The sequence below is a fragment of the Anolis sagrei genome, chromosome 5, assembly GCF_037176765.1.
Source record: "Anolis sagrei isolate rAnoSag1 chromosome 5, rAnoSag1.mat, whole genome shotgun sequence".
In the NCBI taxonomy this organism is placed as follows: Eukaryota; Metazoa; Chordata; class Lepidosauria; order Squamata; family Dactyloidae; genus Anolis; species Anolis sagrei.
This window is the reverse complement of record NC_090025.1, coordinates 113316920-113461098: the sequence shown is the minus strand read 5'-3', so window position 1 is coordinate 113461098 and position 144179 is coordinate 113316920. Positions and strand designations below refer to the sequence as shown.

At 40.0% G+C, this 144179-nt stretch overlaps 1 protein-coding gene across 3 annotated transcripts; it reads right to left on the bottom strand.

The window, feature by feature from the left end:
• Positions 1-67381: 67381 nt before the first annotated feature.
• On the bottom strand, positions 67382-141788 carry STIM2 (stromal interaction molecule 2). 3 transcript variants are annotated; one of them, XM_060777856.2, is made up of 13 exons: positions 141339-141788; positions 107915-108045; positions 90254-90368; positions 81333-81444; positions 80362-80477; positions 78468-78645; positions 77726-77903; positions 75591-75758; positions 75151-75251; positions 74189-74427; positions 73457-73615; positions 70732-70966; positions 67382-68802 (listed from the first exon to the last, which is right to left on the bottom strand). In XM_060777856.2, exons 1-13 carry the CDS (start codon positions 141550-141552, stop codon positions 68322-68324), a joined length of 2427 nt encoding a protein of 808 aa, XP_060633839.2. In that variant the 5' UTR covers positions 141553-141788; the 3' UTR covers positions 67382-68321. The 3 variants fall into 3 exon arrangements, with proteins under 3 accessions (XP_060633839.2, XP_067325100.1, XP_060633840.2); XM_067468999.1 differs by lacking the exon at positions 141339-141788 and adding an exon at positions 141212-141321; XM_060777857.2 differs by lacking the exon at positions 73457-73615 and having other exon boundaries at positions 141339-141785.
• Positions 141789-144179: the final 2391 nt, after the last annotated feature.

Here is a 144179-nt window from a genome sequence, read left to right as displayed (position 1 = left end):
TATGTGTAAAAGCAGACTTTCCATTTGGAAGGTATAAAAACATGACACACTTATCTAGGCTTTTGTGTGGACCATTGTTCTGAAAATGACAGACACATGCCGGTGACCCTAGGTAAGGAATCCACAAAGTTTTGGAAAAGTAGGTGCAGTGAAATCTGTGAAAATATTGTTCGCAGATTGGAAGAACAAGTTCTTCTTTCCTCCTCCAGCACAGCTTTTTGGAGCAGTAGTTTAAAGCTACATTATAAAGCTATCTTTAGACAAGAAATCTATATGCTAAACTTCCATGCCTATTTAAAAAGACAAGTTAGAGGGTTATTATTTTTCAGGCCTGTTGGAAGGTTGGAAGGGGAAAGAGTTGAACCTCTCCCCCCCCCCCCCCCCCGAAATGTTTCAGGTCAACAAAAACTTGATTTACTCATGAATTTTAACTGGTTAATCAATTCACGAGTAAAGCAGGGTTTTTTTAAAAAAAAAAAAAAAAACCCCTGAAACATTGGAGGGGGAAGGGTTGAACCATTAAACTCCCACCCCCACTCCAACCCAACTACAGGCCTGTTATTGTCATTTTAAATAGTTAGTCACGGAAGGACTACACTATCTTCATGCTCCCATCCTTGCTACCTAAAAGCTATTATATTATATCAATAGCCCAGAATATGACAGCAATACTTCCACAGCAATGCCTACTATGAGAGGGAAGAATGAACACAATTAGGTTCATTTTTTCGAAAGCTGTAGCCACCCCAAGGCAGTGTTCTAAGAAGGCTGATTCACTTACAGTTTGTGAGCTAGTTATGTATGTTTTGTTTCCTCATGGCACAACAAGTATGACAGGAAAAATCCCATAGGGATATCACTAAGCTAAGGGCCACATAAATTTTGACATGTTACAGAGCACCCTTAAAACATGTCAGAGGCTAATTTTTTTCCAAGAAATCCTATGTTTTTATAAAGAAGATAGTGGCTTTTTTTTACTCACCAGAACTTTGCTTTAACTAGAAAAGAATGGGGGTGGGCATCTAGATTTCCCATTTTGCCCCCTTCATGTGTGGCTTTGATGGGACCTGCTATGCACCATCACACTACACATAACTGGATGGCCCACTTTCCTCCCAAAGTAGAAACAAAGTGTCTAAAGGCACTTCACCCTCCCTACAGGGTGGAAAGTGTCATGCGAGTAGCTCTGATGGCTACCTTCGCCTTCGCCCCCCAAAGTCCGTCTGATGGCAGAAAGGGCAGCGGGGCAATGCGTGCTTCCACCCTTTCTGCCATGTAATGAGGGGTGGGAAAGAATACCAACACACCCTTTTCCACCAATCATTTGTAATGAGATGAGGAGGGAGGGCATATAGGGCACCACAAGTTGCTCCATGCACCTTCCCTTTCGCCAGCAAAAGACAGCAAGACAGAATGACCCAGCTGAAGTAGAATGAATCCAAAGTCATTTCAAACTTATGGTGATCCTAACATTTACCTAGGACCCGCACAGTGGGTTAAAGCGCTGAGCTGCTGAGCTTGTTGACCAAAAAGGTCACAGTTTCGAATCCGGGGAGCGGCATGAGCTTCTGCTGTCAGCCCCAGCTTCTGTCAACCTAGCAGTTCGAAAACATGCAACTATGAGTAGATCAATAGGCACCACTCCGGCAGGAAGGTAACGGTGCTCCATGCAGTCATGCTGGCCACATGACCTTGGAGGTGTCTACAGACAATGCCGGCTTAGAAATGGAGATGAGCACCACACCCCAGAATCCGGAGAGAGGCAGATGAGCTCTCTCTATCAGCTCCAGCTCCTCATGCGGGGACATGAGAGAAGCCTCCCACAAGGTTGATTAAAACATCAAATCATCCGGGCGTCCCTGGGCAATGTCCTTGCAGATGGCCAATTCTCTCACACTAGAAGTGACTTGCATTTTCTCAAGTCACTCCTGACACGACCAAAAAAAACAAACAAACCCCAAATCCCAAAGTTGGGCATGACTGAACTTCATGTCAGGAGAAGACCTTTACCTTTACCTACTAACATTTACCCAATGTAAGTTTTTTTTAGACGAGAGCCTTGTCTCCCTCTGAGGCTGTGAGACTGTCACTTGTTCAAGGTTTCCATGAGCAAAGATTCAAACACTGGTCCCCAGATTCATAATCTAATACTCATACCATCACACTATGTAGGTTCTCTAAACTGGATTGGTTCTTGTTTATTTGTTTTAAATACCCTTTCAGGGTGGAAGTGATTTTATTACATGCCCATGGCACAGCACTCACCCCAACCATAGCAAACTGCAGCAGTAACGTCTACTAAAGCACAATCTGGGCATGAAAAAAATACATCAGTGGGGCTATATAGTACAATGTCATTTGCATTGCATGGTTTGGCCTGTAATTGGTTGGACATACTAACGAATGGGGTAAGTGGGAAATATCTGACATGTGGACGTAATCCATCAGATTACACATGAACAGGTTGATACTTCCTAAAAACCCTGCTTCCACCAGATATTAGCTTGTTATTGCCAGATGGCTTGGGTGATACCCAGCTAGTTCTCTCTTGTCTATCCCAGTAATCATAACCAGTCTGCTTACTGGCTTACTGGCTAGTGGCAACCTTCCCAATTAATGCCTTAGTCCTGTCTTTGCAGACCTCATGAAACAAGTCTCTCCTTACAAAGGTTAAGTGCACAGCATCCCTGCTTGTACAAGGAAAGGAAGATTTTCATGGCCAAAGGTCTCAGTTTCTATTATCTTACACTGACCCCAGTGACCCATCAATCATGACAAGCCACTTTCATCTCCAATTCCTGCTGTAATTTGCAATCATTGATCAGAGAAAATAAAAAAAATCCTTTACCATTCTCAACTTCTAAGCTGAGTCTGTGGGAGCATCATCAGGGAGAACTTAGATTCTCTGTGCAAACTCTTTATCTGGAGAAAAGGGTGAAGGAATAAAAACAACCGTGTTTGCAAAGCCATTCTTCTGGAGGAGTGAAGTCTGTTTCTCAGCTAAACTGCCAGCCGGAAAATCTGTCAAGGCACATCAGTCAAGGACCTGCTAATGAGTCCTGATCTCTGCTTTTTGTGATACTTCATGTCCTGAGGTCACCTAAGCTTTCCAAACTATGAAGATTCTCAGTTTAAAAAGAGCAACAAACCAGGAAAATAATGGTAATGGACAGACCTGAAAAGGATGGGAACTCTGTTTATCTGTGTTCATTGTTTTTGCTCAGATGCAGACCCGGAATCAAGCTTGAGTGTCATAAACTTCACTCAAGATTGATGCCAATGTGACCCCACTGAGAGTTATGCCCAGTGCATCATTATGGTCTGGGGACACTTTGCAGTCCAATAAAGTGGCCACTGTGGGTATAGCCTTAGTCTGAACTATCCTATTGTCTGAACTCTGCCTACTTGGATACCTCCTCAACTTCAGCACTTTGGATAGCTCCTTTATCATTCAACCTAGCACCCAGAACACATTCTCCTCCAGCACTCACAGGGGATCTGCCGGCCCCCGCCACTGAGTACATGTTAAGCTTTTAACAAACAAACATACTCTCCAGAAAGCCAGGTTTCATTTCCACAAAGAGGTGCACATTTTGTGCAAATGCATCTTTAATGCATTTGTAAAGAGCAGTCCTGCTTTGCCAAGCACAAGCAACAAACCTGTCCTGCAAGCCCATCAGCATTTACAAGCTCAGCATGGATTCAGACGCTTCCCTGAGAAAGAGGCATCATCCAGGTTTGGCAGATAAGAAGTTCTATGTTTAGTATATTAAGAACTGCATTAAAAAGGCACTAGCAGGGAAAGTGAACACCGAGTGCATCCTGGCTGAGATGTGGGAGTGGGAGAATAAACCTTTCTAGGTTAAACCTAAAATTAGGTATTAGTTCAGACCGTGATTGATTTGAAAGAAAGACACCAAAATAGATAAGCAAGTAGGCACTTCTGTTTGCAAAACTTGTCAACTGTGTCACTCTGAAACGAATTGGATTAGAAGGGTTTAAGCATCACATTCATGATTCTGTTGAGAGTAATTTTATAATCAGAGATTAAATGCCAGTAATCCACAAAATTTGCCCCTTCCTCCATTTCCTCCCCTCTCTGCATAGAGAAGCAAGATCACTGGGCAAAATGTGGCCCCAGCAACTTTGGCCTTACCAAAATAAGTCACATCAGAGCATAGCTCAAGGTCTCTCGGGCATCTTCCAAAAACATGTGCAATAATCAATCTGGAACATTTCCTTCAGTCTCTTGCTGAGTTTACTAAGATGTGCAGCTTTTAAAAACAGCATGAATTTAGAACACAGGGAACGGATTATTTGCTCTATCATTTATTTATATGTTTTTGCACAAGGTTAATTCAGTGATTCTGCCTCCCCTCCTTTCCTGTTTTCACTTCAAGCACGAAGCATAAAGGCAATGTCAGCAAAATGAAACATATTTTGACTATATTTACGAGAATGTTTTTAAGTTCTGTAGAACACCCTTTTAAAAAAGGAAGATTGCCTGTTGTAGAGATTAATGCATTTTCTGAGTGAAATCTGTTAGAACATTATACTGGCCAAAACAACAAATGAACACATCAAGGGAAATATGATTTGAACAAAATAAAATTCCTAAATAACTGAACAATAAGAACAAAATGCAGCTTTGAATAAGTCATTAATATAGCTTGTGATCAAAATGTCCATAGAGCTCTGATAATGGCTGGGACTGATTGCTCCTATGTGATCTCACAAGGTGGACAAAGAATCCACATAAATCTCACAGCTGAAGTATGAATATTTCCAGATTAGCTCCTGCTATCACATCAAACTCTCCTTTTCTATACATCTATCAACAAAAAATGCCACCCACTCTGTTATCTAAGGACTTCATCCCACAGGATAAATCAAGTATTTGGAATAGTTGGTTTTCCCTTAAGCTTTCCAAAGCCCCATTTTGAAATTAAATGGATGATTCCTCTATTCCCATTACACCCTTCTCCTTTTCTCCACTTTTCGTAGTAGTCATCTGTTTGATTTGCCATCATACAGGAAAGACTTGTTTCCCCCACTGTCCTTCTCCTGTTTTCTTTTTTTAAAAGAAAAAACTCCTTGGACAAGTAACATTTCTCCCTTTGCAATCTTGGAAGTTCAACTTACAGCCCAAAAAATGCACAACAATCTATATAAAGGGGTTGTCCTTACTTTGCAGATTTGAGAACAGGTGGGAGGGGAGAAATGAATCTTTAGCTCTCTTGTATGCATCTCTCTGCTAGCTTTTTGATATACAAAACAAAAGTCTGACCGCACAGCAGGAGTTTCAGAGAGGCAATTGAGAAAATAATAGGTAAGAGTTCAAAAGAGTTCAGAAGGGAGATAACACAGGAAGAGGGGGGAATGTTAAAAAAGGGAACTCAGAGGCAAATGAAGGATTTGCATGCTTTGCTATGTTTTTTTCTCCTGAATGTTTTGAGTATTTTTGAATGTTTGCTATACCTCCTCGGTCCCAAAATTTTAATTGCCGAAGAAAGGAATCAATGCTGCCCATCCCAGCTCCTCCCTCCATTATGACATCATTGTTATGTTTACAAATGGGTGAGGGGAAATTTCCATCACATGTTAAATTGGGAATTTTTGCATGTCTCTATGTGGGGAATTGAGGAATGAGTTGCTTGCCAACAGGCTTAGGAATTGTCAGGAAAACCCACACTTTAGAAACAGCAAGATATCTCTGCCCCACATCTGAAGCTTGCGTCATATGAAGAGCACAGTCGGTTGCAGTTTCTTAAGTGTGTATAAATGCTGATTTTATTGCATGTGATGAAGTCCCAAGTACCTGAAGATAATCTCAGACAGGGTTGCCATCTACTGGCTCCCCTAAGACCTTTCTTGGAATCTTTTGGGTTTTTTATCTAGATGGAATCAAACTTGTAAGAAAAGCCAAACAAGAGGGTAAAAGAAGGCACTTATTGGCATTGAAGGTCAGGTTGGGTAGTAATTGAGGAGCCATAATTTCTGAAGAGGAAATAAGATTTTTACGTGAATCTGTGTAGATGAGTTTATAATTTGTATCCTCTACTGACATATTTAGTTCAGGAATTTGCGGTAATGTGTAAGCACAAACATACATGTTACTAATTTCCCCAAAAATTCAGAATGGAACCCAGCAACAAGCTTCTGACATAGTGAGTCGCCAGCCCAAGTAGCAAGGCAACAGAGGCAAGCCCACAATTCTGGTCTAGGCACACATCCAAAGCTCATGTTTGTCTTCTTCTCATAACCACACATACAAACAGACACACCCTTTTCTACATTATAGGATTTAGTATTTGCTTCTGCAAGTGATAGAAAATGACACCATTAGAAGACAGAAGCATAAAAGAAATACATTTTACTTGTCTGTGAAATTCTTACTACATTTGGTCACAAAATGCTATAACTCTAGTTTTCAGTTCTTTGCTGTTGTCCCCAGTAATGAGTTTTCACAGTAACTTTTGAAACACAGGGATTCATCTTGGATGTTCCATAACCAGGCCCTCAGGAAAGTCGTGAAATGCAGGAACCTATGATGGTCATAACAGCAAAGCAATTCATCACCTTAAGAAAGACTTTTGTGGATCTTAATAACTTGTTCAGTACCAAACTTCCCAAAATATGTTGTATGACAGTTGTATCTCTACATTTCCAGGTTAGAAATTCACAAATTTGATTATTTGCAGATTGCTGATTTTTTACTGCTGCCTTCACTGCTGCCCAACACATGACAAATACATTCTTTTTAGGCACGTTAGGTCCTCCATCTTGATTTTACTACAGTCAACTCCTGTAATATTTTGTGGTCAACATCCCTACCATGAACTTGCAGATTTACTTTTAAATATTAATTATTACTACTAATATTTTGAGTACAGGGGCATCATAAAACGTTTGAAGCAAGTTAACTTTTACAGTGAAGAAAGTCAAAAACATTCTAAAGAGTCATCAAAACTTGGTATCTAAAGCCAAATTTCTTTTCAAAGTCCACAAACTTCTTTGGGAGATATGAGACTGAAAGATGCTACAAAATAAAACTGAACAGATCTCAGGCTATAATTGTAATAAAAGAGGGTGGAATTTAAAAAGAAAGAAAAATAGTACTAAGAAAACATTTTCTGAGCAGCTGCATGCTGGAGACTTAAAATGAAAATGATAAATAGTACAAAATGTTCTCTACAGTAAACCTTTCTTGTTCAGTTCTTTAAACTAATATCAAGTTTCCTCTCAAATACAATACCTAGATTTCCTTCTGGAATGGAGAAGTGGTGTTTGATGTTACTAAAATTATTTTCTTTCAACAAGACTTAATTGCACTATTTATTGAGGAGATTTAGCCATCGATGCTGTTCTTTATGAACAGGCCTTCTTTTTCAGTAAAACTCATAAAACAGGGCCACCACGTTCTGTTAAATTTTGTCTCAACTTTGAACAAGAATCCAGGTGCTGTTAAGAAATTGATATTCATGGATTCCGCATTTATGATTTCATATACCCATGCTCCAAAAAAATCCCACCTCCTGGAAGTGTTTATGGCCTCTTTTCCTCCTGCAATGTGAGTCTGTCATATGCCCTCAGCACAAGTATAGTCAAAATATAGAGTTTCCTATTATCCATGGTTTCAGGTATCCACAGGGAGTCTTGGAATGGATCACCACAAATATGTGGGAGCATACAATTCTTAGCTCCAAATGATTATCACAAATGACAATAGTTCACATTCAAATGTGGATTGCAATTCCAACTCAGATGAAAATGGTAATGCCATGACCTCATTTTTTTAAAAAACTTTTTTTTTAGTTTGCGAGATGTACTAAGTAATACCATTATGTGTATTGTTCATATAGTATTATAAATTGCCCAGGCAGTCTCTCAATAGGACATGGTTGCAATAGTCGCAGAATGGGTTAAACCCTTGTGCTGCTGAACTGCTGACCTGAACGTTGGCAGTTTGAATCCATGGGACAGGGTGAGCTCCTGCTGTTAGCCCAGGTCCTGCCAACCTAACCGTTTAAAAACATGCAAATGTAAGTAGATAAATAGGCAGGAAAGGGCAAAAAGATGCCCCAAGCAGTCATGCCAATCACACAACCAAGAGGTTACAATGCAGGCTCCTCGGCTTGGAAATGGAGAACAGCACCTCCCCCAGAGCCAGAGACGAGCACTGCCATCAAAGCCGGAAATCAAAGGAGAAGCCTCTGCCTTTGTTTGTGTTTATGTGTCTTATTGTATTGCAACAAGGCATTGAATGTTTGCCGGTATCTGTTTACACTGTAATCCACTCTGAGTCCCCATGGGGAGAAGAGCAGGATATAAATTTATTTATTTATTTATTTATTTATTTAATGCACTTATTAACCGCCATTCTCAGCCCATAAGGGCGACTCATGGCGGTGTACAGTACACATAAAAGACAGTTACAAAATCCATTTCAACAACATATAAACAATACACAACTTACAGACTACACTAAAAATCCGCTTCGTCTCTTAGTAGAATCATAGCCAATCTCATATTCCTTGTTCCATTCCAGTTCTCATTACCATATTGTCTTGCTGTTAGCACTTAATTAAATGCCCTCTCGAACAGCCATGTCTTGAGGCTTCTCCGAAAGGACATGAGGGAGGGCGCCTGTCTGATGTGAGCAGGGAGAGTGTTCCACAGCCGGGGGGCCACCACCGAGAAGGCCCTCTCCCTCGTCCCCGCCAGCCGCGCCTGTGACGCAGGCGGGACCAAGAGAAGGGCCTCCCCAGACGATCTCAAGGTCCTCGTGGGCTCATAGGCCAAGATGCGGTCGGAAAGGTATTTTGGGCCGGAACCGTTTAGGGCTTTGTAGGCCAAGACCAGCACCTTGAATTGGGTCCGGTAGCAAATCGGCAGCCAGTGGAGCTGGGACAACAAGGGCGTTGTGTGCTCCCTGCCACCCGCTCCAGTTAGTAACATGGCTGCCGCACGCTGAACCAGCTGAAGCTTCCGGGCCGTCTTCAAGGGCAGCCCCACGTAGAGAGCGTTGCAGTAATCCAGGCGGGATGTGACAAGAGCGTGTACCACCGTGGCCAAGTCAGACTTCCCGAGATACGGGCGCAGCTGGCGCACGAGCCTGAGCTGTGCAAATGCTCCCCTGGTCACCGCTGAAACCTGGGGGTCCAGGCTCAACTATGAGTCCAGGGTCACACCCAAGCTGCGAACCTGCGCCTTCAAGGGGAGTGCGACCCCATCCAGCACAGGCTGTAACCCTATATCCCGTTCGGCCTTGCGACTGACCAGGAGTACCTCTGTCTTGTCTGGATTTAATTTCAGTTTGTTCGCCCTCATCCAGACCGTTACAGCAGCCAGGCACCGGTTCAGGACTTCGACAGCCTCCTTAGTAGCAGGTGGGAAGGAGTGACAGATAAATAAAGTGTTGTTGTTATTACTGTTGTTGTTGTTGGAGTCAGGAACCCACATAACATTATGAACTACACATCCCAGTAACTACAACTCCCAAATGACAAAATCATAATTTTTTGAGTGATGGTCACTCCTTGCATTGTGAGACATTTCGTTGCCAAATTTGGTGTGATTTCGTTCATTGGTTCTGTTGTTTTTAAGGTACTCATTATGCACAGAGCATTTATATATATATAGATAGTAATACTACTGGAACATCTTTTATATTTTCAAACTACTAAAAGGTCATTAACATTGTAACATATTGTCAATGGTTAAGGAAGTCCACTTGTCATCAGACAAACTGACACCTTGGCGAATCAGAGCCCCTGGTTCTGCAGTGGGTTAAATCTTTGTGCCAGCAGGTGAGTTCCCATCCATCAGCTCCAGCTCAGGCAGGGTTATGAGAAAAGCCTCCCACAGGATGGTAAAATATCCAGGCATCACCTGGGCAATGTTCTTGCAGATGGCCAATTATCTCACACCAGAAGCGACTTGCAGTTTCTCAAGTCGCTTCTGACATTTAAAAAAACCCTGGCAAATTTATCACTGATTATTTCTGTAATATTTTGTAAAAACCTTTGAACAACACTATTCCATAGAAATGACAAGACTAGTACTGGACTCCTCTGAGGAAAATCAGGCTACCGAACTTGTTCTATTTGTTGGAACTGAGGGGAGAAGAGAAAGGGGCAACTGACATGACCTCTCCTGAGAACAACCAGGTATGGTCTTATAGTGTATTCCATTTACATATGAATGGCTTCAAGAACAGCAGCGTTTAAATGTTGCCCTCTTTATTTTGTTGAAAACCAGAAGTTGACTTCTGGAAATTTGCAATATTGCTTTTGGGGAGCTGATGTAGCCCATTGTGGGTCCTAGAAATCAGAAATTAGATCCCCCCCCCCCAAGCGTTTTGGGTCTTGATCCGGATGAAAGGTGGGTTCCCCTCATTTCACCTTTCACAATTGCCTTGGCATTCTTTGGGAGCTCTCGGGTGCAATACAACAGTGGGATATCTGAAAGAAAGATATTGCAGTACAGAAAGTGTGTGATGATCTAAAGATGCAGCAATGGCCACAAATCCAGCACAGAACAATAAATACGCAGGAACTTAATCAGTCCCGGTGAACAAATTTCTCATGCTGAAAATATGCTTTTCCCCTTTAGCCCCGCATGAGAGCATCATTATGATTAATAGCCAGGCGTACAGATAATGGTCTGCATTGCTCATAATAAGACACTACATAGTTAGCGTGGGTATCTTGACATCTTGTTTCTCCTGATCCATCCCTTCAGAATTCAACCTTAGCTGAGGAAGGCAGCCCTTCCTTTGCCAAAGAATTTTTAAAGCAGCCTTTGTTTGCCTTGAGATTGCAATTCTCTTTAGCAATCAAGCCCCCCCCCCCCCTTTCTTTTTTCTTTCTCTCCCTCGCTTCCTATGATAAGTCAGGAGCAGAGCCTGCTATCAGCATTAGTGGATTAATGTTGAGGTCTACTAGTGGATATATCTAACTCATTTATTTGTGGACACTTAGCTCTCTCAGGTAATGTACAATAGCTTCCCTCGAGTGATAAATGCCCCGGTACCTGATGTGAGAATGAGCAGATGGATAGATAAGAGCTCTCTATTATACTCTCTCTTTCAGCTTTAGCATTAAAAAGGCGTGTTTGCATAGACAGAGCCAAGCCACTGCCACCGGTTCCGCAGCCCCACGAAGGATATTGCCTAAATAATAGGCTGGAAATCTGGATGCATCCCCAGATTCCACAGGCATGCTGAGTTTTTATTATTCTCGAGTATCTAAATGGGAATTTGTTATACCTGTCGCTATGTATAGACAGGCAGATCCCATATAAACAGACCAGAGATAATATTTTAAAATAAAACCTTGCTTTTAACGATTTATGGAACGGAGAAATGACACTGGACCAATAAACAAAACCAAAATATAAACACAGAAAAGTGATACTATGTAAAAGCAACGCCTTGATTAATATTACTCCACACAATGAGGAAAAGCTATGGAAATCTGTTGAACACTACTCAGGGTAGTGGTGCCTGGAGCAGTGCCAGTCCCTAGACGGCTGACTGCCAATCCTTGGTGCATTTCCAGGAAAGAAAGAATTATAGTCACTTGGAATAACCCTGGTGCTGGTCCTCGGCACAAAGGAAAAAGAATAATTGCTGGTTCCCCACATTAGACAGCGTGAAAAGCAGTGCTAGAATACCTATACACATCTCATTACCTAAACCTTATTTTTAAAACCACCTCATGTCAAAGTGTAGGAGCCCCCAGTGACGCAATGGGTTAAACCCTTGTGCCGGCAGGTCACAGGTTTGAATTCGGGGAGAATGCGTATGAGCTCCCTCTGTCATTTCCAGCTCCCCACGCAGGGATATGAGAGAAACCTCCCACAAGGATGGTAAAATATCAAAACATCCAGGCTTCCCCTGGGCAATGTCCTTGCAGACGGCCAATTCTCTCACATGAGAAGCAACTTGCAGTTTCTCAAGTTGCTCCTGACATGAAAAAAATGTCAAAGTGTATCCCCCTATGATGAATAAAAGACAGTGTTAAGACTTGATCACAGCAGCTGTTGTCTTTTTGCAATCGCATTGTTTATGCAAATGGAAAATGTCACTATTGGAACCATTTCTTTCACACTTCAGTGCAATTTCACATGGCCTCATTTCTTACCCATGTTTGCACTTATCCACATAGTCTCCTTGTGTGTTTTCCCCTCCTTGTGTGTTCGCCACAATTCACTAGCCTACACACATTTTGGTGCCTCAAATGTTAAACCAGTTTCTGAATATATTTGACCCACTGATTCCAAAAATGGCAACACATTTCCCCCTATCAGCTCTAGTTTTTGAAATACAGAACATATACCATATATCAGTTACCATCTGTTCATCCACAGAAAACCATGATAACCATATCTCAGAAACTAGACCGGATGTGGCAGTTTTCTGAATCAGCATCCTCAATAACCCCGGGAACAAGCCTAAAAACCAAGAGCTGTAGCCATGCAGTCTCATCATTCTCATGAGACCTTCCTGAACTTTGCAATACCAGGATTACATCAGAAGGAGATTATCACATCAAAAAGAATTGTGGAACAATAGTTGTATTGGATTCATTTATAGGTTTTCTCTCTTAAGGATCCGGACTTAGCACAGTGGGTTAAACCGCTTAGCTGGGGGGGAAAACCTATCGATCAAAAGGTTGACAGTTCAAACCCAGGTTAAGGTGAGCGCCTACTATCAACTCTAGCTTCTGCTTACCTAGCAGATTGAAAACAGAAATGTGAGTGGATAAATAATTACTGCTTTAAGCGGGGAGGAAATAAAAGGCACCCATAAGAACATGCCAGTGATTGGAGGATGTTTACAAATGGCAAAAAGAGCTCCTCGGCATGAAAGATGGAGCGCCAGCACACAGACACCCATGGCCAGAGTCAGGCGCAGCCTCCAGGTGCCAGAAATGGAAAAAGATGGGAAAAGCCTTTACCTCTGTTTCTGTATTGTCTGTTCCTTGTTTAATTGTATAATCAGCATTGAATGTTTGCCATATATGTGTCTGTAATCCGCCCTGAATCCCCCCAGGGAGATAGAGCGGAATATAAATAAAGTATATTATTATAAATTATTTAATCACGATTCAAGCACAATGCGACTATGGGGCAGCCACAACACGGTAAGCCCCATCTACAGGCACTTTTATCTTGCTGTAATTGGGCTTTATCAGTCTCCTGTGATAATGTCCCTAGAAAGTCTGACTCAAGATGTCACTGCCCCATGCTGAGGAGTTCACAAAGATTTCTCTGAGACCAAGGACAAATCCCACCTTTTTCTTTTTCCACTTCACTAATGCAGCTGCCAGCATGCTATGTTGGAATAATTACACAGCCTTGAAGACATGAGTGCAGTAAAATAAATGAAGGCAGTTCAAGGTACAACTGAGAGAAATCCCCTGTCCATCATTCTTGCATGCTTTCTTAGCCCAGCGGTCAGCTTGTTTCCCTCTGGAAGGGACAGTGTTCTTGAGCCTATTTGTCTGCTCTTTGCTCTGCACATATATATAGAAAGTTCCTTTCTTTCACATACAAATTTGAAGGTTTTGACTCTTCTAAGGTAATCAAAGAGTGCCAATTATTCCAAGAAGAGAGACCTGGAAGAAAGGCTGCTGTAAGGAGAGGAGGGAAGCAGGTATTTCGTTGGAAAGATGGGGATTCATTTTAAAGGACACACCTGCATGCAAAGAAGCCAAATTTTTGTTTGGTTTTTGTTTCTTAGTAAATGTCAGCAGTAGCTTTCAATGCATGTGGCTGTATTGTAGGGATCATTCTCAGACATTAAAAAAATGGGATTTCATTCTGAACTACGGGGGCTCATTAGAAATAAGCAGGCTTTCCAGAAAAATCATCATTTCTAGCAATTAAAATGTGTCATTGCCAATTACAGATGACACCACCCCTGGAAAAAATATATTTATTACACCAATTAACACTGCATTCTTATGCAACCTACTCAGATGTATGGAAGAGTAATCCTTACTCCCAGATAAATTTGTCCAGCATGACAGCCTGAAGCTTGTAGGCCGACACATTACATAAGTCAATAGCGCAAAAAACTAGCTGCCAACCACCCCCCTGTGTGAAAACCACTGCCTCCTACAAGGAAACATTGCCACAGGGTTATACAATTTCTAACAGTGGCATCTTCCTAAAGATATTTTTCTGCAAAAACCCCATGTTGTTGCAAAGTTAACACAAACATTTACTGCTCTACTGAACTGGCTTCTTTCTGGGAAAAATCAGTTTTCTGGCTAGATATGCAGTAAAAAATATAAGAAAAACATTTGATTAAACTGGATGCACAATATTAAAATTTTCTACATTTGCAACTGAAAAACAAAAGCTAAATCCATGTATTGTTAAAGGCTTTCATGGCCGGAACCGCAGGGTTCAACAATCTACAGTCCCACTAAGAAAATCCAACAAATGCTACGTTCAGCAAATGACAAGAGGGATCCTCTTACCTCTGCAGGAGTCTACCATATACCTTGCAGCTGTGGGCAAGTCTACATAGGGACCACCAAACGCAGCATTGCCCAAACATGAATCAAGGAACATAAAAGGCACCCAGAGAAGTCAGCCATAGAAGAGCACCTGATGAACCAACCTGGACACAAAATATTATTTGAGAACATAGAAATGCTAGACCCAGGCCCGTAGCCAGGATTTCGTTTCGGGGGGGGGGGGCTAAATTTTTTTCAGGGGGGGGTTCGGGGGGGCCTGAGTTTCGGGGGGGAGGAGCTGAGTCTGAGTGAAAGAGGGTCTAGCCTAGCAAACCTTTTGTATCATTACCCCAATACCCCCATGCATACGGGATATATTGAGTATTGAGCCCCCCCCCCCCCCCCCCCCCCCCCCGGCTACATGCCTGGCTAGACCACTCTAACAACTACCAGGTCAGACTACACAGAGAAGCCATTGAAATCCATAATAAGCATGTGGACAATTTCAACAGAAAGGAAGAAACCATGAAAAGGAACAAAATCTTGCTACCAGTATTAAAAAGCTCTAAAATCATGACAGTAAATAAAGTGCAACACTCAAAAAACGGGGAAATTCCAGAGAAGAGACAATCAGGACCAGCTAACACCTCCCTGGGCAGGAAGCAGCCAGGCTTTGAAACTGTCATTCAATGCTAATCAAGCTTGCAATTGAAACAGTCATGCCTACCTCAAACAGACAAGAGTTCTGTCTCCCACCCTGGATATTCCACAGATATATAAACCCATTTTCCTAGTTTCCATCAGACCTCACAGCCTCTAGGATTCCTGCCATAGATGCAGGCAAAATGTCAGAAGAGAATGCTTCTGGAATATAGCCATACAGCCTGGAAAACTCACAACAACACAAAAGCTAAATCCAGTCTTATATGTACTTTGAGTAGACCCATTCAACTTGATGGCAGTGGCAAAAATAAAAGAATTCTTTCCTGCCTATCCTCAAGGCTCAAAGTGGGATACAAGATAGTTAAAATACAAAAAACAAAAAAGTATTAAAACTGACATATTAAAAGACGTGAAAATAATTCGGATCAATGAAACATCACTGGCACTCAAACTGCTTATGGCTAACAAGTTCCATGCATTTCAATAAAACTCCACTAGATAGAACTGATACTGAATTTAGCCCAAGAATTATGGGATCCTCCAGAAGTTATTAGACTACAAATCCCAGTAGTCCTAACCCTCATAACCAATTGCAAGAAATGAGTAGCATCTAGAAGGTCACATGATTTACACCATTGAGTTAGCACCATGCAAATGACTCCATATACCCCATGCTGTGTCCATATAACATGATGTCAAATCTTACAAGCCATTTGTTTAGGCAAAAATGGTGGCACAACAATTTTGTCTGTTTAGAACAAGTATGTAATTTTCACTAGTCCTTCCACTTTTAGAAGACACAGAAAAGAAACAAAAAGCGAATCAGAATTCTGGCTACATACTTATTTAATTGCTTTATGCATATTTTATATTTTGTTTTGTACAGGGTGGTTTACCTACTTCGTGAAACCATGTTATGTGCAAATGTGTACCATTTTCTTCACATCGGTCTTGAAGTGCCCCCATCTGGTATTGAAAAAAAATGCAGCCACTAAGTAATTATGATCTTTAACAAACCCTAGAGGAACTAAAATTGGAAGGAAGTGATAACTGCAGTAAAATACTGCCAAGGACAGACTGAAAGATCACATTTTTCTTTTTTAATGGTTCAAGTCCTAATTAAGACCTTTATATTGCAAATGTCCTGGAGACAGAACCTATTTGTGCTCAATAAGGCCTGGTACCCACAGAAACAGCAAGTGGGGTTGTAAAACTTTATCTAGACAGTGTAATGTTTAGTAGCTTGTTTGGGAAAGAGATATTAGTATATCTTAAGTACAGTGAAATGTAATTTTTAATGTTAAACTGTTTTTCTCTTTCCTATTTCCTACCCAAACTGAGAGGCAGCAGCTTCAGTCTGGTTTGCTTATGCATCCATGAATACATAGATAGATAGATAGATAGATAGATAGATAGATAGATAGATAGATAGATAGATAGATGACACACACAAACACATGGATGAATGATCAAACCCCCGGTGGCGCAGTATTACCAGTATTAAAAAAATAACTCTAAACTCTTGTGCTGTCAGGACTGAAGACCAACAGGTCACAGATTCGAATCTGGGGAGAGTGCAGATGAGCTCCCTCTCTCAGCTCTGGCTCCCAATGCAGGGACATGAGAGAAGCCTCCCACAAGAATGGTAGAACATCAAATCATCTGGGCATCCCCTGGGCAACGTCCTTGCAGGCAGCCAATTCTCTCACACGAGAAGTGACTTACAATTTCTCAAGTCACTCCTGACACGAAAAAAGTAGGGTTGTGCAATAAATACATGCATTTAACCAAATTATTAAAAATCTGTGGATCAGACAGAATGGAGATGATGCAGCTTTCTCCCTGGTATGCCATTGTTTATTATGGTTTTTGTTTCTGATGGCTCACAGATTGCCTGGCTTTCCCCCATTCTTCTCTATGGAAACACAGGAAGCCTCCCATGTTCTCACTGCTGCCTCTTATGACATTTTCACTTCACTTCAGGGATGGGGTCCCACCAGAAGTAAATCTACATCATCTGATGGGATCCAGTGGGCCCTGTCCCTAAAGTGAGGTGAAACTGGTGTAGGACAGGCACTTTTACTCAGGTGATAAAGTCCTTACTTACTTAGGCAATCCCTCATAGCTCAAGGATGATGGTCTTCCAGACGTGGTGTCTTGGTGGTGGGTGTGTAGGTGGCTGTGGAGCCCTATTCTTGATCTGCATGTTCTCCTGCAGTGAGGACATCAGTTTCCAGATAGAAAGCGGTCCCAGTCAGGGTTGGCTTGATGTGCCTTCCTCTTGGCACGTTTCTCCCTTTCACCCTCCATTCATGCCTCTTTGAATTCTGCAGCACTGCTGGTCACAGCTGACCTCCAGTTAGAGTGCTCAAGGGCCAGGGCTTCCCAGTTCTCAGTGTCTATGTCACAGTTTTTGAGGTTGGCTTTAAGCCCATCTTTAAGTCTCTTTTCCTGTCCACCAAAATTCCGTTTCCCGTTCTTGAGCTTGGAGTAGAGTAACTGCTTTGGGAGATGGTGATCAGGCATTCGGACAACATGGCCAGTCCAGTGATGGTGGAGGAGCATTGCTTCAATGTGGTGGTCTTTGCTTCTTCCAGAACGCTGACATTTGTCTGCCTCTCTTCCCAAGAGATTTGAAGGATTTTTCAGAGGCAGCGCTGATGGAATCATTCCAGAGATGAAGTCCTAACTGACCTCTTACCACCCACCATATTAGAGGAATGACTTCTCTAACATAGAGGTTCATGTGTCTCATTTGCTATTTGGATAGACCACACCTGAGCTATATATAGAGAAAAATCTTGCCCACCTGGAAGCTTTAGTGAAGCAGAACCATCAGGAAGCTTCCTCATGGGTACAGTAAAACCATTTCATTCATCCTTTTGTGTGTAGCTTTGATTCAGCCAATGACTCCGTATGCCAAGGAAAGAGTACAGCAACAATCTACCTAAGAGAAGGAAAAACAGGGAAAGATATAGCTCATTTACTGATAACTCCAACCAACCAGATCAATGATGAGTGATGAGGAGAGGAAGAAAAATTCATCGGCGGAAGGAGCAAAACAATTCTCCATGCTTGCTCTGTCAAAGTGACCTTAGAATATCCATTATAAGAATGATAAAGAGGCATGTTTGTGGATCCAGATATCAGGTAAATAGCACATTGCAGTTGGCTCAATATTTATTGTATATTGATTAGATGAATCTGATGGTGTAAAACTATTTCAAAAGGCATCAATCCCAAAGATTTATATTGGAAGGTGACTATTTCAAGTCAAAAAGAGCTGGAGAGATTTTTACAGCCAAAAACATGTTCCTTGGCCCTTCCACAGCCATATAATCCAGAATATCAAGACAGATATTCCACAATATTTGCTTTGAACTGGGTTATCTGAGTCCACACTACCATATAATCCAGTTCAAATCAGATAATGTGGGATTTTATACAGCTGTGTGGAAGGGGCCTGGGACTTCTTTCATTCAATATAGATATGGCATATTGATGCCATTGTAACTCCCATGGTTCCATTGAATGGCATCCTGGGATTTGAAGTGTATTTAAGATACTTTGAATTTTCTGTCAGAAAGCGGTAAAGGCTAAGAGCTCCTCATTAAAGTTTTTTGTGCAGAAATAAAGCACATTAGGGGAAAATGAATCACAACTGCAACCCTTGGAATGAGGCAGGAGATGGCCTCCAAGATGAATTCAAAGGCCTATATCCAAATGCCAGTTTTATCTAGAGCAGTGGTTCCCAACCTGGGATCCATGGACCATCAATGGTCTGCAAGAACAAAAATATGTTCCACGGCCTCATCATTACTACATCATTACTACTAAGACCAGGTTTTGAGCGACTGGTCTTGCAAAACCCTCTTATAGTGCCGAGGCAACGGGGATGTCAGGAGGGGCGAGGCTGACTACCCACAAAAGATCACTACAACCAAATCAGCTCTAGATTATTATAGTTTTCTGTGGATAAGCAGATGGCAAATATTGGATGGTGTATGTTCTATATCAGAAACTAGAGCAGATGTGGTCTATCCAATGCAATTTTCTGAATCAGCACCCCAAATAACCAAACCAAATCTAAAGTTGACCAAAAACTGATTCATAACCTTTGTGGTACTAATGCTGGAGAGTAGTCCCTGGTCAAAGTGGGCCCTGGTCAAAAAAAGGTTTGGAACCACTGATCTGAAGTAAACCTATTGAATTAATTGATAAATTATAATGATTTACAGCAGTGGTTCTCAACCTGAGGTCCCCAGATGTTTTTGGCCTACAACTCCCAGAAATCCCAGCCAGTTTACCAGCTCTTAGGATTTCTGGGAGTTGAAGGCCAAAAACATCTGGGGACCCCAGGTTGAGAACCACTGATTTACAACCTTATCAAACAGGCAAAATTGCCCATTGTATGACCCTCCCACTTCATTTGTGACATGGAGCCCACAGGCACCCATCATACAATGTCGATCTACTTCCAGTGGGGCTACATGCCATAAGTGAAGTAGAAATGTGGTAAGTCACACAGGCAACAATGGGGGGCAGCGGACACTTCCCCCTGTAGGATGTGGTGAGAGGGGAGCCAGGCAATGCAGGGTGAGGGGCGATGAGTTCCTCACACAAGGCCACACCAGATTTGCCATGATACGTGACAAATCCCACACTTGTTGTGATGGGTGGACATGTTCTTGTTGCATTTAGCAACTGAATTTACAGCAAAAGATTTTAAATGGAACCTGTTCCAGACTAGCAAGAGCCTACCCTCAGTAGACCACCATCACACAATGATGATCACTTCAAAGACACACCAATCCCTTTTCTTTAAAATTAAAAAGCTCAAAATATGCATGGATGAATTAACTGATTGTTTATATTATAGTGCTCCTGAAAAATGCATTGACATTATTATAGACTATTATCTACACTGTTACATTATCAGATCCTAGGGGGTGGAGATATCTGCTACAACAAACTTACAATTTAAATTTTGCCAGTGGAAGAGAATGGGTGAGGAAATAACAGAAGGAACGACAACCATACAGTCAGAAGACATTCCAGGATTTTAGCCTCACATTATACTGATTCATCAGAGATCTGATCCCCACATATGTTTAAACTTTGTGCCTTGAAATAATAAAATACTGCAGTAAGGAAGAAACATCCCATTATGAAAGCACAGCTATATCCTTTGTGCATGTTTGTCCTTTAAAATTCCATGTTTTAAAAACAGCAAATTAGAAGAAGCTGTGATCCAGCTGTCACTGTTTTCTTTGAATGAGCATAAGCTACTAAACACTGCTTCAAAATGCCCCTTTGCAGATCATCAATTCTGTCTTGCATGTCCCTTAATCACTTGTTGTCTGGGCTGGGTGGCCATACTGAAATCTAGAGCTGGAAAAAAAATTGCTATCTCAAGATCCGCAGAATCCTTGAGGTGGAGAAAAAAAATCTGATTCTGCTCTTCTGTAGCTGATGCAAGTTGGAGGGTAGCTCTCCCACTGGAAAACTTATATTGAGAACCAGGTCCAGCTGGATGATTCGATTACACCCACAGCTGCTACCAGAGGCACAGAGATAAAACCAGAAATAGATTCAACACCCCCAAAGCATCAGACCCACTGGACACCCTGTGAAAAATGATGTGTGATCTGTTCTTGAAGACTTTCATGGCCGGAATCACTTGCTGTAAGTTTTTCAGACTGTATGGCCATGTTCCAGATGCATTCTCTGCTGACATTTCACCTACATCGATGGCAGGCATTCTCAGAGGTTGTGATATTTGTTGGAAACTAGGCAAGTCAGGTTTATACGAGGGTTGGAACTTTAATAGTGGCAACCCTGCTGTAAAGATGCCACGCAACAAAACCAAATAATGTCACATATACCACACGTCAGTTACATACCAACCTTACCTCTGAGCGAATAGACTCACTCTTCCTATGTTGCGTGCATGCGGAGTGACGCAAAGAACTGAGCCTCGTATTAGCTTGCAGTCTAATGTAAGTGTTGTCATGATGTTTTCGAAACAAGAACAATGGAGTCCAATAAAGATTGAATGTGCCAAAGGTCATACAACATGACAGTGTCATCAAGGTCTTCAAGAGGCTTGCGGGGAATCTGCATTGCCTTATAGAACAGTAGCAAGGTGGGTAAAAGCCTTCAACGAAAGATTCCAAAATGTGGCAGACATGCTTCTTCCAGGTCGTCCTAGTGTCAGCAAAGAGGAAGTGAATGCTGTTGACAGTGATCAACGCCATATGATTCGTGAGCTGGCCTGAAACTCAGGATTTGCACATACGACTGTGCTCCACATTTTGAAGGAATCCCTGGGCATGAGAAAAAAAATTTCACAATGAGTTCCACATCATTTGATGGAATTGCAGAAATGCCACAATACGATGCTGCTCATACCCACCTGGAGCACTATGAGCGCGAAGAAGAGGCTTTCTTACACCGTATTATTATGCTTGATAAGACTTGGGCCAGATCGTACCAGCCAGAACTGAAACTACAATTGAATGAATGGCATCATTATGGGTCACCACGAAGTTCGAAATTTCATCAGAACCCCAGCAATGTGAAAGTTATGGCAATCCTCGTGTACGACTGTGATGGTGTCATCCTAATGCATACTGTTTCCCCACATCAGACCGTCAATGCTCAGTATTACTGCTCATTATCTCAGTACATCTTTGAGGGAAAAAAATAGTGACACTTTCTGCAAAATGCCCCTATCATTTTGCACGACAATGCTCGGTCACATGCAGTGCAAGCTGTGGCTGATTTGTTCAATCGATGGGGTTGGGAAGTGCTGTACCATCCACCATACTCCCCAGACTTAATTAAGACTTTGACTTAATTCCTAAGATGAACAAACCACTTTGTGGCATTCACTTCAGAACTGTTCCAGAGATTAATGCGGCAGTAGACCGCTCCATTCGAACTACCAACAGAACAGGTGCTGTAACAGGTGTCCTATGACTTCCACATTGTTGGAAATGGGTTGTATACAATGTTGGTGACTATATTGAAGGTCTGTAAAACTTGGTGGCATGTATCATTTTTGTATTATATGTAAATAAATAGTTGCCACTATTAAAGTTCCAACCCTCGTGTATCTGTGGAATGTCTTGGGTGGGAGAAAGAACTCTTGTCTGTTTGAGGCAAGTATGAATGTTGCAGTCGATCATCTTGAATAGCACCAAATAGCCTTGCAGCTTCAAGACTTGGCTGCTTCCTGCCTGAGGGAATCTTTCATTGGTAGGTGATTAGCTAGCAACAAGGCCATACAGCCTAGAAAACTCACAGCAACCCAATGTGTGATTTGTTAGCAGGTGCTGATCTTTTCCATTTTTAGCATACAATATTCAATAAATAAATAAATGCAGAGATGTATGCATGTCTTTTCAAGCTGTCTGTTGCACAATCAGCTCTGTTTTTTCAGGGACAGCTGACCATGCAAAAGTACTCTCAGTGATGGCTTTCAGCTAAAATCAATGAACCAGAGATGCATTGATTCAACTGCAATTTTATTATTTAATTTTGTTTTCCTTTATTCTTTATTTTCTGCTTGTTGGGCTTTTCTTCCCCTTGGTTTTTAATTACTTTCACATCCATAACATTTCTCGCCAATGTCTTTACAAACGCAATCTTTGTACCACATTGCTTAGGATATGTTTGTTTTTTGCAAAAGCCTCTGGCTGTAAACAATACAAGTTTGACTGACTGACGTAGATACAGATCTTCAAATCGATAGGCATGTTGAAGGAGTTAGTAAAACACAAGCTTATTATTAGAATATCAAGATGCTTGGAATTCAAACTTGAGATATTTCTGAAAGCTTTCTACCACGAGGGGATCCTTGCTTGAGCTAGCAGGCTCTAAAAGATCATTCTCCAAAGCTAGGTTTGCAGACACAGCAGGCGTATCATCATCTGACCATGTTTTCTAAGAACAATAAAAAATACAAACAAAAACTCTGTTGATAAGAGAAGTTCACTGGGTTTACCGATTTTGGGGGGAAAGCTCTTCAAGACCCTAATTCTCTACACGACCTTACATACTAAACTTTTTTTTAATGGACAATTAATCAGAATAGCCCCAAAAGAGAAGCAAAACAGGTTGAGAACAAGCTCATTTTGAAACAAACCAGTTATTGTATATTAAGGAGAAAGAAAAAGATAGCAATAGAAGCCCAAGAGAAAATCTATATTCAGTACAAAGGAAAAGGGGAGGAAAGACGGAATGTGCTGAAAATCTTGCTCCTAACTAATCTAAGGAGTCTAGAGGAATGCAACTAAGATTGTGCTGCTGCAGAATAAAACACACAAAGATCTTCTCACCCTTTGATGTGAAGAAGAGCCTACGTAAACTAAATTGATGATGATATGCAACAGGAGCACTATAAACTGAGAAGGCAAGAAAGAGGTTCATATTGAAGGAGATACACTGGAGACTCTCTTTCTCTCTGGAAGACCTTGGGAAAATTATTCCTTCACGCTCTCTGGATCCTTTGGAGACTCTGTCTCTTATAATGTGGGAACCCTTTTGAGATTCTGCCTTACTTTGCTCCTTTGCCTATTTTTGACACATTCTTAACTTGGGGGCTGTCACTTGGAATGAAAGAGACACTTCTGGGTGGAGCAAAACATGACCTCAATGTTTTTCTATGGAAAGTTATCCCTCTCCCACATGTTTAAAATGTTGACTACAAAGCTTATGCCTTATGGTCAAAGAACAGATGTGAGCATAATCTCTGTCTGTCAACCTCTTGGCATTGGTAATGCCAACCCCGACAGGGACCGCCTTCCACCTGGAAACCAATGCCCTCACTGTGGGAGAACATGCAGATCAAGAATAGGGCTCCACAGTCACCCACATACCCACCACCAGTACACCGATCTTGGGAGACAGTCCTACTCAGACAATAAGGATTCATTTAAGTAAGTAAGTAATTGGTAATGACACTTACTTGTGAGTATGAAAGCAATGGGATTGCAAACAATGGAAAAGCCAATCAAGTACAGGCATTTCCTCTCTTTCAAATACAAAAAGGATCAACTAACTTCCAGAACCTGCCCAATATCTTACGATGGGTTTGTACCAGTCTGAGCCCGTTTGGCAGGGTCTCCACTCAATAGAAGTAAATCAAATAGTAAAAGGTGAAATATTTATATGATCTGAAGAAAAACCAGAGTAAACCAAATAGCTAAGTACCCATTGTTCTCCTGAATGCAACAATGAGACCATTTTCTTGTCAGTAGGAGGGAGGGGACTTTAAAAGAAAATTCTTGTTTATACTTTTAAATTAGTCTTGACTTCTTCCCGGGATCCAGGATCTCATGTCCTACCCTTGCCAATGTGCCTCTTACAATGAGTTTAGACTCTGGCAAGTAGCAGATTCTGGCCTAAATTATCAAACTCTCCTTACAATTCATATTTATTGAGCATAGCTCACTCCGCAATGGCAACAACTTGCCAGTTTACAAAGCTGAAACTATATTTGAATCCTGTTACATCACTTACATCAAGCTTATCCTGGGAAACAAAGAGTGATAATATCTGACAATGAGCAAGATGCCCCCTAGGCCACAGGTGGAGGAGCAAAGCTGTACATGGACATGGTCCATCTTACACAACTAGGAAATGGATCAGTGGTTACCCTTCTGGACTGTCAGCATCCCTGCCATACATATCACATTGCATGGGGGGAGGGGTGGATGGTGACTCACCTAGGGGCCTTCTGTCTGCTATTATATATTTCTGGGAGAAGTTACCTCATTGCACAAAGACTTCAAAGATACTTTCATTGGTGTAACTCTTGGTTATATTAAAGAAAATATGGATTCTGGTCTGAATTTCCCTGGAAACCAGTAATACATAAATCACCAGTAATACATTATACCAAGAATGCATCAGGTCTACCAGTGTGAAAATATTTTCCTTGAACAAATTATAAATGAAACTGTAGCCAAGGCCCTGCATCAGAGGCTATGATTCATAACTACATTACTGATGTGATACACAACCTTTCTAGGGAAATGAAATAATGCATGCCAAAGTTCCTCCTGCACTGTGTCTTATTTCTCAACAGAAGTCCATTGTGCACTGGGGCCCATAGCACAGTGATGCCCATTGGGCAACAGGACCCATGAAACAACACTGAACGACAGAACCCATGACTTTGTGGTAGCTCTACTTGCAATAAGTTCCAGGTATCATACATGGCCCTTCTCCCTTCTTCCAAGTATGCACTCATAGGATTATAAATCTTGAAGAGGATGCCTTTTGATATGAAAAACACAAGAACAGAACCCAAAATATACAATTAATCCAAGCTATAAACAGCTAAACAAATCAATGATGTAGGAACACTGCAGCAAGTTGATCTCCACTTGGTCTGAAAATACACAGGGGAGAAGGATGACAGTTCTCTTGATATGGCTTATGAAATTAAAACATCAAAAGCATTTCAACAAGTTTCACAGATGGGAGAATTCCACCAATGATGCACTTTGATATATCCAGATGTCAAAGCTATCTTATGAAATCTTATGAAAACTTACTATGACAAGTAGGTCTTGATCTGGGATCAGGTCAAAGCATAATAACTGGGGAGAGTTCAAAAACAATGTGGAGAAATTGGCATGATGTACTGCAGTAGCCAAAATGTAGCATTTATTAGAGATGCTGTCATGTCCACCTTGTTCTGAAATTAATATTTCACTTGAGGACATAACAAAGATATGCCAGGGAACCACTGTAGGCTATGAGGAAACAGCTACAAAAGAGAAGGAAATAGCATGGCATAAAGGACACAGTACTAGTGGTGAATTAATACAAAATGATGTTTAAGGTAATTGTCAATTAAGGAACATTGCTAATGGTATGGTGGCTACTGCTGCAATTAAAATTGACAACAGGAAAGAAAGTTGGGACCTAAAAACCAATCAATGGGGCATCTAAATGAGAGCTTTCTTTTAAGAGAAAGCACCAAACTGCAGAGATGACAAGTAAACAAACTCCAGATGGTGAATACATAAGTCCGGATCTATTTATTCTGCTCCAAAGTTTTATAGCCTTTGCATGAAGACTAGCATCTTAAATTCTCGGCTTTTTGTATTGTCTTCTGCGTTTCAAATGTATGACTCATCAGATATTGCAGCCCAAACAGCACAAATCAACCAGAACTGTCAAAATCTATTGCCTTGAAATGCAACTTTGATGACCACCATTAACTTGTAATTGAATTGACAATTACAAATTTCTTAGAAGTGTTCTTCTGCATATCATTTCAGAGACTAAGCATGAGAAGTACTAGGACTTTATTGATCCTAGTATAACGTATGCAGCCCCATACCTAACAAATCTGAGTGGATCTGTTATATGTTATGACTATGAAAATGATCTTGTTATGGAGACCAAAAGACAGACAGACAGATAGAAAATATATAGCAAACACCAAAATAGCATGCAATAATGTTTGACAATAGAAGAGCACTTGAAATCATACTACTAAAAAGAAAGACATTGGTTATTGGTCTATTTCTCATCTACGCAGTAGAATTAATGCAGTCTGGCTCCCCTTTTACTGTCGTACTCAATGCTATGGAATCCTGGAAGTTGTAGTTTGGTGAACTACCACTACCCTTTGGCAGACAAGGTTAAAAATGCTGCACAATTACAAACTCCATGATTCTTTAGAAATGTGCAGATGTTCTCCAGAAGGACCAGAAAAGGCAGCAACTCATGATCCCATAGTGTCTTGGTTGCATTTGCTAACATGTCATTAGATGATGGAGGAGCACACAGAGATCAGCTGGTAAGGACTGAGTTGGTTCTGCTGTGTTTCTCCAGCAGTTCCCCGAGTGAAGAAAGCACATCAGGAGACAGAAGCAGCACATCCCATTTTGAGTCTTTGCCAGCAGGTGCAGAGGGCAAAAACATTGGGGAAGCAGCACATTGCCTGATATACCCTCTACAGCAAGTTACCAAATGAAGAAAGCAGACTCTGGTTGCTCACCCTCCTCTGTCTCTCACAGCTTCCTCCTTGCTCTCTCTCATTCTATGCCTTGTGGGTTTGGTTATTTATTTCTGGTGATATATTGCAGATCTGAAATGTTGTCAGTTTGGGGGCGGGGGGAATGAGATTCACCCATATCACCGAAAATGATCTCAGATGCTCCACTCCATATTTTATGATCTCATGAAATAATGAGTAAATATCATTCAGTGTACTAAAATTCTAAAATTAATTGCATTGTTGTAAAATATCTTTCCCAAAAATGATGTTGTCTTTTACTGCTCAAAAAGTGATATTTAAACTTGGTATTATGATGCAAACTGGGTGTTACTATAACATCCCATGAAGTGAGAGATTCTGCGTATGGGGAGAACAAACTGTGGAAGATATCGAACATTTCTTAATTGACTGTCCAGCATATACTGAACTGTGATACAGATATTTACATCCAATATTTTCCAACTGCAGGTCCCCCAATGTAAATGATCTTCTGACATTCCTCTTGCAAGGACAGGAAAGATCCACCATAATCAGTGTAAGCCTTTTTATTCTAAAAGCTATCAAGAAAAGAGCACATTTCCTGAAAGAAGAACCAGGAAAATAAGACTCTGACTAGAAATAGGTCAGCTACTGTCTTCTCCTTTTTGCCTTGTCTTTTACTCGTTTTGTATTTTGAAATGGTCATATGATTGGTCAAATAAATAAATTATTATTACTTGAAATATTACCCAATAGAATCTGGAATATTGTAGTCTGATGAGGCGTTAGAGCTCAAAATAGCGACTCCCAAACTGCAACTCCCAGTTTTCCATAGGATAGAACCATGGCAGTTGAAGTAGATTCATAGTGCTTGATTTGAAAAATCTAGTTTGTTGCTTAATTTCATCCAACTAACAAGAAATTTTTGAAAGACCACATCTGATGCATCCTTCCAACAGATTCTTCAGGCAAAGGGCACTCCTCAACTCTCTACTTTACAAAGGCAATGGCAATAGAAGACTGCTTGGTTTACTTTTTTCTTCCTGCAGATCAGAATTTTCCCTGAATCCTTTCACAGGGCAATCTGAAAAGACAACTGCATTCTTCACCCTTGAAACAGTAACTATGTCAGTCAGTACAGCATAATAATGACAAAAGATATGTACCCCCATTATACCAGTAAGTAAATGGAGGCTATTTGCTGGCATTATAAATATTTCTGATTAAGGACGCCACTTAGTCTTCATCGGTGAGAGTGCAGGCAGAAGATTTGTATTGAAATTAATCTCCACATTCAGTGTGCCGCTGTACACTCACTGAGTCAGCTCTATTCTTCTAAGTGACCTGATTCTGTAATCCCATTATTAATATCATCAGAATGGCTGTCCTTGCTATAGCTTCATGCTATCAATGGGAAAAGGCAGAGCACCAAGGGAGAAAAGAACGCATTTCTTCTCACAGGTCTTCCGTAAGATTATTTGCACCAGAATTAATCACAGACATATTTGAATAACTGCCCACCGTAAGTTCTTATGAGAGCAATGTTGGCAGCTACAAGCTAACAACTCTCTCTGAATGTTGAACTCCTTTATGTGTATACTATTGGAATAGTGTGCAAGGCATTCTAGGGGTTTCACACCACAAACTCCAATACAGGGATCTAGCTGTCTTAGGGCCCTTCCACACAGCCCTATATCCCAGAATATCAAGACAGAAAATCCCAGAATATCTGCTTTGAACTGGATTATCTGAGTCCACATTCAGATGATGTGGGATTACCTGCCTTGATATTCAGGGATATAGGGCTGTATGAAGGGCCCTTACTCTCAGCACCATGCCATGATTTGTTCCAGGGAGGACCTGCTTCCTGGTTCTCTGCTGTACACTGATGGTAGGAGTGTATTCAATAGAAATCTGGTCAGATATGGGAAAGATGTGGAATTGCATGATGGATACAGGTTTCTGACGCCATCTGATGGAACAGGGTTCTTAGGGTTCATCAACATGTGTGTTTCTCAAACTTTGGTCTTCGAAGTGTTTTTGACTTCAACTCTCAGAATGCCTTACTATCCACCAAAGCAGCAGAGGTTTCTAAACCCATGAAGGATGACAGTTTGGGAATCACTGGTCTACACTGTGAAATTAATCCAGTTTGACATCAGCTTAGGTTCTATGCTAGGGAATCATGGAAGTTGTAGTTTCACGAGGTATCTCCTTTAGCTGCCTTGTGAGTATGGAGAAGAGCAAACCACTGACCACCTGCTGCAATGCAACCTGAGCCCTGCTACATGCACAATGGAGGACCTTCTTGCGGCAACACCAGAGGCAGTGGCCAGATACTGGTCAAGGGACATTTGATCAATTACCAAGCTTGCAGATTTTGTGTCTTGTCTGTTTGTTTGTTTGTTTGTTTGTTTGTTTGTTTGTTTTGTTCTGTTAGAAATGTAATACAATTGTCTGGTTGCTCCTGACACGATAAATATATAAAATAACTGCCTTCTCATAGAATCATATAATCAAAGAGTTGGAAGAGACCTCATGGGCCATCCAGTCCAACCCCTTGCCAAGAAGCAGGAAAATTGCATTCAAAGCACCCCTGATAGATGGCCATCCAGCCTCTTTTTAAAAACTTCCAAAGAAGGAGCCTCCACCACACTCCAGGGCAGAGAGTTCCACTGCTGAATGGCTCTCACAGTCAGGAAGTTCTTCCTAATGTTCAGATGGATTCTCCTTCCTTGTAGTTTGAAGCCATAGTTGCATGTCCTAGTCTCAGCAGAAAACAAGCTTGCTCCCTCCTCCCTATGACTTCTTCTCACATATTTATACTTGACTATCATGTCTCCTCTCAGCTTTCTCTTCTTCAGGCTAAGCATGCCCAGCTCTTTAAGCTGCTCCTCATAGGGATTGTTCTCCAGAGCCCTAATCATTTTAGTCGCCCTCCTCTGGACACATTCCAGCTTGTCAATATCTCTCTTCAATTGTGGTGCCCAGAATTGGACATAATATTCCAGGTGCGGTCTAACCTTTGGGAGAAGGCAGTTAAAGACCTTATAAAACTACAGCTCCCATGATTCCATAGCATTAGGCCATGGCAATTAAAGTGGTATCAAACTGCATAATCCTACGGTGTAAATGGATCCTTGGTTATTCCTCACTGCATTCTTGCCAGACATTTTTTCATCAATTCAGTCCTAACCTAAATGTATCAAATGACAAACCCAAATATTGCTTTCAGATCAAAAGCTTGATTCTTTGATGTTCCCTTCCTCCTCCCCTTCCACCTCCAATATGGAATTTGAATGTTAGCCTTGAGCCTAACTACTTCAGATTACATCTTTGTGAAGAATTAGTTAAGCAAGGTAGCATTTGTATAGCTAAAATAGCATTGCTTGCAAATTAATTAATGTGTGAATGCTTCAGACTTGTCACAGATCTGATTATATAAAGTGAAAGGTTATTAAAACCAAAAAATAGGATTTTCTCAATTTGCCAGAGTTATTATTTTCACTTCTGCTATTCTTAGAAAGTTGCAAATTGGGCTTTTTCATCAGTGAATATAGTTCATTCCGAAGGTGCATTGGATGAAAAGAAGGAAAGAAAAAATTCAAATACCAGGTGCCTCAACCTGGCTATTCTAAAGATGTAAATAAAATAATGACTTAAATCCTATTGTTAGCCCACCTAGATTAGATATTTACCAATAATCAATGGGATTTATAATAAATTCATATCCTGGCTTTCTATCTTATTTGGACATAACCAATAGGGTTCAGGTCATAATTGTGATAGTGTAGCAAATTTAGATCCACCTTCCCCAACTGGCATTCTTCCAGTATCTGTGTTAATGAAGTCATATAATTGTATTGTGGATATCCCAGTTTGATACCATTTTAACTTCTATTGTTCCATCCTATGAACTCCTGAGATTTGTAGTGCAATGAACAGTTCTAATGCAGTAGTTCAGATGATTTAAAATCATTCTTTGCATATTCCATGAGAGCTAAAGTGGCATCAAGTTGCTATACCTGTGCTAAATGTGCAAAAAAGAGAATACAAGTTGGGTATTCCTTATCTTATCTAAAATCCATAATTCAAAACTGTCCACTTAGGTTGCTGAGAAAGTGACATTTTTGCCTTCCCGTAGCTCAGTGTGCATAAACTTTGTTTCATGTACAAAATTAATAATAATATTGTGTACTAACTTGGGTACCAGATGTTGCCTGAGTTATTTGAAAAATATATTTTTTTTATTTTACATAATGCATAAGGTTGTAGGTAAACTACAACTCACATCATGCCAGGTTAACCCCTTGAAACTCCATCAGTAGTTAAAGTTTGTCATGTTGGGCAAGTTTGCTCTAGATGCATCATTGTTGGGGTTCAGTGTGATCTCTGGCTGCAGGGTATAGTACAGGTCCCACCATGGCGGGTAAATCCCCTCAAATACCTCCAGTAGGTTCAGCTGGCCATAGGAGTTCTGTGTGCCAGGTTTGGTCTACATCTATCATTGGTGGTGGTCATGTCTCTGGATGTAAGTGTACTACAGCTTCCAGAAATGCAGGTCAGTTACCCCCAAACCCCTCCAGTATTTTCAGTTGGTCATGGTGGTTCTGTGTGACTAGTTAGGTCCAGGGCCATCGTTGGTAGGGTCCAGAGTGCTCTTTGACTGCAAGTGAACTATTAATCCCAGGACCACAATGACTATAAATCAAGGTGAACCCCCCCCCCCCCTCTCAACCTCTCCAATATTTTTCTTAGGTCATGGGGGTTCTGTGTGCCAAATGTGATCTAGGTCCATTGTCAGTGGAGGGTCACAGTGCTCTGACTTGATGCAGGATGAACTACAACTTACATTGTGTGGAGTCAATCCCCCAAACTCCTCCAGTGTGTTTAGTTACTGATTAGTTCTTGTCTGTTTTTTTGTGAAGACATAGTTGAAAAGAGTAGGAAAGGGTTAAGGTAGAGGCAGTGGGCAGGATCATGCAAATTCCACACCAATGGAGAAAGAAACACTGGGATGTCTCTGTGGTGGGAAACACCACAGAGAAACACTGGGATGTCTCTGTAAAATCTAGAGTGAAATTGTCCCCGAATGAAAGCATTCCTTGAGTGGTGGGCAGTATGGGGTTTGGGGAGGACATTGGCAGAGGTTGTGCTACATGGCCATAGTGCTTGCTCTAACCTGAAATGTCATTGGAAGGAGGGCTTTTGGTGGCTCCTCAGCACTGTGGGTTAAAGTTGTTTGTGGAAGCGGGAGCCTGTCTGTGAAAGTGGGCACCCCAGGCTCATACACACATACATATTTTCACTTTTATCAGTTATACAGTCTTCCCTCACTTATCACTGGGGTTCCTTTCCAGGATCCCCCGCAATAAGTGAAAATCGTGAAATGGGGACACTATATTTATTTGAATATTAATATGTATACATTATTTTATTTATATTTTATTATTATATTTATACTGTATAGTTACAGTATACAATACTCCCCCTTCTCACTCACTCTTCTCACTCTCACTCCCTCACCGTCCTTTACTCCATCCACTCAGTCGCATCTTGCTTCCTTCTTGTTCCTCATAATCCCTGTTGCTTTTGGCTGGTTCGTCGTTCATGTCCCATCACTTCCTTCTTTTTTCAACCTTCTCTTTCTCACTTCTTCCGTCTCTCTATGGTGTTCTTCTCACTTTACCCCTTTTCGCCACTTCCTCTGAATTGGGCCTTCTCTATCTCTCTCCTTCCTGTCCTTCAACCAACTCGTGGGTATCTCTCATACTGAGTCCTCCAGTCTCCTCTCTTGCTTTTTTCGGTCTTTCAGAGCCTGAATCCTCCTCCGTCACTTTTCTCCTTCTGTCTCTTAGATTTTTCCTTTGTTTAAAGAAATGCTCCACATAGACTAAACAACTCTCCCTCAAGGTCAGTCCTTTCCTTCTCAAAAATAGCACAAAATTAGCACACCAGCCTCCCACGAAACAGCGAGTCTGCGTAAAGCGAATTGCGAACTAGTGAGGGAACACTGTATAGATAAAATAAAATTGCCTTCATGTCGTATGTATAACCTGCCCGGCCCCTCAGACCACCAGGAGGGCCGCGGAGAGGTGCCAAGTCGCACCGGAGCTGCTGCCGTTCCCTCCCCTCCATCTGGGAGGGAAGAAGATCAACAAATCGTGGCCTACCCGGCCCCTCAGACCACCAGGAGGGGCCGCGGAGAAGTGCCAGGCCGCGCCGGTGCCGCTGCCGTCCCCCCTCCCTCCATCCGGGAGGGGAGAAGAAGAAGATACAACAAACTGCGGCCTATCCGGGCCCTCAGTCCATCACTGCCCCCCTTTGCCATCCGGGAAGGTGAAGTCCGGGAAGCCGTTCATCAAGCCTTGCACTGGAAAGGAGCTGCAGAACTCCTCAGGCTTGCCTGAAAGCAGGATTTTGCCGCCGCCATCTGACTCTTTTTCTCATCTGTCTTTTATTTTTTCCTACTTTTCCTTTGCCTAGTTGTTATTTTAGTTACCTAATTATAGTTATAGTTAGCTGTATGTTATATGTTTTACTGCTGATTGTGTTAGGAGGTGCGGATAACAATAGGATTATTGGTTGGAGAGGAAGGGATTGCCTGAGGTGGTGTGAGTGAAGAGGCCCAGGAGAGCGCATGAGACTGCCAGCGATAAAGCGATTACATAGGAAGGTGTGGATGGTAGTGTGCATAGAGTTTAGTGAGAGAGTGTGTAAGTTTGGTTTAGCTGGTTGATTGAAACTGGGAGAATGAAGAGAATATGAGATCTGAGAACACTTGGAGGAGTGATTGATTGTGATGTAAGTTGGATGTGTGTGAGTATCGGTAAGAGTGGTTTCGGGTTTTTGTGGTGAGAGAGATTATTATCTTGACATAGGAATGGCTGAAGAAGAGTCTTATGCGAAGAATGACATTTTGCACTTTTACGACCTCCTGAGGGACTCGTTCATCCATGTGTTGTTCCAACTCAGGTTTTTGAACGAGAAAATGGACCATCTCCTTAGAGGCTTTGCCTCTTTCTCAGGAATTTCTGTGAAATCCAATCCTCCAAAGACTGATAACCTTCTCTGTGCAGACTTAGCCAAGGACTTGTGCCGAAATGGGGAGAAAGGCACTTTAGATCATGCGGAACATAGGATGGAAGGAGGGAGGGAGGGATTAATGATGAGTCATCTGAGGGAAAGGGAGAACCTCTGGGCGTACATAGGAATGAAAACATCTGGGAGTGGCAGCGGACTGTGCTGGCTACCCAGAGGACGGCCAACAACACAACATCTGGCCTTATGGATCAGCCCACCGCACCTTGCATTCAGGATCAACATCTCCCTACGGACAATTTTGCGGTGGACATTGCTGATCTAATGGTAAACAGAGGCAGATGGACCTCCAAGAGGGCAGTTTGCAATTCCTTGGCCCAAATCCTGGGTAAAAGATCACAGGATATAAGACTAAAAGCCATAGTGTGGTTGTGGAGGGATTACCAATCTTCTGACCGCTCCACACGTCTTCAAATCTCACCAGAAGACAGCACTTGGCTTGGTGATCTAATGGCTAGACAACTTGGCCTAAAGAAATGGGGCATCACCATTAGAAGGCTAGTTGTGGACCCTCACATACGCCCCTTGTTTGATTCCAGGGTTTCTTTTCGCCATGTTCCATCTGGCCCCCGTGCGAACTCCACAACTAGCTCCCCAGTTAGGGTCTCCCCTCCTGGTTCGTATCACTTTGAGACCCCATCTGCCCCGGTCGCCCCCACTCAGCCAGCCACACTTCTCCACTCGAGAACGCTCCCTTTATTCAGCCCACTCAGCTCCCTTGATGTCTCTTTATCTACCTCAACATCAGATTCACCCCTACCAAACGCCCAAGGGAGATTATTCCCCAGCCCGACTTCCTCCTCTGAGAGCTGACTAGATCCTGCCCATGTGGGGGGGGGGGGGGAAGGTTCCGGAGGAAGGGGGTGCTATCCGAGTCGTGTGGGGGAGGAGATTTGTGGGCCACAAACATCCCAGGGAGAAGCGCAACAGAGTCCTTACGACCCTGGAAAAGGTGGGTAGTGGTAGGCTCCTTGGCAGCCCCCTTGGTCTCAAGGTCCTGTTGTTCAATGCCAGATCCGTTAATGGTAAGACCGCGGCCATCCAGGACCTGATCCTGGATGAGAGGGCGGATCTGGCATGCATTACCGAGACCTGGCTGGACGAGCTGGGGGGTGTAAACCTCTCTCAGCTGTGCCCACAAGGTTTTGGTGTGCATCAGCAGGCCAGACAAGGGGGGCGGGGAGGAGGGGTCGCAGTAGTCTTTCGGCAATCCATCGCCATGATTAGATGCGCTGTTCCGCAGGCTTCTGGGTTCGAATGTGTCCACTTGAAAGTGGGGAGCCGTGACAGTGTGGGGTTCCTGCTGGTGTACCGCCCACCCCGTGACCCAGCAGCTTCCCTGTCTGAGCTAGCGGAGGTGGTCTCTAATTCGGCCTTGGTCTCCCAGCGCCTGGTGGTGCTGGGAGACTTTAACATCCACGCTGAGACCACTCTATCTGGCGCAGCTCAGGACTTTATGGCCACCATGGCGACCATAGGACTGTCACAGATAATATCTGGCCCCACTCATCAAGCTGGACATACTCTCGACCTTGTCTTTGTGGCGGACAACGAAATGATCAGAGTGGAAGATCAAAACATCCTTCCAGTGTCATGGTCTGACCATCATCTGATCACTTTTAGACTTGCTGCGACTCTTAACCTCCGCAGGGGTGGAGGACAAATTAAGATGGTCTGCCCTAGGAGACTGATGGATCCGGATGGATTCCTGAGGAATCTTAGGGTTCTTCCTGCCCTGGAGCCTGGCGATTCTATCGACGCCTTGGTAGCTCTCTATAATGGGGAGATGTCCAGGGCGTTAGATACGATCGCACCTGAACGTCCCATCTCGTTGCGTCGTGACAGGCCATCTCCTTGGTTCACCGAGGAGCTGGCTGTGATGAAGCATACGAGAAGGGGGCTAGAGCGCAAATGGAGGAAATCTCGAGATGTATCTGATCGAGCACGGGCTAAAGCCTCCCTTAAGGCTTACTCCGTGGCTATACGGGTGGCCAGGAAATCATTCACGACCACCCGTATAGCATCTGCAGCAAATAGATCATCGGAGCTGTTCCGGGTCGTGGGAGAACTCCTCCACCCACCTGTGGCGGAGGAGGTCTCTGATGACCCTGCAGCTCGGTGTCGCGATTTCGCACACCATTTTGCAGGTAAAGTCGCCCAGATACGTCTTGAGCTCGACTCCAATTCCATCGCAGTGCCAGAAGAGGTGACGGAGGCACCTGCTTGTCCAATCTTGTGGGATTCTTTTAGGCTTGTTCTTCCTGAAACCGTTGGGGAGATTCTTGGGGCTGTGAGGGCGACCACCTCATCTCTAGACCCATGCCCATCTTGGCTCATTAAATCAGCCAGAGGGGGGTTGCTTGACTGGTTTGTACCAATTGTCAATGCATCATTGGAGTAAGGAATTTTTCCATCTAATTTGAAACAGGCTGTGGTTCGCCCACTCCTCAAAAAAGCTTCCCTTGACTCCACGGTGCTGAGTAACTACAGACCGATCTCCAACCTCCCCTTTTTGGGTAAGGTGCTGGAGCGGGTGGTCGCCTCCCAGCTCCAGAGTTTCCTAGACGACACCAACTACCTAGATCAGTCACAGTCTGGTTTCAGGCCTGGTCATGGTACCGAGACAGCCTTGGTCGCCTTGGTGGATGACCTCCGCAGAGAGCTGGACAGGGGGAGTGTGACTCTGCTGGTTCTCTTGGACATCTCAGCGCCTTTCGATACCATCGATCATGGTATCCTTCTGGGTCGTCTCTCTGGGATGGGCCTTGGGGGCACGGTCCTGTCGTGGCTCCAGTCCTTCCTGGAGGGACGAACTCAGATGGTGAAGCTGGGAGACGCCTGCTCTGACCCCTGGCCTTTGACCTGTGGGGTCCCGCAAGGCTCCATTTTGTCGCCCATGCTTTTTAACATCTACATGAAACCGCTGGGAGAGGTCATCCGGAGTTTTGGAGTTGGGTGCCATCTCTACGCGGATGACACACAACTCTACTACTCCTTTCCACCTAATTCCAAGGAGGCTTCTCAGGTGCTAGACGAGTGCCTGGCCGCTGTGTCGATCTGGATGAGGAGGAACAAGCTGAAGATCAATCCCGACAAGACAGAGGTCCTCCTGGTCGATCGTAAACCGGATCGGGGTATAGGGTGGTTACCTGTGTTGGACGGGGTTACACTCCCCCTAAAGCCACAGGTCCGCAGTTTGGGTGTCCTCTTGGATTCTTCGCTCACACTTGAGGCTCAGGTGTCGGCGGTATCCGGGAGGGCCTTTGCGCAACTGAGACTTGTGCGCCAACTGCGACCATACCTCGTGAAGGCTGATCTGGCCGGGGTGGTCCATGCCTTGGTCACCTCTAGAATGGATTACTGCAATGCGCTCTACGTGGGGCTGCCCTTGAAGACGGCTCGGAAACTGCAATTGGTCCAGCGGGCAGCAGCCAGGATGCTAACTGGAGCTCATTATCAAGAGAGGTCTACCCCTCTGTTTAAGGAGCTCCACTGGCTGCCATTTATTTTCCGAGCCCAATTCAAGGTGCAGGTGCTCACCTACAAAGCCCTAAACGGTTTGGGACCACCCTACCTGCGTGACCGCATCTCCATCTACGAACCCACACGCTCGCTTCGATCATCTGGGGAGGCCCTGCTCGTGATCCCACCTACGTCGCAAGCGCGCTTGGTGGGGACACGGGACAGGGCTTTCTCCGTGGCGGCCCCCCGACTCTGGAACGCCCTTCCAAAAGATCTCCGACAGGCCCCTACACTAGCAGTTTTCAGAAGGAACTTGAAAACCTGGCTGTTCCGTTGTGCCTTCTCGGATTAGGAATCCCCATCCCAAATCCTAGTAGCACTTTAGCACAATTAACATCGCTGCACACCGCACTTTTACTTCCTACGCCCCTCCTGCCATTTCAGCACTTTTAACCCTGTACCCCTTCACGCCGGCCGAACCAGTTTTAATATGTCTTGATGTATTGTCATTGCTGTTTTGCTTAATTGTTGATTTGCTTTGTTATTGCTATGTTATGTTTTCTATTGTATTGTGTTTTGTGGGTTCGGCCTGTGTAAGCCGCATCGAGTCCTTCGGGAGATGCTCGCGGGGTACAAATAAAGTTAATAATAATAATAATAATAATAATAATAATAATAATAAATATAAGAAACATAAATGAATTTTGCATTTAGACTTAGGCCCCATCTCCAAGCTATCGTATTATGCATATACAAGTCTTCCAAAATCTGAAAAAGTCTGAAATGTGGAAGACTTCTGGTTCCAGGCATTTTTGGAAAGAGATAACTGTACTTTGCTACTTTACTTTCCCACAGTGATTGTGAATGAAAATATGATATGGAAAGTTAGCATGGCATTTTTCTACCAAGTATAGCACATGGTATACTTTATAACCTTTAGTAAACTAAGACATCATTTTGTTTTCCCTTTCCTTTTTACACAAGTTGTCATGCTCAGTCTTTCTGTGTTATACAAGAAACACATTTCCATGCCAAAGAGTAATTTGCAGGCACTGGGTTTCAGCACAACACTTTTTTACGACTTTTTTTTTTAGTCCCGCCAAGACTTGGCAGAAATGTTAGGTGTCAGAGTGGCAAGAGTTTTGCTGCACTTCGCTTCTGTGAAAATGAATTCGCAAAGGCTTTTTTTTTCAAATGAAACATAAGGCCTCAACTGTTATGTTTCATCATTTATAATTAGCGCAATTAAAATGTGACAAGGCACATGGTGCAGAAATGCCCAAATTATCTCTTTCAGATACCAACACACAAAAAGCAGGAAATGGGTACATGGTTTCTAGAGAGACACTGTTCACTGTTTGCTATTAGAACAATCCTGGTATGTCAGTTGTGGTTATTGGGAAATGATGGCCAATATCCTATTAGTGTAAGTACAACTACGCCAATGGCAATTGCAGAGGAAGAAATTCATTTCCTCCTTTGAGCAATAGCTCTTGTTCCTCCAAGACTTACCTTCCTCATATGGGTACCTCTCCATTGCCATTGGAGTGGTCAGTGGAAAGCATTGGAATGACATCATAATAACACTTTGTTTATATTCTGCCCTATCTCCCTGGAAGTGGTGCAGCCAAAAGACAACCTGCAGTACTTCCCATTGCAACATATTATTATTATTATTATTATTATTATTATTATTATTATTATTAAACTTTATTTGTACCCCGCTAGCATCTCCTGAAGGATTCGATGCGGCTTACACAGGCCGAGACCTCAACACACAACACAACAATACAATCTAAGCAAATCAAACAATTAAAACAGAATAAAGCAAAATAAACAACAGGCACAATACACTAAACACAATAAAACTGGGCCGGGCCAGAGAATGGGTACATATGCTGCAATAACTCAGTGTTTTGATTGCTACAGAGGTTGAACTTTTCTCCCAACCTCTGTACCAACCATGTCCCACCAAATGATGTGTATTTCCTCTGCTGCACCCACCTCCCAAGGCTATTTCTTGGCTGGAGGAGAGAGAAGAAGGTGGACATACAGTGACAGATATTCTCCAGTTTGGCTCAGGGTCCTTCTGAGGTCCCTCATAATAACTTTATTGCTGTGTGTCCAGTGTCTACCTATATGAAATTTTACTGCTGCTCTCCTTGTTCTCTTTCAGGCTTGCAACAAATGTGTTAGGAGCAGAGTGGCAGCACAGAAAGGTGGGGCTGGTAGCAAAAGAGGAGAAGAGAAATGTATAATACATCTCCCAGCCCCAGAGGTCAACCTATGTCTCTTGATGCAGGAGGTTGTCCACGTGACTTGTTATTGGGAAAAATGGCTTTAATTAAAAGTAACTAGTACTGGCAATAGGGGCCATGGTGGCACAGCGGGTTAACAACTAGATCAATAGGTACTGCTTTGGTGGGAAGGTAACAGTGCTCCATGTAGTCATGCTGGCCACGTGACTTAGGAGGCATCTACAGACAATGCTGGTTCTTCAACTTGGAAATGGAGATGAGCACCACTCCCCAGAGTCAGACTCGACTAGACTTAATGTCAGGGTAACCTTTACCTTTACCTTTTAATACTGGCAATAAGTTGGTAGCATCACAGGAAGAAGATGAGCAGAACAGCACAAATACTGGACCTTCCCTGGCCTGGCATCAGTATATTGACTATGGCTTTTAAAAAGCAGTTGAATCACCACTGAAAAATCCCTACAGGGTTCATGACAAACCTGATGGGAGATTAAAATGGCAGGTTGTGCTGATCCAGAAGGTTGCTATTACTTACATCATCTAATAGGCTCACTAGAGACCATACAATTAGGAAGGGACTATTAGAGGACACTGTTTTATACCATCAAAATTATGAACATTTAGCATAGTTCTTGTCCCATTGAGCTGCTGTTGAATGAGGACAGTGAATAGTCTTTACCCATGCATGTTCCACCACAAAGAGGGCCACCTTAGCTGAATCATGGGCCTCTAGCCCTCTTTGGTTGCACCTATTCCGAATTTTGGATGTGCCATTAATCTTCCTTCAAATTCTGATAGTGACACACACACACGTTTCAAATAAAGGGTTTTGCCTATTGCCTTGTTTATTGGATCCTTATTGTAGCTTCTATGGCTACTTCTGCTGCTCTCATTCTAGCCTATTTGCAACAAATGAGGAAATGACACCTTGCTAGTCCATAGCTGAGAAGCTAACACAGCAAAGTTCTTTTTCATTGCTGCTCACAGAGCAAATGAGTTCATCACTCAGTCTAGCTGGCCTCAAGCTAAAGGCAGCTTTCAAATACACCTCCATCTACCTGCCAACGGGTCAGCTCAGGCCAATCTTAAAAGCATTGGCCGCCTCATACAATTCAGATTCGCTTCTATGAGGTCACAAGTTGTCCACAGTATGAGCCATTATTCTTCGCTTGTCTGGAGGGTAAAATCAACTTTAGAAGCTCTCCAACAAGCTAGAGAGCAAATATGTTTTTATTTCGTGCTTTTCCTTGCAAGGCTTTCTGAGCTTGATATGGCTTTTGAGAAGAAGAGTGCATTGCTCAAATTATGCAAAACTCTTGCTATGCAAACAGGTCACCACCTGGTAATACACTCAAACATCTTCAAACTTTTGTGTGGGAGGGAGATTGCATGACTGAATATCCCTCTATGAAAATCACATTCCTATATAGAGCAAATTGGGAAGAGTCGGGTAGGCATCTCCCTGCAGTCTACTTTTATTTTGACTACGTTTCTATCAGTATATTGTTTACTGCTGTGAATACTTGATCTTGACAATCATATTACTTGAAAGAGCACAGTGTAAACATTTATGGGGTATGCAAAAAAGACCTATTCTTTGCTTTCTATTATGGGATATGACTGTGAAAATATGATATGTATCCTGCAACATTTCTGCTTTTGCACAGTGGTCCTCCAGATGTTGTAGACTTCAGCTCCCACAATTCCTAACAGCTGGCTGAGATTCCTGGGAGTTGAAGTCCAAAATACCTAGAGGACCAAAGGTTGAGAACCACTGATCTAACAGTAAAGGTAAAGGTTTTCCCCTGACATTAAGTCCACTCATGTCCAACTCTGGGGGTTGGTGCTCATCTCCATTTCTTTTTTTATATATGATGTTTTTATTAGGTTTTCAGGTTACAATGCTTAAAAGAAAAAGTAGAGAAGGGAAGGGATAAGTCTAAGGATTAAGTAGTAGGATTGGTCTTAAGGGAGAAAGGGTCCATTTTGTAGGGGAAGGGTATAGGAAAAGTATGGGGACGGTCAAGTATAGGGAAGATAGAAAAGGAAGAAGAGAGAAAGGAGGAGAGGAGGAATTCGTTGCTTTCATTCTTCATCTCTACATCGCAAATTATTTCTTAATAGTCCATATATATATACCAAGAAGGCTGAGAGGAGATATGATAGCCATGTATAAATATGTGAGGGGAAGCCACAGGGAGGAGGGAGCAAGGTTATTTTCTGCTTCCCTGGAGTACTAGGACGTGGAACAATGGCTTCTTCTTTTTTTCTTTTTCTTTTTCTTTCTTTTTTTTTTTTGGCTTCAAACTACAATGGCTTCAAACTACAAGAAAGGAGATTCTATCTGAACATGAGGAAGAACTTCCTGAATGTGAGAGCCATTCAGCAGTGGAACTCTCTGCCCCGGAGTGTGATGGAGGCTCCTTCTTTGGAAGCTTTTAAGCAGAGGCTGGATGGCCATCTGTCAGAGGTGATTTGAATGCAATATTCCTGCTTCTTGGCAGGGGGTTGGACTGGATGGCCCATGAGGTCTCTTCCAACTCTTTGATTCTATGTATATATATATTCTTTCATATTCTTATCTCTTCTTCATCTTCAAAGAAGGCTTCAGGACCAATCCCCTTTTTCCAGTCACAGATATTCAATCAATTGATTATTGTTCTAATTGATCTTCATATACTCCTTCAAGGGTCGCCAGTCAGTTGGTGAGATTTCTTCAGTAGGAACATCAACTTATCCATATCCATTAGTTTTTCCAACCATTCTTCCTTTGTCGGGATTTCATCTGTTTTCCGGTGTTTGGCGTAAACCATCCTTGCAGCTGTAGTCAAGTAAGTAAAAAGGATATCCTTATTCTTGTCTAGTTCAATCTCTCTATTGATCAAGCCTAACAGAAAATATTCTGGTTTTAGTTGTATTTATATATATATTATTTTCCACAATCCCAGACCTCTTGTGGCAACATTATTTTTATGGTAAGACAAATCAGAATAATATGTACCCATATTTTTCCTCCTCTCTCTCTCTTTCTTTCTCTCTCTCTCTCTCTCTATCTCTTTTCAAATGTTTGTTGGACTATATACATCAGGGAACAGGTACTGATGTAGGAAAAAGAGTATTTCAAATGTGTATTTCAAGCAATGAAACCACTTCAGTGTTGTTGTTTTTTTTAAGTACATATACCTCAGGCAGATTTTAAAAACTGTTACAAACAATACTCAAAAAGATTGGAAACAGTGAACACAAAAGTAAAAGTAATTGGTAAGATCTGGCTAAATCCAAGGAACTCTATCACAAGGATTTCTTTAGACCAATTTGTAACATCCCTGTGTCTCTGCCTTTTGAATTTTTCAATTGTCTCTTAAATTCTGATAGCTCATTTAGATGTCAGAGCTCTTCTGGCAAGTCATTCCACAGCCTTGGGCAGCCAGTGAAAATGTCCTTTGGATGATGGTCACCAGTTGAGTTCCTTGGTTTTGAAGGCCTCATGAATGTGGCCTTAGTTGGGAAGCCGCTGATGGAGGGGCACAGCTTCATCTTGCTCATCGGCTGTTCCAAGGCAACAGAATGGAAAACAGGAAAGGGGAAGTCATGCATTGCATTCGACAATATTTTTTTTTTTTTTTGCAATGTGCACCCTCAAAATTGCATTATACTCAAGTAAACATGGTATTTGGATGTCATCAGTGTACTGATAGCACCCTGCCCCATGCCACCAGATGATATCTCCCAGAAATTTCATGGAAATGTTAAAAACATTGGGGATATACTGACCCCTTGTAGGAAATCTACATAACATCTACTTTTTTGAGGTGCAGTTCTTCCACCATCTGGAAACTAGCTGAGAGATATGACCAGAACCACAGTAGCACAGTGCCTCCAATTCCCAAACCCCCCAGGAATTATAGAAGGACGCCATGGTTGATCATATCAAACACTAGTAAGACATCTAGAAGCACCAGCATGAACATACACCGCTTGTCTGTGTTAAGACAGAGATCATGCATTTAGGCGACTATAGCAGATAACTCCATATCCTACTCTGAAGCCGGTTTGAAATGGGTCAAAGAAGTTTGTACCATTCTCTGTTCCAGTGATAGCCAGAATGTGTAATGTAAATGTAAGAAAATACATTTTTCTGTACAGAATGAGTATCTCCTGTGCTTTGGGATGATTTTTCCTGAAATATAATAGAATGCTGATCAGGTAGCTTATATCTGAGGAAGAGACAGAATACTATATCCAGCAGCTGGGATACCAAGCTGCTATTCATGGGTGTCCCAGACTCCTCATTCATTTTTCCTTTTTCCTACTAAAGAAAAGGAGACTTCCCTTTCAAGGTGAAAGACAACAGGAACAGAAACACTCATCCTCTCTAAGGAATTCCACAATCTGAAAGTAGCCACCAAGAAAGCCCTCACCTTTGTCTCAAGTTCCCTAATCTAGACATTTTAGAAGAAGCCATTGAATTCCCACCACCACCACCACCAAGAGTTATTTTGTTGTTGTTTTTTTGAGAAAAATGCATGCTTCCCAATGAGCTCTAGACCCAATTCAAAGTTCCCAGCTGAGGCTTAAGGTTATTGGGTCCTTATAAATCAGCTGTAGCATCCCTCCTCAGTTCCCTGTAAGTCAGAGTTATGCCTCCATTACACACTAAATACATCTCATTTCAGAAAAAGAATTAGCACTTAAGTAGAGAATCATCAGGTGCCACAAAGGATCTCAAGGTAGGGTTACAAGTGAATCCTGCCTGAAATACCAGAAAAGTACTGCCAGCTGTAGCTAGATTAATGAATCAGATTTAGGTATGTTCCTATCTTCCTGTGTTCCTATGTGGGCTTATTTCACTGGGCTGTTATTTCAAGCAGACTCATCTACCAAGAAATCAAATTACTTTAGCTTTGATTTGATTTGTTTAGTTTAGCTTTTAAAAACAACAACTAAGGAAATCATTTTTAAATGATTGGCAGTATCAAGAAAATATGAGGCAAAGCTGAAGAGTCCTTAATCTGAATCCAAACCCAACTCCATGCTGTGTCTTAGAACATTTCTGCCATGCCTTGAAGGCAGTATTTTTTTTCTTTCTTTCTCGTATACTTCCTCAAGTTCAGCATGCTCTAATGAAATTGACTAGCACGTATGTCTGAAAGAGACAACAAGTTTATTATTTCACGCAATGTACTATTTGTAGAATTCATTACTGATGATTAGGATAGATGAATTTGTTTTTGAAAGAGATTAAACTAACATATGGGACTCCCACATTCACTGAGTTTAGAAAAATTACTTTTTTATTTATTATAATCTTCAGAAACTCCTAGGCATCACTGACTGGTGATTTTGGAAGGCATAATCCAAAAAATTAAACATTTTCAAACTTTAATTCAGCAGCCGAGGACAGGCAGTATGCAAGTGCTACTTCTGTACCCCATTTTTGGACCACCTTTGAGGAAAGAATACAAAGCTAGGTAGACATTGGTCTGACCTTACAAGTCTAATGGTCTGACCTAGCAAGTCTTGTTCTTACCAGACAAGTTAGAGTCAACAATTCACTATGTAGAGTTTCAAGAATGCTACACAAATTTGCAAACTACACAGCTTCTTAAACCCTCTATGGAGTTTTTTAAGAACATAATTGTTAACATCTTTTAAAATTCCAGTGTTACTCAGCATGTTCCACAGCATGTCTGACCTACCATCTGCGCTGCGGCTTCTGAACTACTGAGAATATGAGCTCTGGGTAAGACTGGGAGTGCAAAGCATCTGCCCCTTTGGCATACTGCAAAATATGCTGTGCCTAGAACATGCAGCAGTTCATTTCGAGTACAAGTCATAATCAAAATGAGCTGCAAGCAAGCTAAACTATCTTAGTATACAAACACTCCAGCTCCAAACACATGTTGCAAAGTACTGGGTCAACACAGTTCTCAAAATACGTCAAATCCTTTGGTCCAAAGGTCAAACAATCCAGTCTTATAAAAGTACAATGTATGAACCCTAAACATCAGGAAGTCATATCTTTACATGACCTTTCTCACTCAGCAGGAATGTAGCGGGGGGGGGCTTTGCCCCCCCCAAAAAAAATTCTCATGGTGGTTCGCGAAAAGGTCTTTGTTGTTGTTCATTCGTTCAGTCGTCTCCGACTCTTCGTGACCTCATGGACCAGCCCACGCCAGAGCTCCCTGTCGGCCGTTACCACCCCCAGCTCCCTCAAGGTCAGTCCAGTCACTTCAAGGATGCCATCCATCCATCTTGCCCTTGGTCGGCCCCTCTTCCTTTTGCCTTCCACTTTCCCCAGCATAATTGTCTTCTCTAGGCTTTCCTGTCTCCTCATGATGTGGCCAAAGTACTTCAACTTTGTCTCTAGTATCTTTCCCTCCAGTGAGCAGTCGGGCTTTATTTCCTGGAGGATGGACTGGTTGGATCTTCTCGCAGTCCAAGGCACTCTCAGCACTTTCCTCCAACACCACAGCTCAAAAGCATCGATCTTCCTTCGCTCAGCCTTCCCTAAGGTCCAGCTCTCACATCCGTAGGTGACTACAGGGAATACCATGGCTTTGACTAGGTGGATCTTTGTTGCCAGTCTGATGTCTCTACTCTTCACTATTTTATCGAGACTGGACATTGCTCTCCTCCCAAGAAGTAAGCGTCTTCTGATTTCCTGGCTACAGTCTGCATCTGCAGTAATCTTTGCACCTAGAAATACAAAGTCTGTCACAGCCTCCACGGTTTCTCCCTCTATTTTCCAGTTGTCAATCATTCTTGTTGCCATAATCTTTGTTTTTTTGACGTTTAGCTGCAACCCGGCTTTTGCGCTTTCTTCTTTCACCTTGATTAGAAGGCTCCTCAGCTCCTCCTCACTTTCGGCCATCAGGGTGGTGTCATCTGCATATCTGAGGTTGTTAATGATCTGATCACCATACTCAATATATCCCATATGCATGGGGCTATTGGGGTAATGATACTAAAGGTTTGCTAGGGTAGACCCTCTTTCACTCAGACTCAGCCCCCCCCCGAAACCCAGCCTCCCCCCGAACCCCCATGAAAACAACTCAGTCCCCCCCCACCCGAATCAAAATCCTGGCTACGGGCCTGTCACTCAGATCCATATATCTTCCATGTGGAGGTAATTCGTTTAGATATGGTGTGTCTCAAAATGAGGGCACTGCAATAAGATTTCCACAAAATGGAAATTTCCTTCAATCCCTAAGGAAAGGTTTCTGACAGAGAAGGTTTTATTTTGCTCCCATCTTCTGCCCCACCCAACAACTATAGCCCTGCTGTAGGTCACCCAGCACAAAACATCAATGCATGGTACTTTATTGACCCCTTCTCATGCCTAGTTTACACATTTTAAAAAAAATTCAGCACCAGTCTACAGGATACATGGGGACTTCTGGTATGTATCATGGGTCTTTTGCCCTTAATCCGATTTTGATCCGTTATAAGCAAGGTGATATAAATCTCTTTGTAGAAGGTCTAGAAAAAATATACTTACAAATAGATTGTTTTCAAATACTTTCTTGTCACAAGAAGTAAAATACTCAACTTACTTTTAGGTTCAAAAATGAAATTTGTGAAAAAGTAAATCCCTAGATAATATAAGGATGAAATTCTACCAATGAAACTAATGGGGCCTCCCTCACTTATGTAAATCCATTCAGCACGAGCCTACATCACACTAAATGACTTCTGTTGACAGTTTCCCTTGGTGTTCAGCCTCCTGGGGTGGTGGCCTTGCAGAAAGAGGTGATGTAAACCTCCTTCCACAAGGTCTAGAAAAAATACATGCACAAACGTAGCCTTCGGTTACACTTTGGTGTGTCACTAACAGATTGTCATGCCTCTTGCCAAAACATTGGCAGAGTGGTATATAGTTAAAGGAAAAGTTTAAAGTGAAGCACCCAGAACTTATCAGAAGGTCAGACCAGTCTCTGTCTCAATTTGGATTACTTTCTTTGCCTAATTGTTCTGTCAGCCTCTTTTCAGAGAGAGGACTACAAAGGGCTTCTTTTCTTGCCAGCCATGTGTAGAAGCTGACAAACAGACTACTGATGTTTTCATCTACGTAAATCTATAATTCAGAAAGTGATGTGGAAATGGTAGATAATTAAGGCGACATGGTGCATTAAATTAATCTGACACTGTCTAAACTGCTCAGAAGGGGAAAAGCAAGCCAGCCTGTCAAAACAAACTGTAATCATCAGAGGTAAACCAGCTCCAATATTTCAGAACAGATTCATGAGTCAGCAGTTGCTTCATAGCAGTGCAGATAGGAAAGCTAAGCCCTCACTTTCTGGCCCTTTGACTAGCTTAAAAGTAGTCATGAGGACTCTAGAATGCTACGTGAGACTACATGCACTACTAAGACTTAAAACATGCACTACACAAACTGTGGAAGACTGGTGCCATTTTTACTCTCGTGGAGCTAGTATAAAAATCACATTCACCTCAAATCCAGCACCCGAAATCTTCATGATGCATGGAGACTTTCAATAAGTATCTAGAACAGAGTTTTCCAAACATTTCATATTGGTGGCACACTTTTTAGACACAAATTATTTCATGACACGGTAATTCAATTTTTCTAGCAAACTTGAGGTTACACTAACCCCTTATAAGAGCTACAAACACATACATACATTGTAATGATTAAATATATCATTACAATTTTTGATTAAACACAGCATATCTCATGAAAACCTTGCATTTATGTATTTTTAAATATATGATTTATTGCTTATTTCACAGACCTCAACACACCTACACACTGCAGGCAACACACTAACATGTCATGACACACAGTTTGGAGAAGTCTGATCTAGAGTCACTTACTCTTAACCCAACTTTGCTCTTCATACAGCCAAACTTGGAAGATGTTCCAGAGTTTGCAAATAAACCCTGGAACATTCTAGGGCTCTTCAGTCTGAATAGCTGGATTAGATCTGTTTCTGTCCAATCTGTTGTCCATATGCATACCACCATCATCACTCTGATCAGCACAGAGAAGGGAAGGGGTCATTCCCATGTCACCATCACAGCTCGTTCCCAATCATGATGCTCCTTATGAGTGTTTGACCATCGAAGTCACTTCTTCTTTGATCAGAATGGGGTGCCTGCACAACCAGTTATAAGGAGAGAGTCACTCTCCCTTCTCATTGCTGATTGTATGGTTGCAACATTATGACATAAGGTGGCAATCAAGTGCCCACAAGGAGTTCAGTGGCCGATGAGAAGTAGCGGCAACATGTGGGCATTGTGTCAGGTCAAGAAGGGTGGAGTTTCTGGGAACATGATCCCAGATTAAGCAAATTCATGCTGGATCCAAGACATGCCTCAGATTAATCTGCCCCATGTAGACATTTCCATGAGTTCGTGCTGTTAGTTAGTTACATGCTTCAAGAGGTAAAGTGTTGTCATTCAGGGGAGTAGATTGCAGCTTCTGGCAAATAATGATAATTACTTTACGAAATTATAAACCCAAAAATTTCATAGGATGAAACCATGAGAATTAAGGTAATATTAGACTGCTATAACTGTGCAGCACAGATACCCTCTAATTTCCTCAGAATAGAATTAACCTAGTTTATACAAAGTCTGACTTATTACATGCCATAGCTTTGTTTTTAAAGTTCTATATTGCCCTGACTCCACAACCACATTGTCTATTAGACCTCATTGTATCAGTTGGAACTATTATCTTCCGTTTTCTCTCTTTCTGCTTGGTGGTGGCCTTTGGCACATCACGCTTCTTTCTCACTGCATGTGATGTGTTCTAATAGATAATATGACCTAAGTAGTTGATATGTATGCCTGAGAGAAAATGATTCACTAGCAAAAAAAATGTTTTGGAAAAAGACAAAAGGTAGAAAAAGATTTACATTATAAAACAGTTAGGATAGAGTAAGGATTCAAACACTGCAAATAAAAATTTGCCTTTTGGTGACTTTATGTGTCTTTTGATCATTCGTTTCACTGCTATAATTGGTCAGCAGTGATAAAGTGCCAACATGCCAATACTCTGCCATGCCTTTCAGAAACTGACACAGCAGCTGTCTTCTCACACATTTTAGCTGCAATGCACATTTTGGCAGGCATTTGCCACCACTTCAAAATGGGTATCATTAAGCAAGTCTTTAATGCAACACAGTAATACCGTTTTAGGATTTTGTGATATCAGCCAGTCAGTTCATTCATCAGATCCAAGATGTAAATTGCTTGTGAATTGCTAACGGCACTGTTTTAACAAGAAGGCTCCAAATGTGCAAGAATTCTCCATGGCCAATCCAGAAACAGCAAGGAGCCATATGGCAATTTCTAAATTGGATTTAACTTGAGGAATTGAATGTCATTGATACTTACTCTTGAAGCATTTTCCCCTTTTAGATAAGACTAGCTGTGCCCTGCCACGCGTTGCTGTGGCCTATAGTAAAACTTATCAAAGTTGAGGTAGATATCTGGACTATTATGAAAGAGAGGTCCCTACCTATTCCTTCCCCCTTTTCCTCCCCCTTTCTCTACTTTCTTCCTTCTCTCTCTCTTTCTTTCTTTCCTTCTTTCACTACTTGGTTTCATCCTTCTCTCTTTCCTTCATTCCCTCCCCCTTTCTTCCTTTGCCTTTCTTCCCTCCCTGTTTGCTTCCTTCTTTCACTTTTTATTTCCTTTTATTTCACCACCATCATAACAATAACAATAATGCAATGCATTGCCTCTGGGACCTGACACCTCTCCCATTCCCCCTAAAAGGGTCTCAAAGGAACAATAGCATCATCATAATAATAATAGAAATAACAACCTTTACCCGCCACGTGTTGCTGTGGCCAATCTTCCCTCTTTCTCTCCTTCTTTCCCTCCCTCCCTCCCTCCCTCCTTCCTTCCTTCCTTCCTTCCTTCCTTCCTTCCTTCCTTCCTTCCTTCCCATCTTTCCTTCTCCTCTTCTTTCTCTATCTCTTTCCTTCCTTCCCCCTTTTTCTTTCTCTTCTGCTGTCTCTCTTTTCTTTCCTTCCATCTTTCCTTTTCTTTCCTTTTCTTCGTCCTCTAACTTTCCTTCCTTCCCCCTTTTTCTTTACCTCCCTTTCTCTTTCTTCCTTCTTTGCTTCCTTCCTGTCTTTCCTAGATTTTGACAGGGCGGGAAGGGGCGGGGTGGGGTTTGGAGGTGGCGTGAAGTAAAAGGAGGTAAGATTGGGGCAGGGGAGTGATGGAGCGTGGGGTTGCGTGTGTGTGTGCGGCGGCGGGGGGAGTGATGGAGCCTGGGGTTGCGTGTGTGTGTGCGGCGGCGGGGGGAGTGGGGTTGCGTGTGTGTGCGGTGGTGGGGAGAGTGATGGAGCGTGGGGTTGTGTGTGTGTGTGCGGCGGCAGGGGGAGTGATGGAGCGTGGGGTTGCGTGTGTGTGTGCGGCAGGGGGTGTGTGTGTGCGGGAAGCGGTGCGGCGGGGCTTGGAGTGGGCATGGTTTCTGCAGAGGGAACGTTGGCCGGAAGGCCATGTGCGCGTGCGATGGAACTTGCGGCTGGGCGCCAATGCGCATGCTCAGTTGTTTTGCCGTTTTGTGAGTGTGTTGTGTTGTTTTTCATTTTGAGTAGATATGTTTGTACCTTGTGGGTTGTGTTATGGGCACGGGAATTTTGGTTAAGTTTCGTTGGGGGATTTTTGAGTTTTGTTCTTTTGCCGTTTTGTGAGTGTGTTATTGTGTTGTTTTTCGTTTTGAGTAGATATGTTTGTACCTTGTGGGTTGTGTTATGGGCACGGGGATTTTGGTTAAGTTTCGTTGGGGGATTTTTGAGTGTTGTTATTTTGCCGTTTTGTGAGTGTGTTGTTGTGTTGTTTTTCATTTTGAGTAGATATGTTTGTACCTTGTGGGTTGTGTTATGGGCACGGGGATTTTAGTTAAGTTTCGTTGGGGGATTTTTGAGTTTTGTTGTTTTGCCGTTTTGTGAGTGTGTTGTTGTGTTTTTCATTTTGAGTAGGTATGTTTGTATCGTGTGGGTTGTGTTATGGGCACGGGGATTTTGGTTAAGTTTCGTTGGGGGATTTTTGAGTTTTGTTGTTTTGCCGTTTTGTGAGTGTGTTGTTGTGTTGTTTTTCATTTTGAGTAGATATGTTTGTACCTTGTGGGTTGTGTTATGGGCATGAGAATTTTGGTTAAGTTTCGTTGGGGGTTTTTTGAGTTTTGTTTCCTCGTTGGATGCCCCTAACAAATTTATATATATAGATGATACACATATGGTCCTTCAGGTTTGTTCTCCTATATCCCTTGCACAGTTTTTAGGCAGGGGACTGCCCCCCTCCTGACACTCACTCACTCTCTCTCCCTCTCCCTCTCCCCCCCCCTCTCTGACATCACAATAATTTACAGAAAATGGCTTGTGGTGTGTATTGTCTGTGCTACTAAGCTGTCCACAAGTTTTTTCCCCCTTGCTCAGAAAAACCCAAGTTCCATTTATACTATAGAGTTGGTCCTCCACATCCATGGATCCTGCATCCATGAATTACAAGAAGCATCAGTTAGTCCTCCTCTTTGCAGATTCAATTTAGTAGAACTCTAGCTGGCTGTTGCTATGGAGGGATAAATCTCTCTCTTCTCCTGACTAAGGCATTCTAATGTGAGCAGAATTTGGGGAAATGTAGTTTCGGGCAGGGTCATTTGCATTCTCTGCCATAGGGCTCCTCGCAGGCATGTAGCTGGGGGGGGGGCTTGGGGGCCTTCAGCCCCCCCCCCCCCAAAATTCTCATGGTGGTTCGCGAAAAGGCCTTACTGGTGCATTATTTAAACTGTTATGTTTATTCATACCATGATCTGATCACCATACTCAATATATCCCATATGCATGAGGGTATTGGGGTAATGATACAAAAGGTTTGCTAGGCTAGACCCTCTTTCACTCAGACTCAGCCCCCCTCCCCCGCAAAACTCAGCCCCCACCCCCGAACCCCCTCTGAAAAAAATTCAGCCCCCCCCCCCTCCCCGAAACGAAATCCTGGCTACGGGCCTGGCTCCTCACCTTCCCAAACCAAATTTTCCAGAGTTCTGTGCTTTCTTTCCCTGTGATCACTGCTCTCTGCTTTCCCTCACCTATACCAAAAGGCAATTAATTTGCTTTTCTTGCTTGCGCTGAAAATAAAACTGACTTTGCGAGGCTTCCGAGACGAGATGTACAAAATGCAAACAAAAAAGTATTGGGTAAGTTTCAATTCTTTAGTTTTGGGGGGCGGGCCATGCCCACATGTCAGATATTGCCTCATAAGTATGCATTTAACAAATTTGATATGACTTATGAGGACTGACAAAAAATGCACACCTCTGCTTAACAGATTAGAGAGCTGGACCAAAAGTAACAAAATGACTTTCAACAGAGACAAATGTAAGATACTAAACTTAGGCAGAAAAAAATGAAATGCAAAGATACAGGATGGGTGATGCCCCACTCGACAAACGTCCATGTGAAAAAGATCTTGGAATCTTCATGGATAACAAGTTGAACAAGAGCCAACTGTGTGATGCAGCAGCTAAAAAAGCCAATGGGATTCTGTGCTGCATGAAAAAGAGTATAGTGTCCGGATTGAGAGAAGTCATGGTGTCTCTTTAATCTGTTTTGGTTAGACCTCACCTGGAATACTGTGTCCAATTCTGGGCACCACAGTTCATAAAAGATATTAACAACTGGAAGATGTCCAGAGGAGAGCAGTTAAAATGAGGAGCATTTTAAAGAGCTTGTGTGTTTAGCTTGCAGAAGGTAGAGAGGAGACATGATATCCATGTACAAATATGTGATTGTGTTTGATTTTCTATTGTATTATTTTGTATTGTTTTGTTATATTTTATGCTTGTCTTATTTTATTTTATTATGATATTGCGTTATATTTTTTGTTACTGTATTGTAATGCATTTCTGGGCTTGGCCTCATGTAAGCCACCCCAAGTCCCCTAAAATTTATATTATTATTATTATTATTATTATTATTATTATTATTATTATTATTATTTGTGAAAGAATGTCATAAGAAAGAGGGAGCAGGCTTGTTTTCTGCTGTCCTGGAAACTAGGACTCGGAGTAATGCATTCCAATTGCAGGAAAGGAAATTCTACCTGAACATTAGGAAGAACTTTCTGACAGTATGAGCTGTTCAACAGTAGAACTTTCTGCCTCTGAGTCTAACACATATGGATGGAAAACTCTAACACATATGGATCGAAGACTTTCTACAAGTGTTACTAAGCGGGGATTTCTCTGTTGACTCCACGTTTTGATTGGAGCAGCTCATGGATTTTTTTCCCCTCATTTGTTGCATTATTCATCCAATAAGTTCCTTCCTTGGAAGCTTTTAAACAGAAACTGGGTGGCCATCTGTCAGGGATACTTTGATTGTGCTTTTCCTGCATGACAAGGAGTTGGATTAGATCAGTGGTTCTCAACCTATGAGTCCCCGGGTGTTTTGGCCTACAACTCCCAGAAATCCCAGCCAGTTTACCAGTTGTTAGGATTTCTGGGAGTTGAAGGCCAAAAACATCTGGGGACCCCAGGTTGAGAACCACTGGATTAGATGGTCCATGTGGTCTCTTTCAACTCTATGATTCTATGATTCCAACATACGTGTTGGATAATGTGAGATCACAAGGGTGTGGATGGAGCAGAAGAATGTAAAAATAGTGACCTTCCCATTTCAAATGGCAACTATCATAATACCTTTAATGCAAATCTTAAAAAAGAATGGAAGCATTATACCTTTGAGATGAAAGAGTGCAATAGGCATGATATTGTGGGAAATGTATATTTGAAAAACAGAAGCGCTCAGTTACTCAGGGCTGTTACTTTGCTACTTCTAGCCACCTGTTACTTTAAAAATTTCATTTCCAACACAATATTGGAAAACATAGCTGTAGCAAGAGCAACTGCCCTTCACAATCAGAAGAGTTGATCATAATTGCTTCACCGTAGGCAAGAGAATATGATAATAACAAAGATCTCCTGTGGTTGCCTTCTTCTTTTCTTCCTCCTCCTTCTCCTCCTTCCTCTTCTTCAAACAAGAGAAGATTCTCTTCCTGCTTGCAGGCCTCTTACCGATGATATAAATACATTCTTAAAAGCTTCTAATATTGATGTTCACCCCTGGAATAATGAGATAAAATGTTCCTCAATGAAACGATTCCAATTATATGTTCCAGGAACGAATTGTTCCCCAAGTGTTATCTAATTAACATGCCTCCAGCAATTTTCATAGCAGCTCAATATTTTGCAAGTTTTATATAATGATGCTGATGAAGATGCCTTACGTTTGTCTCAGGTTTTGGTCTTTTAATCATCCCCAAACGTGTTCCTATGTCTCTCTTTCCTCCCCTCAAAAACAACCTCCATTACAGGTTAGGAATTTTTAAACAATCTTTCAAAGCCAGATGAAGCAACTGGCTTTCTAATTTGTAGTGAAGGTTTCGAAAGACTTCGATGCCTAGGGTAAAGAAAAATGAAACAAGAAGTCCCAATCCTCAAGAAACCTCACTTCAGATATGGCATTCTAATCTTTTCTGTGTCTTTTCTCTCTTGCTGTAAATGTATGTGCAGAAGCTGAGCTGATGTTATGTGTCCTAACAGAGAATTTGGTCATGTAAGTCAGGGATGAGGAGACTGTAGGCTTGCAGCAACAAAACTTGAAAAGTTGCTGTATGGAAGAATTAATATTATCACAGTGAAGCCATCCATATCCAGAGCTTAGAACATTTCTTGGGGCTTGTTTACACCAATGAAAAAAAATCTCTTTTGGCATTGCATTTTCTCAGTTTGTATTGGCCCTGCATTGACCTTGCAAATGCCACCCACATCAAACAAATTGTAGTAAGATTGCCATAACCAGTAACACATTTTCTTCTGCCAAACTCACCTTCCTGTTAAAGGTCAACTCCACAATTCCAATCCTTTGCATTACTTTCATCCACATGAACGTGGACACTTCACTTTTCTCACCATCCTCCACGTTATTTATTTATCATGTCAGAAGCAAGTTGAGGGCACAGTTAAAATACATTTTAAAAAGAACTTCGCATTATACTAAATGTTCTTTGCCCAGAAGCTGGCCACTTGGAGTGCCTCTGGGGTCACTGTAAGAAGATCCTCCATTGTGCATGTGGCAGGGCTCAGGTTGTATTGTAGTAGGTGGTCTGTGGTTTGCTCTTCTCCACACTCGCATGTCATGGACTCCACTTTGTAGCCCAATTTCATAAGGTTAGCTCTGCATCTTGTGATGCCAGAGCACAGCCTGTTCAGCGCCTTCAGGTTGTCCACTCTTTTGTGTGCCCAGGAGGGAGTTTTTCATCCGGTCTCAGCCACTGATTGAGATGCTGGATATTAACCTGCCACTTTTGGACTCTTGCTTACTGAGTATTTCTGTAGATCTTAGGAAGCTGTTTCTTGATTCAATCCATTGGCATGCTGGCTGATATCCGAACAGAGGATGAGCCAAAGATGCCAACACCTTGGTCCTTTCATTGCTGGCTGCTACTTCCTGGAGAATGTCAGGTGGTGCAATACCAGCTATGCAGAGTAATTTCTTCAGTGGTATGGGGCATAGACATCCTGTGATAGAGTGGCATGTCTCATTAAGAACCACAACCACTGTTTTAACTTGTGCGCCAGCTGTGACCACACCTGTGAAGTCTGACTTGGCCAGGGTGGTCCATGCCTTGGTTGCATCCAGACTGAACTATTGCAATGTGCAGTATGTGGGCTGCCCTTGAAGATGGCCCGGAAGTTTCAATTGGTACAATGGGTGGCAGCCAGACTCCTTACTGGAGCAAACTATAGGAAGCATACAATGCCCCTATTAAAAGCTTCATTGGCTGTCGATAAGCTCCTCCTATCTTCATGATCGCATCTCCTTCTATGAACCAGTGCAATCTTCTGGGGAGGCCCTCCTCTCACTCCCACCACCGTCACAAATACGGTTGGTGGGGATGAGAGAGAGGGTCTTCCTAGTGGTGGCCCCCCGCCTCTGGAACACCCTTCAAAGGGAAATAAGACAGGCCCCATCCCTCCCCTCCTTTTATAAGAGATTGAAGACCTGGTGGTTTCAACAAGCCTTTGAAAATGACCAGTTCTAGCCCAGCCCAAATATTGTTGAATACGGCCTTATACTTCCTACTTATTACCCCCGCCATTCCTCTAATAGGCCCTGGGAATGAGCAGCAACAGACCCGTACCTGCTATTGATGTACTTAATTCCCGCTCCCCTTATATTTTGAGTTTGGATTAGCTTCGGCCTAGCCTTTTCATTGCTCTGAACAGGCAGGATTATTTTTAATATATATGTGTTATTGTGACAATTTTATACCTATGTTGTTTTGTTAATTTTATGTTATGCTGTTCACTCTGTATGTTTTGGTGATGTTGCTTGGAAACTGCCCTGAGTCCCTCTCGGGGAGATAGAGCGGTATATAAATAAAGTATTATTATTATTATTATTTAACATTGTGAAATGTTTTCCACACTGGGCATGCATATTCAGCAGCAGAGTAGCAAGGCACAAGGGCTGTGTCTGGTTGTGATCCCCGAGTGAATAAATGTATTTGCTGTTAAGCATCCACACATGGATACCGCATTGGGATACGTTTTTCTCTTCTCTTTCAGGAACCTAAAACAGGAAATTATGGCCTAACTGAATATACCACCCATCACTTAAATAGCTCAAAGGATATATCTTTTACGGACGAACCAAAAACCAGACGTTCAGATAGAAACATGGCATTTGTTTTGTTCAGCCAAGAAATGAAATATCCCAACAAAACAGCACTTTTAATGGTTGAGTTTACTTCCTGATAAGACTGGTCTTTTTAACTTGTTTTGATGCTATTTGCTTTTGCAGTTGCAGACATGCAGAGCTGGCTATTTAAAACACGCAGCCATAAAGATGGGTTAGGGACATATTGAATTCATATTTCACTCTCTATCATTTGCAGGTGCTAATAGAGTGAAGCAACTCCTGTAAGAATTATGATTACTCCCCTAATTCTCTGATGCACTATTTATACTTCTTACTGATAAATTAGCGCTGGTGAGGGAAAGGCGGAAAGACGCTAAGCAACAAACATTGGGGATCTTAGTCATAATTCTGTTTGGGATTTTGCAAAAGGCAACCTCTTAGACAGTACAATTGTGCCACCTGGAGGACAAATTCATTTAGTATCCGCTTTTCTTCCCCTTTCCATGATTCACATGAAATGACAGAGAGAGTCTTGAATGTCAGGCAATTACAGCAAATCATGTTATGACTGTATTAATATTTCAGTCACACTGCACAATTATAAAGAGAGCATTGTACATTAGGCAAGTCAGATTATAGAAATTGCCAGGACTTCTTGAATGCAGAAGGAAGGCAGTTAAATAAAATCCCCAGCATATTTTACATTTTAATGGCACAGCCTTCCATGCCTAACTCCAAGTTCTCCCATTTACTCAGATAGAAAGAGTGAGACTTGAAAGACAGCATTTATGATACAGGGACCACTCTAACCCATCTAGTGATGGGTTGTTGTAGGTTTTTCAGGCTACATGGCCATGTTCTAGAGGCATTCTGTCCTGACGTTTCATCTGCATCTATGGCAAGCATCCTCAGAGGTTGTGAGGTCTGTTGGAAACTAGGAAAAAATGGGTTTATTTATATCAGTGGAATGTCCAAGGTGGGAAAAAGAACTCTTGTCTGTTGGAGCTAGGTGTGAATGTTTCAATTGTCCACCCCGATTAGCATTTGATGGCCTGGAAGTTTTTTGGTGTGGCTTGTTAGTGCCTGGGGGAATCTTTTGTTGAGAAGGGATTTGCTGTTCCTGATTGTTTCCTTTCTGGAGTTTCCCTATGTTTGAGTCTTGTTTTACTGTTATAATTTTTTAATACTGGTAGCCAGATTTTGTTCATTTTCATGGTTTCCTCCTTTCTGTTGAAATTGTCCATATACTTATGGATTTCAATGGCTTCTCTGTGTAGCCTGACATGGTGATTGTTAGAGTGTTCCAGCATTTCTGTGTTCTCAAATAATATGCTGTATCCAGGTTGGTTCATCAGGTGCTTTGCTATGGATGACTTATCTGGTTGAAGTAGTCTGCAGTGTTTTTCATGTTCCTTGATTCATGTTTGGGCATTGCTGTGTTTGGTGGTCTCTATGTAGAGTTGTCCACAGCTGCATGGTATATGGCAGACTCCTGCAGAGGTGAGAGGATCCCTCTTGTCCTTTGCTGAATGTAGCATTTGTTGGATTTTCTTAGTGGGTCTGTAGATTGTTTGTATGTTGTGTTTCCTCATAAGCGGTCAGTGGTTCCCTTGATGTATGGCAATAACATTTTACCTAGTGATGGCTAATATCCAAGGTCCTGTTTTAAGGAGAATGCAAAATTGAAGCTGTTCCACCCCAAATAAGAATGTTTTTCCTAAACCCCCGTGGAAATTTGCTTTAGCTTAGTGTTGTTGATACAGTAACTAGGACAATGGATAAAAGGAACTGTCCCCAGTGAGTGTAAGTCAATTTGAATGGGCTAGGACAGAGAAACATTCACCAGGTTGAATACAAGCGACGGAGATTTATTCAATTCAGCTGAAAAGGATGCAAGTACAAGCGGGTGCTTCAAAATGTATAAGCCTAAAATATACAGAGAAAGCAAGACATCTTGTGAAATTTGACAGCTATTCAAAACTCCTGCTACCCTCCCTGATTGGCCAAGAGAGGGGGGCAGTCTGGATCTGCCCCCTGATTGACTTAGGGCACCACTGACATTGCCACCTTCAGTCCAGACAGCCTATCCAAAGGACACTAGTTAACGGTATCAAAAACCAAATTTAACAGAATTTGTGTGTGTGTGTCAGGAGCGACTTGAAAAACTCCAATCTCTTCTGGTGTAAGAGAACTGGCTGTCTACAAGGATGTTGCCAGATTTGAACCTGCAACCTGTCGGTCTTCAGTCCTGCCAGCACAAGGGTTTAACCCACTGTCCCACTGGATTTAGTTTCTCAAGTCGTTTTTGACATGACACAAATCCATAATAGGTGTTGTCTCAATGACATTTTGGGACAATTCCATGCTTGCCTTGCTGACCATGAAACCTTGGGCCACTGCAGAGGTAGGGGCTTTGGTGTGGAAGCTGAGATTCTTCACAACTATTATCCTAGGGGTCCTCAAAATCAGATTTGAAACCACAACGATCAGCTCAGGCAGGTAGACATGGAAATGAAGGTTGAGAGAGCACACTTGCAGGATACCTAAGATGTCTCAAATACCAAACATAACATACAAGAGATTAAAGATATTTGTATTCAGAGAGATAGAGAAGAACTTCTTGTAGCCAATGCTCCTCCTCCTCAGTCACCCCCCCCCCCCCCAAGCCTTGGCTTGCTGCTGGCATCAAAGCAAGCACACAGGGCATAACTGCTGGAACAGGTTGCCCTGTTCCAGTCTTCACCCACAGTTGAAACACAGATTAAGAATTTATGATGAACCAACATGTTGTTTTACTAGCAGCCCTGGGGGCAAGTTAATAAGCCATTCGGGGGCTATCTGGTTGGGGCATTTAATGACCAATTATATGAATTACCTGTGCTGTTAGCGATATCACCAGAGATGATGGGGGTATAGTCCAAAACATGTGGGGGACACTAATTTGGAAAGGGTTGTATTATAATTAGCACACCTGACCTCTTCAAATAACAACTATGGCAGATATGTCAGGATTGCCCTGGTATTTTTGCAGTAGTATGCAACTGGTAGATACACATCCTAAAATGCTTGTGTGCATCCAAATGTTGTGACCTGCACTGATTGCCTATTTCTTTCTGGAGTTGACTCAAAGTGCTATTTATGACCTACAATTAATAATGATAAAGGTCTGGATTTTGGAAGCACTTTTTCACATATATATCTCTTTCTTGTGCTCCATTCAATATCTGAGGTCTTATTGGAAGTGATAACAACTCTATAGAATGCTTTCTACAAAGCCTCCTTAGCTTCAAGGCAGAAGAAGAAGGTCAAAATCTTGATTTTTCAGAAAGCTTTTGGGAACAGGTGAGCCTTTATCTGCACATAGACTCTGCTTCAATAGGGGTTTTTTTTCCTGCTTCTCCTACATGCATGTTTCAATTAAAAAATATAAATTACTCACAGGTGATACATATTTACATATATGTATAAAAGTAATGCCAGTAATATCTCATGGTTACCCTGAAAGATATACTTATAAATTATAAGTATAAGGCTTTGGGAAGATTGGGAGTGGGGAAGGATATGAGTTTTAAAGGCCATTGTAGTGTATTTATTGTATTTTAATTCTTTTTTTTACCACACATTTACTATTATTAAAAACCTTTGTATTGTACTTTTTAAACTTGTCTAATGTGGATTGTTAGATGCATCGAATCCCCACAGGGAAAAGGGAGAGATATAAATAAAGTTAATACCAATAGTAACAACAACAACAACAACAACAACAACAGCTCTCACAATCAGAAAGTTCTTCCTAATGTTCAGATGGAATCTCCTTTCTTGTAGTTTGAAGCCATTGTTCCGTGTCCTAGTCTCCAGGGCAGCAGAAAACAAGCTTGCTCTCTCCTCCCTATTACTTCCTCTCACATATTTATACATGGCTATAATGTCTCCTCTCAGCCTTCTCTTCTTCAGGCTAAACATGCTCAGCTCTTTAAGCCGCTTCTCATAGGGCTTGTTCCCCAGACCCTTGATCATTTTAGTTACCCTCCTTTGGACACATTTCAACTTGTCAACATCTCCCTTAAATTGCAGTGCCCAGAATTGGACCCAGTATTCCAGATTTGGTCTAATCAAGGCAGAATATAGGGATAGCATTACTTCCCTAGATCTAGACACTGTACTCTTATTGAAACAGGCCAAAATCCCATTGGCTTTTTTTGCCGTCACATCACATTGTTGGCTCAAGTTTAACTTGTTGTCCATGAGGACTCCAAGATCTTTTTCACACCTATTGCTCTCAAGCCAGAGCTGTATCTTTGCATTTCATTTTTTCTGCCTAAGTGGAGTATCTAGCATTTGTCACTGTTGAACCTCATTTTGTTAGTTTTGCCCCATCTCTCTAATTTGTTAAGATCGTTTTAAAATAATAACTTAGGCGAAGGCTTAAAGGGCGTATTTATCAAGTTTGCTGATGACACCAAATTGGGAGAGATACCAAAAGGCAGGATCAGAATGCAAAAGACCTTAACAGATCAGAAAGCTTGGCCAAAACCAATAAAATGACTTTCATCAAGGAGAAATGCACAATACTTCACTTGGGGGGGGGGGGGGGGGGAACCCAAATGAAATGCAGAGATATAGGACAGGTGACACTTGGTACTGAAAAAAATCTTGGGAATCCTAGTGGACAAGAAGTTGAGCACGAGCCAACAATGTGATACGGCAGCTAAAAAGGCAAATGGGATTTTGGGCTGCATCAAAAGAAGTATAGTGACCTCACCTGGAATACTGTGTCCAATTCTGGGCATCACAATTCAAGAGAGATACTGACAGGCTGGAAGGTGTCCAGAGGAAGGCAACTAAAATGATAAAAGGTCTGGAGACCATACTCTATGAGAAGTGGCTTAAAGAGCAGGTAATGTTTAGCCTTTAGAAGAGAAGGTTGAGAACCAAGATAGCCATGTATAAATATGTGAAAGAATGTCATAAGGAAGAGGGAGCAGGCTTGTTTTCTGCTGCCCTAGAGATTAGGACTTGGCGCAATGGGATCAAATTACAGAAAAGGAGATTCCACTGGAACATTAGGAAGAACTTCATGACCTTAACAGCTGTTCAACAATGGAACTCTGTGCCTCAGAGTGTGGTGGAACGTCCTTCTTTGGAGGCTTTTAAACAGAAACTGCATGACCATCTGTCAGAGATGCTTTGATTGTGCTTTTCCTGCATGGCAGGGAGTTGGACTAGATGGCCCATGTTGTCTCTTCCAACTCTCATTTTCTATGATTCTAAGATAAGAGCTCTCCAGTTGATAACGGATGTCTAAAGAAACAAAAAGCTAGCTAAGCCATATCTCTGTGAAGGGTGGTGGGAGGTTAAATAATTTTTTTCACATTTTTGCCCTTTTTAATTTTTTTTAAAATTCCAAAAACAAGTTATTTTGTAGACATACAGTGCAGCAAACTAAGATTTAATAATGAAAACAAAAATCTCCCAAATTTCAACCATTTTAGAAACATGCTAAATCACAACAAATCAAAGGAGGGAAAATGTCAGCCTGGATCCCTTTCCGTATCAGTCACCACGGGCTATGCTCAACATGTTTGTAAAATTACATTTTTTTTTCTGTTTGTTTATCTTGGTACATCAGAAATGCTTACATAAGCTCTTCTGCTCTTTTAAGCACAGCTGAACATAATACTGCAGCCCATGGTATCACTGCAGTTCATGACTGTTTGCATATAAGCTTTTGACACTTAACTAAACAGCTTTAATGAAAAGCTTTGCCAAAGACAGGCAGATCTGTAGATTCAGAAGCTTGGTGAAATGACAAAATGATTGTGTGGACTCCTGTAGAGAGACAATAGAAATGTCATTCGAACAGATTAGGAGTGAATGGATGCTGTAACATTAACCAGTTATCACATCACCTGATAACTTTTCAAAAATGTTCAGTTGATTTCATAGCCCAATAAAAACATTCTTAGTGTCTTGGTTTTTAGGCCTGTTCCTGGAGTTATTTGGGTCGCTGATTCAGAAAATTGCATTGGATAGACCTATCAGTTCTAATTTCTTAGATATGGTTATCATGGTTTTCTATGGAGGAGCAGATGGCGAGTGGTAAATGGTGTATGTTCTGTAGCTAAAAAACTAGAGGTGATAGGGGAAAACTAGTGCCATTTTTGGAATCAGCAGGTCAGATATATCCTGAAACAGGCTAACGTTTAAAGCGCCAAAATGTGTGTTGGCCAGTGTTTTCAGTCAAAAACCAGTGAAGCAAAATGGCCTTCCTGGGAGTACAAGATGACTTCTGATCATAACTTCTAGCTAATTTGGTTCACTGGTGAAGAAAATTTGCCCCTGCCAAAATTGCCCACCCCTGTAATACAGCAAATAGGGTATATTGGAATGTTCCTGTAATAATTTAGGCCTGGTTCATACACTCCTTTGAATCAAGAACGTTTGTGTAATCGAGAATCTCTCTTCCCCAGAACACAAGCTAAAAGGACTCTTGAGCATATGGACTATGGCTCTGGAGTCCAGGGTTCAAAATTTTGCTCAGCCATGAAAACCCACTGGATGGCCTTGAGCAAGTATCTGACTCCCCCCCCCCCCCCCCGCCACCCAGAGAAAGCAATGGCAACCCTCTTAATATTACTCAATGTCAGAAATGACTTGAAGGCAAACAATAAGAAGAATACTTATATACGCCATCTTCGTCGGATAAAGAAAATTCCAGATTGAAACCCAATCTCATGTTGGGCCTGTCCAAGTCCTGTCTTGGGAGAGATGGTATCAGTATTGTAATTGCCACCATCAGGATGAGCTAAAGTACAAGATAACTTCCACATGAGACTATGACTTCAAAGTATCAACTCTTAGGACTTTTTTTCTTGGATGGAATAATTGCAGTGTAGCATAATAAACAAGCCAGGATATCTCTTGCATTTTATAGCTTCTCTTGACTTGGAAACCATACTGGCATCCACCTGGATTTGTTGTTGCCCCCCCCCCCCGCCCCGCCCCGCCCCAAAATCTTGTTAATTCTATTTCCATATATGCTACTGTTGCATTATCTGGGTGGAGGCCACTAGGGGGTACTAGAGAGAGGACAGTCGATTTTAAGGGGTGGAGGGTGGGTTGAATGTGTTTTATTTATTTACAGCATTTGTGTTAAACCATTTCCCTGTTTTCCTGTTATTCCCCCTACCCATGTCCTCATCCTGGAAACAACCCCCCGTTTATGATATGGGAAGGGGGAAGAGGGCATAACCAGCAAAAATGGGGGAAATTGTTTTCCTCCTTCAACTCCCTCCCAAAAATGGATCCTTCTCTCTCTCTAATGCCGCCTAGAGTCCTTCTCCTAAGTAATGGAACAGTGCCTAATATACATATAATGTAGTGGCAGAAGTCCCGTGAACTGGTAAACCTGACATGCAAACTGGAAGATACTGATCCCCCATCTTATCTATTTTCTTTTTGACTGCTTTAACAAGAAAATCTATGCAAGAGGCAGGGGGGCAAGGGGGGGGGAGAACAGGACAGGGAGAAGGCACAAGGTCCAGCTGTAGTAGGTTTAAAGATAGAAGGGAAGACTCTCCAAATTGTAACACAGTCTCATGCAGTGGTAGCAATGGGAAGAACAAGGGAAGATCCTGTTAGCAAAAGTGTTGATTTGTTAAATCAAAGTAAAAAGGTTGTCTACCAGGAAGACAGAAGTGCTCTGGCGATCATTCTGATATACAATTATATGAAGGTTGGAAGGAAGACTAATTTTTTATAGTCTTATGAGTTTATGAGATATTGAGACAATGATCTCTGAGGGTCAGCAACCTTTCAATGTTCTTGTTATATGCCTTCAAGTCAACTGAAGGTGGTCCCATTTGGGGTCTTTGACAAGATCTATTCAGAGGAAGTTTCTCACCTTTGAGGCTGTGTGTGTGACTTGGCCAAGGACACCCAGTGAGCTTCCATGATTGAGCTGAGTTTCAAACCACACCACCACATTGGCTCAACTCTTCGCTTTCTTCTTCCGCAATTTTATTTTTGTTTTCAAAGCAAAGAGTAATTCTGTAACAGCAGCCTCCACAAAATTTCAAATCAGATTTAAACACTTCTGAACTGATTAAGAGGCACTGTTATTTGAGCAACACAAAATGGTGATGGTTTTGAACAACCAAGCACTGTTTTTGCTAAGAAAGCTTCTTTTGTTACCAAGTGGCAATTTAAAAAGTAATGATAAAACCTTGCCAAAAATAAAATTCTTTTCATGTGGAAGCTTGACTCTCAATCTTACCTCAACTTATAGCAGTCTCAGTACATTTTTACATCACTGGGAAGTGTTAACATTTGCCTTAGAATAATTTTAAAACTACAAGCAGAGTATCGGAGATACATATAGATGCATCATGCCTGTAGGCTCATCAGTTGATTGTAATATCACATGGTTTGTATGTTGAATGGGCTATCAGTGACAATACCAGAGTATTTTCCTAAAGTTTCAGTCTTTGCAAATAGGGCTTTTTTATGGAGTTCACTCACACATTCAAGTACTACTCATGATGTCTTGCACATACAAGTTTAACATGGGTAAGTAAAGTCAATGTTCTAGAAAAGGGGTGTCAATTTTGTTTTCTTCGAGGGCCACAACAGCCTTGTGGTTGCCTTAAATGGGCAACTGAATCCATGTACAGAGAATCCATGGAAAGAGAGGGCCAACTATAACTTTTTCACATAGTTGTTAGAGCTCTTCAGGTTTTATCTGATATGGGCCACAGATGAACTCCCATCACTTCTGATTATCTGCCATGCGGACTGGGGGTAATAGGAATGGGAATGGCAACTCAACGGCACTTGTGGTCCTGAGGCTAGAGAAAGATTAAAGGACATTTTAACATCAGACATCATATCCACAAGCCTTGTATTTAAATCCATACTCCCCTATCCCGACTAAATAGAACTGGAGCCTTCCAGATGCTACTGTATCACAACTCCTATCAGCTCTAGTTATGATGTCTAATGATGAGGAATACAGGAGTTGTAGTCCAGCAGCTACATGGAGGGCCACATAAAATGATATGGTGGGGCTTTCATTTGACATGTGGATCTAAAATTTTAAATTAGTACTAAGGTGACTGTGCAAGACTACAGTTTTTCTTCACCACCTGGATGCAAAACTCATTGAATTAGGTAAGTGGATTCACAGTTAATACTAAGCCATGGGTTGATGCTATTGCAAATGAGCTTTGATCTCAAAATCAGGATTGTAAACCATCTTCCAATTTTAGTTTGATTTGAACGGGGGAAGAAGTAAACTAGTTTGATCGGAAGAGTGAACCATGAGAAGAATAGCAATCAAGGGAATGGCAGAGAAGAAGAGTAAAGGCAAGAATGTGTAAGCATACTTTTTTTTTGCCCCACCCAAACTATCATTTAGCATTACAATCAATCATTGAAGCCCACAGCATAGTAAGTATGCTTGGTATTTGGCTTGAATTTGTTTTTGTTTGGGTTTTTTTTTTAATGTTGGCACTTCTGATTATGAAGGCTATGCTGGATGGGCGTGATGAGACTTTTGGGTCCAACAACTTATGAAATGCTACAAGGTTCCCTACCCACCTAAGTATAAGAAAGCTTAATATGCCAAGAAGGAGAAGGTGAGAACATATACAATGTTATGTAAGAGAAATATTGTATTCAGAAGACAAGAATCCAGGGGTTGATTTGGACAAGGGAGTGGCCAAAATCATAACAAGTCAGTGCACAATATTTTCAATTTATTATTTTTGCCACAGTAACAAATATTCACAAATCAAACATCCGTTGTCTGTCAAAGTATGTAAACAAGTGCCCACAGATGTCCCTATCCCAGTTTTAAGGTTGTGAATGACTTAAAAGGTCCTTCAAAATCAAGTCTTGACTCTTCTCACTTGCACATGGAATTGGAAGCCTCTTCTCTGGGTAAGTCTTTTTTCTTACCATACAACCTGTGCAATGCAGTAAAATCACAGTGAAAGCCCTGCCTGGATAATCATGATCTTTACAACAGGACCCAATCCATTAGGTTAATAATAAATGCATTTAAGTAAGCATTCTGTAGAAGAAATGGGGTTCCAGTTCCAGAAATTAACTGTTAGAAATGGTAGCTTCTTAAAAAAAATCTAAAAAACAACAATGAACCAACTCATCTCTTCCATCGTTTAAGAAATCTAAACAGTTCTGTTTGTAAAGATACTTTCCAGTCAGGAAAACAGTAGTGCAATTTAAGTAGTATACTTCATTTAAAAGTTACTTTTGTCCACTAAGCAAATGCCATAACGTCTGTGGAAAGATAAGAAGATGTTCTGGTAAACAAGAGAAAACCTTGGCAAGCCCACACAGGCTTACTAGTCCATTAAAGCTTGTGTTAAAGTGTTGGGGTTTTTGTTTGTTTTTAAAGTTTTGTATATAAACTAAAAAAGAAGAAGCAGAAATAAATAGACCAATGAATGTCAACTGTCTTGAAATATAAAATTTCTCACTGACAGCTGGCACAAGTTGACTCTGAAGTCATTTGAAACTGAAGAGACGTTAAACTAGGAGGTTTTTCCGGCTGTGGCATCCAAGCTGGGTAAACCTTGATAACTACATTCTTAAGTTAAAAAAAATAAACAACAAGAAAGTCTAACAATGTCACTCTTAAGCATTTTCTCCAGTCGTCTCACTTTGATTTCTTCTTAAAGAGACTTTTTATTTTGTTGGATTTTTTGTTCCGTTCCCCATTTTGACAGAGGTCTTGTGAGGTGCTACTTATCCGAGGGGCGGCAGAGGGTTCATGACTTGCTTTGCTTTCACTGCTGGTGGAGGAACATGAGGTGTGGCGAGGTTTGGGCACTGGAGCCCCACTAGACAGTTGATTCATGCTGCAGGACTTCTCCAAAATGCCATTGTACACCTTGCTTGCTGGACTGAAGATCATACTTTTAGTTTCTGTCATGGCAACACAGTCAGGGGAACCCCTGGAAATATCAGCTGTTAGGGAGGATGAGTCTCCGGTAGATGACTCCTCTAAAGAGAGTTCCTCCCGTGATATTTTTTGAGGTGTCAGGGGTTGGTATATTTCAAGGCTAGAAGGAGGAGATTGTTTCCTTCCAACAGAGGAATTGAAGGAATCACATTCAGAGGCTGTATCTTGTACTTCCCTAAAGCAAAGATAAGAACAAACGTAAGGTGTGGTTTCTTTTCAGGATTTTTTTTAAATCCCCCAAAGATTCAATTCATATCCAAACTTCCAATGACATGATGATTGAGCTAGCTTACTGTCTACCTAAGCAGTTCGAAAACAGTTGTGAGCTGCAAGTAGTGAAATTAGGCGCTGCTTAAGTGGGGAGCTATTTTACGGCATCATAAAAAGCCAGGGATCAAAGAACAGGAGGAATTTTGTGATCAAAGGCTTGTCGTTATAGAGGATGGAGTGACAACACCCCTCTGTGGCCAGAATCGAGCATAACTTTCAGGATGCCGAAGTTGGAAAAATGCCACGACATACCTCTATCTGCCTGTCTGTCCTGTCTGTCTAATTGCATTGAATGTTTGCCGTGTATGTGTTCTGTGATCCGCCCTGAGTCCCCTTCGGGGTGAGAAAGGCGGAATATAAACGCTGTAAATAAATAAATACATAAAATTTAGAAGAAATCTCATAGGTCATTGAGTTTAACCCAATGCAGGAATTCCAGCTACAACATCCTCAGCAGGTAACTGCCTAATCTCTTTTTGAAGATATCCAGAGAAAAGTAATACTAATAATAATAATAATAATAATAATAATAAGTGCAACAAAAAATATAATGGGACTCTGACTTCTCTTGACTTGGGCATTATGGCTCTAGTAATGATAAAATATTATCATCTCTTGAACACCTATCCAAATCACTTCTGTAAATCTTAGGTGATTCAATAACCAATTCAACCAATCCACTTAAGTTGGGTCTATCAACATCATACAGTGAATACAACTGATTTTAACGTTTGTGTATATTTATAGGTTTTTTATTCCAGCATTGAATGTTTGCCATATACATGTTGTCCTCCTCTTTGAATCCCCTTCGGGATGAGAAAGGCAGAATATAAATGCTTCAAATAAATAAATTCTACAGCAATGAGAAATAGTCTCTCTTCAGAACATTCAAAACATTATTATTCTGTAATTGTTACTGGAATTAAAAAAAAACAACTGTTTCAGACTGCAAGTAAAAATTAAACAATACTATAAGAATATAAATATATTAACAGAATCCAAGAAAAATATAGGAGTCACATTGCAGTGGACTGACAAAGGTGATAGTAGAAATAACAATGGCATCTATAATAGCAGATTAAAACAATCAAATTGTTCCCATAGACATCTTAAAATGTCAGGTGTTTTGCAGATTATATATGAAGATGTGACTGAATCAGAGGAATTTCCATTTTAAGTGACAATTCCATTTTAAGTGACAACAGGGACTGGGAAAAATGGATTCTGAATTTTCGCAGAATCAAAAATAAAAATAAAGACTGCATTTTTTAAGAAATTGGGTGGATTGGTGAAATAATGCTAATGAAAGGGGGAAATACATGAATAGTTAAAATACACGAATAGTGAAAATACAGTAAACAGGCTATATAAAACAAAATTCATTTAAATTACAGAGAATAATAATTTTGGCATAATACTGAGATAATGAACTAAAGATGAATCTACTAGAATTTGAATGTTACTTAAAATGGATAAATGGTTCATATGACTATTACTTGTGGTTATGTATTAATTTAATATATATATATTGTGCTACAATTAGCAGGAGCTAGGATGCAATTAATTAGAACAAGTTTGCTAGTTGCCTTTGGGAAGGGGAAAAGTCAATTGTGTTTTTAATGTTCTTTTTATTTTCTATTTTGTTTTTTTCTAAAGGTGGGGCTCAACTTTGGTTGTTGGTTTTTGTTGGTAGAGATAGGTAGTAAGGGGATAGGAATATTATTCAATTATTTTTTGTTTAATTCTTTTATTTGTTTTTTGTTTCAGTGTCTGTGTTTTTTATTTTAATCTGTTATGAAAATATAAAAAATTAATAACAGACCAAGTTTCATACCATTGCTTGTCAGCAGTGAAGTAAATAGCCTCCTCCTCCTCTTCTGTGCGGTAAGCAGCAGGGCAACTGGACACTGAAAGGATGTCCGGATCTGCAGAGTGCAAAGTAGCTTGCGTATGCGGAGTGTGTTGCATTTGTGCTGAGTGTTGCGACTGTGGCGATGATGGCACAATGTTTCGTCGGGAGCGACACATGCTGCTGCTCCTTGCTAAGGTGCTCGTTTTTACAACAGACCCTGAGAAAAACAGAAAAGATTGGTGTCATTCAGAATAAAATGACTTTATCGACCAATCTTTAACTCTACTTCACACAGAAAAAAACAACACTTTGCAACCTATTCTGAATATTACACCTGTATAGATCTATCAAAGCCAAAATACCCTGAAGTCACCAATTCCTGCCTGATCTTGGAAACTGGTTGGTGTTTGGATAGAAGACTGCTAACAACTACCGAGTGCTTTAAGCTATTGTTTTGAAGGACAGAACTTGCAAAACCAGTTATTCTTTGCCTAAGAAAACTCCATGAAATGCATAATATAAGAATAAGGAGTTAAAAAAAGCCATAGACAGAATTCAGTTTTAATTTTAAATAATCTATATTCTTCCTTTCTATGTACGTATTCATCTATACTTAAAATGCATCTGCAAGCGAGAAAGGCAAGGGCAAAGCAGGTGTGAAAACGACCTCTACTTGTTGGAATCTCACAGAAGGTTTAATTACCATTCTAAGGTCTTAGTAGAGAAGGTCACACAGGAAGTCACAAACTTATGTTGTTGGCAGCAACACCTGACTTAAATATTTAGCAGGAATTCATAATGTTTCGCTGAATTTATGTTAATAATAAATTGCATGTGCAAAAATTTCCATATAATTCTAAGGATATTTTAACATAGAATAAACTAGGGACAAGTGACAAACTGGAACCAGAAAGACGGTACATAATGAGCTCTAAGTAAGTTATGATATGAGATTCAAGTTCTATGTTAGTTATAATTTTCACTTGATTATGTTTTATTTAAATTATAGTTGTTATGCTTAAGTTGCTCTTTATGTCGGGTTATTTTGGGTTATTATATTTGTATTTACTGTTATTGAGGCATTGAATGCTTGCCTTTTTGTTTGTTGGAATCACTCAGGGGAGATAGGGCAGAATAAAAAGTCATTATTATTATTATTATTATTATTATTATTATTATTATTTACCTAGAAAAATATCTAAGGCAGGGAGTTTGTGGTCCTCCAGAAGTTTTATGATTATAACTATTGTAATGATTGATAGTAAGAATTGTAGGCTACTAAAATCTGCCTAAGGAGGCCTGTAAAAGATATGGAAATCAAAAGAGTTTCAAGAGAGGAAACTTTACTAAGATCTTCTGGGGAGGCCCTGCTCTCAGTCCCACCGCTGTCATAGGCGCATTTGGTGGGGACAAGAGAGAGGGCCTTTTCAGTGATTGCCCGCTGGCTATGGAACTTCCCTCCAGCCAGCCCCCTCCTGTTCTTCAGATAGATGGTAAAAACCTGGCTGTGGGACCAAGCCTTTGGGGCGGTGTAATAAGACAATAATAGGAAACCCACTCCGCTGATTGGAGCCAGAATGGTGTTTTGAGATGGTTTTAAACAAGTAATTTTAAAGTAGATGTAACTGATTTTAGTGTTTGTGTATAGTTATAGTTATGTTCCGGCATGGAATGCTTGCCACACATATGTTGCACTCCAACCTGGGTCCCCTTTGGGATGAGAAGGGTGGAATATAAATGTTTAAAATAAATAATAATAAGTAATATGGTTGATCACTCCATCCTGAAAATAAAGCATTCTCCATTTAGATATCTTTCAAGCACAGATTGGTTTGCACGTGGTTTTGCATCATATATTCTATCAGTATCATTTCTACTATGGCCACAATCCCTCAGTAATTTAAAAAGTATTGGATGCAAATCAAACCAAAGTGTCATAGATGGGTGAGGGAGAGGCTGTATCCTAGCATGGCTGAATAGTGATTAAAAATGACAGTCAGGAAGTAATAAGTAATCATGCTTCAGCACTTTTTAGTAGTTGGTCCCAGGCACCTTCATAATTATACATCATTTATGGACATCAGAAATACTAGAGAAACAGGAAGGGGGAAATCACATATCTGGTCACATGCGCGCGCACAGAGAATTACTGGATATTTGAATTGTGGTGAAAATGATGACATTTGTTGAATAATTTTAGAGGAGGGATAACATATTTCACCATGTAATAGTCATCACCACATAATTGTCGCACCCCTCTTTTCCGGGCCAAATATTTCTTGCCTTTCCTTCCTTAATCGTCACATTAACCCCACTTCCTCCCCTCTAGGAGGAAAGGCGGTTTGTCTTTACCGAAGTGAGCTTTCCCTCCTCCCCTCACAGAAAAAAGGCAGTTATTTAAAAAATCAAATTGGAGCTATCCCTCCTTCTCATCTCTCAGAGGTAAGACAGAAAGTAGTATGTTTTTTCTTCACATCATGGTCACACCCCCCCCCCCCCAATTACAAAAAAATTGAAAAAAAAATGTGGTGAAATACGCTAAGTACTGGCCATGAAACATCTGCAATTCCTCTCTCCCCCCACTCCCACCCACCTCCTCGGCACACAGTGGAAAGACTGCCCTCCCAACAGGAAGGTGCAAAAAGTGGGAACCAGCATTGCCATCTCCCTCCTTTGTACAAAACACTAATAAAGCTCTCTGTCTTACAGGTAGCCACTGAGCCACTGTCCCTGTGGGTGAGGCACTCTCCTTTCAGGCGTATTAGAAACAAGAGGATTTTCTTTCCAAACTGAGAGCACTTTCTTTTTCTTCCTACAAAATAAGAAGGGAAAAGCCCCACCCACATAGAAAGCACTTGGAGGCAGCCTGCAAGAGAGAGAGGGAGAGAGAAAGAGAGGGGGAGAGAGGGAGACAGAGGGAGCTCTTTTAGTACCTGGACTTTTATAATAAATTGCATGTGCAAAAATCTGCCACCTTTGCCTAAGGCCTTGCTCTTTTACAAGAAACAGTCTCCCTCTCTGTCTCTGTCTCTCTCTGTCTCTTTCTCTCTTGTGCACTGTGTGTATGTGTGTATACATGCCTGCACACACAGGTGCAGAAAAACAATTTCCCATAACACTGGCTTTCTGCATCATACAAGAAACAAGCATAAATATGTCTGAAACTAATAAAATCATATCTTAAAAGCTTAAGGTTTTCTTTCCCAGATTCTTTTTTTACTTCCATAAGTATTGACTATCAAATTCAAAGCATTTTCACTTTCCATTACATAAATATTTGCTCTTCTGACCTCTATTGTTTCATACCTCTGGTACTTTTGTTTTACTACCCCCTAATAAATCCCTCTGCTTTATTTTACTTTGTCGAAGTCTCAAATATTTTCAAAACATCTATGAGTCTCAGCTTGTACAACATCTTACTAGATACATCTCCACATACCATGAAACTGGGAAATTATAGGAGGAGTGTCTTCATCAAGGTCATCCACCCCGCCTGCAATTGGATATGGTGGAATGGAAACACGTGGCATTACCACCCAACTATGATCTGAGTAAAGTGATGAAGTGAGACTTGGTAATCCAGAGTTATGTGCTATCTGGAAACCACAGATCTTCTCAATCTGTTGCCACCGGTAAAGTCTCTCTCTCAAACAAGTGGTTAATTCGGAAAGTGCTTTCCTAGGAATAAAAAAAAATGTTTTGGTTTATTTTACAAAACATTATGCCCTATGGAAATTATACTTGGGAACATTTATTTACAAACTGCTATACAACACCAGAACCACTTTTGAATAAACAAAAACATATATAATCCTAACATATTTATTTATTTATTTTATTTCATGGGCTTTTAACCTGCCCTTCTCCACCAAAGGAGGACTCAGGGCAGCCTCACATGATGCTGTCAACAAGTAAACAATTCGAAGTACAATTAAAGCATTAAAGTCCATTAAAACAATAAAAATAATTAAAACACATTATACAATTCATTCGACAGTAGATTATACATGCCGGTAAAACCGAATCCAAGTCTAGACAGATTCAATGTTGTAAATATCCTAAGACTTTTTTCCAATTGCCACTATCTGGTCAATCAAACGCCTGGTCCCAGAGCAAAGTCTTCACTTGTCTTGTAAAGGACAGGAGGGAGGTGGCCAACCTGATGTCCCTGGAGAGAGAGTTCCACAGATGGGGGACCACTGTGATAATGGTGAGATTGAGAGCAGGACCTCTCCTGAAGATCTTAAACTTCATGATAGTTTGTGGGATGAGATACGTTCGGACAGGTATTTAATCTCAAATGTGAGCCTATATTAAAACGCTAAATCTTTGGCCGTAAAAAAATTATTTGCAACATAAATCTTCCACAACACAAATCATCCACTCCAGTCATTTGCTTACTTTGCTTCCAGAATCTTGTGGTCCACTTCATCAAGAGAAGAGCTGTGTGCTACATGTAATGTCCCGAAAACAGTATTTCTCTTCTTCTTGATCTTTTCTGCCTAAAATCAAGAACAAATAGGAACAAATAAAATCAAGGGCAAATATTCAAAGAATGCCATGGGTAAAAACAGAGAGGATGGGGAATATCTTTAAGAGGCTGTGCTACACATAGAAAGTTTTATTGTTCAATTATTAGCATAGCTAAAGAAACATTGTCTCCCAAGGTCAAGCAACCAGGGATATTAAAATTTATTCATTTTAATTCATGCCTTTATCATTTATCTGATTTATAAATTGTCTTTCGCGGAAGGCCTTTATTATACAACATTTCTCAAAAACAGACAGCACTGTTAGCATGCATTATGTTTAAGGAGATATAACTCAAGATTGCCCATTACCTCTTCCTTGGCAATTGCTAACTGCATTTCTGCATTTTGTCTCTTGATGTTATAGTACTGAACTTCAACTTCGTGAGTCAGCTGCAGCCATTTTTGCAAGGCATCAGGAACAGACCAATTGCTTCTCAATTCAAATTCCTTCTCAGCCTTTTTTAAGGCCATGCGGACCTAGGAATCATGAGAGACACACAAAAAGCACTGAGGCTTTAAAATTTTTGTATTTAAGACAACCAATAGGTGACAGAATATCAGTACAGAATATACAGTACATGATAATAGTAGGCGATGTCACTGATTGAAACAGATTTGAAAATGGTGTCTCCAATTAATCAGATTGGAGACTTTTAAAATTCTTAGTTATTATAATATATACATTTAAGCTATTAGTATATATAACAGGGGTGAGGAATGTGACTTGAATGGCACTTTAGTTGTGAATTAGTGGAAGCTAACTACAGATTTTAACTACAGATTCTGCATCTTTAAAATTGTGTTATTTTATTTGTATATGTATTGATAGTGGTTGTTTTTATTATGTTTAAGTGATATTGTTTTATACACATGTACAGTTTTTGTTATGCTGTACTTAGAAGCCGCCCCAAGTCCCTTTTGGGAGATGGTGGCGGGATATAAACAAATAAACAAACAAACGAAACAAATAAATAATATTGGAAACACTACAAGATTAGTACACAGCAAACAAGACCACTATGCTGGCTGTTGTATTGGATCACACGTAAGACACTTTCCAAGTTGTTGTTGTTATTATCCCTGCTAATCATAACCGGTCATGAAAGATGATAGAAATAGCAGTCCAAGATAAATGGGAACATGTTCTCCACCCAGCATATAGAAACTAAGGCAACAATACTTTCAAGATCCATTCATTCACACATACACAGAATGAAATGCTTCCTCAACAGTGGTACATTTGAATAAGTATTATGCTCCATTTTCTTTTCCTTTGTTAGATCCCTTAGGATAAGCCTTCCACAATATGGTCTCCTGCAGATGCTTTGGATTTCCTTATTACTGGCTATACTGTAGGAAGCCCAAAACTAGTTGTAGAAGGCTATCGTAGGCAGAAATCAGAAGCTTCATAGCTTACTGACAAGTGTCAAGTATTAGCAATAATGCCTTATGACAAGGAAAGTACTGAAGAGAACTGTTATTCAAAATCATATGTTAAAACTAAGGATGCCTAGAGGCCTAATTAACATTAAAAACCGTACAAGAATATTTTGACTGCTTCATATACAGGGAGATATCAGGTGTGCTGGTCTCAGATGAGTCAGTCAAACATTTTGGAAAACTGTCTAAAGCCACACTCTAAGAATTATTACACAGGCCAACAAAAAATATTGGTGTCTTGCTTTTTAGGCCTGTTCCTAGGGTTTTTTTTTTTTTAAGGGCGCTAATTCAGAAAATTGCACTGGATAGACTCATCAGCCCTAGTTTCTTTGATATGCTGATCATGATTTTCTATGGGCAAGCAGATGGCAACTGGTATATGGCATATGCTATATATCTCAAAAACTAGAGCAGATAGGGAGAAACTTGTGCCATTTTTAGAACCAGCAGATCAAAAATAGGTATAACATTTGGGGCACCAAAATGTATGTTGGCCAGAGTTATATATGTCAAAGCCACCGAGCCCTCCTGAAGTTCCTAGACTGAGTATTTACTTTTCTTTACCCCTCTTCACTTTAGCCATTTCTTGATTCGTTGTAAACATCTACCTCTGTTAACAGACTGGTGGGAGAAAGGGCAGGAGCATCATGAACATGCCACCAGCTCAAAATGTTGCTTACCAGTACTACATTTTCTGATCTTCAGTCACTAACGTTAAACATCTCACTTCTAACTGAGCTCTAAACTTTGCTCATGCCTTGATAATAAACTAGAGCATAATTCCACCATTATGAAGTTTCATACTTACTTCTACCCCCAGTCCCCACACCTATAGTAGGGAGATCTTTGTCTCTGCCATATCTACAGTTTCAAAGTAATTGGAACTATAAGTTTTATTAATACATTAAGTTTAGTGTTTAAAAATGACCACTACTGCAAGCATGGTGACACTATAATGTAAAGAGAAACTTAAAACTAGAATGCATACAAACATTGACAAATACCTGCACCAATTCCTCTTCTGCATACTTAAGTCTGCTGAGTTCACATTCAGCTCCTTCTCTCAACTCTCGCAGACGACATGCTTCCCGTTTTGCATCGCTGATTTCATCCATCATCTTCCGCTCCAGATTTTGCTTTTCTACAGCGACAGTCCTATTCTCTTCCTGAGCCTTTTCAAGCCTTCAAAGCAGAAATTTCCCTCCACAGGTTAATGGACATTCATTGAATTCAAGTCACAGTTCAATTACTTTGGCAATCATTTAAACTAGCGGGTGGTATCATCAACCAGCACCTCTCTGTATCAAATATGCTGGGAGGATTAAAACATTCCTAATCTTTTGACAAGGCAGCTGAGTTTTATTCATAGGTTAATTTGCCATACTAGGGACATTCACATTAGTGAAGGCTATCAGAACCCTCAAGGTGTTTTGGACTTCAACTACCAGAAATTCCAACCAGCTTACCGGCTGTTAGGAATTGTGGGATTTGAAATTCCAAACACCTTGAGGGCCAAAGTTTGCCCACGCCAGTATTAGAACCATATGTGGTCCTTTCCCCATGTGTTCCCCACCCTGGTTTTATTACATATATCACTTCAACCATTATTTCACTAGATGGCAGGAATGAGCTACTATTTCTCAGTACTCTGAAATATCGGTATAAATGCTAATCTGCCAAGCTAGATCCTCATAAGGACACTTGAATGCACTAAAGATCTATGAATCCTTATATCTTTTCATATACCTCTCTTGTAATTCACAAAGGCTCTGTTCTGCTGTCTGAAGACTTTCCAAATCTTTCATCATTTTGGTGATATGCTCTTTTGAAGTCTTGTTCTGAGTATATGCAAACCAGCAGCCTCCAACTCCAATCACAATAGAAACAGTGAGTATGAAATCCTTCATCCAGTTGTGAGGCGGTCCTGGAAAACACAGTTACACAGAGTTAGACAGTACACATGCTCGACTGATTTGTATGCAGCACTAAACCAAGGCTTATCATGATGAAAATGAGCCAATGTGAACCTTAACCTTGGGTGGTGAGGTGGGAAAGTTTTGTTTCCATTTTAATTGATTTCAGTGTGCAGAAATAATCCAACTCCAAATCATCATTTACAAAGCTGGCTTGTCTCCATCAATCATCATATAGGTTAAATATTTAAGTTGATACATAGAAACGGTTTATCTGATCCTGGCTCATCCAAAACAGAGGCGCACAGCTAGGGAGGGAGGGTGGTTATTTTCTCTTTTCAGACAGGGACAACTTTTCTGAAACAGGAGGTGGGAATCACATCTCAGCAGGTTAATCAACTATGCTGCATGGAAATCCAATTTTGAAATGGAAAAGAATATCAAAAGAAGTTTGTAGAAGTTTGTTCTGGTTTTCTGTTCAAACAGTAACTAATTGGGAAGCCCTACAAATAAATCTACCAAACTTCTAATACACGAAAACATCTCATGATTACCATAATCTGTTTTATTCCTTTTAAAAATTCAAAAACCAATTTTCATAAATCCTCTATACCTGGCTACCTTGAAGTAATTCATCTCAACAAATCTAATTACTTAAGAAATAATTTGTCTCAATACAGGATTGTGACAAACGTGACTTTAAAGAATTCCTGACTTGGATGACAATAAGAATTCTATTCTAGGATTTCAAAGTATAACAAAGATTCAAAACAGGATTAAGCAAAACAAGAATGGGGCATTCCAAAACAGATTCATACACCACCCTCAGTCAATAATTTGGTAAGTCAAAACTATCAAGCAGCACCAATGCATAACAAAGGTAAGAAGCTACTGCTATTGTGCAGTAAGTACTTCCTAATCATTCATGTGTACATATTTCATAACAATTCAGAAGAAACTATTGGTGATTTCATTGATGAATAGTTGCTCATCTCCACATACGAATGCAGCAAGATTTTACCCCAATGACATCATTATGTTCACTAGAAAAAGTAAAAATGATGCTTAGAAGCAGAAGGCAGCAACAGATGCATACAGTGCTAAGAAAGAGTTTGTGAACAATATTTGGTGCAGCGAAAGTTTAAACTTTTACAATTATCCTTCTGTTTCCTTTGGCTTGAAAAGAAAGAATTAAGTAAAGTGAACTATTGGGTTGCTGTGAATTTTCTGGGCTGTATGGTCATGTTCCAGAAGCATTCTCTCCTGACATTTCACCCACATCTATGGCAGGCATCCTCAGAGGTTGTGAGGTATTGTTAAAATTTTGGTAACTAAATTAGTGTTTCAGAAGAAACTTTGAGCATGCACCCTACACAGGAATGTAGATAAAGGCTATATGGGGAGTGTTATCACTGTTATAGCCAGCAATTTGATGCCCTCTGTTCTAGTCCCAGAAGGAAATGGGATATCTGATGTCAATTTCAGGTTTGACCTACTGCTTTAGAGAGAGAAAAAAACAGAGACAGACAGAAAATGTATAGGAGAGATCACCAGTAATAAGGAAAAAGACTAAGCGATATCGTAATGGTATACATTTCTGAATGATATTCTCTTAATGGAATTAGATGATCTAACTAAAAGATGATCACACCTCAGTAGAACAGTGCCTTCTGGCAGCAGTAGAAAGGCTATGTTCTAAAGTTGAAGTAAATTAAAACTGTACTAACGTGTAATAGGGCCAAATAAAACAACATCCAAGGCCTTTAGCTGAAGTTTCTGCCTGTGGCTTCGATCAATGATTTTCAATTGAGAGATCATAAATGCAGGTTCATTGACTGCTATCCTGCATACAACACAAAAAAGATTGTAAAAAAGATTAAAGATACAAAACATGCAGATCTCAGTGTGTGCAATAATCTCAGAATCAGACACTGGAACAGTTTCTATGTTTTCCAAATATCAGTGGCATGGATAAAATGTACCCTTGGAAATGGGGGTTAGAAGATACAATATACCAATCTAATGTAAACATTTGTTATTTTAAAATTAATTTTGTTTTGTTATGATAAAAATAACACAAACTGACCATTTTTTATTTTACTGTTTCTCCAGCTATAGAACTTTAGAATTTTCCCCAAATTTAGTATAGTATGACCACCCCTGTATCCACAGAACCAGTGTCCAGTTTCATTTATCCACATCTGATAAAATATGTCATCTCTAGGCATTTTCTAGGTCCCTCAGTGAGACACTAGTACCCATGAGCCAGAAGTCCTTAATTTCAATTGCGTTCATATGTTCCCATGGATATCAAGGTTCTACCAAGTACAATCCAAGCACTTACGTTTAAAACAAGGATTCCATTCAACCCCAAATGTTATATCAATTGTTTTAAAATATAAACCTGCAAAACTATTATTAAAATTAATTAATTGCATTACTACCAATAATGCACTATCAAGAAAACTTCTGAAGACAGCAATTTAACACAAGAAAACTTTGTTATTTTGATGCTAGTTTAATATATTCACCTGAATATGCACTATAAAGACTATAAGGAAAACACTACAAGTTTTCTAAGGAGAAAAAAATGTGATATATACAAAGTTCACATTCTATTTCACTGTGAAAGCAGTGTTTCAGACATGGCATTGAATGGTACAACATGTACAGAACTTATCTGAGTTGAAAAAGTTACCTTGGCAATGTCGTTCCTTTGACATTATTTTCCCTGAAGTTTTTCTCATACTGTGGAAGTTCAACAAATTCTATCAGCCACTGAAGAGTCTCCTCGAGTGTCCAGTTGTGAACTACAAGGCAAAATTGGAAATACTATTTGACATGTTTTGGATTATCAAGAATTAACAAACAATACGTTATTGGCAAGTTCTCCTTCTTTATCATGTGTTCATCGAAGTGAAGATTAGAGTAAGATTATAAAGAAATAATTCTCAAAAATATTCCTTTATTAAAAATTCCATGGCATAATTGAAAAAGGAAAATCGTATGACCGATAAAGTGGACACAGAGTTCTTTTTCCTGTTATTTCTCATCCCTTGCTATAGAATTAAACAAAAGCAAATACATATTGCACCCATTTAAGCTAATACCGGAGAAGTGATGTTTATTTTGGAGTCTATGTATTTATTATGGAATACCGTATGGTTCCCTGGCATTTTAAAGATTAACTGGTCAATGAGGAAATATGGAAAGGAAGAGATATGCTTAATTGTGACATTTAACAAATCAAATGCAATATATTCACTAAAGACATGAACAACAAAATCACCAAAATTATCTTCACGTGAATGCAATGCAATTGCTACCGATGGGGAAACTGAAGTAAAATTCTGAAGTATTATTCTGAAGTAAAAGTAATTTAGTATAGTGCTGCTAGTTGTTCTACCTTTAGAGCAGTGCTTTTCAAACTGTGGGTCCCCAGATTTGTTGGCCTTCAACTCCCTGAAATCCTAACAGCTGGTAAACTAGATGGGATTTCTGGGAATTGTTGGCCAAAACACCTGGGGACCCATAGGTTGAGAACCACTGCTTTATAATAACCTACCATATACAGGTTGCGATTCTTTTATCCAAAATCCAAAATATCCCAATAGCCGAAATTGTTCACATGGGTGACTGAGATGGTGACAAGTTGGTGCTTTTAAATGGTTCAACGTACAGAAACAGTGTTTCATGCACACACTTATGTATAATATTATATAAAATGACCTTCAAGTCATATCTACAAGGTGTATATGAAGAATAAATGAATATCATGTTTAGACTAGGTCTCACCTCAAAGATATCTCACTACGTACACATATTAAATAAAGATATTCCAAATACCCCCCACCAAAAAAAAATCCAAAGCGTTTCTAGTCCCAGGCATTTTGGATAAGGGATACTCGACTTGTACTTCCGAGTAGTTCACACTTAAAACTGTTGAAAGGTGATGAAACACTCCACTTAAATATATTTATTATGCTTCCTTGCATCCTACTTTTTCAATAAAAAACAGCAGCCGACTCAAAGGAAAACACAGTTTGCCTGTCAGAATAATTTTTACAGTTTCCAAAGGAAAAAGGAAAGGGTCTATGGATGGTGAACATGCAGTGCTATATAAGGGAGTCTCTTTGAGATGCTATCGTTTGATTTTAACAGAGGCTTTTAAATTCACGTTATGAGTCTGCCAATTTTAAATTGAGTGATTTTATTTCACTGCTTCTAAGAGTTGTGTTTGCCTTGCATCTGCACTTTCACTTGCATATTATCTTGATAATGATCTGTTAAATTGTTTTCATTTAATGGAATTTTAAAAATGTTTAATATTTTTGCAAACTAAATGTCAGCATCCAAATACGTTCAAAACATTTACAGTCATAAAAAATTACTTTGTTTAGAAAATAATTGTTTAATCAAACTGTTTACCTTGATGAAAAACTAAAGGGGTGTATGAGTTCCTGATATTTGATGTTTTAATATTTCAATGCTCAAAACCTAATTATCTGAAATAGTGCAAACAATAACCAACACAGAACAATTACCAGGAAAGCAGTCAGAAATCAAAAGCCCCTTTGTCACTGAACAGAAATATAAGATGAACCTATCTGCAACAGGATACAACATATGCAAATACCAGGGCACATACTACATGTCACAAGTCAGCAACAATTATCTAATCTCCAGCTCATTCCAAGCAAAACCACTGACCAGAAAAGAGATGACTTGGAGCAGATGACTGCTTTCAGAACAATGTGTGGAACCTCTTGCCCTGTGATGCCTGCTACATTATTTAAGAGTGCTGTTAACCAATGGACCTTTAAACATTTTTACATCTATGTGACGAATATCACTTTATTGTCTTGTGATTTAAGTTGGCAAAATATTTTAATTAAGGTTAAACTTAGTATTTTATTTTGATATGCCAGTAAATGATTTACCAGTCCTTTTGGGTAACTCCCAAATAGGCTATTTGATTATGAAGTTACTGTCATATCATGTATGATAATTCATTCATACAGATTTCAAGCCTTATTATTTCAACTGCAGGAATTCTAGAGCAAGTGAAAGAGCATTGAGTTCAACAAAAATCCACTATGAATTAAAAACTTAAGTCGTGGCAGGCAATTGGGGAAAGTCATAAAGTGTTGCAAAACAGGAGCTGATTATTTCGTTAAACAGTGAGAGTTCTATTCATCACAAAATTAATTTCCTGTGGAATCTGATGAGAGACTTTGGAAGGATTAATGTGCTGGTGTTGCTGAGACACTAATCCTACTACAGCACATTTCCAAAAGTCACCCAACCAGAGGCCCAGAATTGTCATTGAGAGCACACACTTTCCTGTAAAAACCAAGCTATATTACTCTGTATCACTAGCAGACCAGTCCCTGATTCCTACTTTCGCCTCAAAATGGCAGGTTGAATTCTGACCTATTCTGCAAAGGATTTTACATGCAGAAAAGTAGTGTGCGCACTGTGATTCTAATGGTACCAGCTTCATTTGAGCTTCATTTCAGATAAAGTTACTCAAGAAGTAACCCGTATTGAGAAAAAGATTCTCAACCACTCAACAGAAATCTGAACAAATTATCACACTTATTTATAACTACCATATATAGCCAGTCCCCGAGAAATCTATATAAATAAAAATGTAATGTTCGTTTGTGGTATTAACAGAACTCAAAAACCACTGGACGAATTGACACCAAATTTGGACACAAGACACCTAACAACCCAATGTATGTCCTTCACTCATAAAAATTGATTTTGTTATTTGAGAGTTGTAGTTGCTGGGATTTGTAGTTCACCTAATATCAAACAGCATTCTTAACCCACCAACGATGGAATTGAACCAAACTTGGCACACAGTTCTCCCATGACCAACAGAAAATACTGGAAGGGTTTGGTGGACAGTGGAGGGAGTAGAGGGCTCAGTACCTCTTTTAGGTCCTTCCCAAGATGGGCCTTTCACCACTCTATTCAGAGAAGGGGATGGTTACCTTTTGTGAGTTAAAGTACAGTACTCACAATAACCTGTGAATAAGTTGATTCAGTTTGGGAGGGAGTGATTTTTTTGATTAAATTCTCTAGACTTTTAGATACGAAGGACTCAGACTTTTCTTTTTCCAGAGTTCCAGTAATTTCTTCAAAAAGAACCATTGGCAACAAATATAATCAAAGGGAATGTTAAAAATGATTATACATACAAAATGGTTCTTAATTATTATTGTTTTTCAAGGAACACCCAATATATGTCACTGAATGCCTCCTAAGCCCTGTTTCTGAACTTGCAGGTTTTATGCAGAATTTTCAAATTTAAGGAAGTTTCTCTTCCTACTAATTATGAATTTCAAACTCACAGAAATGTTGTTTTTTTCTATTGGAACACACTTTTGCAAACTTGTTCCAGCTACAACACTGAGAATGGTATTCTGGTTAGCTATCATTTCAGCAGTAGCAGGATTATAATTTTTTTAAAAAAATGAAGCTAATAAAACACATTATCAATGCAATCATGACTCAAAGATAGGTTAGCTGGAATGGTTAGAATGAGACACTAGAGACTTGTACCAGCTGAACTGGTCTTCCATGAGATGAACTTTCTTTACACCGACACAGCCTCTTCTGCTGACTGATCTCAGAATAAACTAGCTGAGAAATCAGCCAGCACTTGGCCTGGTATCAGTTGCCTGAGGACCTAAAAGGTGATGGAAAGGGGGCAAAGCTGAGCTATATCACATCCAAACCTCACTCAGTCTAAAATACACCACCCGTGATAGCACAGTTAAACCAAGGTTAAAATTGACCTAAACTATTTCCAACGCACGGAATTCAATGGGACCAGTTCCAAAATAAAATTTTGTGTCCCAGTCCATCTGATAGAACCATACGTATTCTAGAAGGACCAAGGTTTCGGTACAGGACAGGCTCAGCAGCTTAATGTGTGTTCAGCCAGTGCTTGGCCCACATGCTAAATTAACACTGCACTGTAAATCAGCAGTTTAAGATTATGAGGTTCCTTCAAGACACAGGACCTTACAATTCTGTACTGCTCTTGTTCAAAAAAACAAAACAGGGTTACATAATGCACCCACAACAATGTTTGGCTTAAATTCATTCCCACTGTCTAGAGATTTAAAATCCATGAGTGCTAACAACAAAGATTATATAATTCAACCATAACATTTCTTAATGGCACGCAATTTATTCCCAGCTACTGAGAAATAATATTTGTTCTGCAATGGCAGATCTGAACTACTGAGGTCATCAGAAATATTATTTGAACTGGTTGTATACTACAGCACTGCCCTAGTTGTGTTTAGTTTCTTCTTCCAACATAATCTTAGGATTGCATAAATAAATAAGTAAAGTAGGAAGGTACCTAAAGAAATCTACAAGCTTTGAAAGACACATAATTCCATCTGGGATAAATTCCCCTCTACTTAAAGAGATTTAAGCTATCTCAAATAGAAACCTGTTTTCCCATGCTTTTGTCATTTTATCTAATATTTGCATTTGTCAATTTACTTTTACTATATTGCATTTGGGGGGGAGGTATTTCTGTTTGAATAATCTATTGTACTACTGTATTGCATTGGATTCATGTTTCCATTATCCCTTCCTTTCCATGCATGTGGGTGTGTGTATTACACTGTATTCCCTTGGCAGGATTGGCTGATTTTTCTTTCTTTCGTTTCACTTTGTGACGTGCCATGTACCCTGCTGGCAACAAATAAATAAATAACACACTGCAGCTAATACTGTTATCTGTATTGTAACATCATATGCAAATAAGTACAGATTTGTATTATTCATTTCGACAGTACAAACAGCAAGAAGGTTAAATAACTCACTTTTACAAAATAAAATGCAGGTGCTGGGTTGTTCTATGCATTTGCATCAAGACATACAAGATATATCTTTCAGCAGAAAACATTTAGCATTTTTTCACTTTTGAGTTGGTAAATAGCGGAAGACAAGAGATCATATGTAGAGTGATACATTGAGTTAAAAGTTTAATTTGTTCTATGACTGAACTCTTAACTAAAAATCACTCTTATCTCAAAGCTAATTTTCCCATTAAAATGCTATTAATCCATTCTGGCTCCCTGAACCCTCATTAAGGTTTTGAGGCAACAAAATGTGTGTTGGCCAGTGTAACAGCAATGCAAAACCTGCATATTCACATGGAACCATAAAAAAGATCAACTTTAAAAATAGTAGAAGCACACAGCTGTGGCAAGGAAGCACAAAGCAGAAAGTGAAGAGGCAGAAGCACCATTTTCTTCATCCTGTACTCATTCTGGCCTCCCTCCCTCTCTTGCTCTCTCTCCATCTCCTTCTATACTGCCATAATACTTCTATACTGCCATATAATCCAGATTATCTGCTTTGTACTGAGTTCATACTGCCATCTAATCCAGTTCAAAGCAGATGATCTGGATTTTATATGGCAGTGTAGAAGAGGCCTCTCTCTTCATGAAGTCAAACATACCAGAAATAAAAGCCACACAAAATCAACTAACCCAAAGTTCCTCAATGTGGACAAGAGCAAAGAGGACAGCAATCTCTTAAAGTGGATAAGAGTATGAGGCAAGGCGGCTGCTCCCTTGAAGCCCTAAAGCCCTGCACTCTCAAGTTAGTGCTTCCTCTGGTGCTTGCTCTTGACTCAAAACACTGAAGCCCTGGCCAAATGACAGCTCTAACTCAAAACTCTCTTAAATTGGCATGCTCTTAAGTCAAGGTTATACTGTATAAACATTGATTCAAGGAAGCATAGTAGCATATATGACTAAATCTGGACCAGAACACACATTTTAAAGGAAAGAGAAAGAAGTTATTTCATTAATAAACATTACATGATCAAACTCCTATTTCAGTCCACTCTATTGTCTATATATCTTCAGTAGTGCAGTCAATTTTGTAATGAAACCTGCAGAAAAATAGCAACTTCAAATCTCCCATTCAACTATGAAGCCCTATGGTTGACCTTGGAAAAGTCACTCTTGTATAGCCTAATCTAATTCAGAGTTGTTGAACTGTTAAAATATATTAATCAGAAGGAAAGGATACCACCAGGTGCACTTTTTTAAGTGACCTGGCTTCAATGCATTCCGAACAGACTTCACCCTCAGGGGTACTCTTGAACATAAGCTCATCAAGAAACATGCTCATCATGATGGAGTCTTTCTGGGTAGGGCTTACTTAGTGCTTAATGAGACATGATCAGTACTATTTACAGCCTGTGACTCTGACACCCAAATTCCTTTCAAGCAAGTTCAAGGAAGCTGATGTTATTGACACCATCCTTTACACTAGCATTAGAAATCCATTTAATTCCAGGCCAATAACTCATTTAACACACAGCCATTAACCAAATGGCTGGAAAAACAAAAACAAGCTACAACCTTAATTTCTAAAATACATCATTAATGTTAGCAAATAAAACAAACCCACTTCACAGAGCAGGAAGGGCAATTGTATGCTCTTTTTGAATAGACTACAACAACCAACTTGTTTTGCAAAGAATGCTGAATTTATGCAAATATAGTTGTTCAATTATGCTAATAAAAATCAGTGACATGCATTTGGTACCCTAAGGGAACTTGCTTACCACCCAATTTCCAGCCTAGTAGCCATTAAGTCAAACCAGAGGTTAATTAAACTCCACATAGTTCCAAATACCTTTGAAACGTTCATAGAGTTCGATGAAACAACGTTTTATACAGAGTAATGAACAAGAGTAAATCAAATTTTTAAGTATTTCTAACTTAAAAGATGTATTCTGAATCACATTCATTAGAGAGCAAAGTAGGAGTCTTTGCATCTATGCTATGGTGGTTATTTTCCATAAGAAGACAACATGGCACCCTCCCCCCCCCCCACTTCTTCTCAAAAAAATGATAGCCCTACAAATACACTATTTGTCCAAGGAATTTGATTAGCCTGGAACAAATTGAAGAAAACCCCAAAATAAAGCCTTTGCCACTACCCAATATTGATAAACTGGGCATCTCCATTAGTACTGAGTTCAGCAAAAGACTTCCATGTGCTACATTTTTACTTGCTGATTTGTTTAGCTTTGTTTATCACCTCTCAAATCCAACAGGATCCCCGTGATGAACAAGTGAAAAATATTTAAAACCTTAAGAAAAAATAACAAAGAACATCTACAATATAGAGAATATCTAACTCAGAAGGGTTAATTAGGAATGGTGGCTGCAACATGACAAGATATTCCACCCAAAATAAGATCATACTCAAATCATCCACCTTTTTTCTTGATTCAGGTTGTTCACTTTCAAACATAGTATAAAAAAGAAGGAACCCAGTACTTCAAAGAGCAAGAAATAGCACATTCTGAACTGCACTGCAGAACATAAAATAATGGTTGCATGAATACCAATAAGCATACCAACTTTAAACACAAACACACAGATATGTGTAGATGAGCGCCAGTAAAAGCTGGCGTAAAACAGTAAAGAGGAAATAGTGTCCCTAAGTGAAATCGTCCACTGAAAGTGAATCACTTATGCTCAGCCTTACCTCTCCACCTATATAACATGGCATTAATAATACTGGCTTACTTTACAGGAGGAACTCAAATGTGGAGGCATTTTTGTGGCAAAACTTTCTCGTGAAGCCTCAAGAAAGTATTTATTATATAATGTGTGTGTGTGTGTGTGTTATGGGCAAGTTTATGACCAACACAAACTTAACAGTATTTCAGTAGAAGACCCCAGAGGCCATCCAGTACAACCCCTTTCTGCCATGCAGGAAAAGCACAATCAAAGCACCCCCAAAAGATGGCCATCCAGCCTTTGGAAGAAGGAGGAGGAGGAGGAGGAGGAGGAGGGGAGGGGATGGGAGGGGGGAGGGGGGAGGGAAGGAGAGAATGGGAGAGGGGAGGAGGGGAGGATGGGAGGGGGGAGGGGGGAGGGGAGGGGGAGGGGGAGGAGGAGGAGAAACCCCAGGGAACATCCAGTTCAATTCCCTTCTGCCGTGCAAGAAAAGCACAAAGTACCCCCTGAGTGTTGGGAGGAAAATGGGGTTTTTGGAAGCAAGGAAGGCAGAGGAGGAAAGTGCCTGGCAGCAAGGAAGGTGAGGAAAAAAGGCTTTTGGAAGTGGGGGAGCGATGTAAAATGCTTTTGGGGGGAGGGAGGTGGGGGAAAGGCTTTTGGTGGCAAAGGAGGTGGGGGGTGGGGAGAGAGAAGGAAAACTTGGAGGGGTAAGAGGAAGCTGCGGAGCCGCAAAGCTCAGTATGCTTTGCGGAGCCGCAAGGGCTCCGGAGAGCACACTTTTGAGAACTGTTGCTTTACAGTAAAGAATACTGTGATAAATACTGAGAGAGTTCTGGGCATAGTAAATGCCCTTTTAACTGGTTCTACAGTCTTAACTTCTTGATAGTTCTAATCTGTTGGTACAAAAAATATAGGACCATAATATGCCTAATGTCCCCAAAGCCAGATTTTGTGGAGTTTGCCTTAAAGCTAAATGCTTTTCTCTAAATCAAGGTGATAAATACTCTCAGTGTATGGCCACCACAAGACACTTCGTTCTTTATTTAGTCAATAAACCAGTAGAACCTACAGAATGGGACAGTGCCCAGTGCCTTACCTTCAGAAGTCTTCCACCGTTTCCACAAGTCTTCAATTGTGATGTGTTTGTCTTCCCTGTGAAGGTGGTTGTGTTTGTTGGAAGCATCTTTATATTTCATATCTTCTCTGATAAACTAGGAAAGAAACAACTCTACTCATTTCCACAAGCCATTTTCAACCCAGAGGCATAATATAACCCAGAGAAAGAAGTAGTAAACTAAATGGCTCCTATACAGCTAGATTTCCAGGGGAGCACTGAAGTTTTTTATTTTCTATAAACAGGCTGTTAGGTCAATAAGTTTGAGGACCTCTGTACTAGTGTGTGTGATTAGTGGCGGACTTGACCACTCATCCATTATAACTTCAATTTTCATTTGAAAAATAAATTCATCACTACTTCTATAGCTCTCGGTTACACAAGAGATGAAACATGCATGTAAAAAAAATCAAATTTTCTTTTCTTCTTTTTTAATGTTTTGACCGCATTCTTATTTTTATTCAATGCCCCCCAACTGCACTCCAGGCTACTACTGCCTGTCTGGATCTTAATAGTGCCCCACAGGGCCACTATCACTCACTTTGGGAAGCACTGCTCCAGCACCTCACCCACAAATGGAATGCTGAAAACTGGATGATAAATGCCCAACATGGTGAAATTCAGAAAATACCTTTTCAATAATAATCTTATAACTTCCTTGTTTTAGTGAGGCACTAATGCTCACTCTACGCACTCAGCTAGTCTCTTGACTATTTCAAAAAAGCCAAAAGAGATTAGTCCTCATATTCCCATACATGGTGGCTCTCATCTCAACAAGAATCCTGTTCTTGTATTGTAAAAATTGAAAATCATGTGTTGTCACTAGAGATGGGAAGGCCTGGGAAAAATCTGGAAAAAATTAGTAATTTCCCTCCAAAACCACTTTCTCAAGAAAAATTGAAAAATAAATGTGGAGAAACAAAAATTCTTAGAAATATTTCATTAAGGTCTTCATGTTATATAGTTTGAATACCATGTCATAGATGCCGTGCACGTCTTATATTTATTTTTCCTCAAGAAGACACATTATGGCTTCTTTTCAGGGGATGTCTTATTTTGACTAAATATGGTACAACAATTACGCTCATGGATTACATGTTTAACTCTGAATGTATTGTTTGTAAATGTTTTAATTGTTTGAATGTACTTTTTAATTCAATTTTAATATTTACTTAAGTGTACATTGTGTTTTAACGCATCCAATCATTGCCTGTATTTAGAACCGCCTTGAGTCCCCTCCAGGGTAAGAAAGGTGTGATAGAAATGTCATAAATAAATAAATAAATAAATAACAATCTGCACTTAAGGGATGATTTCTCTGGGCTCATTAGCAGACTGCTTACTGAAGCTTTCCCCCTATTTCCTGGTGTTTGTGTGGTGTGAGATAGACTAACAGACTGTTGCTGGTCAGTGCTGGAGAGTAGCAGCTTTACTGGTGTTTGGTGGTGGGGGGTGAGAAAGACTCACAGACTATTTCTGGTTGGTGCTGGAGGAGAGACCCACAGTGCTGAGTAAAATGCCTTGTACACTGCATAGCCATGCCTTTCACTATGTCTTATTTTCAGAGTATGGCTTATATTGCGTAAATGCTGAGAAATACAGTTAAGGCTTATATCATGGGTATGTCTTATTTCAAGGAAACAGGATATATTAATCATTGGAAAAGCATATATTCACTTGTCATTTTTTCTGGAAAAAAATGCTTTAGAAAAAATGGAAAGAAACCTGTGTCCCCCGCCCCGCCCCCCCCCCCCATTTTTCCAGGTTTTTTCTCCATGCCTTCCCATCTCTAGTTGTCACTGGACAAGCAGGGACCAAAGTCAAATCTACTGGATCTGCAATTGTAGTGTCCTGGTCAGTGTGGAACCAAGCCATTTTAACTGCAAAACAATGGGAAGGTTGTTTATAGCAGACTATCAAATGCTCTCCTATTCCTGTGTTCAAAAGATCACTCAGTATAACTCCACTAGCAGGTTCTTTGCAGATGCTTATTTCTTCTAGTTTTATTTCAACCAGAAGGAAACAAATTGAACACTGTTGTTCCTGGTTAAATAATCCTAGGCCTAGGTCTCAGGCAGCCTTTAGCACATTTTTAGTTGGGAAAAAAATCAAATAAAATGCTACTGAGAACACACATAGCCTTGCTCTAATGTTTTTCTCATGACGACTCTTACAGAAGTCAATCTCCCCCTTCCTAGAGATAGATTTCCTCACTTCCTGTTGTCTCGCCCTATTTGTAACTAGGAGTAAGATGTTAATTGGATATTTGTAACTCAGGAACTGCCTCCTTCCTGCCTTGCAGCTAAGGCTTCCAATGTTATTTGCAGATACGTTTAATACAGTTAAAATGCAAAGAAAGCAAACAATTGAAGTTCTGTAAAACAGAGCACAACTGTCACAAGATACCACAGTCCATGATGGCTTAGGTAAATTAAAAACTTACATTTGGCACTTGCATTAGCCTCATTGCCAGGCAAATATCTACAAATAAGCAGTTCATATATGGATTTTCTTTGTGTCTATAAGCATTCACCTCTTTACTTGGGCATATATATATGGAAGAAGGCAACATTTTTAACACCTTGGTGTCATGATATACAGTATGTTAAAGAGCAGTGGTTGTTTTTGCTTGGTTGTTTCTGATTTGTTTTGTTTTACTCAAAAAAAAAAAAAAGGCTGGAATCCAATGTAATTGTTTAATAACTAGCAAGATAAATTACACACAGTTAGTCCCAGTCACTACTTTACTTCTTATTGCCATGTGCCTATAAGTCAACTCTTAACTTTCTGCAATCCTCCAACCCTAGGCATGATTTCAACAGAAGAGGCTTGCCACTACTTTCTCCTAAGTGTGAGAGAATGGTAATTGTCCAACATCTGTACGTTTCTATGACTCTGCTAGGATCTGAATCCTAGGATGCCAAAGCTTACTCCAAAACCGACCCAAACCATTACACTGCACTGACTGATCTCATCAACATACTAGCTAATGTATTTTGAACAAATTACACAGGCCTCATCATGTTACCAATGTGTAGATAAACTGTGGTCAGGCTCCCCTCTCCAGGATTCCAACCACATCTAGAATAGATTTATCATTACGTCTCAGAGCAAATAAACACCCCCACTCATGGTACTTTATTCTGGTTCTCAATCTTTATCTGCTACTATAATGTTACTATATGACTACTATTCCCACACACTGTTTAAACACTTCCAATTCTCCTTATCAATAGTGTTGGTTTTCATGATGGTCCCTTTTCAAACATTCATATTACACCTAGCACAACTTAACAAAAAAAAAAGTGCCATACCATCAGAGCTTAGAATTTCATTATCTGTATCTAGTTGCTTTCCTGGGTAACAAGAATACATCTCAATAGTAACAACAGGAGAAGAATCAAGCTATGTTATATCAGTATTACAAATAAAGTTTTCTAGTCATTTTCAAACTTCACAACCTTTCTGGCTTTCCCGGTATTTTTGAACTTTAGCTCCCAGAATTCCTGTTCACTAGACATGCTAGCTAGGGCTTTTGGGAGTTGGGAGGTGCAAACATCTGGACAGCACAAGTTTGACACCTCTCCTTTAACAAATAAAACAAAGGCTAGAAAGTAGCTTTCCAATCTCTGGGGCTACTCAATCTGTGATTTGGCTTCAGTGAAATGTGTGTATGATAAGTGTTTTTAAGATGAATAAACAATTTCCTTCAACTTTTCACACCCCAGCATAAAACTACTGCTAAGCCCATTAATTAAAGCTTGGACTGCCTCTTTATATAACTAAAGCTTGCAATAGATCATAATAAGCACACAATTGTACAACTGATTATGTTTAAGGAGAAGCACAGGACACAAAATAAGAGTTAATTATTGATTGTGCCAACAAACCATAAAAGTTCCTCCTGTTTACATATTTTTTTTTTAACTCTTTATAATGTCTTGTTAATAAAAAGGGTGTATTTATTCCTGCTTTCAGATCCGGTTGTTCCTTTCAAGCACGCCATTGTCCAAGAAAATGTTTCAGTCCTTTTAACCAGCAGAACAATTGCAGCAGCTGCAGCCTTCATTACACAGCTTCATTTGCAGTTTATACTACTAGCAGCCCTACTTCTTGTGCATCGTTTAGTTACAAACCAAAAAGGAAGACGAAAGACAAGGATAAGGGGCAGGCTACAGGGGGGAGGGCAGATGAATCTGGGACTATGCTGTTTTTAAAGCTTAGACAACCCTCCCATCTGGCACAGCAAGGATGCTAGGGATCACTCTTCAGGGGATCTGCGGTGGCAGGAAATTCAAATGCTTTTCAAGAATATTTGCTTTTCATTTGCAAAATCAACAGAAGTGTTAAATACTGACAATCCACATTTATTAAACAAGATTTCTTTTACAAATCTTTGGAACAGTTAATGGTCTTCTTAAAACTTGGATCTTCACTTTAAGCATAATAACCACCTAGTACATTTCCTTTCACTTGAGATGTTCCTGTTTTCATTTGGCAAGCCTTCTGTTGTTTTGGCAAGTTCTCCTGTGCAAAGGAAAGACATGATATCCTCAGAAGTCCCTGATTTCAAAACACAGCACAGTAGGGAGTGTTCAATAATGCTTTTGAATGCTGCAGAGTTGCTGCAATTTCCGAAGGGAACGTGAATATTTAAAAACTAACAACATCCATCCATAAGCCTTTTCGAATTATAAATGTAAAACACAAAAAGTGGCTGAACTATCGACATGGCTGTTCAGTATTATTTCTGGGAAAAGTTCAGAGGCAAGTTGTTAACACAGGCTCCTGTATAATCTGCCCCAAACACTGAGGTCCTCTGGGGGGCTTCTGCTCCAGCCTGCCAGAACCCTACTGGCAACTGTCACCCAGAGGACCTTTTCACCGGCTGCCCCACGACTGCGGAATGACCTGACGGCACAGTTCCAAAAGCTAGATCAGCTGTCGGAATTTAAGACACAAGTGAAGACCTATCTCTTCCGGCAGGCTTACTCAGATAGTTTTAATGATAAATTTTAAACTTTCACTTTATGTCTAATTTTTTGTGTATTTTAACATGTATTTCATGAAAATACCTTTTATTTTTTGTAATAATTTTTACTGAAGTTTCTAAAAAGGGGATAAGATTAAAAAAGTGGGGAGAAGGAAGGCGTAGTATCTGGGGGGGGGGAGGAATTTGAACCTGGGAATGGGTCAAGAAGGGTTTAGGAGAGGGGGGATATTGTTAGGATGGGACCAAAAGGGAGGGGAAAATAAAGAAGGGAGAAAGAAGAAGAAAAGGAGGAGGAAGAAAAGGGAAAAAACACCCCCCCCCCCCCAAAAAAAACCAAAAAACAAAACAAAAAAGATGTGTTGAACTTCCAATCTTCTTTTTTGTGATTTTTGATTGCCTTTTTAAATCTGTTTCTCTGTGTTTGCTCCTCCTTCTCTCTGGAACTTGAAGCGGATCAATTGCCATCCATTTTGTTCATTCTATATAATCATATTTGTTTTATTCTCTGTTATATATTATTTAAACATCATCCAGTCCGTTGGTTTTATATGTTTGCCTTGTGACTTTGTAATTAGATAGGTCAGTCTGTCCATGTCCATAATGTTGAATATATTTGGTATTCATTGATCCATAGAGAATGTTTCATTTAGTCTCCAAGTTCTGACATACACTATCCTAGCTGACGTAGTCAAGTAGTGGAATAGTTTGTCATTATTTATGTTCCATTCTATTTTTGTTTGAACTGAATTTTCATTTTGAATATTTTTGGCAGATTTCATGTATGCCTTTCACAGGACCACCACATGTGGTAGAATGTACTTTCTTGTTTTCCCCATTTCCAGCAATTGTTATTAAAATGTTTGTAATATTTAGATAATTTTTGCAGTGTTACGTACCATTGATACATAATTTTTAGCCAATTTCCCTTCATATCATACAAGTAGGTATATTTTAATTTGTGATTCCAAATATATTTCAATATGTGCATTCTATGGAGTGTTTCCTAAATGATTATGTGTTTTGATTATGTGTTTTAGCAATGTTGTAACCCATCTCGAGCTGTATGGAAAGGCAGATGAGAAATAAAAATTATTATTATTATTATTATTATTATTAATATTATTATTATTATTTGTAGGGACTGTATCAATGATCAATTAAACATGCCAATTTGAATTAAAACTCCCAATAGTAAACAGAATAAAAGTGAAGCTTTTTCTCCTTTGTCTTTAAAAATCTTCACAATTAATGCCTGTTTCTCTGTTGTACATTAAGCTTTTTAGACACTGAACATAAAAGCAAAGCCAATGCCCTTAGGATGCAACTCAATAAACCATTATCCCTCCTAACTTTTAATTTTATCTGCTGATTCCAATAGAACTGAACTACTCAATATTGGTTGAATGGTTAAAACAAATCCAATTGACATTTAATTTACCATATCATCAGTGGTATGGTAGATTTCAAAGTGGCATGCCACAATAAGCTATGCAGAGTCAGTTATTGCCAATATTTAGATGAGACTATCAGATGCTGCACATCATATTTCAGAGGAAATATTGACAAAACCGCCTCTGAGTATTTCTTGTCTAAGAAAATTTATGAAATTTATAGGGTCACTCATAGGCATGTACACATATGCAATAGTGTTCGATCACACAACTTAATATGGAAATAAAGTAATTCATCAAAGTCAATAAAATTAAGACCAAAGCTCCAAATATGAAAACATCATAGCACAAAGATAGCAGCAATGAGAAAAACACAAATCGCTTTGTACTAAAAAAGAATAATCAAAAGTATAAGAAAAGCATAATGCAAAACAAGCACAACAGAACAGCATCTGTCTTTGTGCACTAATTATATGTTGCCCAAACTCTGATAGCAACTTACAGTTTGCTATGGAAGGTATTTCTGTCGATATCCAGGTTGATCAGTGATGTATCAAGTTGTTAATGTCTGCAAAAATGAGCAGTCCTAAATATTCTCAACCACTGTGTGGAACTCATTCAATCTGATGATATTTGGAGATACTTTGAAACCACTAAGATAATGGCTTAAATATAAAGAGTGAGAAACTCACTAAATAACACAATTCATTTTAGAGCAGTCTCTGGGGGATTATGGTTTCCTGCCAATGCTTACCTAAATACAGCTTCAGAACCAATTTGAGAGATTTAGACCAAAGAATACCTTCAACACCATCACTGCACTTCTTTTGTAACAACCATCATGGAAATCCCATTAAATACATCTCAAACAACTTGGACTCTATTGCTGGCACAATGGAAATACAGGATATCACTGGGGGGGAAAACAGGCCACCTTTGCTTGGAGTTATAAATGATGTGGGCAAGTCATTTGGACATGTGGGCCATAACGTGTTTATTTGACCCCTATATTCCCTTGGGAGATTTAAACAGGTAAGGGTGACATTCTTGCTCAAGAAAGTGCTCCTTCATGCATTGAAGGAGGAAGTTAGAATGCTACTTCAGGTTATTTATTTATCGTGTCAGTAGCAACCAGACAACTGTATTACATTTTTATCAAATTTTTAACAAACAGACAAAACAGAGTTTGCAAGCTTGGTAGTTGATTAAATGTCCTTTGACCAGTAGCTGGCCACTTGGAGTGTCTCTGGTGTTGCTGCAAGAAGGTCCTCCATTGTGCATGTGGCAGGGCTCAGGTTGCATTGCAGCAGGTGGTCTGTGGTTTGCTCTTCTCCACACTCACATATCATGGATTCCATTTTGTAGCCCCATTTTTTGAGGTTGGCTTTGCATCTTGTGGTGCCAGAGCGTAGTCTGTTCAGCGCCTTCCAAGTTGCCCAGTCTTCTGTGTGCCCAGGGGGGAGTCTCTCATTTGGTATCAGCCACTAATTAAGGTTCTGGGTTTGAGCCTGACACTTTTGGACTCTCGCTTGCTGAGGTGTTCCAGCGAGTGTCTCTATAGATCTTAGAAAACTATTTCTTGATTTAAGTCATTGACGTGCTGGCTGATACCCAAACAAGGGATGAGCTGAAGATGTCTCTCCCTTGGTCCTTTCACTATTGGCTGCTACTTCCCGGCGGATGTCAGGTGGTGCAATACCGGCTAAACAGTGTAATTTCTCCAGTGGTGTAGGGCGCAGACATCCCGTGATAATGCGGCATGTCTCATTAAGAGCCACATCCACTGTTTTAGCGTGGTGAGATGTGTTCCACACTGGGCATGCATACTCAGCATGCTACTTCAGGTAATGCAGCAAGATTAAAATTGTAACTCTCTCTTTTTGCTCAAGCCTCAAGTAGATCAGGTCACATTCTCAGACATCATTTCTCTGAACACATTCCAAATTATGCACTGCAACTATTTTCTTCATCAGATGGATGATCTGGAAAAGGGATATGGCAGGTGTCCCTTTGCTGCTGCTTCTAGTTCTTTGTCAGCTATGGTATCTTTCCAGCTACCTGTTTCAGATGGAGCCACCTCAGATATTAAAGGCATTTTTTGCTCTTTCCTGATGAGTAATTCCACAAGTATGATGCTCAGAAGAAAATACGAACAAAAAAACCCCCAAACTTGATGTTAACTGGATGATAAGATCTGTTTGTGTCTATTCTCCCCTTTTTTAAAATATGCAAGCCTGTCTGGTGATCTGGATTCAAATGCCATCAATATACCACTGCCACCCACTATTTCTGTTTTTGTTTTTTTTCTTTTCGTTTGAACAAGAAGCAGTGTAAGTGATGTCCAGATGCCTGGAATTAGTTATGCATTGTATGAGAGTAATATGCTTAAAGCTACATCTTCAAAAGGATGTCATAAGAAAAAGGGAGCACCCTTGCCAGTCTCAAGCAGCCTTGGAGACTAGGACGAGGAGCAATGGATTCCTCAGGGAAAGAGATTCTACCTAAACATCAGGAAGAATTTCATTATGGTTAAGAGCTGATTAGCAGCGGAATATGCTACTTCAGAGCATGGTGGATTTTTTTTTTATCTGGAGGTTTTTAAGCAGAGGCTGGATAGCCATCTGTTGAGGGTACTTTGTGTGTTCCTTCATGACAAGGTGTTGGACTGGATGGCCCTTGTGGTCTCATCCAACCCTATGACTCAAGAAACAAAAGCAAGAGATGTTGTTAACAGATGATGCGGCCCTTTTTGCAGTATTCCCTTGCAAAGAAAAAATAATAATTTCTTTGCCGCCTAGGAGCCCTGTCAGATTAAGTGTTTTTACCAGCTCCTTAAAGAAAGCCTGCAGTGCAAAAGTGTTTTTCCCTTCACATTTGGCTACCACACCAGTTTTAGCTGTTCCTGGAAACAGACAGTCTTTCTGCACTTGACTATTCCAGTGGACCCAGGTTTGATGGCACAACATAGTGTGATTGAAGTTTCCTTTGAAAACTAATAAAAGCCTAACATGACACCTATATTATTAACTGCAGCACCCACTCCCCCCCACCCCCCAGCAAACTTATCACACATCTTCAAAGGTCTGCAGTGGTTTCCAGTGTGTTCTCTGGCACAATTCATGGTACGTTAAATCCCTAAAATGGCTGTGAATTGGATAAGTGAATCTTTACAATTTTGCAAGATCCTTCGCCCTCCCTATTAATATTCAAGAAGCATCAACATTTAACCTTTTTTTTATCTCAGCTGGCAACTTTTGTTTCTTTTAATTCATATCTATGGGTCCCCTGCTTTTATATAACCATTACTAGATACAGTTTATGAAGTGCCCACCATTTATTAAGTAATGCGTGAAGATTAAATTTCTTTTTTAAAGGCTAGGGGAAGAGAAAAACAAGCAAACGAAAGCATGGATTCCTAAAGTTATGAAGTTGTTATAATGACTGTTTAGAAAGTAAACATTTCTAATCAGTCAATCAGTACAAACTAGAACCTATCCTTTGAAGCAGCAAGATATAATGGATTTTTAATAGGTAACTGTTCCACTGGCTGCTGCTCTGTCAATTTAATTTCCACATTTTTTAAAAAAATTAAAAGGGTAAAGTAGGTTTACATGTTTGGATTGCAACTCCTAGCCACCAGTGACCAAATTGGACAAAATGAGGATGCCCTGTATACCTACTATCATGAAGCTCCACCTGACCCAGCAGCTCACAAAGGCTGCAGCTATGCAGGACTATGTCTGTCTAAAATGACACCTAAATTAGACCTGGTGATACTAAATGGTAGGGCTGAAGGTGATAAGGGCAGGGAGTTGAAGTGATACAGTTTCAACAATAGATTACAGTATTGTATCACACAATATCCTGAATAGGGTGTTAGTGTAAGGTGGGAGAATGCACAGGTAGCAACCACCTTCCCCTGTGTATATCCCTGTAGATAGAAAATGAAATAACCCATATTGCTGAATATAAACCCTTAGCAACTGCGAGGTTTTCCTGAATTAGATGGTCTGACTAACTAAATGAACAAATGAACAAGAAACTTCATTCCAATGAAAGCCTACACAAGTAATATGCCTTGCTAAGGGCAACCTCCCCAGAAACAACAATAACAATATTTCTGGATATAATTCTCTCAATCCAGGCCAGTCTGAACCACAAAAAATGACCTAGGCACTTCCTGTCATCAACCAATTCTAAATGCTAGTATGTCTGGGAATGTAAGGATATGAAAAACACCGTAATGGTAAAATATAGGTTATATAGGTCAGCTAACCTCACTACATTACCAGCAGGCTGGTTCAATCTTTTTAAAAAGTACAAAAATCTGATTAAAATAAAAAAGAACCCGACTCAAAGAGAAGCATGGCAGGATCTAATAGAGGCCTTTAGAAAGAAAGAATCTGCCACCTTTTGGGGAATTGTCTCAAAAGGATGGCAAAATGCTCCTTCAGAAGTGGAATATGTAATTCCATCTACTGTCTGGGAAGAATATTTTCACTCCCTATATTGTCCGTCCCGTCCCGTTCCCCCCGTCCCCATCCCAAGCAGTGCCACCCCAGAGTGGCCCCCAGTCACTCTAGAGGAAGTTCATAGGCTTATTCTAAATCTAAAACAGGGCAAAGCCCCAGGCATTGATAATATCCCACCAGAGCTACTAAAGGCCAATACTGAATGGTGGGTACCAGTGGTAACTGCTTTGTTCACTAGCATTGATTTCTCTGCAAAGATTCCAGATGATTGGGGATTAGCAATCACTATATCTTTATATAAGAAAGGAAAAAGATCTGACCCCTCTAATTCTAGCCCTTCAGTCTTCTAAGTGTTATCAGCAAATTATATGTGCCCCAGCTCTGCAAAAAAAAAAAAAGTTGACTGGATGGAACAAGAACATATCTTAGCAGAAGCACAAGCAGGTATCAGGGCGGAGCACTCGACTACTGATCAAGGACTAGTGCTCCTCTGCCTAGCTGAAAAATATGCTCTAATAAAAGGGGGTTCCTTTTATGCTACTTCCATAGATTTTAAAGCTGTTTCTAACCTTATCTCATGATAGATTATGGGAAAAGCTAAGTGTTACAAATGAGCAGATACCCAGAAATTAAAACAGTATGATGTTGCTAACTCCACGAGTTACTTAACAAAGACAGACATTCCCAAATTTAGGAGATCCTTCGGCCTGGGCAGATTCAATGCATTACCAACTGCATTACTGCAGGGTATGTTTACAGGAATCCCCTACCATGAGTGTGTATGCTGATTAAGCATGGAGAAGGTGGAAACAGCCTTTTACAATGTCATTTCTATAAGGATATTCTACCTGTTTTTATTACCACAATTGTATAGAAGATCCCAGGCAGAAATGAAGAATATTATTTAAAACATCTTATAGTGGATAGGGACCCATTGATCATTTATAGAGTGGCTAAGTGCAGCAGCTGTAAAAATAAGGAAACAGTTTGTGGATAGTTTTAGTAGATAAATTTTTAACTTACTCATTTTATTACCCATGGACTTTCTGCTTTTAATGTTGTGAATTTTGGTTTTAATGCTGACAACTACAAAAAGATGCCTAAGTGAGGGCAAGAAGTTTATGATAGATATCTTTCACATCTTGGGAGAGTATCTCTTTTAAATACAAACCAAACATACTGCAATCATGTATTTGAACACAAGTCTTTGCCTGACAAAAGAAAAGCCTGGCCTATTTTTCCTCAGCAGTAAAATGCAGGATTAAAATGATAAACATCCGAGGAAGGCTGATAGTACATTTTGCTCTGACAAGCAGCAATTTCGCAGAGTATCAAGTAGAGGTTTTTCCAAGTCCCTATCACCTATGAACTTCTAACACACTCACAAACAATACTCAACAAAACATTTCTGCTATAACCATTTTCATGTATGTCATAAAAACATTATATAGCTCAGTAATTCTACTTATCCTAACACAACATATTTTACACAAAGCACTAGCATAAAATTTCAGCCATTTACAGAATCCAAATTCACTTCACTATTTGAAATCTGCTTTAGCTCCGAGCTCTTCCCTAGTAGTGGGAAGATGTCTCTGACTTACACCTCCCACTTTATTATGGAAGCTGCACTAAATCAAGAGGAGCAGAAGCAGCTGAGCAATTCACACCTTCTACTGTCTTTCACAGAGAGGACTGATTTCAGGCAGGCCAGGCTGTGCTGTAACCCAGGCAGTGAGGTCAAGTTTAAGCCATCTGCAGCTTTCATATACTGTGGATTAGTCTATATTACTAAATGTATAACTCTGGTGGCATTACAATGAAATTCCCAATTTCCCAGGTATTTCCCATGGTCAAGCAATACAAAGTTATCTTTTCAGGGTGTTAAAAAATTAAAACTTGGGAAAAGAAAAATTACAAGCCATCTGACATTCTTTAAGATGCATTTAATGACCCCATTTCTTTTAGAAGTGCATACCATTCTTTGAACTATTTCTTTCTTTCTTCAGAAATAAATAAATAAATAATGATTTGGCACATAGAAGTGTTTGTAAAACATATGACATTCATGTTTTTAGTCTGATGCTGACAAAAATCAGGAAGTGTCAGGATTTCTGCAACACATCTTTCACTACCAAATGGGTGTTTATTTATCATGGTACATTTACATTTTAAATAGTGAGGAGTGCTGGGAGATGCACTCCAACAACATTTGGAGAGCTGCGGAATTGCTTCCCTTGCCATAAATGCTCATAAATAAAAGAAGAATTTCCCATGGAAATTAAAGAAGAGTACAAAACCAACAAAAGACGGGGTAAGATAAATAGTAACAGAGTAAGTTCATTACTCAGAGATACCACTAAAAGCCTTTTTAAAATAGTATTCAGACATGAGTATCCAAAAGAAACACCAATAAGAAAATTCTTTGACTCTCAGCCTCAGAGAAAGGCAAACCCATTATCAGCAAAACTTGCCAAGAAAGTCCTGTGATAGGTTCACCTTAGGGTCACCACAAGTTAAAAGTGACTTCAACACATATAACAAGAACAAGAGTCTTTATATACTTTACTAAATATAGAATTTCAGTAGGGCATTCTTATTGGTCATACTTCTCAGGCAGGTACCTGATTGTGGTGCTTGGGGATAGCTGCTCCTCAAAAAAGGAACTTCTATATGGTATCCCAAAAAGGTGCTATTCTAATGCTTTTAAACATTTACATGAGATCATTCAGAGGCATGGGGCAGGGTGCTATCGGTATGCTGATGACACCAAATATATTTCTCCATGCTTTCAAGAACAGCTTTAACTAAAGATACTGTGTCTCTTCTGAATGCCTGGAGGAGGTAATGAGCTGAATCCAGATAAGACAAAGGGTCCTAACCTGGGGTTGGAGGAGGGTCAACCATTCTGGATGGAGTTGCACTCCTCCAGAAAGACTGTTTTGCAGTTTGGGGCTGCCCCTCACTCTGCCTCTCCAAATGTCAGCCTAGATTGATGTGATGGTCAAGAGTGTTTATTCTCAGCCCTGGCTGCACTCCTTCCTAGAACTGAAAAATCTAACATTGATAGTGCACACATTGGTAACCTCAAAGCTGGACTTCTGCAATGGGCTGTACATTAGGCTACATCTATACCAAGTTTGGAAACTCCAGTTAGTTCAAAACATGGCAGCCAGATTGATTATGGGTACATCTAGGAGTGATAACATTACACCTACACTAAAGTCACTCCACTGGTTGCCAATTACTTTCCAAGGAAAAGTACAAAATAAAATGCTATACTTGTCAATGTAATACACTGTTTTTCAGAGAAACATTTGACAAATGTCCTACTGTATCCTATGAAACTTCTCAATCAAGTATGTTATCAGACAAATTAATCTATTTCACAGACAGATTAATCTAACTGATCATAGTATATTTGCTCATAATGTTACAAAATGATTTGTCATTGCTGAAAGACTGCCACATCTACTAGCCTTCAGCATGAGTCTAATCAAAACCTAAGAGCCAGTAGGAAGAGTACAAAATAAAATACAAATCAACTGGAATGTCCAGGGAATTACTTCCAACCTTAGTACCAAGTTTGTATAGGACATGATCCCCACTAATTAACAGTTTGGTTATTTGTGATCCTATTTTCCAAAGGCTGCTTCCTGTATAATTAATGTCTTCTGGTGGAATTTCCTTCCTCCAACAAAAAATATTAAGTATAATGACAACCCATGAAATATAGTTAACAGGAAAATCAGCACAATATAATGGAAAAGAATTTGGATATGCAACTATGAACCAAACTGAACACTCTACATAAAATTAATAAAAGTATGGGAAAATGTGATTAGATGATTGTAGAGATATCAGGCTAATAATGAACATACAAAGGATCTAAGTCAGGCATGTGCAAACTTCAGCCCTCCAGATGTTTTGGACTTCAACTCCCACAATTCTAAACCACCTGGAGGGCTGAAGTTTGCCCATGCCTGATCTAAGTGCTACACTATAATAAAATTTTGAAGTATTGGATTTGATTTGCCTAGCGCTAAATGACTATCACTATACTATTGTATTCTGATTTGGGTATTTTCCTGAAATTGGAATTAGTGAAGCCATAGGAAGTCAGAAAGTGGGTTTCTAACTCAACAGATTTTAGAAAACCAAATGAGAACAGCAATAACCCAAGAGAAAAACTGTGATTTTATTTTTTTAAGGGATGTGTTTTAATGGGGTTTGCTGTAGATCTCTTACATTTTATATGCAAGGTCGTCCTCCACATTTTCAGGTTAACCATACACGGATTTGAATATATGCAGATTTCTGTATTTACCACTGTGTCTGATGCTGTCCTATACATGACCAGTAAAAAAAGGGTAGTTTTCCCACTTTCCTTTTGGAATCTGCATCCCTAACACCCACAAATGTAGATGGAACTCCTATAATTTAAACGTATTTAAACAAATATTTTTATATCCTCCAGGCAACAGAAAAAGTGCTAAATCCCCTTTAAAATACAAAATTGATCAAAGGTAATCAATTGTGATGGGTCCAATAGTCTATCCAATGATCGAAAAATGCCACACTTCTGCAAATAAACCAAAACATGATAGGAAGTAAAGTTCTGTTTTTGAGAAAGATAAGGGGTTTTTGTTTTTGTTTTAAGCAGTGCAAAATGTCCCATTCTGAAGGTGAATTGCCTATATCAGTCATATTCCCATCCAAAGGTACTGACTGCAACATTTTTCATCATTAGCTGCTCAAGCAAGAGTTGCTGTAGATGGCAGGTTGACAACAATTTTAAAAAGACTGAGATCTCCAATTTATGGGCAAATATTTAGTACTACAAGTCCTCACCTAATGATGAAAAATATTCACACCATTTGACAGGTTTGGGGGGGGGGTTACTGAACAAAAGTCCAGTTTCAATAATTTTAAACTCAGTGCTTTGCATTACAATGATGTTATTCCTCTTCTTCAATCTCAATTCATACTTGAGGCCAAACCACACATCATGAGGAAGCTACATAAAAGCATACACGTGTCTATCTCATTCATACATATAATGAAAGAGCTTCTCTTTTAAGAACAGCCTATATTATCACTCAGAAGGGTTTAATCTACTTCTTCCTCTACCCTACATCTTGCTGTGTGTTATTAGCTAACACTTCTTTCTACACAATAAACATCAAAGAATTTAAAAAGAGGGTAGGAAAGGATAGTTTCTTCACCTGCATGTTTTTTAAAAAATGTTTTTCAAAGTGGTGCCCTCTCCTATTTTTACCTAGCTTGCCCCTCTTCATGCATCAGAATCAACAAGGAAGTATCCAGCTGTTGTATTATAAAACCTTAAACCTTCACCCAAGATCATCAACTATCCATTTTGTCTCTCCATTTTTCACTCCCTGCAGTTGGGGAAAGGCTGGCCAGAGGTTGTCCAAGGCAGATAAATATTTTTTGTTATTATTAAGAAGAGTGCTGCTTAAATAATACACGGACTTAACAGTTTCAGAGGCAATAATATTTCCTTAACTGGTCAAAAAAGAAAGCTCTCACCAAAGGACCAAGTTCTGAACATACTGTTCAGGGGTCAGGAATGCAGGCCCATTGAACATTTAGATGATAAGAAGTTATTTCAACCCAGAAACAGGTTGGTGCCATACAGTTAAAATCTGAGTGGAGCAATCCACTCCCCTTCCCTGTCATCTATAACTTTTTCCACTTTCTCTTTGCCTTTATTATATTTAACAACTCTCTAAAACTTGCCACCTTAAGCTACCAGGTTGTTGTCAAAAACAACTAAAAATAGAAACATGTGGCCATACAGCCATGCAAAAAGAAAGATTTTTTGACTTCTAAAATATAAATAAGTGGGACTGATGAAATGCATCCTTCAGTGATGAACTAGCTGACCTGTCAAGAGCAAGAAACTACCATAGGACAACAAACAGTTTAAACTTCGCATACCATGTCCAGCAACCATTTCTTTCTGCTAAGATAGGTAAGAAGATCATTGTAATTTGTATTGAAATCTGATGCTAGGGATGAGGGGGATATTAAAAGGGAGAAAGAAGACAAAAAAAAAAAAACAGCTTCTTGGATGTCCGGAGTCCTCTTGCAATCTCCTTTTAACTCTTCTCCCCAAGTCTTCAAATTCTGAGAATTACTTTCCTGCAGCCTGGATTCACCTCCCTCCCCCAATGTCACCAAGCATTCACCCTTAGGCTCTGGAAGCAGAAGCACAATAATATCATCATCACCCAGGATCTCAAGAAGTCCTACAGTAGGTCCCAGAAGATGCCTGCGTCACTGTGTGTCAACTATGACAGCATAGCATTTGACTGTCTCTGCTCCCCACCCACCCACCCCCAGTTAGTCTACATCTGTATGAGAGAACAGAAAAAGGTGAACTGGAGGTAGGATGTTTCTAGAAACTGCACAGATATAAAGGACATCCCTGTTATGGGGATAAAACTAATAAAATAATTTGTGCTCCTCTATTTATCTTCATTTCTCAATGTGTCACTGTGCTGATGTGCCACTGAAAAGATCTGCACCCTTCACAAATGTCTTTCATCAATATAGAAGTAATGAAAATGCCATTAAGGTCTTGCATTATAGTTGTCTATCAACAACACTCCATACCAAGGTTCTTAGTAATATCATCATAAGCCCCACAGCTTCCTGAAGTACACCAGAACCCTGTTAAGGACTGCACATGTTTTCTTACTGCTCATATCATTTCATATTTTTTCAAAAAACATACTGAAAGTAAAATCTTTCCTCCACTTACCTCATCACTTTCATCTACTTCAATGCCCCCGTCCTTGTCATCATCCATTTGTTTATGAATTGTGCGGAGAGCTTCTAGGCTATATTTATCCTCTTCTGTAAAACATGGTGGGCTCAATAAATGACAAGGATCTGTGGGAGCAAGGGGGAAAAAACATTATCGACTTGAAAAGTCACATAAAAGAAGCAACAAAGGTACTGTAAGAAAATTGTTTCTGCTAAGGGACTATTTCAAATTACCTACTTCTCATAAATCGCCGTAATTTGCAAACTACCACTATTATTTCTGTATTTCTTTATGGATGATGTACTAGAATCAGTGTTTCTAAAACGCTGGTCTTGCTGGTGTTTTGGACTTCTCCTCCCAGAAACCCCTTATCATTGGTCAAGGCAGCTGAGGCTTCTGGGAGTTTAAATCCAAAAAACCTAGTGGACTAGAGTTTGGGAATTAATACTTCTCTACTGAGGAAGGAGGGGGCACCTGGATATGTTCATTTTTCTATGGTAAGTGAAGTGTCAATTGAGAAGAAATTTAGTATATATTTAAATGGAAACTGAATACAAAATTCACCCTTGAAACTTCTAGCTTCAGAGTGAACCGTCATCTTGTGTAAGAGAACATCTATTTAACACCGAAGAGCTCTACCATCTTTTTTTGTTTATATTCCATACACATTAATACCAATTTAGTTCTTATGTCAGATATTTCCAACATCTTCACCATGCTTAGTGTAAAGACACAGGTACACCTGCGTTCACAAAGCCTCTCACAAAAAAAATGTTTTAAAAATGTTTGTATGCCCTAGGTTTTACTTTTCCTCTTTGGTTTCTGTCTTGCTGGAAGCTTCTTAGCCATATCTGCACTGGGAGGATGGTAAAGAAAGGATTAAGGAATACTGACATTCTATGTAAAGCTGGTGAAATATTTAAAATAATCCCTGGATGAATTTGGAGACGCTTCAATGCAATTAATATTTTTCAAAACATGCAAAATATTTTTGCTGACTTATCCAAGGTTTACTTGACTCCAAAGTATCCACTTTTTAAAGTTTTAAACAAAATATTTACTGAACCTGTTGACCTTCTCTTTTTTATAGTATAAGAATCTATCCTTATTATTTTCCTGTTATTTTTATCCAACCTTATTTTTGCCAAAGTTTCTGTTAAGTAATTAATGCCAGGGAACACATCAACTCTGTGAACTGTATGCCATAACCAGATGATGTTTAAAGTACTGAGATAAAGGTGAACAAAGATTACAAAATTAAAAGAAAGAATAGTTTTATCACCAGGCAGCTGAGAGGTAATACTGTGATATAGAACAGACCATTCCTCTACTTTATATTTGCTTCTGGTTTCCTCATTTTTGCCCATTTTCCCTTGAATTATGAGGGACTGTTTATTTTTTAATAACTGCACAGAACTTACAACAGTTTTAGGAGCTTTAAAATATCACAGCAAAAACGCAACATCATACACTAATCAAAGTCATGATCGGCTGAAACATTCTGATTTTACCACAAAAACTTGCTCTTGCAAAGCAGCACTATTTAAGAAAACACTGAACTGTCCCATTCCTGAAATGCTTATGAAAGAAATGATACTCTAGCAAGAACTCATTAAACATAGGAAAGAGTAGTGATAGTTGCAGCAAACATACACAATTAGCTGTTAGCTTAGCTTGCATATACATTTTCTTTTAAATTTATCTGCTGTTGGCCAAATGCTTAAAACCCCAACATTATGTCAAGGCTTCATGAGGATGGAAGGGCTACATTCCAATCTCTGAGAGAAATCAATAGAAAAGTCAATTATTCCAAAGCTTCAGCGCAAGAACAAAATTTCCATTGCCCTGAATTGGGTAGATCCTGTACATCCTCCTTCCTTATCACATACCCAGCACTCAGGCCTGTAGCGAAGGGGGGGGGGGGTATTAGGGGTTCACCCCCCCCCCCAATTTTTCAGGTTAAAAAAAATAAACCTGGTTTACTCATGAATTTCAACTGGTTAACCAAATCCCCATGCTAAGTATATGAGATGCAAAAAATTAAGTGTCCCTCCAGAACTGCAAGCACTATCTCAAGCAAATATTGACAATTTATTCACACTACTTACTTGCAGCAATAGCCGATGTAATGAAGCAACCAAGTTGGGGGGGGGGTGTTGAATGCTCTCTTTAAGGAGGCCAGACTTGGTGGAAGTGGTTGACAGGGGCTGAGCTGCAGGCTATTCAAGGCTGCTCTGCCCCCTGCTGTGCTCTTTGCTTCAGCATGAGCTAGGAGGCAGGTTTCAAACCCCACCCTCCCACGAAATTTTCAACACCCCCCCCCCCGAAAATTTCAACCCCTCCCAAAAAAATTTCTGGCTACAGCCCTGCCAGCACTGCAATATGTCCCAGCTGTTCAACTACTCAAGTAAAACTACATTAAAAGTCATAATTTCAATTATAACATATGCTTTCCTTGTTTTAGCATTTTAATCATAAATATGATGAGATTTTAAGTTGAAATGGTTCTCTTATTTACAAATCCTGGAAATGTATAAAGCAGACATAAAGGAGATTGTAATAGAATTACATCAGAATCTGAGAAAGGATTAGGGGGTGATGATGAGAATTTGTTAGCTGTAATGTATAACTTGTTAATAAAAGTCTCAATGAGGAACAAATAAAAAAACTCATAGATCAAATGGTCTATGAGTTCAGGATATAGTATAAACTGGGCTCCATGGAAGAAAGTTTGAAAGAAACTTAAGTACACTCTTTGTTATGATCTGAAATCAAAATCTGAAAATGATGTGTCAGTGGCATCTTTATCCAGTTAAACTGTCAAAAATGTAAAAAGAGATGAGTAACTGTTGGAAGAGTTTTTAAAAAGCTGGTTCATTTTACATATGAGTTGGAAATTGAATGAAAGAAAAACATGAACAACCTGGATGATTAGATCTTGTGCACAAAAAAAGATGAAGCAGAAATATAACTTACTTGCCATCTTGGAAAAAGTTTTGATATCAGAAAAAGCACATGGTAGATTAATGTAGTATATGGTAAAAGGTAAAGGTTTTCCCTTGACATTAAGTCTAGTCGTGTCCGACTCTGGGGGGTGGTGCTCATCTCCACTTCTAAGCCGAAGAACTGGGATTGTCCATAGACACCTGCAAGGTCATGTGGCCAGCATGACTGCATGGAGTGCTAACAGCGGGAGCTAACCCTGTTCCCCGGATTAAAACCGCCAACCATTTGGTCAGCAAGTTCAGCAGTTTAACCCGCTGTGCCATTGGGGGATCCCACAGAATAAAAGGGGAGGCAATGATATAGTTTTTGATAAATATTGGGAAAGTATATTATTTCAAAAGTTTGAGAAGTGAAATTGAGATATTAGATTAGAGGGATTGAGATGAGGTTTAGTTCATATACTTTGATTTATAAACAGTTACCAATACAGCTCATTTTACACACAGTTAGTGTTTATAGTGGGTACAGAGCTTAGAAATAATTTTGGTGATAACAATATCTATGTTTGTGATAGAGGGAATAACAATGTTATTTAGAGTCATACATTATAGTAGGTATAGATTTTAATGTTGCTTTTAATGTATTTAATGACTTACAATGTTTAGTTTTATTTTGTATTATTTCATTTTTATTCTGTTTAGTTTTCCACCATCTGTTTGGTTTGCTATTAGCAATTTTTTTTTCTAAACTGAATAAAGTGTAATTAAAATGCAAGGGGAGAAAGGTTGCCCTAAACTCAGCCTCACCAGATGAATTTCACTCACGTCGCCTTAAAATCTTCTATATTGGCTGATGACTTTACCTCAATCCCATGGTTATAAGAGGAACACCTGAAAAGGGGAGGCAATAGTTCTGTCACCACTTTGCATGTTTTTGTCACTTTCTGTATGCAGAATGCGACTTGCTCACCACATAACTCAAAATCCTGGAAAATCATGCATTAGGGGATGTTCTCTTCTTCTAAAAGTAACATTTTGTGTGTGGAGAGCAACATAATTGCATAATGATGGTGCAGGACAAGTGCATTCCTCTCCTTTGCATAGTTTACAGTGGCTATATATGGCAGTCAGTGTCCATTCTCTCTCTCTCTCTCTCTCTCTCTCTCTCTCTCTCTCTCTTTTTTTTTTTTTTATCCTCCTCATATTTGAACACACACACATCATAGCTTTGAGGATGTTTTGTGGAAGGCAGGGTAAAAATACCCATAGATAAATATGGGCAGACCAACAAAATTCTGCAATATAAATAAAACTGAGTCTCCATAAGAAGCCAATCCCTATCCCACCCCAGAATTAAAACAATTTTTGGAACTCAGGGAATTTGATTTGCAACAGGGGTGGGCCTCTCTTGCCTGGGCCTGGAACTGCTCTCACTCAATTCCTGCAAAAAATGAATAACCAAAGCTGCAGATATGAAGCATCCATGAAAAGTGTTCACCACATCACTAAAATCAATTGAGACCAACTGGTTCTTGACTTTACATAGGTTACCTAATATATGATACTGTACTGAAACTGTGTTCTGTTTATTCTGTAAAAGAAGGTTGGGAAGGATTCTTTATGTTTTTTCAACAGAAGACACAAGGAAACTATCAGTTCCCTTGAGGACTAGTCAAGAGAACACTTGATACCTCTCACAGATCAAATTCTGAAGGCGAAGGGAGGACAGTGACCTGATTGAAAATTAAAAGACAAGCCATTTTACGGCTGTGGGGGGAAGGGGAAGAAAAATCAAGCTGATCTCCTTTGCTTCTTTTGGCAAACTCAGAAAAGGGATTTTTATTTGTGCTTTTATTTTACTTGAGGTAAAATATTTTATATTAATACTTTTAAACTGTTATTCTTATTTCTCTTAAATATCTAACCATATGCTTGATATTTATATTAAAAGGTATAACTGAATGCAGAATTCATATCAGCTACCAAGACAATTAAGGCTAGATTCAAAACAAGACAACTGAAAGAGAGCAATCAGGTTCAAAACGAATTTAGAGTAATAACTGATTTATTTACTTGTGTATTTATTGAAGTATTTATAAGAGATCTCTTAGCAGATTACAAATAAAATTAAAGCAGGGTGGACAGGCTAAAAGAACATTGAGATAATTTAATTAAGCTAAAAACGTATCAACAATATACTAAATGTAAAACAAAATTTAAAAATATAAAAGTTTGAAATTCTATCTTTCTATCTATCTCTCTATCTCTGTGGATGGTGTGGGCCATTTCCGTGGCCAGTTCTGCCTTTGAACTGACATAACTAATTACATGGACCCAAAGTTGTGGATTGCTCTGAATACTGGGGCCAGAATTCAGAGTAACCTGCGACTGTGGTTTAAACTCAAGTCAAACATGCATCAAGGACACTCTGCTCCTTGTTACCTTGGATCACCTCTATGTGGGGTTTAGCCAATCACAGAGCTGATTCAGGGCCACTTTGCAGTACATAGTCAGTGAAGATGTTCCCAAAGTTGCTTTAGAATGCACCTCAAAATGAGTATTCAACTCTAGTCTAAATACCAAAATAAGGCATATAGTCAAAAAGTATCATAAAGGAAAGTTGAAAAGAATTTCAAATAGAGAGCTCAAGGAGCCACAAAACAATTAAGCAGTAAACAAGTGGGTTCAAGTACAGTCCACCCATCAGACTCTACTTAGTCAGTCATACCAGCAATCCCAAGTGGATGTTCTCTGGAATCATGTAACAAAGATGTGTGGTTTACATTATCACAATATTATGTTTAATCCAAAGGACATCTGCCCTTGAGCTTTGCTACTCTGTTGATGAATATGCCTGCCCAGTGTGGAATATGTTTCACAACATTAAAACAGTGGATGTGGCTCTTAATCAGATATGCCGCATTATCACAGGATGTCTAAACCCAACACCGCTGGAGACATTATACTGTTTAGCCCGTATTGCATCACCTGACATCCGTCAGGAAGTAGCAACCTGTAATGAAAGGACCAAGGCATTGACATCTCTGGCCCATCATCTATTTGGATATCATCCAATATGTTAACAACTTAAATGAAGAAATCGCTTTCTAAGATCTACGGAGATACTCGCAGGAACATCTCAAGAGTCCAAAAGTGGTAGGCTAAAACCCAGAACCTCTATTAGTGCCTGATACCAGATAATAAACTTCCCCCTAGGCACACAGAAGACTGGGAGACTTGGAAGACACTGAACAGACTGTGCTCTGGCACCACGAGATGCAGAGCCAATCTTTAAAAATGGGGTCACAAAGTGGAGTCCATGACATCCGAGTGTGGAAAAGGGCAAACCAGACCACCTACTACAATGTAGTCTGAGCCCTGCCACATGCACAATGGAGGACCTTTTTACAGTGACACCAGAGGCACTCCAAGTGGCCAGATACTGGACAAAGGAAATTCAGTATAAAGCAAATTTTTTAACTTTGTTTGTGGGTTTTTTAAAATACATTATAACTATATTCTCAATTCAATTCTGACACGATAAATAAATACTACATATTCACTGTAATTGTAGCATAAAGGAAACATAGGACAATGGAATACATCTGACAAATAGTTGAGGGAATGACACAGGAAATGAATATGTAACTCCTTGACTTCAAGCAGTAGATTAACATTGCTACCATCATTAAAAGACCAGACAAAAATAAAATAAAGCAAGGACAGTAGAATGATAGCAAAAACTCTAGCTCAAACTTCATTCTTCAGTCTGATCTCTTCTAAGAACACCACAAGCTCAGTCTGAAACAAGTTTCACGGCGGATCACTACTTCCATTGTTTTAACTTAACACAGCTGTTCAAGAAGGTCTTGTTCACACAGGAGAGTTTGTCCTTGCATGTAACCAAAAGCAGCCTTGCAAATGGCTTTCAAGATGGAGAGTGATACCCTGGATTTGTAACAGGAAAAACAATTAAACTGATGCAGTAATGCATTCTCTAAAATTGCCCCTAAGTAATTTTATTCTCCATCAACTTTATCAGTAAGCTTAATTAATCTGATTTGTACAACATAATTGAAGGGTTTTTAATTTGGTTGTTCAAACCAAGGCTGCGGATTTAACTTGCCTAGGAATAAGGCCACTGAACATAATGTAGAAGATTTCCCTGTGGAGTGAGTATGAATATTTTACTGCCCTCTAGAGATTCAAATCTCCACTGACCAATAAAACTTGCTATAGGACACCGGCCAAGTTATCTCTCCCCTGCCCACTGCCTTGCACTTTTATTTCTTAAGAAATGTATTTAAAGTATACCCAATGTTACCTGTGAGCGAACAGGTATTTCCAACACTACAAAAACCTGTGAAGTCTATTTACTACAAGAAATAGTACAGCCTGGGCAGCAATGCCTTGGTATGTTAAACAGTCTGAAACAAATGTGACAAAACCTTTTTACAATATACAACTAATATTTAAAGCAAAATCTACAAAGTCTCTCTCATTTTTTCACACTGTAAAATGTTAGTTATAAAGGATCTGCAGAGAGACTTTACACACCAACCCCCCTCCCCCCCTTCCATGCCTCTATGTACATAAATGGGCCTATGTTTGGAGAAAGGCTACTATAAACTTCGATACATGTAGGCAGAGCCACCTTCTAATATGATAGTGGGGTGGAAGAGTTATCAGGGTGGTCATAACTGCACAATAGATAAAGTCATAAACAAAACAATTGGCAGACAAATGATAAAGTCTGTCCTCACATTTAAGAAGCACTTACCACCAAAATCTATGTAACATTTTTCAACAGTATGTAAGGTAAAGGTTTTCCCCTGACATTAAGTCTAGTCGGGTCCAACTCTAGAAGTTGGTACTCATCTCCATTTCTAAGTCACAAAGCCGGCATTGTCCGTAGACACTTCCAAGGCCATGTGGTCGACATGACTGCATGGAGCGCCGTTACCTTCCCGCAGAAGCAGTATTTATTAATGTACTAATATTTGCATGTTATCGAACTGCTAGGTTGGCAGAAGCTGGGGCTAACAGCAGGGGTTCACCCCACTCTCCAGATTTGAACTGGTGACCTTTCGGTCAGCAAGTTCAGCAGCTAAGCAGTTTAACCCACTGCGCCATCAGGAGCTAGCAGCAAAATAGGGCCAACCAGAAAGAAGGGAATAATGGGTTTTAAGAAGGAACAAATCTAAAATAGAAATACTGAGTAGCATTCAAATCTCCACTTACTTCTCTTCAGTCTAGGACTTAATCCTTAAGGCAAGAAAAGAAATTGGAAGCAGGGGAAGCAGACCATCAGCTGCAGAAGGTGCTCCTCCCTCTAGTGCCAATTTTCTCCACCTCAACGACCCTTAAAGCCTATTCCCCTCACAGCTTAAAATGCTCTTTGGGAGTAGTTGATTTGGATCAGAACAAAAAGCACTTTTTGCAGTTCAACCCAAACCCATGCCAAAAATACTACTTAAACTGCAAAATAGAGAAACTTTGTAACAACTGAAAGGATTCAGAAAGTATAAGAAAATGGGTTGGGGAGTGCATGTCACAGAGTTCACATTTGATAAACTCTCTTTGCTTTCAAACATATAAAAGAAAGTAAACCATACCACAAAATCTGTATTAATAGCTCAGAGATGCCTGTTCCAGCCACAAAGCAGTGCTTACCTTGTTTTATTACACTGGGGGGGGGGGGGGGGGGTATCCCACTTATTGCCCCCAAACCTTCTAAGTTGTGTCCCATCCTTCTAAGTTGTGTAAGGAGCATTCTCTGAAAGTTTCACCATGACATTTTTAGGATGCCAAGCTTTTTTTGATTTGGAGCTAGCTGAGCTGGCATCTGAATGTAGTTCCCTTTTGCTAAAACTTTCACAAACCTGAAAGCATCATGTTGCCTTTCTCAGAAATTCAAAACACAGAGCAGCTGGTACATATGCACAAGGCTGCACAACAATATTGAACCTCAACAACCTGTACTTCTATGAGGAACATTGTGCATGAGGCCATCTCATCAGGAATTAGGGAGTGCTGTGGATGAACTCAACATGAAATCTCAGTTTATCCAAGTAACATTCCATGTAATTCCTCACACATCCATAGGTGATCACTTGGATCCCAGTTATGATCTCAACCAGGTGAGAAACTCTAGGTGTCTTTAGATCGCCACATACTCTGTAATATATGATATATATAAATATGTGCGTATGGAACTTCAAGTTATCTTATGGTAGCTTCATAAATTTCATAAGATTTTTAAGGGAAGGAAAATGTGGAGGTAGTTTGTAAATGAATTATTCCAAAATATAGACTACAGCACCTGAAATTAACACATAAATATCTAGGAACATTTAAAATTTATCAAGATAAGTGAGCCACTGCCACCTTTGGTCCTGGGAACTTTAAAATAATGCTCTAAGATAAAACGTATCCAACAGATATACAAGCAAATCCATATTTTAGTTTGTCTGCAATCTTCTGAGGTTTCCATCTGTATTCAGGGTGTTCCAGGGTAGGTGGGAACCTGAAATGGCTGAGACAACTTCCTCTGTAAATGGTTTATCATAGCAACTGGAAATGGCTGTGATGCCAAGCACAGGAAATACAAACACAGAGACAATCTGTTCTTGGCTTCATAGTGCTTCCTCTATATTGGCGAAAGGGAGAAGGATGTGGCAGTATCTTTACCGACACACACACAATTAAGTGGGAAGGTAGAATATTCACCAAGACAATACTGGTGAAGTTAGCAGGGAACAGAGAGGCATGTAATGCTAAGGTGAACCAGGATATGGTAACTGGAAAATACATTCACTCAAATACATGCATTTGTGTACATGTCTTCCCAGACACATGTCCACTAAATTCAGTGATGTTTAATCTAAAGTACATGGATACACAACTGTAGCTTAAATAATATTCATAATAAAAAAGATTTTAGATTTGTTTACGGTGATATGAACATCCTTAAAAAAAAGAATCTAAGATAGAAGTAACTAAGCTTTAGCATTCCCAGTAACATATGATTGTAATATTGTGTATGTGTGTTCTAACATGTTCTATATCACAGTCAACCCCTAATGTGCCATGTGTTGTGAAAACCACTGTATTGGGCAGTCCTTTTAGAGAAAACCAAAATTATAGTTTTAGTAATTTATTATAAGATAACCTCAGTATATGCTGAGAGATTTCCTTAAAGCTACTTAAGAAAAGACAAGATTATGTAATCTGCACACAATAAGACGGAAATTAAAGAATATGCTAATCTATGAGGGTGAAAGTCAATGTTTAACAGAATTAATATAAAGATTAAATAATAAAGGGGCAAGAAAACATCCCTTTTTCACTCTGCTTCAGGTTAGTATTGGGATCACAAATTATTATTGTCAAACTTGAAAATAAGTATGGAAATTATATAATCCAGGAATGCAGAAATTGTTTCTTATTACATATTTGAATAAGGGCAGCAAACAAGACAGAAAAATCAGAATGAAGTCTTAATTGCTTAGCCAACAGGGTATTGGTATCAAGAAAAAAAGTCTGACCAATAAACAACCTCGTCATCAATTTACTTTTCTAAATTTACTTCATCTTTCACATAATCACCAGCTGTTTTACTAATTTTTATCAACTTACAACCTTAATTTGAAATTCTATCCCCACCCCCACACCCTCACCTCTAAAAATTTCCCACTGAAAAAACAGGGCTGATTTCTTATGAGATTTAAATAGTGAGGCATGGTAAATATTCATATTTTGAATCTTAGCTTTCCAGTAAAAATCATAACATTACTCACAAGTCATAAAATAACAATGCCTTTTAACAGTACAGCTGTCACTAGTCATGATCAAAATACTATATAACAAGCTTTGTACAATCGTGTCATAGGTTTACTCTGCTACTAAGCAATATCTTTAACTAGGTACGTGTAAAAGGAAGCATAAGCCTTGAAAAAGACTTAATGTCCAAATCACAGGACTTAATCAGCATCAGAGAAACTTGCAGAAATTAAGATTTAGCAAGTGAAGAACAAGAAGTCATTGTTTTGCCTCGGCTCCTTTATTATTGAAGAAAGATTTAAGAAAATGAAACTTTAGATACTGGCATCTAAATTCCTTTTTATAATCCAGAACACATGCCCTGATCTTTTGACTCCATCCCAAAAAGTATTTATCAGCAACCTGAAGACTGACCAGAATCTGTTTCTACCTTTAAGAGTCATACCTAAGTTCCTACAAAAATATAGGGAAAGGAGTTAGGTAAAGTGTTAATTAAATAAAGCTTGTTTTTGTGTGGCAGTTTAAGTGCTAACAAGTCCCATACACTTTTTACTAAGACAAAAAGGGGAGTAAAAAAAAACTGGCGGTACAGAGAACCCAATATTTCTAACACTTTATCACAGTATGGAAAAAGCTGGAAACATCTGCATAGTTGAAAACAAGATATGTATAAAACTGGGAGGGGGGGCATAACTAGACCTCTTAAAGGAGCTGCTCCTCCTTTGCCCCAACCTGCAAACATGCTTCCATTGAGGCACACCCTATTTTGCAAGGCTTCACAATGCTTTCCCTATTCAAATGAAGAAAAGGCAGCCAGCTATCCACTTGGATAGGGAAAATGCGGCATCATGAACATGGAAATCCAACTGATCGTACTTTTTTTAAAAAAGCACCCATACAAAAATAAAATCCTAAAAATAATGATCCAATCCAGTTTCAAAAGAAGGCTGAGAGAGAAAGTTGGATGGATGAAAGAGAAATTGAAAAATTCCACTCCATCATCTTCTATGGAAAGCTGAAGTTCTAAAGAGGTAGAACAAGTCAAGTGTGGCCGCTATGCACTGACCCATTCCGAAACCAAGAAAAATTGTTTTAAAAAATGGTTCTAGTACCTCAAAAGAATCAAGTTAAATAATAGTTCACAGGCAAGACCCCCAATTCATTGCACAGGGTAGTTTTTCTGTTTTGCAACCTCTCGTTCCCTCAGATGGAGAATACTTCTTTGGAGAATAAAATAGCACAAAGGAAAACATCACTACTTCCTGCCTGAGCAGGGAAAGCAGTATGTTTTCAAAAGGTGTGGACCAGGAAAATAAGAGTGGTTCTATCCTCTAGCTCCTGACACTCCCATGACTCGGGGCAGCTCTTAATTTTCCTTTCCCATAAGTCAGTCACTCTTGATAGGAAAAAAAGTGTGCCCCATCGCAGCCCTGGATTATTATTATTATTATTATTATTATTGTATGAGGAGTGATTTGAGAAACTGCAAGTCGCTTCTGGTGTGTGAGAATTGGCCATCTGCAAGGATGTTGCCCAGGGGACACCTGGATATTTCACCATCCTATAGGAGGCTTCTCTCATGCCCCTGCATGGGAAGATAGAGGTGACAGACGGGAGCTCACCCTGCTCCCCAGATTCAAATCTCAGACCATTTGTCAGCAGTCCTGCCAGCACAAGGATTTACCCACTGCACCACCGAGGGCTCCTTGCAGCCCTATTAAATGGGGAAAAGACTGTAGAAAAAGCAGAAGAATCATGTGATGATGGCCTGGCTTTCAGGAAAGACTGCAAATCAGGTTTTAAAAGGTCATATTTCCTTTGTGAAAGAATTTAATGTTTTTAGAGGTGTTTTCTGAGATCTCAAGCAGGGCATGTGAAAACCTCATTAGAACCTCAAGTCACTGCATTAATCTAAATACTCAGAACCCACAAGCACAGTATTTGCAACTCCTGATCTTGCTCTCAAAAACTGCCTAGAAGAGAAATACCAATGCTGAAGCCAACTTCCTAGAAGCTCCAAGACTAAGACAAAAATGAGAGGTAAAATACTGAAAAGCTGCTGATCTCTTCAACAAGTAATAAAATGTTTTGAAAGATCCATAGTTTCCCCCAAAGTGCACCAAAACCATGATGTTACATAAATTCTTCACAAAGCATCACCAATGAGAAGCATTACCCTTATGCATGGTGTTATGAAGTTTACTAAGATTGTAAAAGTAAACAACAGGTCTGGCTGGTATTCAATAAAAACAACAGCCCTTTGTGATAGTTTTGAACAAGTTCATAAACCTCTCAGGATATTCCAAACAAACCTCTATGCTTTCCTTCTACTTATTCTTCCCTTCCCTTTTTCTTACATATATGTTTATTGTTTTTTGTTACACAATGCAAGTGCTTTGGAGTGACAAGAATCCAAGATTTACTATGAAAAGCTTTCAGGTGCCCTGTTCTGTACAAACCTACGGTTAAAAAAGCACAGTGTTCCAAAAGGAACAGAGTTCCCTCTGAGTCCAATGAGATTTGTTTCCAAATGTGTAAAGAACTGCAGTCTAAATATATGGGTGAGGTGGAAGATTTTATAAACACATTAACTCATAAAGAATGTAGGAAAACAATATAAATCAAACTGATCACCTGAAGTAAAAGCAATAGTAATTAAGATTTTGTTTATGCTCATGGTTTGCTCCTTTCTGTTGAAATTGTCCATATGCTTGTGGATCTCAATGGCTTATCTGTATAGTCCAACATGATAGTGGTCAGAGTGGTTCAGCATTTCTGTGTTTTCAAATAGTATTCTGTGTCCAGGTTGGTTTATCAGATGCTCTGCTAAAGCTGACTTCTCTGACTGAATTAGTCTGCAGTGCCTTTCATGTTCTTTGATACAGTTGTCCAGCATTTCTGTGTTGTTAAATAGTATTCTGTATCCAGGTTGGTTTATCAAGTGCTCTGCTATAGCAGACTTCTCTGGTTGCATTAGTCTGCTGTGCCTTTCATGCTCTTGATTTGTGTTTGGGCACTGCATTTGGTGGTTCCTATGTAGACTTGTCAACAGCTGCATGGTATATAGTAGACTCCTGCAGTGGTTAGAGGATCCCTCTTATCCACATAAATCTACATAGGGACAAGCAAATGCAGCACCCAAACATGAATCAAAGAGCATGAAAGGCATTGAAGACTAATTCAACCAGAGAAGTCAGCTTTAGCAGAGCATCTGATAAACCAACCTGGACACAGAATACTATTTGAAAACACAGAAATGCTGAACCACTCTGACCACTATCATGTCGGACTAGACAGATAAGACATTGAGATCCACAAGCATATGGACAATTTCAACAAAAAGGAGCAAACCATGAGCATAAACAAAATCGGGTGACCAGTATTAAAAAACACCACCAGAATCAAGATAGTAAATCAAGAACCTTACTCAGAAACAGGGGAACTCCACACAACAAGCAATCAAGTGCTAGTTAACATCTCCCAAACAAAAGATGCCCCCCAGGCAACAACAGCCAGGCTTTGCAGCAGCAATGCTACTCAATGCTAAACAAGCGGGCTAACTGCAACATTCACACTTGCTTCAAACAGACAAGAGTTCTCTCTCCCACCCTGGACACTCCAGATACATATATACTCCACTTGCCTCGTTCCCACAGACCTCTGAACAAACCTTTGAGGATGCCTGCCACAAGTGCAGGTGAAATGCCAGGAGAGAATGCTACTGGAATATGGACATACAGGCCAAAAAAATCACAGTGATTCCAGCCATGAAAGCCATCAACTATATCTTATCTATCTATCTATCTATCTATTCCACACAATCTAGCATTTACAATCAATTTATTTAAACACACCTGTTCAAAAGCTTGTAATTTTACATTATTCCCATTCAATTGAGATTCACTAACATGTACCACCTCTGATACTGAATAAACACAACTACTTTTTCCATTACCAGACACAAAATAGTATAGTGCTACAATATAGCAAAATGAATGCTAGAAAGTGATTGTGATTCATCTGATGATTCAGAATCATGCTTATACACATATGTTCTGCTTGGGAGCTTCCCAACAAAGTCTGTTTGTCAACTGTGAAAAAGGAATGCTGGACCAGTCAGAACTTTGCCCTGATTTCAAACACTGTTATTAAGTTCTAATCAGCCACCAGCAGGTTAAGAGCTATCTATGGTTACAAGCATGGGGGCTCAGGGTTCCCATGTCAGTGGGGCAGCGACTGTGTCCACCATTCAGTCTGTACTTTAAAGGGGCTATCCAAGGTGCTGGAACTATTTTGGGAATATGGCTCAAGTCCTTGGATAGGGGGTGTCATGATTTTCTGGGGGGTTCTCCCAAAAACCCTTATTTTTTTCTAGAAAATTTGAACAAGATGGATTATGGAACATCATTGTTTTAGAATGATAAATGAAATGTTTTATATAAGCTGTTTACATATTTATTCCATCCATGATTTTAAAACTTATATGAAAAGAAAGCATTGATGAAAGGCCATGTATAGCATCAGGTTATTATAATCCTCATTTTGGCATTCATTTCTCAGTTCTTACAGGAATATGTATGTTATGTCTCCTTGATACTATGGAGATCTAATGAAAAGAAGTAATTTCTCTGTTTTATCTGTGTTGATAGTTTATTCTGTTTGTTTTCTTGTGCATGTGTGTTTTCCTACTCCGAGAAAAGCCCAGACAAAAGATTCCTTATAGTTCTCACAGTACAGAACAATCTAGTTGCATTTGTAACAAAAAATGTTTTTAAAACCTGACTTTCTAATGGTATACAGAGTAAAATGTACATTTAATATTTTAAGCATATTTTTATGCCAAACCAGTTATATATAATTTATTTTACATGTCTAAAGTAATGCTAGCTTTTAATCAACAACAAAACTTTATTACAATCACTGACCAGCACAAACATGGATCAGTAATCAGTAAAGAGTGCTATTATTTTTCCAATAACTTTCTGAGTTTCCAAGTGCATGTATACATGGCATTCCTTTGCATGCACACACATACAGCTTCAAAATCTCTGGAAATTTCACATTTCTAACTTGACATTTTTGGTGCATATCTTTTACAGTTAATCTTACATCCTTCAGACAGAACCAAGACAATGAAGGTAAACAGAATGTTATATAGATTTAGGGTTCACAAAGAACCAACTTCTGTCAAGAGTCAAATTAATGTTATGTAATCTTGCTCACCATCAAAGCATATAAGGAAAAGAAAACAGTTCCTACTACAGAAAGCTGGATTTCAGAGTACTCCCATGAAATTACTGACTTATTATCAGGATCAGCAAGAAGGAAGGAAGGCAGGCAGGAAAAGTACATGGTTCCAACCTGTAGTATCCTGGGATTTGTATTTTTGTGAGACTTTTAAAATCCTCTACTGAGCTCCAGTAAATAACTAACTGCAAATTTCAGAGTCTGTAGGACCAAGCTATGGCATTCAAGTTTACAAAAGAGCTACACTTTGAAATTTACTGATTAAATTTACTGATATTTTGGGTGTAGCTGTTTTGTCTTTTGCCCAAAACTAAATGTGAAACTAAATGTGGCCCTTTGGAAGAGTTTCCCAATTCTTGACTAACATTGAATTCTGAAAATGTGAAAAAAATGAAGAAAGTTGCTGAGTTAGAGAACATCAGAAGATACAGACCTGGGCCCCTTCCACACTGCCCTATATATATCCCAGGATCTGATCCCAGATTATCTCCTTTAAACTGGATTATATGAGTTTCCACTGCCAGATAATCTGATCTAGGACTCAGACTTTCTCCCAATTTCAGAGCTGTGAAGACAATTGTGTCAGTTCTTAAATAGAACCAGGCTAGGTAGTAGGGACTCCCTTGCACCTGCAAGGCAGTTGAAAGAGTCCCAATCAGAACACCATATGAGCCTGATCCAGTGCCTGGGATACCAGATCAGGCCCACAATTTGTGTTAGTGTAGAAGGTCTCTTTCTCATTTTAATGTCTCTTTCTCCAATCTCTGATGGGTAAATGAAGATGTAAAATGTAAGATGGATTACATTTGGATTACATCGTTCCTGATTAATTAACATTTACCCATGAGTCTAGCATAGACCAGGATGCCTTCACTGTTCACATCACCCCCCATTATGCCATAAGCATGTATACGTGTGTGCATGTGTATACAGTGGGCAATGCGAAAGCGGAAACTGACAAGATAGAAATCTGGCCATGGTGGCTCATTGCCAGGGTGTGTTTGAAAAACAAGAAGGCTGTTTTACCGTTCTCATTTGCATTGCATGACTGTTTGTGTTCTTTTATTCCGTTTCTGTTAATTACAAGTAATGCTCATTTAACACTAATTTGACAGAACAAATGGACTTATAAAGGAAAGACTTAATTTACCAAATGTTGGGAGCGCTTTAAGAATTATACTATGCAAGCTCATATAATAACATATAAAAACTCTGCAAGTATTTCCAGTTGGCACTTCAGCATGTAAAACAACAGCTACATAAGCAAAGTGTTGCTCATCATAGACATTAGCAGAACATAAGAATATGCCTGCAGGATCAGATCAAAGACACAGCTAGTCCAACATCCTGCTTCCTTCATGAGGACAAAATGTGGCAGTGATTTCTAAAATTATGCCTGGCATGAAACAACTACATTGGTGAGATCTTTTTCTTCTTCTTCCATAATACCAACACTCTAGGTGACCCAATGCAAATGACTGGCATGCTGTAGATCAGGGACACATGAACTCAGAAGCTGTAAACAGACTCCCAAGGCCGTACTGCAGTAAGCCTGCTTGCTTTCAAAGGACTGATGTGACTGTTATTGTTATTTATTCATTTATGTCACACTTTTTTGAGAGCTAGATTTGTGGTCTGAGCGTTGAATTACAACTCTGGAGACCTGCATTTGAATCCTTGCTCGGCCATGGAAACCTGTTGAGTGACCTTTGTCAAGTTACACTCTCTTAGCTTCAGAGGAAAACAAGGCCTTTCAGAAACATCCTGAAGACATGCAAAAATAACACATTTCCCTAATAATGGAATTCTAGGAGATTCAGAAAAATTAAACCGAATATAGTTAAAAGCTGTATTTGCTGAGATGAAACAGGAGATCTGATTAAATCAAATATGCCCTGCTTGTTTTAATTATAGTTAGTGTTTTATCAATGAACATCAGTTGAACAGCCACAGCAGTGGAGGTCAAAAATGGACCCATAGATCCACCCTTAGTATCGATCCAGAACAATGAGCAGAAAATACTTCATCTCGTGCTCTTTTCATTTTGAGTGACATCACAACTCAAAACCCACTGGACGAATTGCCACCAAATTTGGCCTCAAGACACCTACTAACCCAAGGAGTAAACACCACTAAAAGAAAATTGATTTTGTCATTTGAAAGTTATAGTTGCTAGAATTTATAGTTAACCTACAATAAAAGAGCAATAAAATGATGGAATTGAACCAAACTTGGCACACAGGACTCTCATGACCAACAGAAAGCACTAAAAGGGTTTGGTGGCCATTGACCTTGAGTTTTGGAGTTGCAGTTCACCTACATCCAGAGAGCACCGTGGACTCAAACAATGAAGGATCTAGAACAAACTTGGCATGAATACTCCATATGCCAAAATATGAACACAGATGGAGTTTGGGGAAAATAGACCTTGACATTTGGGAGTTGTAGTTACTGGGATTTAAAGTTCACCTACAAGCAAAGAGCATTCTGAACCCCACCAACAATAGAATTGGGCCAGACTTCCCACACAGAGCCCACATGAACAACAGAAAATACCATGTTTTCTGATGGTCTCTGGTGACCCTTCTGACACCCCACTTGCAACCCACCCAGGGGTCCCAACCACCAGGTTGAGGAATTCTGCCTTAAGGCCATCCAGTCCAACTCCCTTCACCAGGGCAAGAAAACATAATCAAAGTCCTCCTGACAAAGAACCATCCAGCCATAGATGTAGATAGATATATATTATTCATACACACAAATATATATGTATATGACAAATATAGTATCATAGGTTTGAAAGGGACCCCTAAAGGAGAGTTATATGTTGCATGTTTCAAAGTAGGCAAACCATACAATCTCTACATCAACACTGACAAAGAAACAGCAAAAATACTGTTTACCCACAAGCATAAAGAAATTACATATATCACAAACCAACACTTTCTCATTACTTTATTTTCCAGATCACCAGACTAGGCCACAGTAACGCATGCAGGGGACAGCTAGTATCTCTCTCTCTCTCTCCCACACACACACACACACACACACACACACATGCATATATACTGTGGGGAGGGGGGAGGTTGGGATGAAAGGGGGAATACAGCACATTCAAAACAAGGTATGAAGCCAGAGGTCATAATGTCCATGTCCAGAGGCAATATCCCACGAGATACTAGTCGGTGGGGGTTGGAAACAAAAGACAGCTATTGAATTCATATCAAGCTCATAAATATCCTAGACATTTGTTCCTTTCAAAAACAGCCTACTGAACTAGACGGGCCTGCTGCCTTACATGGGTACCAATTTGAATTATTTGCATAAAGTTGATATTGTTCCGTATTATATTATAAAACCCCTGAAATAAATACAAACACATCAATCTGCAGAATAGATAATAAAATAAATATGTCATCAAAAATAGCTTGTGGTAGCAGGAGTGAATTTCCTGTTCTAGAAGAAACTTTGGTGAAGATAAATAGCACCAAAAGCCAGATAACAGCTGTTATAAAAACAGGAACAAAACCAATTGAATAGTTTCTCTTATGAAATCAGGTAGAAATAACTGAGAAAGGGTTTATCAAATTGTAGAAACAAGAATTTAGTTTTTGTCAAAACCTGCTCTTTTATGTGGTCTCAGAAGAACAGTATGCAATGCCATTAATGACTGGAAAAAATACATTCCGCTAAAATTATTCTTTATACAAGCTTAACAAAAGCAGTTTAGAGTATATTTTTAAGAACACTTACATTATAAAAAGTAGTCATATTGGATGGAAAATGGTGTATGAGCTCCCTGACCTGTAGTTGAATGTAAAACATCCTAGTTTCAGCTATGCCTGAAAGGATGATAATTCATTTCGAAGTGTTTACCTTATATATTTTTATAAACTACTAAAAATGTAAAAGAGTTCTCTTTATTATGAGAAAAAAGGTTAAGCAAACCATTTTTATTTGAGGCTTGCATGCCCTCAAACCTATATAAGGAAATAATATTTCTAGAAACCTTCAAGTGACAAGCCATTTTCCTAGAATTTAAACTGCAGTGAAATCATATGCATGAAATTTACTTTAAAATGATTAAAAACAATATAAAAATGTTGCCACTGCAGTTGCTAAATAATTAAGATTGAATCTCTAACATCTCTCAGATAACACTGAGGAACGAAAAGTGTGCTATACCTGCCTAAAAGGGGGAAGGGGGGATAATCAGAGCAAGCCAAATATCTATACTGAAGAGGGAGGTTTATGAACCTTATCCTACACAGCTATGAATTTTGTATCAAAGAGATAATATTGCATGCCTTGCAATACAATTCAAAGTGGAGCAAAACAGATCTGGGCTAACAGGCGGCTCTTAAACATGTGTTCAGGATAAATTTAAATTCCTTCAAAGCAATTCATTATCTGTTAAGTAACAAGGACATGAAAATTCATTATTTTTATGGATCTATAAGGCTGCAGTAATCAGCATTTCAAATTCAACACAATAATTCTTGTATTCCATTGACAGCAGCTAATCCTTTCAGAAAGTATGCTAACAAAAAGAAACCAGAGAGAAGCACTGGACATGAACTCCAAAGTTAAAACATCATATTTATGGCACATGATGAATGAGACTGAAAAGAAAGAAAAGAGTATAAATCTTTCCTCTTTTAGAAAGAAAAATAAAACTAACAATATGTTATTCTAAAACAGAGATTCCTAAACTCTAGTCCTCCACGTGTTTTGGACTTCAATTCCTTGAGGTCCCTGCTGCCTTGTACAATGATCACGGATTTTAGAAGCCGACGTTCAGAATACCTGGAAGACCTGTTTTGGAAATATTGCTTTAGAGTATGGATTCTCATGTACCCAATTGGATTAGCCAAATCTATTCTGCAACATCTGAAAAGTATCTGTCTGTCTGAACATCTATGGTAATGGCTCTTATAACATTCTTAGCTGATCAAAGATCCCAGAGGCATGATCATCAGTGGTTGACATCCCAATGCTTAGCTTGGGCCACAGCTCTGCTTTAACAAGTCTACCTAGAAGCACACTGTGAACACTAGCAGTTGTTGGAAGCTCCCATGTTAGTGAGACTGCAAATACATTCTATATTTTAGTCTGAAGTTTTGAAAACCGATCCAAGGTACTGAACCCTTTTCAGCACCTTGGCCAGCTCTTTTCAAATGACCCAAGATGGACACGTGGGTGCTCTCCTTTTGCAGCCATCCATCAGTACGGCTTGATCTCAAAGGGACTGTGTGTGTACCCAAAGACTGAGGGCTCTTGGCAAATTTTACCCATTCAAATGCGCACAGAATGCCAAAAAGTTTCTACTTTGTATCCTTTCTGCTACATTTCTGAAGTTCTCGTTACTATGGAAATGATAGAAGCGAGCATGAGCATTCCCAACTGAAAACAATTGGCTCTTACATAATGTCCAAAACACATATTTCAGATATGTAGTAATTTGTGGGCTCAAGTTTCTTATGTTTACTACATTCAAAAGAATATGCTTTATTGCTAGTGGTTGATGCAAATGCTGAATTCTTACAAATATTGCCATTTAAAAGTATACAACAGTTATGTAATGAATTTGCAATTGTAGGTGTCGCATAGCTCAGTTTCCACAGCAACCAACACTCCAGAATGATAACTGAATTTAAAGAGAATGAGCCACAAACCATTATGTAACTGATGGAGTCTTGTCATGAGCACTAACAGATATGGTATAGTTATCTCCCTAAATTTTCACTTGGGTATAACATGTTATTAAGAGTTCCTAATCAACAGCCCCATTTGCTCCAAGTTATTCGTCTTAAGATCCTGAAAATAATGCGCGCGCGCGCACACACACACACACACACATATATATATAGAGAGAGAGAGAGAGTTAAACATTCTGGTTTTCTTCTTCTTACTTAAAAATGTGCTGATAACTGCTGTACATTCTAATTTTTATATCTGCTATCATTACACTAAGATTACTGCAAGAACCATTTCCAATAATAGTGATACTCCACTAAAACTACCAAGTGCAATCCTCTGTCTTACCCAGTTCAAAGGTAGAACTTTTATAGTCCATGAACTGCATGCAGACATCCCAACTGCTCCCTATCTGTTATTTGTGGCCCAAATACAGCCTCAAAGTACTGCCTGAAAGTTCCCCAATGTCATTCCCAAAAATCCTTGTCTCAATTAGCTATTTTTCAGGTCTCAGAGGTCCAGGGCATTCATAAATGAACATTCTTTGTTCAGAGAAGGAAAGCCACAGGTATGCGTGACCTTCCCTTCCAAACATGAAAAGCTGTCTCTTTTCAACTATGTCATTTTGCTCTTGTAAACTCACTTAGGGTCCTCAAGACCCTGAGAATAAAGGTACTCAGAAGATGCAACTGGTAATGCCCTGTTTCTTAGGAAGGAAATGAGGCATTTAGAAAGCTAGCAACCATATGCTCCTATCTTCTTATTAATCTTTGTACTGCCATTTTTTCATAGGGGAGTAAAAATGAATGTAGTCTACAGGAAGGTGGCAAAATTGAACTTCAGGCATACCAACCTGCTCATTCTTAGTTGAGTTAAACTATGGAGCAACAGACATCTACAACTGGCACAGAAACCACAGTAACTGATAGGTCCCACTTCTGCTACATAGATCCTCTAAACTACGGAAGCATATCAATGATCAAGAAAAGAGAGGACGGTAGTACAAGCCAGATATTAATTTTACCTACGGTTCTGTCTATGCATGTGCCTTCAAGTAGCATGTTAATTAAAGGCAAGTACATGAATTTCATAGGGTTTTCTTAGGCAAGGAATATTTGAAGTGGTAATGACAATTCCTTCCTCTGCAAAATAGGATCTAGGATTTGTTGGCAGTCTTCCATCCAAGTGCTCACCAGAGCTATTCCTACTTATCTTCTATGATATGGTACCTTTACTAAACTTAATCCCCATATTTGCTCTTGTACACATCATCCTCACTCCCTTTGCTCTCTGTCTTCTCAGAAACGTGTGTGTTTTTCCCCAAGGCAAGAAATAGATATGACAGATAGATAAAGCCAGATGATCTTTTTTTTTTTTAGAAATGGGGATCAGCTTTGACTTATTTCCCCCAAAATGTACTATTAGTTGTTACTAGAGATCTGATACATGTACCATTAACAAATCTATTTGTCTACAATATCATGATACAGATTAATTACAGATTCCAAGAGCTGGATCAGATCTTTTTAAAATTTTGGATTTTAGTCGATATTTTTCATTAGCCCGTGATTTTTGCACCAACTAGCCTGATGAAAATTTCTGGAGAATTCACAAGACTGTACTTTGTTGTTTATTTGTTCAGTCGCTTCCGACTCTTCATGATCTCATGGACCAGCCCATGCCAGAGATCCCTGTTGGCCATCACCATCCCCAGCTCCTTCAGAGTCAAGCCAGTCACGTCAAGGATACCATCCACCCATCTTGCCCTTGGTCAGTCCCTCTTTCTTTTTTCTTCCACTTCCCCCAGCATCATTGTCTTCTCATGCGGGGACATGAGAGAAGCCTCCCACAAGGATGATAAAAACATCAAATCATCCGGGCGTCCCCTGGGCAACGTCCTTGCAGACTGCCAATTCTCTCATACCAGAAGCGACTTGCAGTTTCTCAAGTTGCACCTGACACGATTAAAAACATTGTCTTCTCCAAGCTTTCCTGTCTTCTCATGATGTGGGCAAAGTACTTCATCTTTGCCTCTAATATACTTCCCTCCAATGAGCAGTCGGGCTTTATTTCCTGAAGTATGGACTGGTTGGATCTTCTTGCAGTCCAAGGCACTCTCAGAATTTTCCTCCAGCACCACAGTTCAAAAGTGTCTATCTTCCTTCACTCAGACTTCCTTATAGTCCAGCTCTCATATCCACAGATTACTATGGGAAATACCATTGCTTTGACTATGCGTATCTTCATTGCCAGTGTCACTGTACTATCTTTTAGTATTTTGATTAGTTCTGATTTCTTGAAGTTTTTCAGTTGTTATTAAGACTAATGAATTGAAACGTTGAGACTTTAGCTTGGAGAGGGAAGTATTTATTTTATATTTTCTTTGATTATAGAATAAAATAACTTTATCGTCATTGTACACTGCACAGTAAAATTAAATGCTTTTCCCAGCACACCTCACAAAAACAACATACCCATTCCCCATACTCCAACAATCACCACACAGCCTCCAAGGCCACATCAATGTGAAACCATGGAGTTCAATATAGTCAAAGCTCTATGATAAATACTATTTCTCAGTCTGTTTGTCCTTATCTTTATCATCCTATATCATCTTATATTTTGATTTATGCTGGAACATGCCACAACTTTTGATTTTATTATATTTTCATATATGCTGGAACATGGTATTACTTTTTGGAATACAGAAGTATTCCAAGGAAAAATAGTCTCCCTTCCTAACGAAACCACTTTGGGTAAGGTTTTGCAAGAACCTTAACTAAACAAAAGAGAAATGTTGACTATAGATTCACTGAACACTGTTTTGCATGTGATGATATCGTTACTCATGATAGCATGGAGAAACATTTGATTCTAATTTCCATTTCCAACCCCATCACTGAAAGCTCTTCATGTATGTATTTCAAAATAATGTGCTCTGTGTATGCCTATATCCATTTAATCCAAACAAGAACCTTGAACAATGGCAATTTACCATCCTCTTCACCAAACCCATATCGCATGTTGCCTATTATTATCTAACAATGTGAATTATGATAAATCACAAAAGTGACCAAAGGAAAGAATATGAACAGACACAGACAAATTTAATCCCTCCAGGTGTTTTGGGCTTCAACTCCCAGAAATCCCAGCCAGCTGAATGACCAAAGTTTGCCCATGCCTGGTCTAGAATGTATGTCTCCAATGTTGCTGGACTGCAACACTTAAAGTTCTGTGCTAGAAAAAGTTGTGAGTTAAGTGGAATTAATACTCTGAAAACAGGCTTGGCCTGTTCACTAATCCCAACCCCTACCTTCCAACCACACAATATCATTGAGTGATATTGTCAAATTGTCCAAAGAAAAAAGCAAATGCACATCTCCATCCAGGTTACTTAACTATTGTTCAAGCATTTCAAAAGTGCTAGAACCATTCTATTTCCAATTCCAGAGCACCATGGCAAAGTAACTCTAAAATCTATTTTAAAAAATTCCTAAGAAATATAGTATGAATGGCAGGTCACATCATTTCTTCTCCATCCACTTCAAGGTTATGGAGAAGACTGTTTGTCATTCTAGTTCCCTCAAACCTTGGAAAATCCAAAGTTTCAATGCTTTGGGGAGAAGGGAGAGCACTGGTGAAATAATGTTGGTTTTTTTCACATGAAAATTCCAAGGACCTATTTTGGCTCATACAGAAGCACTCTGAAGCTAAAAACACATATACATGGTTGGAAGTGACTTTTGGTCACCCAAAATGTCAAGCAGGCCACTGTCAAATGGTATGGTCTGCCAAGGGTTCAGAAAAGCTTTAAATTATCCTTCAAAATTGAGATCAAACCCAACCCAATCTACTTGCTTCTCTATTGCAAGATAAAAATAATGTGTAGCATTATGTTGAGAGACTAGAATGCTTGACTCAAAAACAGAAAAGTTTGTAGAAATCTCTTTCAGTGGCCTTTGGATTATTGCTACCATGAGAGGAATACAAGAATACCATTAAGAGGCCAATATACTTCATGCATTTTAGAGAAATAAAATAAACACCACTTTCCAGATAATATTTTGAACAGAACACTAACAGCACAACAGAAATTAGCACATTCCCCTACACTTTATATTAAACTTATTTTTCTGCAGCTACAGAAAAATCTGAATATAACTTTTCTGGGGAAGTAAATTTGCCTCTTCTCCTGCTCAACATTATTCCAGGACAAGAAAACTACATTAGAAGTGTGGAATGTGTGGTCTTTCAAATGTTATTAAACAGGAACATCATCATTCTTCACCATTAGATATGTTGGGTAGAGATAATGGGACTTCCAGCCTAAAAACATCTGGGAGGATCACCCATTCCCATCGCCCCATCCCACATTTTTTTTAAGTCCACAAAAATATTCCTTCGCAGCTAAAGCTTCAATCCTGAATACATTCATTCAGGGTAGTGGTTTTCAACCTGTGGGTCCTCGGGTGTTTTGGCCTACAACTCCCAGAAATCCCAGCCAGTTTACCGGGTGTCAGGATTTCTGGGAGTTGGAGGCCAAAACATCTGGGGACCCACAGGTTGAGAACCACTGATTTAGGAAGTCAGCAGCACTAAAACGAATCACCAGAATCTGGTGTCTTCTGCCTACCAAAAGATCCCCTACAGAAGCAGATTCTGTTTCATTTCAAGGCTATGGAAGTGGCACTATCCATGCAATGCTTTTCTGCATAGGACACACACATATAATGACCATGTGGATTTGTATGTGCATTCAATTGCACATTTTAGGGTGTGTTCTGCCACTCAACACAAGACAGAAAAAGGCTTGTTTATTTGTTTGTTTCAAAAAGCCTCTGATGGTCAACTACAAAAAGGGAAAGGGCCATCTCTGTACTTTTTTTTTAGATTTATTGTTCTTTTTAATAATCTTTCTAAATTGCTTTTAATTTTATTGATGGTTTGTAATCATTTTTATTTCTGCACTGTGACATTTTCAGTTGTACCCATTTCACCTTTTATAAGCCACCTTGAGTCCCAGACTGGGGAAAAAGGCAAGACAACAAGAGTATGTAGCAAAATCAATGCCTAACTCAATGTGGAGATTTATGTTATGGTCAACATAATATACTTCCAACTAAACATGTGTAAGGTGGCACTATTAGAGAATATGTACTTTTCTTCAGCCTAACATTAATCTCTAGTTTACAAATTCCAGTGTGAATGTACATACATACAGTTAAGCAATGAAAGCACCATGATCACTTCTCAACAAAACTGCAGATGGGTGGGAAATAGAACAAGCATTCCTCTGCTGTTGCTGTCAGATCCTACTCCCTCTCTGCCTGTTGCTGCCACTAAATATTTGTACAAGACCGAACAAGGGAAACAACCAATGACAGCTGGTCACTACCATGCCAGAATGGCTGTGGATATCCTCCAGGTTTTTCGTCTGAACTTTCCAAATTATCTAAAATGCACAACACTATCCCTAAATTGTGTACAGAGCCATGGATAGCTCCTTTAAATCTCTAAAATGTGGACATATACTGATTTTTAAAAGCTATCAATTCAGACTGGAAGCAATTCTGCACAGCACCAGTACAGCAATGTAAACAGCACCACATCCCTGTGTGCTGCAGCTGAAAGGTACTGTGGAGACAAAACATACAGGGTTATAGCTGGAGCAGGTAAAATCTTAAACCCTGGCAACAATTCTCCTTTATTTCCAGGCTGAATTCTTTTTCCAAGCGTATTTAGAACTAATGTTGGGCTGTCAGAAGAATGCAAGGAAACCTGGATTATGATAGATATTGCTTTCTCGAACAATAGGTACCTACATGGCCAGGCAAAGCAAAGCACAGTCCTGCATTGTTGATGTTATATTAATATGCTGTTGATGTCACACCACTGGCCCAGGAGGATAGAAAGAAAACACATTTTCCAACACTATAATGACAATTTCTGAGGCAAAAGAAAAGGGAAATAAGGGGAAGGAAGCACTTTTTCACATTTAAAGTACTCTTGCTGACCAGATTATGTGTGTGCATGCCAATGATGTGCACAAGCATCACTGGATAGCTGGGAGGTGGTTTACATTTCCTCCAGAATATAAGCTTCGAGCATTTAAGAAGGGAGATGCCAAAGTGAACTCCTCCAGCCCTTCTTGATCTTTTACTTTGGCAGCTCTTATATGAGGTAAGCTAATCTCTGCAAGTACCCACAAAGACAGCAACAGTGTCCCTTCCGAATAGCCAGCACAGAAAACAATTGCAACAATGTGTCCTCCCAGGTACACAATATATTTTCTGATTCTCTTCTCAATCTTCTGAAAGTTATTTTTGATCCAAGTCTTCACCTGAGAATTTTCTGTAGTCTGATTCTGACCTGAGCTTGCAAGTCCCATACCACTGTAAAATCACAGGGCCAGACCAGCACTCATAAAAAGGAACTCAAGTACTGCATGAAAACATAAATTCAGTTAAGCTGGGGCCAGCAATGTTTTTTTAAAACTTTCCCCAGGATGTGAACCTGTTTATTTTTTTCAGGAAATATTTTTACTTATATTTATACTTGTATACGCACACGTGCACAGATCCAATATCTTCTCAAATTGTTCATTTTGATGTGTGCTTTACTTGCACATACTCCTCTGCTCTACACAGTCTACTCCTACTTCATAGTAAGCTCCAGAGCCTTCAGCGGGACTGACTCTGAGAAAATGGTTCCCATTCCAATCCTCCTTCACTTTGACAAGAAAAGGGACAAGGTCTGGGTTTTCTTCCAGCATCTCAATGAGAGAACCTGCTGAGATTCCCTGACCCTTAATTGTCCCTCAAACATTGGATGTGGGAAGTGGCTGCAGTGAGCACCTATTGGTGCTAACAAAAAGAATGAAATGCTCAGAATCTGAGTTACCAGAAGCAACAGCAAAGGATCTTTCCCAAAATCACTGACCTCCATCCCAATTTGCCCCATAGCAAAAGCACCTTTGAAACTCACACTCCTCCACCTCATATCAGTGAAATACAAATACACTACAATTATATATATGTTTGCATGATCCCAAAAGGCAAATAATGGTTTCTATACAAAAATAACAAAAACATCACCACATCTTGGTGCAGGATCCAACCACCAAAAAAAAGCAGGTTAAAGGGAAAGAATCAGACCACAATCTTTTTCATCTCAGGTTTAACCTGTTAGGAGAAAGAAATGCGGGTTTGACTTGAGAGTCAATGACTGCCATGTGCCAACACAGGGTCTGCATAATTGGCCCTACTGACAAGCTGGAATATTTCAAGATTTACATAGTCTTGCTTTCCAAGTTTTCTCTTTTTTAAAAAAAAAAGTCTCTAGGGCAAACCATATTCCTCCTATTCATTTTACTTTTTTGACTTTTAAGAGTTTTTAGTCAATAAATAAAATAGTAATTATGACTGACATTTAATCAAGCAAAGTTCTCCATACAGACGAAGAGTTTAGCGTGACACACCCACTGGCTGAACAACTAACTTCTTTATTCATTTTTAACCTGGTCGGGGCAAGGAAAGAGTGGTCTTTAGTAATAGAGAGCACCAGAGAAACCAATTCAGCAATCCAAGATGTTGAACTAAGAGAGTAGTGTGTCTATGCCAAGGAAGCAGCAAAACCAGAAGTTACTGATCTTTTAATAACTCTGATCTTGTTGAATGATGAGGAGTTTTTTCTCAAAGTTTGAACGCAGACAAAATCCATCACTATTATGCAGGAATCACGGCTGCAGCTGAGGCAGCATGAGTTATGCCCACTGTACAAAGTAGTCTGTGTTCTTATATCCATTATATCCATTTTCCTAGTGCAGAGGTGCAGTGCAGTCGAGTATGATGACAACTCCATAGTGTAATCCAGCATCATAATCAAATTTTTAGCGTGCTGGGTGTAGAGGGCCATTTTTAAAGAGAGAAAAAAATGTTCTTTTCTCATTGTTTGAGTGTATACTTTTCATTTACTGGCATCTTCAAAGTTGAAAATGTTAACTGTAAACTGTTTGGGTAGCAACTGCATTGACTATTTATTTATTTACTTACCCTATTTATACCCCTCCTTTCTTAACCTCAAAGGGGACTCAAGGCGGCTTTACATATAGGCAACTATTCAATGTCTCAAAACAATTAAATTAAATTAAAACAATTAATTTAAAACTATTAAATAACAATTAAATTGAAATTTTAAATTAATGTATATTAAACATTTAAAAATTACATTCAATATTAAAACCATGTCATCCATAATCATAATCCAGGGCCATTCCAATAGTCATTGCACATATACCTTATCTATTATTGCACTAAAATTATTCTTTGAAGGCGTAATCCCAGAGCCACATTTTCACTTTCTATGTCCAGTTAATACTGTTTAAACTTATACTTTCTAGTTTACCAGCAAGCTTGAAGTGGAAACTCACTGTCAACAGAGGACTATAATCAGAGTGGCAGAACAATCAACATGTTGAAGGGTGGGGAGTAGAGGAGTAAAATAATTGTTTTAAGTTTCTCAATATGAATTGCTTGTTTCATACATACCAATTTCTCATTAAATATATTTAACTGTGTATATGTACCTTCTTACACCAAATGCATGCAGGCACCCAGGGCTATAAATTCAGATACTGGGTTTCATCATGTCCCTTAATCTTCCACCAGAGCAATCTACATTCCATCTTTTTATTTGCAAAAACTAGAATGGTGAGTCTCTTTCCTGGGGAAAAAAATTCCCCAGCCTTACAGTAAGCCTTCCTGTTGATAATATTTTATCAGCCTTTCATGGGGCTGTTTATTTTGTCCCAACTTCCTTCTCTCTGCTTAAAATTTCCCTAATGTGCTAAACAGTGTCTTTTGCTGTCTTGCACAGCACAAAATCCAAAAACGAGATAACTGAGCAAAACAGTTATGACTGTCCTGAAGGCAGATGAAAACGTACTCAATGACACACAACTATAAAATACACAGACAAAGATAAGGTGAATATGCTGTATCTTTTCTCCCCAATAATAGTAAAAAAAAAAAAAAACCTTTGGACACTTTTATGCAAACTTCCTGTAGGCTAATAGTGAGTCGGAAGTGTGGGATTGCCAAGGAAGCAGCCTCTATTCCGCATTGCTGCTGCTCTTTCAGAACAGTAATTCAAACACACACCAAATGCTCAGTTGTCATCTGTTTCTTCTGGAAGATTAACTAGTGGCAGGAAGAGCAGTGAGAGTTTCCTCTGGATTTGGGGGGGGGGGGGATGTTTGAAAACACAAAGGAGCAAACCAAGTGCATAAAGTACTTTGCTAATCGAAAATTAGAACTGAGGCTGGTTCGTGCAATGCTGAATGCAGATTCGACTCCTCCTGCTCCAATCGATAAACACTGAAAGGACACAATGCTGTCTATCTTTTGGCATATAGATCAGGGTTTCCAAACTGTGTGTCGTGACACATTAGTGCAGGGGTAGGGAACCTTCGGCTCTCCAGGTGTGGTGGACTTCAACTCCCACAATTCCTTGAGGCTCGTGTAAGCCTTTGGGGTGAATGCCGAGCCTCAAGGAATTGTGGGAGTTGAAGTCCACCACACCTGGAGAGCCGAAGGTTCCCTACCCCTGCATTAGTGTGTCACCTACAGCATGTAAGGGTGTCACATGGATGTAACAAGAAACCTCTGAGTCTATGTGAAACAAGCAATAAATCCTATCTTTTTACAAAATATAACTGAAAGTTTTTCATGAGATAGGTTGCATCTCCACATATTACGTCCAATTTATAAATGCATTATAAGGGGTTGCTTTAACCTCTGGTTTGCTAATGAAACTGAATTACTGTGTCACAAAATGATGCATGTCTAAAAAGTGTGTTACCAACATGAAATATTTGAAAAGCTGTGAAAAACAGAAAAACTTAGATGTAGTGCACATGAATTCAAGGCATTCTGGTTCTGAACCATAAGTGTCTATCCTATACCTTAACACAGGTATTAAGATGTATGCAACCAATTTCCTCCATGTGCCCTAAAAGTAAATTTCCATTTATTTCTGAAACTGAACTGTCAACCGCCTTGAGTTCTCACAAGGAGAAAGGTGGAGTATAAATAAAGTTAGTACTGTATTTCTTCAATTGTAAGAGCCATTGATTGTAGGACGCACTCTAATTTCAGTACTAACAACAACAAAATTACATAAGATACACCTGCAATTCTGAAACGCACCCCATTTTTACAGATGTTTATATGGGGAGGGGGGGAGTGTGACTTAGAAAAGAAGAAATATAATAGTAATAATGTGCCCTTAAATGTCTAAAAAGTGGATCGTCAACATGAAATGTTTGGAAAGCTCTGATAGAGACCAACAGGATGTGCGGAATGTTGACCAAACAAATTGTCAAGGGTTCCTCGTTGGATGAAATGCCAAAAACTAGTTCCGCTTAGACTTCATTTTAGCAACTGCCTTTCACACACATCACACCATGAGGGAAGGACAGAAGGAAGGAAGAAAAGGAAGGAAGAAGGAAGGAATGTTTGGAAAGCTCTGATTAAGAGCAACTAAATCGTCAAGGGCCCCTCATGGACTGAAATGCCACCAACTAGTTCAGTTTAGAGTTCATTTTAATGATTGCCTTCCCTTGTTTCACGCACATAACATCTTAGAGGAGGAAGGAAGGAAAGAAGGAAGGAGGGAAGAAGGAAAGAAAGAAGGACAGAAGGAAGGAAGACAGAAAGAAGGAAAGACAGAAGGAAAGAACAAAAGGAAAAAGAAGGAAAGAAAGAAAGGAGGAAAGAAACAAAGAAGGAGAGAAGGAAGGAAGGAAGGAAAGAAGAAAGGAAGGAATGAAAGAAGGAAGGAAGGAAAGAAAGAAGAAAGGAAGGGCAGAAGGAAGGACAGAAGAAGGAAGTAAAGAAGGAAGGACAGAAAGAAAGAAAGAAAGAAAGAAAGGAAGAAGGAAGAAAAGGAAGGGCAGAAGGAAGGAAGGAAAGAAGGAAGGGAAGATGGAAGGGAAGAAAGAAAAAAGAAAGGAAGGAATGAATGAAAGAAGGAAGGAAGGGTAGAAGGAAGGACAGAAGAAGGAAGTAAAGCAGGAAGTACAGAAAGAAAGAAGAAAGGAAAGAAGGAAGAAAAGGAAGGGCAGAAGGAAGGAAGGAAAGAAGGAAAGAAGGAAGGAAGGAATGAAGGGAAGATGGAAGGGAGGAATGAAAGAAGGAAGGAAGGAAAGAAAGAAGAAAGGAAGGAAGGGCAGAAGGAAGGACAGAAGAAGGAAGTAAAGAAGGAAGGACAGAAAGAAAGAAGGAAGGAAAGAAGGAAGGAAGAAAAGGAAGGGCAGAAGGAAGGAAAGAAGGATGGATGGAAGGGAAGATGGGGGGAAGGAAAGAAAGAGGAAAGCCTCGGTGCTGCCAAAGAGGATCTAGATGCAAACACTTCCTGAACCCTCCTTCATCAGATCTCCTGGAAGCACCCTGGAAGCTCACTGACACATTCCAGGAAGTACCAAGCTCTCCCCCTTCACACCTTACACAGAATCACGGGGGCGCAGAGACGCTGCGCATCCCGGCTTCGACGGACACGTGTCGGCCCCAGGCACCAGCAGGGCGCCCTTCCCCTCGTTTCCCCGCGTGACGTGGCAGCCAACCCGCGTTCCTTCGCCCATCCCGCGCGCGGCTGAAACCCGGGTCCCCTCCAGACAGCGACGGTCTTCTGCGCATGCCCGGAGCCGCGGGGATGCTGCCAAGCCCGCCTCGGCTTCCCCGCCTTTTTACCTGTCCCCAGGGGCCTCGAGGAGGAGGAGGAGGATGAAGAGGAGGAGGAGGAGGAGGAGAAGGAAGAGAAGGAGGCCGGGGCAGCCCCGCCGACGCCGCTGGCGCTGCTGCTTCCCCTCCGGGCCCCGTCTCTGGCCGGCGTCGAGGAAGCGGCGAGGGCGGCGCCCGCCTCAGGCAGCGGCAGGAGCAGCAGGAGCAGCAGCAGGCGCCTCATCTCAAGCTCCGAAAGGGTTTCTTCTTTCCCTCAGCGGCGCGAGGAAGGAGGGAGGGAGGGAGGGAAAGGAGGGAAAGGGCGCGCGCCTCGTTGCTGCTGCTGTTGCCGCCGACGCCGCTCTGCCGCCTCCGCCTCCGCGCGCCGGCCCCCGAGGCAAAGGCCCCGCCCCCAGGTGCCCCGCGCGCCGGTGACGACACAGGCGACGCGGATGCGGAGGAGAGGCTGCTCTCCTCACCGCCGGCAAGAAGCACAGCGGGACACTTGCGCGTGCGCAAGAGGCAGCCACGTCACAGCGACGGGGTCCTCGCCTCCTCCTCCCCCCCCCCACGCTTCCCAAACGCATGCGCAGTACTCGCAGGCTGTCTGCCAGCCTCAAAAGCCCGACGGGGGTCCATTCATTGCAACACAGTCAAACGGGGAGAACTGTTTTCTTTCCCAGCTTTTCCTCCCATTGCTTTGCATTGGGATCCGCCCTTTTTAGAATGAGCTCCTCACATTGGAATCCGCCTCCTCCTCTTCCTCATGCAGTGTCTTCCCAAAGTCTGGTCCTCCAGGAGTTTTGGACTTCATCTCCCAGAATCCCTGGCCGTTCGTCAAGACAGCTGAGGCTTCTGGGAGTTGAAGTCGCGTTCCAAAAGCAGCTTAAAACCCTTCTATGTTCGCAAGCATACAATGAGAAGAACAAATGAAATATTCAGCATTATATATTGGCTTGGAACATGGAAATGGCTGTTTATTGGCAGGTTGTATGATAAAGCATTGCATATTGCCATCATATAGCCGTCCCCTGCCACACATTGCTGTGGCCCAGTCTCTGTATATGTGTTTTGTGTGTATATATATTTGTGTATATATGTGGTTTTGCGCATGCATTCTAATGTGTTTTTTATTTTATTTTTTGGCTTTTTAAGTGTTTTTCAGTGTTTTCATGTGTGATGGTCACTTGTTGGTCTGATAGGTGTTTTGTGTCCAAATTTGGTGTCAATTCACCCAGTGGTTTTTGAGTTATGTTAATCCCCCAAACGAACATTACATCTCAACAAAAGATTCCCCCCAGGCACTTCCAAGCCATTAAATGCTAATCAAGGTGGTCAGATGAAACATTTACACCTAGCTGCAGCAGACAAAAGTCCTTTGTCCCACCCTGGTCATTCCACAGATATATAAACCCATTTTCCTACTTCCAACAGACCTCACTACCTCTGAGGATGCTTGCCATAGATCCGAAACGTCAGGAGAAAATGCCTCTAGAACATGGCCATATAGCCCGGAAAAACCTACAACAACCCAGAACATTACATTTATATGTCAGGAGCGACTTGAGAAACCGAGAGAATTGGCCATCTGCAAGGACATTGCCCAGGGGACACCCAGATAGTTGATGTTTTACCATCCTTGTGGGAGGCTTCTCTCATGTCCCCGCCTGGGGAGCTGGAGCTGACAGAGGGAGCTCAACCCACTCCCTCTGGATTCGAACTGCTGACCCTCTCAGTCAGCAGCCCTGCTGGTACAAGAGTTTAACCCATTGTGTCACCTGGGGCTCCCTGTTATATGTTGTTAACCACCCTGAGTCCCCATCGGGGAGATAGGGCAGGATACAAATAAATTTTGTTGTTGTTGTTGTTGTTGTTGTTGTTGTTCATCCAAAACATCTGGAGGACTCCTGAGTTGGAGAGTCACTGATGGAGAAATCTTTGATATGGAATCTGGTATGAAAGTTGGGTCCAGAAACTCTGAACTTTACGCTGTTTCCGCTTCGCTCCTTCGGGAGCGCTGTTTGCGCAACACAAAAAGGAACACAGATATTATAGAAAGAATGTAAGAGTTCTTTAATGGTAAAACCCGAACCCTAACCCGTAACCCTAATCCTAACCCAAACCCTAAACCTTATCCTAAACTTTATCCTAACCCAAAGCCTAACCCCTAATCCTAACCCTTACCCTAAACCTTATCCTAACCCTCCCCTCCTTTCTATCCTTTCACCAAATGCAACTACGAAGTATATTCCCACCCTCAGTGTGCTGCTTTCCCCTTCCCTTATTCACAACTGCTATTGCGGAATGTGCGTAACGCTTGGAGCTTCTGGACCCACCTATCATACTATCACCTGGAATCTAGACCACAATACTTTGAGGATTCTGCCTGGCAAGGAATGCTAACAATCAATAGCCAAAGTTCCAGATTAGAATTAACTCACCAAAGCAGTCAAAGACAAGGACAAAGGCATTTTATTGCCATCTTGCAAGATGTGATCTCATCAGGGCTATACAAGTGTGAACATGAGAGCATGTGCTCTGCCCAACAGTTTTATACAACCAGGTACACTGTGCAGTTTGAATCCTCCCTCTTCTGCTCTGGATGGCTGGGCCCCAATGATCTGGCTGGAAATCTCCTCCCAGCTAGGTGGTGAAAACTCTGTGGGCTGAGAAGAGTTTCCAAGGAGTGCTGGCATTTCAGGCCAGCAGGGGGTCCAGGATGGGGACAATGGGATTATGAAATCCAGGCCCTGGAGATCAATCGATGGGCTGGGCTGACCTTGGGCTTGGCCAGCCTTTGCTTGGGGCTGAGAAGTAGGGCTGGGCGGTTTCGTTTCGTTAATTCGTAATTCGTTAAAAATTCGTTAATTT

What these genes read in the sequence shown, in the direction of transcription:
- STIM2 (XM_060777856.2), bottom strand. Translation starts at nt 141,552, where the DNA reads ATGAGGCGCCTGCTGCTGCTCCTGCTGCTCCTGCCGCTGCCTGAGGCG. An exon ending in AAGTAGATGAAAGTGATGAG is followed by an intron (nt 90,369 to 107,914) that starts GTAAGTGGAGGA and finishes TTTCTTTCCTAG; the next exon opens with TTTATCAGAGAAGATATGAA. An exon ending in AAAGGAACGACATTGCCAAG is followed by an intron (nt 80,478 to 81,332) that starts GTAACTTTTTCA and finishes TGTTGTATGCAG; the next exon opens with GATAGCAGTCAATGAACCTG.